Source organism: Pomacea canaliculata, linkage group LG1 (genome assembly GCF_003073045.1).
Source record: "Pomacea canaliculata isolate SZHN2017 linkage group LG1, ASM307304v1, whole genome shotgun sequence".
Taxonomy (NCBI): domain Eukaryota; kingdom Metazoa; phylum Mollusca; class Gastropoda; order Architaenioglossa; family Ampullariidae; genus Pomacea; species Pomacea canaliculata.
Window position 1 is genome coordinate 21284829 of NC_037590.1, and position 106453 is coordinate 21391281.

Below are 106453 nucleotides of genomic sequence, written 5' to 3' on the forward strand. Positions count from 1 at the left end.
ATTTTTAGCAGCCAGGGATTCATCCAGGCCAGAGCACGTGTATTTTTCCGTTGGTAAATATCTTGATTCAGCGTTGTATTGCCTTATTTGTGAATAAACAACCGACAGTGTATTTAAATCTACGTCACCTCGAAAACATCTGTTGTTTCTGTTATTTCCGTTTGATGGTTCGCAAAACTCCATGTTTCGAAATATGTTGTAAAAGGATTCAGATTTTAGGTTTCAAAAATATTATTTACGATGAATTAGTCTTTACAAAGTATTTGTACATGTGGGAGACCGTTAACTTCTGTATGGACTTTGCTTATTTTGTATGTTTGTTCTGCAATTTCATGGCATAGGGAAACATGGTGTACCTGTTTGAAGAGGACTTTGTTGGTTTTGTTTTCCTTCCATGTGCTACAGTCAAGCGTTGTGTCAGTAATGACTGAATAACAAATTTAATACTGATCAAACATGCGCGTGTAACAGGTACTTGTTTGTCATTTAATATATTCATTTCTATCTTCTCGTCTTGCTTATCGTCTGAAAGAATGAAACATGAGAACTCAGCACAAACAAACATCCCTCGTCATATTCTTTCTTCCTCGTAGTGTCTCTGTCTTTCTCTTCCCACTCTCACGTCCTTCCCTCACTCACTCACAGACACACAGACACGCGTCCGCAATCGCGTCTTGATATGTATCATCCTGTAATTGTTTGATGTTGTTTCCATAAAGATGTATATGTCTAAGGAAGTGCTTAGTTTATTAAGAAAACAATGTCTGGTAGACAAAAGCTGCTGTTGGTTTGATGTTTCATCTACCTCTGTATATCTTTGAAAGCACGATGCTGTACACACTGTCAGACAGACAACGCTGCGCGGCCAACGTGCTGGTGTATATTTGTAAATCCTCGACTGTGACTTCAGTTCGCAACCCAGCCCCACCAAAATACGAATAAATAAATGAAAAATCTGCATGTATATTTAGTTGCCTCAGTATATTGTCAGTGTGGCTGCAAGCACGTGCGAGCACACACACACGTAACAAATGTTCATGGTTTCCAATGATCAGGACTACCTCTCAAATGAAATTTTGGGTTGAAGATGAAGCTGGGGAGAGGGGTGGAGAAAGAATGGCAGAAAATGGAGTCACGAAAGGTTTTTTTTACAATCGTGAATGGCAGGTAATCACTTGCGTTGCATTAAAATTATTTCACTTATCCTCTCTTTCTTTCGTTCTCTCTCTCTGTAAAATTTGAGTTCCCGAAACTAAAGAAATAAGAATACTTGTCACTAGAGGGAGTAAATGCCCTGTCTGGCAGTATGGCTTGCTAGTGGAAGCAAGAAGCCAGGAGCGAGCTCGCCCGATGTGCTTCAGCGGTCAGTGAAACACCAGACGTGCGTGGCGCACGGCAACATGCCCTCTGCCACCTGACCCCCACGCACGCAGTGTCAGCGGTCACGTGCAGGGGTCGGGTCACAGAGTACGCGTGAGCACTCCATCATACGGCCCCTGCACACTTGCTAAACCTCAATATGGTAGTCATAGAGCACTTTCTCCTTATCTCTGTTCTTCTCTTCCTCTGAGTATGCCTGTTTGTCGGTTTCTTCGTCTATTATCAATAACAACAGACAAAGAGTGTTGTAACTGTACGATAAACTAGAGGATAGTGAGAAAAAAGTGATGGAGGCAGAGTTAAAGAAAGAGAGAAACATAAGGAAAAAGAGAGAGTGGGAACAATGACTTCCATCTCTGTTCTAAACTATGCTCAGCGATCAGCGCATTCTTAATACTGTGCCTCCTTTTCCGGTCGGGTACTTCACCCAGAAGATATTTGTACCCAGAAGGTGTCAAATGTAGGGGTAAGCCTGTGGTTCTCCGGACAGACATTTCGTCCCAGATCCTCTGCGAGCTACAAGCTTCGTTTCAAGATGACTGTACCTCCGAATGTCTTTTCACATTCTAGGGTGGGTGTGATTCTATCTCACCTGTACGGTGGTGCCTTAAACAGGCAACACACAGGTGTCTCGTCTTGTCTTGCTTCGCACGTAAACACCCAGACGCATGAGTTGTAAAACCAGATTTCTAAGCATGGCTGCGCTTCTGGCTGTGGACTTCTGATGAAAACAAGATGAAGGCCTCTAGCTTAAGTTCGCTTCCTTGCGAAGAACTGTCATAAATCTTGTCATACTGGAATGTGGAGACAAGCAACAAGTGTCTGCTTGTCGCTCAGATGTATCAGGGATGCTAGCAGGCCAAGCAGCCAGGAATCGGGTGCACCGCCTGCTGCTAACTGCGCAAATCTTAAACAAAAAAGTTTATAAGCCATTAGAACTTATTAAGCCGACTTTAACCATCCAGATACCCGTAGTCGCCGTTCTGGGCATGTGGCCCCAGACCTCTGAAAAGTTAAATTAGTTGGCATGAGTCAAGTCATAGTTCTGCAGATGACTTTGCAAACATTTGATTTACTGATTTGCAAATATTCGCTCTCTCTCTCTCTCACTCACTCACACACACTCACACAGAGGCAGAGAGAAAGAGAGATTTAGGTGAAGTGGGGAGAAAGAAAAACTGTTTGTCCTTGTTGCGTTCCTGTCTAAACTACAGTTAGTGACAGATCCTGCACTTGTCTGACTTCCGTTTCAACAAGCCATGGAATTAGCTTCAAACTTGTTTGACCTCGGCTTTAACACGACTTCGGATCAGTGCTGCACCTGTTTGCTTGAGCTATAACATGGTTTGCATTTAATTATTTTGTACTTTAGACGACCCACTGGCATGAAAAGTAGCATTCAAAGGATGGATTTATGATTGTCTTAGTACATTGGGAGATACCCACTGTCAAGTTACAAGTAAACAACCTCTTGCATTTAGAACGAGCAAGCCTTGAGACATCCACAAATGAAGCATCTGTTTCAAACAAAATAGTCGCAATGTTGTCTTCTTTGTTTTGATAAGAGTGACGAAGTCTCATCCCTTCTGTCCCTGCGAACGGAATGAATCATATACATTGTAATCACTTGGATTTAATTCATTTTGCATAAATGCTCTGATCAGCGTTTAAACACATTTCCGGATCATTCTCACGGATGTTTGGCTTCAGCTTTAGCATAATTATTCCCCCTTCCTTTGAACGATACATTGTGTGCCATTGAAACCCGACAAAAGCAGTTGATAGTCTTCTCGAAAAAATGACTTTTTTTTTTCAAATATTAAGCTTGCTTGCGGTCAGCATCCTTCAAGATTAAATCCGAGTGGAACAAGGATTTCGGCGGGCTTGTATCTTAAAAACGGATTAAGTTATTAGCACATTACAAAATAGCATCATCTCACGAACTAAGCCCGCCCAGTTCTTTGAAAAACATTTTCAGTTGAGTTAGTCTTGAAATGCTGTTTTGACCAGAGCACGATTATCAAGAAGGTTATCAGTTACAGTGAAACGATGCGTTATCTACAACGTTTCTTTTTGACATCGACAAAAAGAATGAGACTGTTTGAGACGAGGATATTATTTTCACACACACACACACATCTTCAACCACCTGCCTCTGGAAATGTGATCCGGTGACTCGTTTGTCTCCTTCGAAAGGTCATAAACCATGTCCTTTCCTTTGTGCATCCAAGGCGTTTACATCTGATACGTCCAGGTTCTCGGACTTCCGGTCTAACCACCTGAGGGTCAGAGGCACACGTGCTTGCAATGAGGCCTTCGTGCAACCAGCCTTCTTCCCTTCTGACTGAACAAAAGAAGGAAAGAAAAATCAAAGGAAGGCGCTTAGCACTGTAGCGACTTTTCAGTCTGAACACGAAGTCTCCCGACAAACCCGGAAGGACAAATCGTCGAAAGACGACAACGCTCGCTCCAACTAGCACGAGGAGACGTTAGCATCAGACACCCTTTGCGTGCAATGCATCCTCTTGCGTGACTTTTCCGAGTGTAGCTAATCGCTGCTGAACACGGTCTGCTAAAAATAAAGGCTTAAATAGAAACAATTATGGATCCTGTTTTAGACAAAAAATAGGACTACTTTAGGTCTCAGTGAACTTTGTCCTTTACACCGAAAACAGCTTGCAATATTTGTAAGCAGTAAGGACTCTGAAATCTCCAAACCAATCATAATTCTCTCTGTATAGAATATTTAAGACCAGTATGGTTTAGAACAGCTTAGACATACCAAGCATGATTAAAAATCCTTTCTTTACAACATCTTTTTTTTCGGCCGTCTTAAGTAGCTGCGTAGACAACAGCTTCAGTCTGTAATAATGTTAATATGCTTGTTTATGTATGTTTTGAAATAATCTTTCTTGCGTGTATGTGTGCCTGTGTGTTTAAAAGTATTTCATAAGCACATAATGAAAATAGTCAACTATATCACTCGTGTTTCTGTGCAAACTTATTATTCCTCAACAACCAGTCTCAAAGAAATTATTAATAGAAATTCCACACACCAATACATTACACATTCTATAAGAACTGTTAAGAGTTAGTCTTTACCTCAGTCTCGAGGTAAATGGTACATTGTCCCGAAATGAACACACGAAAGAAGGGTAATGTCGAAGAAAATAAAGAGAAAGGTAAATGAGAAACTAAATTCCTCTTCCTTGGGCAACAAAAAAGACACCTGGGAGAACGATGAGACCGCTGGGGCTGGAGACCACCCTGCACGGACAGCAGGGAGAGAACGACTAGTACGCAAAATGTCGGCGTAAACCCATCCCTGCAATCATCAACCTGCCGCCAAGCTAACCCTGGGTACCGTCATAAAGATTAATAGCCGCTCTGGGCTGGCTTTCCCTTCGTCAGTCACTCAGTTATGGAGACAGGGAAAAACTGCAGGACGATGAAGTCCAGGGATACGAGCGGACGGAAAGAAAATGGAGAAAACAGGTGGGTGCCGGAGACAGCAGCATTTCCTGTACAGTTGCGTACAGTCGCAGTTGCTCACTTCCCCAGGTGTTATCTTTGAAGACGTTAAAGTCCTCACCAAACGATTGAAGAAACTCGATTCGAATAAATTTACAGCATATAGAAGACCTGTGATGTGTGGAGAAAAAAAAGAAAAACCAACAACAAAATCAACAAAGAATTCCATTTGTAAGCTGTACTTACTGTGTTCTTGTATTTTGTCTAAGGTGTATGTAAATAGATATTAATTAGTTTGGCCTTTGTATCAGTACTTTATGATTCTTGTCCAAAATAGGGACCAAGAAGGTGCTAAAATAAAGTGAATTTTTTTTAGAATTTACGAAGCTCATCTTAAAGGGAAAGGAAAGTAAAGTAGCAATTTGGGGTTACATGAAAGATACTGATGTTATGAAGCATCTCGAGACTCGCATCTCCAAGTGAGATCACAACCGGTAGGTAGCATTGGTCATAAACAAGTAGGTCCTGAGTCGATGCTTTCAACGGGGAAAACCTTTGCCCAGTGATTCCATGTCACCGTCACTATTTGTTTTTAGGCGCTTGCCTCTTTACCATATCTATTCCATCTTTGCTCATTCAACAGACGGTCGATTGACATGTCATGATTTTCGAACCATTGAGAGCTCTGATAACTGTAGAAGGATAGACCTTTTTTTTTTTTGTGGTAGAATTTAATTCGTTGTTCATTGAATCCAGATTTTCGTGTCTTGAGCCCCGTTACATACCTCTTTGGTGGCTTTCCAGTGACATTCCGGGTCCTCGAGAAACCTAATAGCCTTGCCAGTTCATTTGATTTTGTTTCTTGTTTGTTTAATCACACTGTTGTTAAACTTCATATCTATGAAGGCTTTAAGCGCATTCACAAGTAAAATGAAATTGGTCGTCGCCTGAAAGTTCATTCCTTTTCCGACATGATTACCTGTATAAAAACAAAACAAAACAAAAAAAAACCATAACAATTTACTAGATTCCTAATTGATATTTTAAGCATTGACAATCGAATACTTCCTTATAAAATAATCAGAACTTTAGTAACTTTTTTAGCAATGGCACCTGAAATTTAAAAATAAATATTTCACTATCGTTTGGTTTGTTTTACTGCCTTCCGCCTCACGAACGCCATTTTTATTACTGATTTATTTTGGCTAAAATACAGAAATATGGCTGCGCTTGAATCAGTCATTAAACAAAACTGATAAAAACAAAAGGTGCGTTTTACTCAGCTTTCTAACGGAAACATTTCACGTCATGCTGGTCTCTGTGGTGAACTGCTTGCTGTAGGTGAATTTTCTTGCTTTTTCTTCATGTCTTCAGCGTCTGTTGCGTTCTTGCGTCTTGTCTATAAAACCTACACCGATTGACTAGCCCGTTCAAATCTTATAGTTGGAATAATGATTCTACATAGTTCGCGATATGATAAGTAAAGTAACGCGGCACAGAGCTGACCAAGGGTTTTTTTTTTTCCTCTGTAGTGAAATTGCAGTCACTACCATCCCCACCCCTTCTCCGACTCCTCTCACTTCCAATTAACCCCTCATGCTTCGGTGCAACATAACTGCTCCACTCGCAGACAGTAAGTGATTTTATGCAAGAAGATAATCTTTGTATTCGAGAGCAAAGGTCCTCACCCTTTCGTTCACAAGATGCACCCTGTACGCCAGTCTGTGGTGCACGTACTCCCACAATGGCATACCCATAACTATAACAGTACGAAACCTAAAGCACATTTTGCCTAGTTTGTTTCTTCCAGATACACTACAGCAGGCTCTCGTACACTTTAAGAGAGTGTGTATAGAAAAATTAGTAAATCGGGAAGTAACGGCTTTTAAAAAAAAAAATTCTCCTCTGACTTACAGAAGGCTGAATGAAGATCAGTAGGAAATACATGCCTCCAACGCATTAAAGAGAGGTAACTTTTTAACTCCTGTGATCTTGCACACTATTACCTCCCTTAAAATACTGACTCGCTGGTGTACCTTACACAGTAAAGATACATGTAATACAGTTATACTGTAAACTTCAGATATTTAATAACACATAGTACTTTATGATTCATCGAATTTCTCAGCCAATTAAAAATACACAAGAACTCCCAAATAAAAATGTTAATTCGTCTAGTCAGCAGTCATTTACGAACATCAATGTCACATACAACATGATTTACCCAATGAGTGATTTTCATTTATTCTGCCTACGTTGATTAATAATTTGGATCTCGCTTAATGAGTTTCAAGGAAAAAGAATATAATATAACTTTCGCTTTTGGTTCTTTCTTTTTAAAAAAAATTTGTCGTCGTCGACAAATGTAGCTCCGCACATTTTCATATTTTTGGCCAATCGTTATTCACCTTTCTGTTTAGCACGGTGACTTACCCGGAATCTTGGGGAAGAGGATTTTGCGCGCACTCACATGGGTTTAGCCGCTTGACCTTCGAGTTTTGGCCAACGCAGGAGCCTTTCTTTTGTCAAGTTTGTAATTTTATATAGAAGGGTTAGAACACAAGCATAAAAATGGACCTGTTGACCGTACTTGAGAAGACAACATCGCCGGGTAAGTATAGGATCAGTTTGAAACAGCATGTACCGGGTGACATCCATTTTCTCTTTCGGTTAAACCGGTGCGGACTTATTATTAAATTAGCGATCTTCAGAAGCTGAAATATTCGTTTTTCTTTTTTATCATTTTCATTTACAGATACCCATGAGCTTGAAACTGCGCAGCGTTTTCTGGAACAGGCAGCACAACAAAATCTTGTAAGTTGTCTTGCAGTCAGTACCATGCGAATCAAGATGGCGGCGTGTAACGGATTGTCCAACGAGCACGAGGACAGATTATATTATTTTTCTTTGAACAAAAAAGCTGCCGATGTGTAGAATCTTTAATTGGTTTGGAATGAGAAATAAAATTGTTTTCTAAAGTTAAAATTTCTCACTAACGTATCAGATAGAGGGTATATTTCTTGGTTTCTTTTCGTGTGTCAATCGCCATAGTCCTCCATGCATTTTAGTGGTGTGTTAATATTTATAAAATCGACCTTAAACAAGTTCTTAGCGAGATGATCCTGAGGTATTTGCGAAGATCACAATATAGACATTAAAGATTCAGCAACGAATCATGATCCTCAGTAGAAGAACAAGACATCCTGGCTATAAATTGAGTGATTGAACAGAGCAACTTCCACAGATGTACAGTAATACATATTTTAAAAGATTAAAAAGCCTACATGTCTTCGCATTTCCAGATTTTATTTTTAATTAATGTAAGTTAAAAGAAAGAAACTAATATATTCCATTATAGAAAAAGCAGTACAAGGCCCATATAAAAACAGTACTTCAGTTAGTAATATCTAGTCAAGTTGTCTAGAACCTAGTAAAATATGAGGATTTAGTTGTTGGTGATCAGACAAAATAAGACTAACTGTCAAATTTTTTTAAACCATTTTTGTTTTTCCATTAATGTGGTTTACGGAATAATGAGATTTTATAATGCACAGCACAGCGACCAAGATAGGTCGCACTCATGTCTTATCAAACAACTTTTAGATTTAAAAAAATGTGTTGGGGACAAAAGTGCATAATAAATTTTTTTCTCTTGTTGCTAATGAAAACTTCCGATTTTTAAAGACATCAGAAACTTAAGAAGTGAGTGAATCTCATGAAAACTAATATCAGAGGTACAGTAGTACTCACTAGAATGAAAATTAAGAAAAATATTTCTGTCCTGAAGGATAAATGATAACATTTTTTTATAGTATTATGGAAGCTCCAAATACAGTGTGAGGGCAAAGAATGGGGGATGGCAAGAAGTGAACATGTAAATAAGAAACAAAAAACACAGGTGATACACAGAATGGAGGGGTAGAGAAGTAGAAATTCACCAGCACTTAAGATGCAAAAAAAAAAAATTGGCCAAAGTAATATTTTAAAATCTGAGATAAGGGTTTAAACAAAAGAATAGGGGAGACTACCAAATTGGGGAGGGAGAAGCTGCAAAAAAGAGAAAAAGCTGGGATAAACTATGTTTTTATATTGGCACATCTTTATGGTGATTTACATATGTAGCCAATAATTTCAGATTGCCTGTTGTATCTGCAAGATAATTGTTTATTTATGATGGTGTTTTGGATTGCAGCCAGAGCTTATGAAACAGCTGTCAGACATCTTAAATCATGGAGGCAACAGTCCTGTGTCACGCATGCAAGCCGGTCTACAGTTGAAAAACGCCATCTATTCCAAAGACATTACCATCAGAACTTTGCACCAGCAGAGGTGGCTACAATTTCCTGATGAAATTAGAAGCCACATCAAGCAAAATGTAAGTTAAATGTGGAAAGAATTATTCTGCTTAATATTTTGGCTTTGTATTAAATTACTCCTTGAATATATCTTTGTCCAGTAAGTTGAGCTCATTTAAAAAGTACAGATCTCGACAAAAGATTTAATGTTCATCTCTACATTGTACATGCAGCATTGACTGGCTAAGTGACCACTTAGAACAGCCTATTTTCAACACTGTGTAGTAAAGACTATTAGTTTGAGTCTTTGTTACACCTTGAGAGCATAGGCCCCAAGGATTGTCTGTTGCTAGTTAGCAATTTTTGTAGCAGATATTGATGTGGCCTTCCCTGCTTTTTCCAGTTGGTGGTTTGCTGTTTTATAAATATATATATTTATAACTTTTATCCCCCTTATTAGGTGCTGGACAGTCTTGGAACTGAAAGTTTAAGGCCCAGTTCTGCTGCCCAGTGTGTTGCATGCATTGCATGTGCTGAACTGCCACATGGCTTATGGCCAGAACTCATCTCCTGTCTTCTTCGAAATGTCACAAATCCCTCTTCAACTGAGATGATGAAGGAATCAACACTAGAAGCCATAGGCTATATTTGCCAGGATATTGTGAGTTGAATTTGCTGTAATTTTTTCCTCATAGCAATTTTGTATCATTTGTTTAGCAATGAGTCAGAATTATTTTTCTTGCCAACTGTAACCCTGGAAACATTTCTTTTTTTACAGGAACCAGAAATTTTGCAGCCCCAGAGCAATGAAATTCTTACAGCTATTGTGCATGGCATGAAAAAAGAGGAACCTAGGTAAGAAGTATAGACTTGTATATTTGGAAGTTTTGAATGAATAACGTTTTTAGATTGTGCAGTGAAACATCGTTTAAACCTATTCCATTTAAGTAAGGCTTTTTTTTTTTATGTGCAGCAACCATGTGCGACTTGCTGCCACAAATGCACTTCTGAATTCGTTAGAGTTTACAAAACCCAACTTTGATAAAGAGGTATGCTGTTTACTTTTTTGGGTGGTGAAGTGGGAATCATTCTCTGTATTTTGTATATGAGCATCTCAGTTTGTTTTTTTTCAAAGATGTTTCCATTGAAGCATTTCTTGAGTTATCTCACTTTTTAGTCCCCTGAATAATCTGTTAGCTAGTAATATGATTATCTTTTTATACATTTTTGTGCAGACAGAGAGGCACTTTATCATGCAGGTTGTTTGTGAAGCAACCCAGTCATCAGACACGCGGGTAAATTTTCCCTTATCTTTTTATATTATGATTCACCTCGTTTGAAAAAAAAACTTTCTTTGGGTGATTATATGCCGGGGGATGGGGGGTATGTAATGTGACCAGGGGATCAGATAAACATTAATCCAACTTGAATAAAAGCTTTACTAATTAGAAAAACTATTCAAGTTTGAGATAGAAGTCTGGATAAATAATCGTAGAATATTGCATACAATTTATCAGTCTGCTGTGTCCTTGAATTTTACTTGAATGCACTTTTCTTCTTTCAGGTGCGTGTAGCAGCATTACAGTGTCTGGTGAAAATTATGTCTCTCTTTTACCAGTACATGAAACACTATATGGGACCTGCTTTGTTTGCAGTAAGTTTTTCAAGGGATGTAATTTTTAGTTGCTTTAGTTATGATTAGTAAGGCATATGCTAAGGTTCAGTCTCACAATATTCTATGACCAGTTCTAAAGATTCAGCTGCAGAACCGGTCGATGTTGATGAACTAAACACCAACCTTCTCTAACTCAATTATTTTCATTGGTTCCTTGAAGCTTCGACTTAAAGAAGTTCACCTGTGTATATCAATTTTTGTTTTATGGGAGAAGAGCAAGTACATTTTAGTAAGGCTTTTAAATGATTTGTAAAAAAAATTTTTTTTTTTTGCAGATTACAATTGAAGCAATTGAAAGTGATGTAGATGAAATTGCCCTCCAGGGTATAGAATTTTGGTCAACAGTCTGTGATGAAGAGGTGGATCTAGCCATAGAGCTCTCAGAGGTATGTTTCAGGAATTTCTTAAAACAATTCTTTGAGGATGGTCAAGCATTTTCGACCGGTAAAATTGTGTTAATAGAATTGTTATATCTTGCTTATTTAATGGTTTGACTTTCATTACAACATAAAGCAGTTTGATGTGCAGGCAGCAGAGCAAGGCAGACCCCCTGAAAGAACCAGCATGTTTTATGCCAAGGGTGCTTTGCAGTATTTAGTGCCACTCCTGCTTGGAACCCTCACAAAACAGGTAGCTTTTATATTTCACTCCTTACATTTTTTTTTTTAATGTAGTGTTGACAAAGTAGTAAATGCCACTAACTATAGCCTAAGCATAAAATGAGCTATCATTTCTGCTAAAATGGGTATTTTGGGTTAGAATGTTCTTTTCTGAGAGAATATCTTGCATAGATATTAATAGATTCTTATAATGAATTCAAGTTCAGACAGTTCTTTGCTATCTGCAGGAAGAGTACGATGATGATGACGAATGGAACCCGTGCAAAGCAGCTGGTGTCTGCTTGATGCTGATGGCAACATGCTGTGAAGATGATGTTGTACCATTTGTTTTGCCTTTTGTCAAAGATAATATTCGACATGCTGACTGGCGTTTCAGGGATGCTGCCGTCATGGCATTTGGTCAGTATTTAATTTGGTGACATTGAAGTTGGAAATAAAAGGTGTTGATGTTAACTCTGTAGTGCACATAAACTTTTTTCCCCCACCCCATCCCCCCAGGCAATACTTGAAACTTATAAAAACAAAGAAAAGAACACAAAAAAGCTAATTGTTTCTGAGCAAGAAAGCTATGAAATTTATAGTCCTGGCCTCCTTGTATAGACTTAAATTACATAGGATGTCAAATGTAGCATAAACACAGAAATATATTTTTCAAATGATACCAGATATATTTTAAATCTTTAAATTTCGGTTTTCAGTGCAAGGGCTAACATGCAAAACGATATATCTCAAGATAGGCTTGTGCTACAGCATTTAAAGTTTGCAGTTTTATTTAGAAATACATAAGCTACATGATGATGGATAGAGATTATGGTATAAACATTGCTTTTGATGAAATTAACACTTAAAAAGTCTCTCGTTGCTGCTTTCATGTGGGGGGGGGGGGGACTATGATTTTTTTTTGTAACTCCTAGAAATTTTTAGATATGAAAATGAGAAACATCATTTATATCATTGCCTCTAGTTTACAAAATTTTTTTTTTTTTTTTTTTTTTTGGTTTCGCTATGTAGGCTCCATTCTGGAAGGTCCTGACCCAGAGAAACTGAAGCCTATAGTTGAGCAAGCTATGCCAATGCTGATTGAACTGTTGAGTGATGGCAGCGTCGTGGTTCGAGATACAGCTGCTTGGACTGTTGGTCGTGTCTGTGAGATGCTTCCAGATGCCGTCATCAATGAGAACTGCCTTAACTCACTGCTGCTTGCCCTTACCAAAGGCCTCGAGGCAGAGCCACGTGTTGCCAGCAACATTTGCTGGGTAAGTTTGTTGCTGTTATGTTTGTGGCTGCACGAGTTGGTAAGGCAAGAAAAATAGAAGCATGGGATTTCCTTGTGCAAATAATCATGCATATAATTGTGTTTATGAATTCCTTTGTAGCAGTAATTTTAGAGTGTTTACATGATTTTCAGGCTTTCTCTAGTCTGGCAGAAGCTGCTTATGAAAATGCAGAGACTTCAGATGAAAACTCAGAACCAAATACTTACTGCTTGTCAAGTTATTTTGAAACCATTGTACAAAGACTGCTTGAAACCACAGATAGGTAAGTTTCTTTAAAGCTCTCATATTAACAAAAATTAAAAGAATTATGTTTTCCCTCTTTGTACAATTTTTTTATACCTAATGATCATCCATTTCCTTTTTCAGGCATGATGGCAATCAGCATAACCTTCGAAATGCTGCGTATGAAGCTTTGATGGAGCTGGTAAAAAATAGTCCAAAGGTAACTCACTCAATGCAGGCAAAATTGACACAGTTGATCGTTTCAAACAGTTGTGGTGGCTATAAGTACAATTTATTTAAACGTTTGTACCTACAATACAACCAATTATCAGTGACACCCTTTCAGAGAACCTTTTTTTCAACATAAAGATGTTTTAAGAAATATAGCTTTTTGCTTTCTCATAATTTTTTGTCTGAATTACAAATATAGAAATCACTTACACAGCCAATCTAAAATTTTAATTGGTGTATTTTAAAAGAACCAAACAAAAAATTGATTTAAGGCACTTAGATATAAAATATAAAATTATATAAATATAAAATGAGGAAGGAAGAGAGACTTCTTTTGATTCAATAGAAATTGTTTAAGAGTAGTTACTTTGTAGTTACTGTTTTAAACGCAAAGTGTGCTTCTTGTGCAGGATTGTTATGTGATAGTACAAAAGACAACAGTGATAATCATGGAAAGGCTGGAAAGAGTTCTTGGAATGGAAGTGAGTCGTAATTTCTGGATTACATTAATGTTTTCAGACATTTATGGTGATAAGCAGTGTTAAGAAGAAAATGTTTGCCACTATTATGTTTTACCTTGTTAAGAGGAGAAAGGAAGCGTTTGAATTTAAATGTCTAAATTTTATGACAAATTGCAGTTGCATAATTAATAAATACCCGTTGTCATTTATTTATTGAAAAGTAATACACATTGATAGTTTGCTTGATTTTGTATTAAGGCAGGTCCTAATGATCACCTGTGTGCATGTGTGAATAACATTTTTTTTAATTTCTCACGATTTATTTACCAATTATTTAAATGGAATCAGTGTTTTGAAAAAGCTGAATAGGGGCAGAGGCTTGCAGGCTATTATTTGTGCATTATTCTGTTGTGATGCAGTCTGCCATACAGTCTACAAATGATCGTGTCCAGTTCAACGATTTGCAGTCACTTCTCTGTGCCACACTACAGGTATTTAGGAGCATTTTATGACTGAATAATGTTCAGTTAACTAATTAACATGCTGTAGAATCTTGCATCAAGTTACCTCTGGTTATCTTTAATTTTTCCTGTTTACAGTATTCTCCAGTTTATATGTAAACATATAAATCTGATGTGCGTCATCAGCACACTTAAATCTGTTGAAGGTGGTAATAAGAAAGTCACTAGACAACCTAACTTTTAGCACTGACTTTTTATTTCAGAGCGTGTTACGAAAGATGACACCTGAAGATGCCCCCAAGATTTCTGATCAGGTTATGACAGCACTGCTGAGCATGTTCCAAAACACTAGTGGAAAAGCTGGCAGTGTGCAAGAGGATGCTTTATTAGCAGTTTCGACTCTTGTGGAAGGTCTGTTTAATTCCTTGTAGTTCAGTGATCTTGGTACTTGTAAATCTCCCTTCTCGACACTTCATTATTTATTCACATAAACAGTGTTAGAAAATAATTTAGAAATTTACATAATAATCAGCCTCACTTGTTTGACTAGCAGAAAGTTTGGAAGAATGGATTTTTATTTTGTCAAATGCTTTTTTTTTTTTTTTTAATTTAAAAATTGTCCCTGAATTCCAGATTCTTGATGCTGCAGTGACCCTTTCGATTTTAAATTTTCTTTCAGTGCTTGGAGACAAATTTGAAAAATATCTTGAGGCTTTTAAACCATACCTGCTTCTGGGGCTTAAGAATTATGCAGAATATCAGGTAAATACCAGGCAACTTTTTAATTGCTAAATGAGGTGTCTTTGCATATATTTAAATGTTTGCACAATTTTGGCGCAAAACAGTGGAGCTCTTGCCACCTACCCACCATTTAATCTTTAAAGTCTGCCCTGAAGATGCACACCTTTTCCTTTAGCATTACTTCTAACAGTCTCCAGAATACTATTCCTTTTTCGACACCCTCTTTCCCTTTCCGTTTATTGCTACTTCCCTACATGTCTTCCTTTGCTGAATCATGACACTCGTAGTTCTTGTTACCTAATTCCTCTTTGTGTTTTCTATATTTGTCTTTCATTAATCATCAGTAGTGTTCATCCTTTAGTTTGTTGGCCATGTCTTATTGTGTTGAGCACAAAGCTCTTTACAAGCATGAGTATGCATTATACAAATCCCTCATTAATTATTATTGGAGATTTAATCCTTTCCAATCAGTTTTCTTTTTTAGGTTGAACTGCTATACTCCCTATAATAAAAATTTGAAATATCATTTGCAGGATGCATTTCACACTGAAAATCAGTTTAATGCATATGAACATAAGGAAAAACAATTGCCTCGTGTAAAGAGGCGAAGTTGCCATATTAATATATTGAGTTGCAGATTTTATGCACAGATGGCTTAATGTTACAGGTTTGCGTAGCTGCCGTTGGTCTTGTTGGAGATCTTTGCCGAGCTTTGGGTATCAAGGTACTGCCATATTGCAACGAGCTTATGATGATGCTTCTTGAGAATCTAGGGGTAAGTAAAAAATAAAATGCAGTTATCAGCCTTTTAAGTAAAAATAAGGCTCAAAGTCTGAGCACACACTGGAGACAAGAAGGGTCCAGATAAAACCATGAATAATTCTAGGCTGCGGCCTTGCAGGATACCCACAAAATTTTGCTGAGAGGTGCTTGAATGTCGTTGCTGGTGTGCATTTGAATGTGTGATGCGACACTTCTGAAATAAGTCATTCTTCGCGCTAGTTTGACAACGACCCTCTAGAACAGACCTGGGCAAACGCCGGCCCGCCTGCCAGTATATATACTATATATTACAGCATTGGGTAAAACTGTTAACTACATTAGTCCGGCCCTCTAAAACCATCCCAATTTCTCATGCGGCCCCTTGGGAAAATTAATTGCCCATACCTGCTCTAGAATCTATTCTGATGATTGCACAGATTTTAAACTGACCGGTTATTATCTTAGTATCATAATATTGTTGAATTGAAAATATGACACCCTTTTCATTTAGTTCAATGGCTCTTTCAGAATGAAAATGTACACCGGTCCGTGAAGCCACAGATCTTGTCAGTTTTTGGAGACATAGCTCTTGCCATCGGACCTAACTTCAAGCCATACCTTGAAGTAGTGCTTACAACTCTTCAGCAGGCCTCACAGGCCCAGGTGGATAAGGTTGGTTTTAGAAATATTTTACATTTATATGTATATTCCTGTGTAGTCTAAGACAGTTTTCGTGCCAAGCTCCTGCTAATCTGTGATGAATATATGGCTTATGGTGAAAAGCTATGACCACAAAAACAATTTTCTGCTGAGGTTTGCACAGGAGAAGAATAAGAAATGTTTGCAATCATGAAGGCTATCTTTTCCTAACATGATAGAAATTTAAACCTAAAAATCCTGTGGACAAGTTCCTATACTTATTTGATAGGGCAGGCTTGAATGTAGACAAAATTCCCTCTTGCCATTAAGGTGGGATCCCTATACCAATGGACTAAAATATTTGTTTTTAATCATTTTTTAAGTTTTAGACCATAGAGTGTTGAAATACCATATATGTTGCACATGAAAAATGTTTTTGGGTACCTACAATGAAAATTTTGATTTTAATCAACGTTTTTCATTCAAAACGTACAAGTATTTCAAAAATCAAGACACACAATACCATATGTCATACAACAAAACTTTTAGTGTTTTTATAAACTAGAGACAGTAATCTAAAGCTTGACGGAAAAAACTTTCCGTTATCTTAAGAGGTGTAGGAGATATAACCAGTCGAACATGGTACCCACCTGTCGACTCGGCAATTGTACTTTTTTATCTTTTCAAAAGTCAATATCAGCCAAATTAATGTTTCTATCAAGATATTTCTTCCGTGAAGCTTTAGTTTATACATTTCTAAATAAAACTGCAAAATTTGAATGTTGTAGCATGATCCCATCTTGAGATCTGGTTTTTTTAATTCAAGCCGTTGCATCGAAAACGGAAATCAGAAAAATTCAAGTTTAAAGATTGAAAATGAATATATCCTGTATCAGATTATTTTTGAAAAATATATGACTGAGTTTATATGTTACAATTGGCATCCTACTATGTAATTGAAGTCTATCCAAGTATCCCAGGACTATATATTTAACTTTAACAGCTTTCTAGCTCGGAAACCATTAGCTTTTTTTGTTCCTTTTATTGCTTTCTTGGTGTCTGGATTTCAGGTATAGCCTTATAATCTGCTTGTCTTTATTAGATTAAGCACCATTTTACTTAAGAGTTCATGCACATTTGCTTATTTATTTTAATGGTTTGTCGTTTATCATCACAATATTATTATGAGGTTAGCATATTTCTTTACCGCATAGCCAAATTTATTGAAACTTCCACGATTTACCTGATAGTGACGCTACTGTTAAGTTTCCATTTCTATGTAATCGTGATCAAATGGTTATGGGCAGGAAATATCCATCAGAAAACTTTTATAGTTCGTTCTGCCACAAAAACAGGTTGGGCAAAAATCTCCAGAAATGTTTATTATATCGTACAACAAGTGTACTCAGTAAGCGAGGCATGGAGGAGGGTTGGAGAACAAAAAGTATTTATGGACTCGCTAAATAAAATTTACAGTGTGCCGTATCGTTGCGTTTCAAAATTTATAATAAAAACCTTTTAAAATCTTAAATTTCCCCACATTTAAAAGATGTTACTATCGGAATTTTATTAAATTGTCAGGGACGGTCGTTACTTGCACGTCATCGCGATGTCATTTCGGCATGTGCTACTTCCCAACACTCGTGTTATTTCGTTGTGTAGTCGCTGTATTTCGCTTTTTCAACTCCAAAGAATGTTTCTTACGGCATGACTTATTTTTCTCACTCATAAATTCAACGATATTTAATAAACTATGCGCCTATCACAAGTGAATTGGAATGAATCGACAAATGTCAGCCATTTTGATGTCGACGGAAGTGTTCATTGCTAGGGTCAAGACCCAATCGGATCGCGCCGTTTCAAATTTTGCACCGGAAACTACATTGTGAGCCAATAGCAGTGGACAATACGAAAAAGAGTGACCTCATTTCGTTAAAAATAGCTTAGAAACTATTTTTACCATAGGCCTTTTACTTGTATGGTGAGCTAGGGGAGAGAATGCCGGTTCAAACGGTATACAACATGTCGGCTTTCGCGCGATTGAACTGTGCGTAACCAAGGCTCAAACAAGAGCCATTTTTGGTATCAGCACGCGGTTTGGAGACAAAATCGGTGGGGGTAGGTGTGAAAAAATATTTTATAAAGCATCAAAACACAAATTTTAAAACAAAAACACATCGGGATCTGTTTTAATATATGTCAAAGTATGCAAATCTGGTGTTAACTCAAAAACGACCACGGCACCAGAAAATCACATTTTACCGTATAGGGATCCCACCTTAAATAGTGCATGGTGGCTTATAATCTAGCTTTTGTATTTTATTGTGCTTTTCCATTATGATTTAACTTTTGGTGGTGTCTGTTTCTATGTTTACACTTCTGCTTTAATGCAATCTTTGGGAGCCATTTCTTACACAATGGTGGCTTTTTAACTTGCAGCTAATGTGTCATATCTTTTTAATTATGCCGTTTTCTGATCATTGATATTGCCCTGAATATTTTTTGTGCACTTGTTTGTACTTTTGCCGTCGGAATGGCATTTCTTTTTCTTTTAAACATTATAATAATTAGCTTAAAGTAGCGTCTTTCATCTGAACAGCAGGTAAATTTTTCTCAGTTTGGTAGATATGATGAGTCAGTTTTATGTATATTGCAAAAGAAAGTCCATGATGGTGTTTTGTAAGAAAGTACTGATGTAAAGAGAACAAAAGTACTATTACCCTGTATGCATGCTTGTGTGTTGTGTGTGCAGACAGACTATGATATGATTGACTACCTGAATGAGCTGCGGGAAGGCTGTCTGGAAGCGTACACTGGCATTGTGCAGGGCTTGAAAGGCGATGGGGAGCACATCAGCCGTGAGTGCATGCTTCAAGTTTAATTTGTGTAGTCATTTCATATGTGTCATTTCACAAACATGAAAACTATGCTTGCTTGCACCTTTGTGTGAATGCTGCAGGAAAGTTATTTGCCAGTGTACGTGACATCCCAGGATGCTTTCATGCTAAATTAGTTTTAATACACAATTTTAGTGTAAGATTACAAGCTTGTTGTGAAGAGTTTAGTTTTTGATGGTTATGTTTTGTGCAGAAGATGTTGCTCTTCTTCAACCACATGTTGCACACATCATTTCTTTCATGGAGCACATAAGTGTTGATGAAGACAAGAGCGACAGTAATGTTGCTGCTTGCTGTGGTTTGATTGGGTAAGTGCTGAGTTAGGTACAGTGAATCAATTTTGTTATGAGCCTCATGCCTGTGACCTTTGTCTTTTGACATATTTTTAACTTGTGTTTGTCAGGTATGGAGTGGTTGTGAGGTTTGTCCATTATTCCATGAGAATGATATATGCTTTTTCAACTATGATTTTAATGTTTGTGTTTTGTTGCTTCTCATACCTTGTTCTTTGCCACAGTGACCTGTGCGCCTCCTTCTCTGTATCCATATTGCCCATGTTGGAGAAGGAAACAATCCAGAGCCTTTTAACCCAGGGTCGACGTTCCAAGGTTCAAAAAGCCAAAACCCTGGCAACATGGGCCACCAAGGAGATTCGGAAACTGAAGAACACATCTTGGTTTGTACTTTCTCTTAGTTGATTTGGTTTTTTTTTTATTTGAATTAATTCTTCACAAAAGCACTAATGGTTAAGGTTCAAGGTCTGCTCCAAGTAAGGATGAACGCTTACAGTAAACAAACATCAGAAAGCTTCTATTCTGATGCATAAACAGGAGAGGCAACAGTGATCCTGAATTTAACACAAAACATTGCAATTAAAAGACTAAGTGTCAGGGCTTCTGCTTACGCAAAAAATTGCGTACAGTACGCATTAAAAGTTCGGAGGACCCCTTCAATTTTCGTCAATGGGGTCCCCTTCAAATTTGGGCAAAGAACATGGACCCCTTAAAAATCTGAAGAAGGGGTCCCTGGGACCCCAAAGAATTTAGCCTTGGCAGTGTTTTAAATAAAAAAAAGTTTTTACTTCTGGAATTTTTAAAATCATCAGGAGTCATCATTACCTGCATGTCATTGCAGTATTCGGCACATGATATTTCTCAGCCCTCCATTTATTTGACTAAATAGCAATAGCATTCTGATTTTAAGCATAACTTCTAGAGTAACTGCTGGGAGCCATTACAAAAATGGTGTACCAGCAGATGACATCACTTCTCTTGTTGTCTGATAACCCAAGTGTGACACAATTTAGCTCCTGCAAAAAAAAAAAAATTCTAAAATCACCCAGTTGAGGTAGTACATTAGAGGTCTCCGCCATATCTCCTAGGAAAGCAGGTCGGAACTAGGTGGACTCCGTGCTGAATGTGTTAAAAGTCTTTTTTTTCTTTTTTTTTTTTTTTAATTTAAAGTGCTCAGAACTAAAAATGTATTTGCTGTCAAATTCACCTGGTGGAAATAGGAAGTAATACCAATTCAAGCATTTTACACCATCTTCTATTATACATCAAATAAGGACTAAAAGTTAAACTGGGCCAAAAAAATAAACTGTTTTGAATTTGCCTTTTTTCTGGGCCCTTTCCGAAATTCAATGCTCTGGTGCAGTGAAAATTGTGCTAAGAAAGTAAAATCAAAGGGGTTTCTAGTTTCTATATTTTCACTGGGCAAGTAGTGATGCATTTGGGATTGCAATTGAAAGAAATCTAGACTATTGTTGCATTCTAATATGCAGTAAGGAATAATTCACATTCAGATAGACATTTGGAGCCATCTACAGCTTTGAGAATAAATGCAAGGTGAGTTAAAAAGAACCTATATTAATTCATTTAACTTAATCAAATAGTACACCATGACTAGTAAACCCACTTTTAGCATCAAGCATTTTGAATACTTAATATATCAAGCATCTTTTGACTACTCTTTTTAAATTGATCTGGAATATTTCAAAATTGTAATCTCCTGCAGACCTATGATGAAATCTTGCTCAGCTGGTGAACAACCTTGAGCCCATGATTAGTCTTGCTGAGGTTTGCTAAGGACTTGTATTATTATTATTGGATTTTTGATCAGTTTTTCATTAACACATTGATAATGCATCCTTGGTGCATAAAAATTGGTCATGAAAGCATTGCTCCACTTTTTGCATGAAAATAAGTCATTTAGCTTTTTAGACATTTGTTTCTTAGGTCTTGTGTACAATGAATTGTCAGATTTTTAAAATTATGGTGGTGGAAATTTTATTTTTTTAAATTGTAATAGAATTGCTTAAAATGCCTGTCTGAGGGTGGGGGTTACTTCCATTAGTGATCTGCGATGCATTGTCAGTAAAAAGTCCCTCAAAGTGAAATTAGGCAGTCTGTGAGGTAAACATTTAATCACAGTTATCTGTTGTGACCTTGTAGATTCCCAGAATGGTTGTGAGACTCCCAATGTCAGGATTGAAAGGATGGACATCTGGCATCTAAGGCAGATGCCACTGTTGAAAGACAATGAAAACTTAAGAATGAATTAAAGAATCTTAACTAATGTTTTCATTCTTATCCTGGTGTGCCTGGTAGTATGTTTTTTATGAATTTTCCAGATTCCCGTTACCCCATATAATATGAAATGTTCATAATTCATGTTCAGAATATGGATTCTTTTTTTTTTTTGACCTTATTTGAAATTTATATTGGCCAATTTTAACTTTTAAAATCATTCCTTTTCAGATGTGACTTCGTCCAACATTGCTGTGGACAGGCTTTCATCAGTCCGCAAAGTGGACATCAACATCACATACAGACAGACGAACAGACTTCAAATCTACCTTGCGCCAAGGTCTCAGCCAAGTGGTCGAGTGTGGGAGCGAAAGAGTGTGAGTGGTGGTCGGCCAGTGCAGCACTGCTGGTCTTGAACAATAACAGGACTGTCCCATTTGTTGAGTGCCTCGTGTGCCAAGGCCAGCCACAGCCAGTGACTGCATGTATCCAGGGTGGAACAGTTGAAGTGAGAATGTGAATGCAATGACTACAATCTCCGCAGGAAAAAAACCCAAAGGTTCATTTTGTGATGTTTCCACTTGAGAAAGGAAACTGGCTTTCCCCAGCTTAGTACTTCTGCAACATAACGGGTGTCCTAGAGCTTTTGTGATCCAGATGGCTACCTGTTCTGCATTCTGTAGTTGTTGCCAGTATCTACAGACAGGCAGGACCAGATGTGCATATCCATATGGCCTTCTGGAAGTCACCTTCTGTCATCAAGATTCTCTGTTTGGAACAACGCATACATGCACCAAATACTTGCAAGGCAGATGGCTTTATTCTCAAGTGAATCCAGCACAGCTGTGATGTGACATGATGTTCCAGACACTTTGCGCAAACCCTGCGCCCCAAGCTGTCAGAGATAGCAGGTGCATCATTAAGTCTTTCCTCCAAAGTGCTAAAGCAGTGCAATATAGTGCACAAGATTGGAGTTCACTGGCCCTCTCAGACTTTATTTCCTGTGTCTCAATTAGTGATAAGTTTTTTTCCTGCCATCCACAATTCTGTAACCATAATCCTTTTGTACAATATGAAATAAATTTGTCCACTGCTCTTAGCTGAACTTTCTTAATGGCATTTCTGCTGAAATCTTGTTTCTCATTTACCCAGTGAGCATTTATAGATACATTTTTTTATTTGAAGCACTTTGTTATTCACTGTACTTAATGACTTAAGAATCATTTTGTGGGTGATTAGCAGGCATTCCTTGTGTTTCTCACTCAGCGCCTTCCATTACCGAAATGCCCAAGGCAAATCTCACTGGTTAATTAGTTGGTTTTTTTTTGTAATACAAAGCATGTGTGGCATTGTAACAAGACCATGCAGTATTATCTGACAGCAATCTATCTTAGTTATAAATGGACATGAATTCCCCCTCTTCCCCTGCAACCCTTTTAAGGGCAACTTAAAAGCATGTGGTAAGGGTGGGAAATATAGCAGGAATATTGTGGTGGTGCTGGTGGGATACCCTTTAGGCGAAAAGTTGTTTCTAAATGCCCATGGCATTGTTAAGGGTGTTATTGATTGCTCTGCCCTGGCTGGGGAGGCTGGCTGAGAGATTGTGCGTGAATTGGTGTGGAAGTGTCTTCCCTTTCGAAAGACATGGACAAACAAACAACAGTACAATTACACAATTGAAAATGTAGAAGTATTGGACCTGTACTTTAATAACTATTGCAACATCACAGCTGTAGACAATGAAGAAAATTATCCAATGGGCTCCAAATTAATTTTTTTTTTTAAGCGTTCTGTCAATTGAGCTGACAGTAAATAAAGCAGGTTGGCTATATTTGCTCAATTGTGTGTGTTTATGCTGATTTTTATAAATTTGGATTGTATACCAAAAGCAATGTTAATGATCATTAAAAATATTTATGGCTTGTAATTCAAAGCATTTATATCTAATGGCATCATAGGTGAAACACATTCAGGTGTTTGTGATAATGCTTGTGTTTACAGACCTACAGCGCCGCCAGTTTAAAATTAAAGCACACTTATGTACAATACATAATAAACTACATAAAAGTACACAGTGAAGTACTTTCTTTGGAAAGAAAAAGGAGTCGTGAAGCTTACTGCATCAGCAAGGACTGGCCAGGCCTAAAGTTGTTTATTTGTAACCAGACTGAACCATAAATTGTGGTTTGAGGATTTGTCCTTGTGCAAGACCTGATCTGTGTTGCCCAAGACATGTGGCATGACTAGTCTACCTATATGATAGCTCCAATAATCAGTACATGTCATTAAATTGAGCTCTAAGTTAGAGGATTTAGCAACATGAAAAAAGGTTTATAAAGAAAAAGTATCAATACTAGGTTTTTGAATTTTAATGCAAAGCAAGAATAAATGGTGTACAGTTTTGAGTTATCACAATCCCAGAAAATGAAGCCAAAAAGAAAAAAAAATATGTAAAGGAATATCTGAGTGACAGCTAGTTTATGTGCCTTTGTTAAGGCGGCTTGGTTCTTTCTTTTGAGAGCCTGGCAGCTTGTAATAGACAACTATGAAATGAACATTTAATGGCAAAGGTGATCGGTAGGAACTTGGCGACCGACAGCTTTTCATGCACAACTGATTTTCCCATGTGTTAAGGCAACACCATACCAAAACAAGGACTGAAAATAATCTACAGGATACCCTTTGTGTGGTAACATAGTAATTGTACCTGTGACAGCTGCTCACACACTTTTGTTTAAAAAATCGAGGCGTTTGCTCTTACATTCATTTCAAATGCGAAGTTATTTGAATAATCCATCATAAAGCAATGCACATCTTTAGCAAAAACGTCTTGTATTTGGATTTATATAGTTGTCATGCCAGTTGAATGGTGAAATTGTTAGTGGAGCAGACAAATTGCAATAGACAGAAAGATAATCCCAACAACCTTTGAATACTTGCTAAAGAAGGTAAACCTTTATACTGGTTCATGTTTATATCAGCTTTCTATAAACACATGCCATTATTTGAAGTATTGACATTTTTACCTTTAAATTCCAAATTGAAACAATCATGTAGTTTATAAATATCAAGTTTGAAACGTCACAATGCATTTCTGCAACAGATGACTCTAATTCACTTTTGAAAGTAATGGTTATTTCTATGCCAATGACAGTTCTAGCATCATTGTTAAAAAAAAAAAAAAAGAGTTAAGCGATTCAGATAAGTTTGGGAGATTTTACAAGATGGCAGACCAAACAGCATTTTCGTGATATTTTAATTCTGCAAAGAGAAGAATATACATAAAACTTGTGTAAAGTTTATGACAACAATGCTCTACAAGAACATCAGTCTGATGATGGTTGACAAAATTCCATTCTGGCGAATTTTTATTTAAAAGATGCTACACATTACAGGACAAGACATTGCAGATTTAACATTCCACAAGACCACCTAAAGAAGCTTGAATATGTAAACAAGCTCAGTATTTGGGTTCCTCATGAACTTGAAGTTTATTTTACGATGCATGTGATAATCTGTGACATTAAATGTGAGGAAACCCCTTTTTTTTTTGGAAGCGACCAACCGATAGCTGGTGGTGAGAAGTGGATTGTATGATGCCCAAACGGTCTAGGTCTCGATGTTATGATTCACATAAAAGGTATAAAAATCAGTCATTCATCAGAGGGAGGTTATGCTCTCAAGTGTGGTGGGATTTTAAAGGTGTCTTGTTTCTTGAGATCCTACAAACTGATAGTTTAAAAATCAATCTGAATATTTACTATCAGCCACTGGACAGTTTGAACAAATCAATCATCCCAAAACATCCAGAGCCTGTTAATTGTAAAGGAGTTACCTTTCATCACAAAGTGAGACTACAGCCATCAAAAATTATTGGGGCTTGGATGGGATGTGTTACCACACCTACCATACTCATCTGACCTTGCGCTGTCAGACTTAGATTGTTTCACTCTCTTCAAAACTCCATGTGTGGTGCAACATTCAATTCAGATGAGGTTCTGAATCAACACCTTGTTCAGTTATTCAACAGTAAAAACAGTTTTTTGTTTGAATGAGGAATTATGAAACGCACTGAAAGATTGCAAAAAGTTATCGAACAAAATGGACAACATATTATTGACTCCTTTTTCTTTCATAAAGGACCTATGAAAGAAACATAAACGACTTATCCAACAACCCATTACAAAAGGAAATCTTTTATCCTATCAATGCTTTTGGGGCAATTAACAAGACAGCATTTTTCTATTCATTTTTTTAAATGTACGATTACAGAAATATAGCTGTGTGACAAGCTAATCTGAACTGTTACTAATGTAAAATGTTAAAAATGATTTTGCATACTTGTATAACTTACTAACATCTGGGTGTATATATATATTTACCTTTCATTAGGCATATCTACCTCTTCACATTACATGCTAAACACCCCCCCCCCCAACACAATAGTGTCCTACATCTTAATTCAAATCAAGTCCTAAGATCATAGTTGCCTTTACAATATACAATTGGAATATGGTTGGGGTTGCCATGACCAAAGTGAAGTTAATTTTTAATGATTTCTGTAGAATATCACAACATAAACAGCAAGAGGCAGGTTTTACTGAATTGACTAATTCAGAGACCACTTTTTTTTTCTTCTGAAAACACTTTTAAAGAAAATCACAAGACCTCAGGATAAAAAAAAAAAAAAAAATTGGTTTTACATTCACGTCAAATAAAAGTCTCTCTCTCTAAAATTGACTTATTTTAAACTCTTTAGTTTTTTTCAATTTTGTTATCTATAAATTTTTTTGTTTAATTTGTGACTTTATTCTTTTTGTATCATAGCCATCTGGTGGTTCAATGGTTAGTGCCTGTCATACAGTGAAGGTTGGCTGTTCTGAATTCAGCTCTTGTCTTGCATACACCCTTCTTTCTCTGCGCTCTTTTCTCTAGGCCAAATTAGGGTCATTTTCAACGTATTAAATGCATGTTCTGTACAGGAACAGGATACAAATGAAACTCCTGCTGTTAGTGATGAGGAAAATCACTACGTACACAGTTCAATTACAGTAGAAGAGATTCATGAGTTACATTTTGTGTTCGTGTGCCCACAACAGCTGTACATTCCTGAAAAATTCTACAAGCATCCTCAGTTTCATTTATTCATTTTATTTGCAAGTAACTGTCTAACATTTATCCAAAACGTTGCCTACTTTCTTTATAAAGCACTTCAGATTATGGAACACAATCTGCAAATTACTGATATTGCTAATAACAAATTAATGTATGTTTTAATTTTTAAAAAGTAAGGGCACTGCATTTATGTATTTTGTACTTTCATTTGGCACACACCCCCCCAAACTCCACCAACATCAGTTAGGGGTAGGAACCTACCAAAAAAAGAAATTGTCAGTCATTGTGATATTGCTCACATGATGGAAATATGAATGCTGATTCTTTTGGGGTGATTGTGAGAAAAAATACTCTCTTTGCTTTCTTCTATCCTTCTTCAGAAACTTTCCTTTTTTTACCCTTTGGAAACTGATCTGTGAAAAAAAGACGAATAACAAAATGTATGAAATGTAAATGCATAAATGTATCTGAACTATAAACATCTTCATTTCTGTAAACTTCAATGCTAAGGGCATGGAAAATGTAATTCAAGCATATCATCTTACAAGATATGATCTTTAAGCAAGTTGGCTGGACTGTTAACAATTCTGCTAATCAAAAAATTTTATCATAAACTGGCTAAATTAAATACTATCTGATAGCTTCGTCCCCAGAACTTCTCTAAGTAATGAACATCATTGTCTTCAAATACATTAATTTTTTTAATAAGTGATGTTTAATTTGCATATTAAAGCAGCCAGAAACTGCACACACAAAACCTCAAATGGTTATCAATTACATGCTGCAACAATTACACTTTAATGCATACCTGAATCGTTCTGAGGCTGTCTTTTCATAGCCTGCTTGTTCTTGATGCCTTGCAGGCTTTTTTTTTTATTCTCCTCTCTTAGGAGAGCTTTTTTCTTCACATTTTCTAGCTGTTCCCTTTTTCGTTTTTCTTTTAATATTCTGTTTTTTAGAAGCAGAAAAGAACAAAATTTCTGACATGAAGTAGGAAGGCAGTAAGACATTAATGTTGATGTGCATATCTTCAACATCTTGCTAAATTAAATGCTTATGGTTCACAAAAAGAAATCCATGTATAAAAGAATTTGCAACTCAGAATCTTAAAGAATTCAAAGCTTGCAGAGAAGAGTACTACAACTACATTTCTTCAAATTTTTACACTGAAAATATGGCAGAGGTAACAAACGTTTGTGTTGGTCTATCTCCACTCACCGTTTCTTTTCTCTCATAGCTTTTATAGATTCTGTTTCCTCTACAGATTTCTTCACAAATGCGTGAAAAAGTACAGCACCATCACAAATGCCCTCTTCTATTTTAACTAGCTGTAGTGTCAACCGAGGGCCCACCTCCTTTAATCTGAAGAAAAAAAAGTAAGTTACCAAGTGATCCATGTGTAAAAATTTCTACAAACAACCATAGTTTAGCTTTTCCTTGTTACGCCTTGAGGAGAACAGGGCCACAAACAACAATGACTGCACACAATTTACTGCAGGAGAGCAATATCACTCTTTAAACGTGTGCAGCGTTATATCATCAATGCTGTTCATACACAATTTTAGGAGGTACTGAAAGGTGTCTGGTTAATCTGACAAGTGGCTCAAGTTTGTGCAGATTTTGCAAAAGTATGCAAAGAGTTAGCAGTTAGTTGATAAATAAAAAAAAAAATACTGAACGATATATTATGTGTAAATAAAAGTCTAATGTTACCTAACAGCACTCTGTGTGGCTTTGATGTTCCCTCGTCCTCGAACCTCTTGCGGCAATGTAACCTCATTATGAGGACCATCCATCTCACCTTCACTTTCAGACAGATTTCCTCCCCTGGGAAGAAAACAATACAACCATGTTATAAGCAGGGGTCACAGTAATGCCCACTCAATATGATTGATTTCAACAATAAGCTATTTTTAAAAAAACCTACAATCAGCAGAACTTACCTCTCAATGTACTCACTAATGGTCTCAAAGCGGCTCATATTTGGCAACTTTGGTCTGATAAGCTTCTTGATGCTGCGACTGATGCCAACTGGTGCCAGCTTGATAAGGCTGAAACATTCAAGGTACAAGGTACCATTGCATGAAAATGCTTTGCGAATAGTGAAGAATATACACATTAAAAATTTTTTTCACATTTTATTTGGAATAGCTTAGCTTGTCGAGACTTCACAGAATATGTCTGTTATTAGACTAAATTAATAAACATGCGAAGTGCATCAACAATAAACTAAGAAATGAGGTGGGCTATATATATATAAAACACTCTGTAATACAACTATGCAAATGAGTTATGCATTCGCCATGTCAATCATGAACAATCACCACTGCAATTTCAGAAATACTTACTAGTGTCTGAAATCTAACAGTTTTGTATCCTTGTTATAGTTAACAAGGACACATCTCCTAATGGAGTCCATAACGACCTGTAAACACAATCCAGGAAACATCATTATTACATTAAAACATCACTTTAAGTTACTTAAATACTATTTTAACAAGCTCAAAAAAATTCTCAGGTTTTAAGTATTAAAAAAAACTCAGCTAAAAAAAAAAAAGATGCAATATCTGGTAATTGTTCGTGCAAAACAAAACATCAGTACTAATTATTATTATAATATAGACTACAGAACATATCAAAACTGAAAGACTGAAACCTCTGCAGCAAGTCATCATCACCTTATGGACATTTATTTTTGGAAACATTTCCTGGAACATTGCCTGTATAAGCTTTCAGTTCCATGTGCTCGCCTGACAGGTTGTTCATCACCAGAAGTGGCGGAGTCAAGAAAGCACTTTGCTCCACATTTGGGCGTTTGAGGTAGGATACAACATCACGTGCAAGGCAGTATTCATGAATCTATTAATAAAAATCAGTATAAAAAGGCTAAGAAGTGTTTATGTTTACATGAAAGTGTGAGACAGAACAAAACAAAAAAAAATCAAATCTTTACTTTCTTACTTTTCTACAAACTTGTAAGACCTTTTGTGCAACTTAAAATCACTAAGCTTTCAAGTGAGAAAAAAAAATAATAAAGGAGACCAAACTTTAAACAGCCATAATTTCTTATCTACTGGACTGACAGGGTTCAAATTTTAAACATTATTTAAAGATCATGTTTCTTTTAATCTATAATACAGCTGTCAATTAATCTTACATATAAAAATTTAAGTTGCATCTTTCTGTGACAGCTCCAAGTTGTGTCACTTCAAAGTTGATGGATTTTTTTATAAATAAGCACAGATTTAAACAAATCTTTGTCGATTTATTTCAACACACACACAAATATATATATACCCATACATATATTGATAATGATACCAATGCTTGTGAATGAGAACACAAAAACTGAACCAACCATCAAAATATACGGCACACAGAAAATTGCTAACCTGCTGCGATCGTTTTTCATTCATTCTCACAAAACATACATGATTCAGTCGCACATAACAAAGCCATACTCTGCTTAACTGATGAAAATTGTTGTTCCCTCTTGTGATTAAAAAAAAATTCTGTTCCTGATAATCCCTAAATTACTTGATGATTGGTTTGCATAAGTTTTTTTTTACCAGCAGAAAGTGTGACGGTACCTAATTTCATGGGCATCCCTCCTTAAACTCCACAAAGAGGTCAAAATCTTGGATTTTATGTCCTACAATTTAAACATTCTGATAAAGGTAGAAATAAAGAGCAGTAAAACTGTAACTTGCCTTGAATACAAGAGTGGGCCCCTGTGGAGTTGCTATGACACGCAGATATGGCCCATGTTCTGTTTTCGTAAGCATCAGCATGCGACTGACATGGAAGATCCCAGCAATGCTTGTGAGATCTTTTAATGTATTAGACTTTTTTACCTGACAACAAAGAAGCATAATTAAAGTTTTAAAGCTTAACATTCTCTCTTACTTACCTACAAGCAGCATAACAAAAAATCCTAAAATGCATTTTATAGATAAAAAAATCTCTTGCTATCAGAATAAATTCTTATCTTACACAGAATTCCCAGAATTTTTATTTAAAACTCGTACAGCACATTTGGTCAGAAACTAAGAAACAAAGAACGCCAAAGACGTATTTAAGCATGTCAAAATCAAAAACTAATCCTTTAAAGGAAGTTTCTGCATTCTCTATATTTGGCTTATGTGACTAACAGACATGCTAAGCACTTTCACAAACCACTTGAAGATTCACTAAAAAGACTAGATGCTTCATGCACATAAGCTGTACCTTGCCTACTGCTCTTTTAATATATAAGTTAAACTAAGTAAGGTGAATCCCGCATTATCTCGCTTTGTCGAGTCCCGCTTTTGACTACAACACCTTGCTTTCTGGAAGTCTGCCCGGTTGTCTTTAAAATAATACCGTACACTATAGTACTAAACTAAGTAAAGAATAATTTGTCCCACTACAACACCTTTTTTTCTTTTGATAACAATTGTGACTGACTTATGTATAAATTTGCATTGAAAATTTTTGGGATCTGCTTATGTGCAACAAGAAGCAAATTTGTACTTGGTCAAATAAACTCTGAGCTGTGGATGAATCAACTTGGTCGAATTGGTAAACAGTCATATCGATCATTTCTTTTCTGTGGCTTATCCATTACTATATTTGATCAGGTTGTAATAATTACTTGTAATTTTGAGGCTGTGAATGGTTCCATAACCTTCCTTATGTCTCTTGCCAGTTCTCTCATATGCTTGCCCACAAGACCTCGATGAAAGACGAATGAATGTGGGTTTTTTTCATCTGGATCTTGCAATTTTGTTTGACGATTTGCTGCCCTGGCCTTTTTAGCTGCCTTCCCTGCCATTTGATGAATTCACAGAAATGTTAGAATAGAATTAAATGAGTCGGTGAAAAGGCATTTTATTGATCCGAACATCTACTGCAATATACTATAACTACTACATCAACCTTTGTAATATTAATAATAATTACTTATATAACACATTCTCTACTGTGCTGTAGACTCGATGCGCTTTATAAATATTGTGTGAGGTAGGAGCAAGAGCCCTTGCGGCCCTAGTCTGCTCCACGAGGAGTAACAAGCAATGATCAGGAGAAAAGCCTGGGGTATTTCTGAATTTCGAGATTCCTCAGTTTATAATTTATGTGCGTGTGTATAAACCTCAACAGTAAAGTAAAAACTTGTTGATAAATTATGCATGTTTGCGCTACTGTTACATGCGTTATATAAATGTAACATTCGTCATTGTTGTTATTGTTATATCAGGAGCTATAATAAAAATAATAACAAGTAAGAATGTGAAGCGCAATAGCTCAGCCAATAGGCAAGTTCATTGCACGAAAGATTCACAAAGATGTAGAACGAACAACAACCATGCGGATAATTACAACCAACCCGTTTCTTTGGCATTCTCCGAATTACGTATCCAGCACCTTAATCAAACTTTTTCCCCAGAAACTGAAAATAACACACGTGTTAGGGGGAGAGTTTGGAATGATCTCCCTTACAGGAAGTGACCCCCACCCTTTCGCTGCCTGTGTATCATGTGATATGCAAATGAGGTCATAACCCTCCTGGGGTGTTTTACGCCAAAAGAGCAACTAAGGCAGCATCACGATAAGGCAGATGCCAAGTCAGAGAGAGAGAGACGAGATCGCAAGCCGGAGTAACCACACAACCCCCTCTCCTGACCCTGAGGACAGGTGTCACATACACAAAGTGTCCCGAGACAAGATCTGTGTGAACCAGAAACATTTCTCACTGCAGTGGTGAGAAATTGATTCTTAACCCACGTTACACAAGCTAATTCAAGAACAGAAACATACAGAGTAATCCTGACGAGAGCACAGGGGGGTCTATGGTTTTAACCGTGGCGCCCAGCGCTGTCAAGGGCCCGGCCTTGGTGTGGATTTTTTTTTCTCCGAGTACTGATGTCAAAACTTTAACTTTCTTCCGGCATTTATATTGGAAATTGAATGCTACATATATACATCCACGAAAGTTATTCATTCACATGCAGAAGTTGAGTGTTGAGTGTAGATATTGAGATTCGAAAGTTGTAGCGAAACAATTAAAATTATAGACAGCGAGTATCGTTGTCAATTTACGATGTACAAACCATGTAAAGGTGAGAAAACCCAGACATTTTGCAAAAATTGTTCTGTCGGGGCCCACGGCACACATCCAGCGAACAGAAACCTGAGTAAATGACTGGGTTTTTTGTGTGTGGGAGTTTGGGATGGGGGGGGGGGCGAAGAGGATTAAAAAAGTAAGAGGCGTGCAAGCCGACCATAGATGCGGGAATTTTTATATGTGTATACAAATCAAGGATATTTTAATGTCGTGCTCGCTCCCTATGATACTGTCGGTGGCGCAGCATGCCACAGTGAAGGTCCAATGTTCGCGCTACTTACGTGGCATCTGTTTACAGGAATAAACGGCGTAAAACGCAAAAAGGTGATACACATGCCAAAAATCACAAAAAAGTCACAAAAATCAAAGAAATCAAATTTTTAAGTATTTTTACAATGTTAAGAAGTCAGAATTGCACAAATAATAATTTATCGATTTGGTCCTGGAGAGATATTTATAGGCAGATTGGAAAACTTTGCTTTTGTTTACGTACACACGCACTCATAATTAAGATTTGACTTTGAAGTCTTTGAAGCGTTTCTCCTGTAAAGGATTGACAGTGCACACACGAACGTAGATAACACAGGAAACTTGTCTGTGCTCAAGGGGTCCTCTATAGATTGTTAGGCAATCTCAATGGAGGTGAAAGGGAACGACGGTGAAGTAAGCAACACGAACTATTTTTGTTTTTCTGTTTATGCCTTGTCGTGTGATGGTCGACGTTTTGTTTTTTCCTCGCAGTTCGAAAATGTGTCATACACTCGAAACTATAAATAAACAACGCAATTTTCCGTATCAGTCATATTCATGTCTCGTCAGAAATTATAGGTTTGTAAATAGTTGCGGCGTCGAACGCTTGCAGTCATAAGCTGTCTTTCAGCATTTTAGTCAGTCAAATTTTGTAGACAGCACTTTCGACATCAACGATATTTAGCCAAAGCCTGCGTGTGCTGCCGTCATTTGTTGCCGCTCAGAGATCGCTTGTTCACTGTTCACTGTGACTTGGTGAGATTGGATTGTTTGCGACTGAACAGTCTGTCCCCTGACTTTGTGGAAAAGACTACAAGGACAAAAGAAGGTAAGCACGTGAGCGCGTACGCGGGTGTGCTAGTGTGTGCGCGAGCTCGCTTGAGAGTGTATATACAAGTCAAAAAAGAAATACGCATGATACAGCTGTAGAATTAGTTTAGACAGCATTTCTGTAGCTATTCTACGGTGGATAAATTTTATGGTCTATAGAGGTCTATGGGTACATTCAAACACCAGGGAGGTGTGCAAGGTTCAGGGACACTGGTCTTACGACAGAAAGTGTTCACAGGTATGACCTATCTCCTGATCATTTAAATCCTGCGCAGCAAGTTATACTAGCGTCAGATATGCTAGGTGCGTGTATTCCTGGACTGAGTTAAAGTCTCCGATGTCCGAAAAATCAAAATATTGTTTAGGAGAGAGCAGAGAAGTGATGCCCGTAAGGGACGGGGGTGGGAATGTAAACAGCTGAAATGCTTATAAAAACAACAGTATCTTAACTAGTTGCCACGTGATTAGCCTGATGGTAGCCTACTGTGCACCCAACATCCCTCAGGGCTATTTCATGCCCGGCTGCCATCTTACACCAATACAATGTGTCCTTCAAAGCTTTGAATTCGTGGTTTGCTTTCGATCGTTACTATCTTACGATACTCTTGTTTTGTCCACAGTATCATGCAAGCCAATCATATATTTTATAACAACATGGAAAAAATTGAACACAGACGTCATTGGCAGGAGCTGTTTGAGAGGCTAGGGTGGGGAATAATGAACGCTGGGATGGCGGGAACAACAGACCAGAAGTAGTGACTTTCTGGACCATTCCTTGGACACGATATTTGCTGTGTCACCCAGAAGTCGTTCTGGCAGTGGTCCACAGTGAAGCCAATATCAGTGACAGAAACTAATATAGACACAGGTTTCCGCATATCAACATCTGCCTGTTATATGTGCTGGGAGCCAATAATATATACATGTAACCGGCTTCTACAGAAATAGCTGTATCGTCTGGTCACACAGCTGTGAACACGCATTCATTCTCAGTCGACACCAAAAACGAAAGTGGATGACCTGCATGACCCATAGATGTTCCTATGCGAACCTGTCAAACTGTTTAAATTATCAACAAATCTTAAAAACTTCCTCCAAAAGAGTTTGTGCGCATTACATGACAAGATATGCGAGTACCCACTATTTCTGTAACTACATTCCACTTTCACCACCGTCAGATGTGTCTGTCCCATTACTGAAGTGCTGTCAAATACTATCTACTGTCCGACCGCTTTTAAAGTGTGATGGAGTGGGCATGTCACTAAAATACTACAATCAATTTTCATCCACACATGTTCTGTTAGATTTTTTTTTTTTTTTTAATACAAGTTGCCGTCTTTAAGATTATTGCACTTTGATCTTTTAGCCGCATTATTATGTGCCAATCAGTTGCGCAGAAATCATGAAAGTGATCGTCTAGAACCATTCACAGAGAAAAAATGTCAAGAGGTTAATCAATCTTTTTCTTGGCTATGAATGCAAACACGAATATCATTCATGTATGTGTCTGTAAGTGTGCGTGTATATCTGTGCGTGTATGTATATTTCTAACGTCTTGCAAATCCATACACTTGGGAGCGTATCGAAGGAGTATTCCCATGTTCCTCCTAGTTTCTACATTATAGCCTTATTGTCAGCAAGGCCACGGCTAAAAGTGCTCGTGACAGTGGGATTAAATTTATTTATATCTAAACCTGTGCAGCTGAACAGTTTTGTACAAGAACACACACAGAGACATTTTGTTTTAAAATGCTTCCTGGGTGAGAATTGTGTCAGCTATTGCCGGTCAACCAGATCTTGTCCCCTCTTGGCACCACTCAGCCCTCGTGAGTGTGGTCAGAAGGAGGTTTCGTTCGCCTGGTCTGGTGAATTCACGAGACAGACATCGGAGACGCGTTACGTGAGCAGCTCGTGCACCACACGTGCCGTGGATCAAGTTCCGTAGCGCTTGCACAGCTTGCACGTGAAGTATCCGTGCGGAAGGTGCGCCCGACACGAACTCCGAAACGCAGCTAGTGAATGCTCGTTCATGCGAGATGCTTGTTCTCTTAGGTGAACGGATCACTCGGCATGTCGACCGTCCGTTGTAAACAGGTTGCGGCTGACTCGTCAGTACTAAAGTCATTTCCATGACTAGGTGGCAAGCGGCAGAGCGAATCCGGTTGATCGTCCCGCTTGCGGTTGACGGTATTGTGAGTGGGTTGAATTCTGAAGTAACAATTGCACTTTTGGAAGGATAACCGTTTCTTACAAAAACAGTGTAGGGTACCGTGGCAGGAATAAGTTGAATGTAGAGTTAATTTTAGACCTTTTATGTTTTCAGGCTTTGGTGTCGACAGCACCAAAAGCATGCACAGTCATGGATACAAACTCTGACATTTCTGAGCCCTATCAAACTATCGTCATTGTCGAGGACAACATAGATTCGTCGAGTGTTGATGCTAACGTCATTCCAGCCAATCGTCAAGAGCCTGACAGCGACCGCTCGGCTCCTTCCACACTTACTTCAGTGCACGTGAACTGGCCATCTCCCAGTAGCACCGCCTGAGGACAAGAGACAGTACTGGCAGCAACCACATCAGCAGAGTGATGGCTGTGGATGTGCTGACAAGTCCCATGGCTGTGGAGGTGGTGATGATGCTGAGCCTGAAGACTGCGCTGCCTGTGCCAGTGACGTGGCATTCCTCGTTGGCAGGGACAAGCAACTGATGCTGGGAAGGAAGTCTTCCATGGCCAGCGTCTCCGACTTCTTCAGGGGCATGTTTTTTGGTCCATGGCGAGAATACCGCCAGGAAATCGTGTCCCTGAGTTCAGCACACGAGCGTTCGCTGTACTCCTAAGGTGAGTAATTGCTTTGCTGCCTGCAGGTGTGACTAATGGAGCGCGCGTACCGTCCCCTGCTAAAGAATATTTTACCATGAAAATATTTAGAGATGTTGAAAAGTAAAAAAAAAAAAAACACTATGTCCAAATTCTCAGTTGATTCCCCTTTTTGGTGTTTTTTTTTTTTCCCCTTTATAACTCTGTCACGGACCTAGTCAGAGTACTAGTACTGAGTGCACGTGTGTGGGCGAAAGTCGTGAGTGATGGAGTTTTTGGAGGTGGACGGCAGTGAGAGTAGAGAGCCATTGCCTAGACAGTGTGCCTCACTAGTGTGTTAGAAATTGTGTTAGTGGATTTTTGTGATTGTGCGAGAAGAATCATTGCCAAGACAGTGAGTTTGAATAGTGGGTAAGAGATCGAGTACATTTTATTTTTGAGGTTGAGTTAGTCGAAGTGTCATTGCCAAGAGAGTGAGCTTCGATAGTAGATTCAGTGGATTTTCTGTGATTGTACTAGAAGAACCATTGCCAAGACAGTGAGTTCGAATAATGTGTAATAGTTACAGTGGATATTTGTGGTTGTATTAATCGAAGAGCAATATTGCAGAGACAGTGTGCCTGACTGGAGCAGAAGAATTAAGAGCTTTTGTGACTGTGTGTATTTTCACAGTGAGGTTTTTTTTAGCATTTTTTTTTTATTAATAAACGTTGGCAGATTCGTACAGGCAAATCATTTTGTTTATTGGAGAGAAAGAACGCGCAATTGTCCGACGCCGCGGGTGTGCTCGAGAGAGTGTGAAAGAGGGAAGCTAGCGGTGTCGTGACAAACTCACACGCCACATAGGACACAGTACAGCAGGTGGTGGTGGTTTTGTTTCTAGGTTTTTTTTTTCTTTATTCCTAAAAGTGTTTGTCGTACCTCAGAACGAGCGTTATTAATTCCAGCCATGTTTTTGTGTGTGCAGACATTCGGCCGGGGAAGCCCGCTTGCCCCTGGATGACGACAACGTGTGGGAGGTGTTGAGGATGTCCGACATGTATATTGTCCCCTCTCTTGTCGACATCTGCTTCCACTACCTGTTGCACTGCCACAAGTCCCGCAAGAGGAGCAGCCACATCTGCCAAGCGCTCGAGTGGTCGCACGCCGGGTGCACGGGCTCGAACTATGCTCGCTGCTTGCAGGTCGCCAAGAGAAGAGCTAGACGAATTTTCCAGAACGAGCCGGCCGTCCGCTTTGTGCTACGAGTGCATGTTGACTCTGGTCAAGGCAGACGACCTGATAGGGGCAGACGAGCTTCAGGTTTACCAGGCTGTAGTCACGTGGGCGAAGGGGCAGTGCCAGTCGGCCATGCCCAACCGGAAGCAGTTGCGGGAGGCAGCACGCGACCTCATACATCACGTGCGCTACCTGGCCATGGCGCCTCAGAAGTTGGAGAGACTTCTGGACAAACCCTCCGATGATTGTCTTCTTAACGAGGAGGAGAAGCAGAGTCTACTGCGTGGAGGCGGAGGCTGGGCCTTCCCGTCCGACGCGCGGCACAAGCTCGCCGCCAAGCGGATCGCTCACCGCAGGAGTCTTACCGTGTGCGGCGAGACGTTGTCGTGGGGATGTGTGGGACACGTGGGCTTCCTCTTCAGCCTCTCCTTCTTGGTTCTATTTGCCGTCGTTTGTTTCATCGTGTACATCCTTTTCAACGCTTCCTGGTGACCTGTAGTGTGTGTGCGTGCATGAGTGTGCATGGGTGTGTGCGTGCTTGAGTGTGCATGGGTGAGTGCGTGCTTGTGTGCATGGGTGCGTGCGTGCGTGAGTGTGCATAGCTTTAAATTAATGTACATACCTACAGACCAGGACTAGACACTGAAGCATGTACAGTCGTACAGTAGTAAACTCAGGAAATTTGTGGAAAGAAGTGGAAATGTTAATGGAACGCACTCTGACTTTTGACAGGAATCGGGCATTGATGCATTTACGTTTTGGCTATGCACACTGTATATAGGGAAAATTGCATTATTTGATCGAAACCAATAATGTTCAGAGCCAACGGCTCATCTATTTTGATTGTTTATTGGAGTCAATAAATACGGAAAAGTCAACTCACAATCTTCGGTTTTCGATATAGGTTCTGTCTACACATCAGTAATAGACGCTCAGCATTTAGTATTTAGTAACGTATTACCAGACCGCAGTCTACATTTCTTCTACAGATATACTTGTTAGACTGCATTTTAATATATGGCATGTGGAATTTCCCCTTGATATAAATAGCAAAGATTACTCAAGTCGGTGTGAACACAGTCTTTGCTCTTATTCAAGATGGCTCATCCGAATGATTTGTACCGGATGTACTCGGCTTTGCGCACTATTTTTGAAATCGACGAACAGTCTTGGGCAACAGGATGTCGCCATCAAGACATTAAATCGCGGTAAGCAAGGCGTGAGTGTATATTTAGCAGCTTACACAGCAGCGGGACTTGCACGGTGTGTAGACGTCACAGGTACCCCGAGTACTACACACACACACTGTGTGCCACATGAGCCAAACAAGAAAAGTCTCCACCTCCCGTTCCACTCAAATCGAGATATTCCCGATATTCTGTCAGTCGATGTTAAATCGAGTAATGATGCAATAGCCAACTACGGTTTCACACTGTCAATTCATCTGATTTTTTTTAAACCACGGATCATACCCGCTGGGGAAAACATCACTGATGAAATTTGAAAGGAGACGAACTTCTCGTACATCGTCAGCGCGTGTTCTGCTCGGGGTGAATAAGAGGCAGCTAACTAAATTAGTTTTGCTTATCTTTAGAAAACAGCAGGAAATAGCTACGACCATTAGCTATACACGTCGACACGGATTATAATATAATATTATTGTCTCAACTGGAACCCAAGCCACGCAGGGGAGAACGCTGGTGTTTACACCAAGTCAGCAGCTACAGATTGTATCACGGGAAGCAGCCAGCCTTGTAAACAAATGTCACAGAGAAAGGTAATTAGAGGGGGGAGGGAAAGAAGCTACATAATGTAACTGATTCACATCAATAGTGTAGCTCCCTTACAGAGCAGAACGATTAAGTGCATAATGCAGGCTCGTGAAAGTATGTTTAAATAACAGGAATAGTTAGAAAGTGTGAGACACTCTTTAAATAGACCACTTTATATAAAATTAAAAATCTGGCATGTTTTAAACTGCGTTCAGCCATGCGTGCGCCGGCCTAAGCACAACTACGGACATCTCGGGCGAGAATTCAACAGCCGTCTCCTCCTCCCTCACCCCAGTCTTTGTGTAGCTTCACCCTCCCTGTCGCTGTGCGGCACGCAGTTCCGCAAGACTGCTAAGTTTCTGTTTCACACCACTGAGTGCTGTTAGACCCCAGAATTAGCTCACGCAGTTCACCTTGACGATGCATGATGTTTTGAGTGTTATCATTGTTGTCAGTTCCTGGTCCTATTTTATTCCAGAACAAATTGCAATAAGGAAACAATCGTATTTACTCGCGAAACTCTACTGAATGGTCAATCAAAATGCTTTGTAAAAAAAAAAAATCTGACTTACCCTTCCCTTCCAAAAGCTTTATTGTTAGGAACATTACAATTGTCACATACCTATCAAATCTGGTTTACAAGTAAGGAGACGGAACTATACAAGTTACCACCAGCATCCGTTTAGTGGTCACAGATGACATAATCGATGAGAAGTTTGTACGAACTGCAGAGGACAGCGGTGACAGAGGGGTGACATGCCTGTCGTTCTACGTCTCTGTAAGCTGTCGACGTAGTTGCGACGTGAGCCGAGATCCTGGTAGGTGCGTAGTGGGGATGGAATGAGAGGACGTGACTGTAGAGGTGAATAGCGTCGTGCAAATGTATCCCACCAGTGAACTGTGCAGTGTACCGTTCTCGCATTTTCTTTTGTCTTGTTTCATTCCTTCTTTCAATCCCGTCAAGTGCAAGGGAAGACCACTCAACCGATCATATCACGTAATCTGCGAAAACCTTTCAGCGAGGACTTTTAGCCCGGAGCTGTGGAGGAGTCAGAGAAGGGGAGCTATGAAAAAGAAATTTTGTATCATTGGACCTAATGTGACCAAACATAAAGATAAATTCTTTCTTTCGTATAGTTTTGTAAATCAAGGGGCATTGATGCAGTTTTCCGTCTATTTCGAATTCCACACTAATATTCTCACCTCTCCAACCCATCTCTGTCATATTCGCGCTGTCTAACCAGACAGTTACACAATCACTTGATGCTGCTGCTTGAAATCTGTGACAGTTCTGAGGATCGCGTTTCTAGACCTCAGGCATTTGATTGCAACCAGACCTGATGGTGCCATGTTTTTGTCGAACTAGACACTGATGAGGTCACGTGATTTTGTATGCGTTTTCTTCAGCTCTCTATGTGTGGGTGCGCGTGTGTGTACGTTTGTGAGCGTCACCATCTCTCTCTATGTCTGTGCACGTTCACTCTCTCAGTATTTGAGGGATGCATTATTGAGAGAGAATGAGTGTGTGTAAGAGAGAGAGAGAGACAGTGTAGATGCGTTCTTGCACAGGAGTGTGTGCACCTGTGAGAGTATGCTTGTGCTCACTGAGAAGGAGAGACAATGACGAGAAAAGAAAAGGAAAGAAAGAAAGAAAAGAAAAGGAAAGAAAAGAAAGAAAGAAAGAAAAGAAAGAAAGAAAGAAAGAAAAGAAAAAAGAAAGAAGAAAAAGGAAAAGAAAGAAAGAAAGAAAAGAAAAGAAAGAAAAAGAAAGAAAAGAAAGAAAAGAAAAGAAAGAAAGAAAAGAGAAAGAAAGAAAAAGAAAAGAAAGAAAGAAAGAAAAAAAGAAAGAAAGAAAAGAAAGAAAGAAAAGAAAGAAAGAAAGAAAGAAAGAAAGAAAGAAAGAAAAAAAGAAAGAAAGAAAGCTTGTTTGTGCCGTGCTGTCTCTGTGATCAGCTTAACTCTCTGCGGGGAGTAGGAGAGTTAATCCGAAGATCACCTGCTAGGATCAGAGAAGATGCACGGAGTCTTAAGGAGTCAAGGTGACATTCACGGGTACTTCGTCAGATTTTTCCGATATTAACCCTCGCCTCTAAGTCCATCCGAGGCAGACCTACCCCGCCGGCTAGCGCTACTCAGTTCACGTCGTCTCGTCTGCTCTCCACCCTGACTTTAAACAGTCGCCTCGTTCACACTCCTCGTCAATAAGAACAAACTAATCTGACTGCACTTCCGTTTAGGGAAGAAACCACAATTTCGGAAGTATCTACATTCGTAAATTTATTTTGTGTGTGCATACGAACGATGCAGATTACAATGAACTGACCACCCAAAGCGCGAAGATTCATGGGATTCTTAGATGGCTGAGAGCCATGACCATCTAGATGACAGGCGGATTCGACGTTAAGCGACGATGAGTCGTCAACTTGCGTTGACAGGTCCGCACGGAAGAGTGAAGTCGGAGGAGTGCATCATCTTGCTTCCAGAAGACGAACCCAGCGTCAAGCCACGTGCATGTCGGGCTAGTCGAGTCCGCTGTTCCTGAGGGTGAGGGAGTGCCGAGCAGCGACCAAAGTGGTGTTGGCATTCTTCTTCGGAGCCATGCACACGACGAAAAAATATCGCTGGACTCCTGTGATGACTTGGTTTATTTCGTAGGCAAAAATGAGCAAGAGTTTGTGGGCCGGAAGTCATTGCTGTCCGCCATTTCGCCTGTGTTCCAAGCCATGTTTTCCGGAAACTGGAAAGAAGCAGACGGCAGACTGACGATATCCCCTGATATCAATCCAGACAGCTTTATTTTTCTGCTCAGGTGAGTCGTTTGCAGATGCACTTGTCGATGATAGTGTTTGTTGCATGATGTTAAAAGAAATTGTTGAGTTCACAGCAAAAGATTACCTGGTGTCGCGCAATTAGCTTGTATGAAAAGTCCGACACAATTAAATGTGTTTTGTTGGAATAGTTCTGAAATTCTCGACATTATAAAACTCGCAGAATTTATTTATCTGAAACAATGTCTCGCTCATGAAGCACTCGATTCGTCCTGATAAAAGCACAACTACTCCTAAATATATTTGACTTATTTTTAAACATACTATACATGACATAATTCGCAATTCTGAAGGTAAGACCACCTGCTATGAAGTTTGCATTGTCTCTATAAATTGTGACAAATAAATAGAAAATTATTTCTCTTTTAAATCTAGCTTTTGTAAACGTATTAAATGAAGATATTAAAAAACTTCCTAACAAAATACAACAGTTGTTTTTTTAAAGAGGTATCATGAAAGTTCACACGTAAGCTTAATGAAGTAAATGTGTAAAGATATTGGAGAGAAACAAACTGAACCTTTATCAAGAAGGAAAAATATCAAAATCCATTAGAAAAAAAGCAAAGAAGCGACAAGACATAAAACTGCACATTCAGCAAGAAGCAAAGACAACTCGCCCCGTCCGATGGCAATAGGAGTTCACAGCTAAATCGTGTCAGACATGTTTTGAGGACAACTTGACATACCGACCTTGTGCAACATCTGCAAGCAAAGCCTCGGAAGTTGGTCAGTGTACGTAACCCTAATGTGTATTGTTGCTATGCTCCACATTCCATCCCATAATACACGCTGTCTCTTGTGTTCCACATTTTATCCCACAATAAACACAGTGCCCCTTGTTTGTGAAACTCCATGATGGACTTCCTAATATACTTGATGTACCATGTGGTTCGTGCTGTCCAATCTAACAGCTTGCTGCTGCTTCTTCGGGTAAAAAAAAATCTGTACCAGACTTTTAGAATTCTCGTGGTAAACTGCTTCGATTTTTAAACAACAAACAAGGCAAAGCAGGGAAGGATTTAGAACATTATCCAGGAAGAACGCTTCTGTTAATGTGTGGTACCACTCGTTCGTATTGTTTTTTTTTTTTTATACCTGTCCACGGGAAGTGGCTGTTTAACAAACCTTTATTTTTTTTTTCTGTAACAGATACGCCGCCGGCGAGAAAAAGCAAGAACTAGACGATGAGTCGGTGTGGACCGTGCTGCAAGTGGCTGACATGTATCAAGTCGAGGCGCTGATCGAGGCCTGCTTCCGCTTCCTGCTGGTGGGTCACGGCCGTTGCGACGAGGCCCGGCACCTGTGCGTCGTGCTGGAACTGACTCACCGCCTGCACAGACCCACCTGGCGGCGCAGGTGTCTGCGACTCATCTCGACCCGCAAGGCGGCAAAGGTGCTGGGCAGCAAGTCGTGCCTGAAGGAGTTGTGCCGAGAGTGCATGCTAGCACTAGTCCAGGCCGAAGACATGCACGTCGACGACGAGGTCCTAGTGCTGAAGGCCGTGTGGACCTGGGCCATGCAGGCCTGTCGCAAAAATCGACAGGTGAAGGTGAGGCGCAGCGAGCTACGGGAGTCGGCCGGTGATCTAGTCTATCACGTTCGCTACCTGTCCATCCCTCGCCGCCAGCTGACCAATCTCCTGCGGTTCGATGCCGGACCCTGTCTGCTGACTGGCTGAGGAAAAATATAATTTGCTAGTGAACGACGGCTCGCTCTTTCCCCCACCGTTCGAGTGGCACGCAACTCCACGGACGACAGTGACGACAGCACGCACGAGCGCGGTCTGCGCACGCTGGACCTCCCTCACCGGGAGGTCCAGAAGTGTGGACCCCGGGGTTACGTGTGTACGGCACTGCTGGCCCTGCTCTTCCTGGCGCTGTTGTTCACCTTCGGATTCCCCATCATTCCTGCCGCCGTCGTTGCCTTCATGTATGGAGCGGGCAACGGTACTGACCTCTTCCAGCACAAGCACGGCATGTAGTAGATGTTACTGAAGCCGTTACTCCCATGTGTTACCTGCTGGCTCTCACACCTATTCGTGGACTTTCACGTGTGGCACGATAGAGAAAGACTTAAATGCCTTCAGAGCGCAGACTCGAGTGATAAAAACAAAAAAAAATCAAAACACACATGCGTAAAAGGAGGTCAGAGGTGTAGTTAGGAAGTGTAACGCCAGGATGGGTGGATTAAAAGATAAGGAGGTATGACGCCACATCTCACCCGGATAAGGGTCAACTATTTTAAGAAACCTTAATCTCCTTCTGACACTGATACCTTTAATGTATTTACCTAACCCTACTCCCAAATGTTTCAGTTTGGTTATCGTTCTTTCTCATTCGAGCTTGGTGGTACTACTGGGTACAGAAAGGGTGTTAGAATCTGCCCCTTGTGGTTATATATACGTGTACACATATTTATTTGGACATATGTCATATGATGTGGCTTGGCATTACAAATAAATTCTGAAAAAACAGAGGGAACATCTTGAAATGTCTAGGTACCTTAGATATGTCAAATTCTATACATAGATACATACATTAAACACATATTCATCTGTATATTTATATGCTCAAATAATCCACCACAAACCCACTCCAACCAAACCCTTTGCCCCTATCCTTGGTTCCTGCGCCACTGCACTAAACCAACTCTATGCACATCCCGACCAGCCTATTTTATCTCTATCTCTCTCACACACTCACACACACACACACACCTCTTCAAGTACATTATTTCTTACACATCAACATATCAAAACCCTCCAACCTTAAGTCGTATCAGCCACAGTACAGGACAGGGGACACAACTGAGGGAAATCTTTTAAGGTCCCATCATCTTTGGTAATTTAGAATAACAACGTTTGCCTTGTACACTGGAAATACTGGAAACACTGAAATACTTATCGAGGTGTCACATTGTCTATAGTACTCTATACTGATGTATGACATCGCTGACTCTCCTTTTCACACACACACGCCATCCCTTCCACAAAAACACACACATCAATTAAAAAGAAAACAGCACAGGCAATTAATTTGAAAGTGACCCCAGAAAATCATAATAAGGTGAACAATGCTTCTTTTTCGTCTTCGTTGCTGTGATTTCACACAACAGGGGAGGTGATGCACGAGGCCTTTATATCTAGTAAGGAAGGAGTGGCGGCAAGTGCATTTTCTCCTAAGAAAAAACATTCTCGCTGAATTGCCTCATGTAGTTGTCTACCTAATAGTTAATATATCTTAAATTACTATATATATATATAGCTGAGTGCCGTTATTTTAGTTAGAAAATATCGAACTAAATTAAGCACACAAGCTTCGATTGTATTAGAATTAAAACAGCAAAGATTTTCGGTGCCAGTCACATGACATTAACGCAATAGCCTCGTTTTCACTGAGATATGATGTCAAGAGTTATTAATAACTATTCCCGCGTGCTCACTGCAATCCGTTGTGCAATGCATCGCAACATCACAACATCCCAACGCAGCATCGTCCAGAGGTGCAGCAGGACTCTATCTAATCGAAGTTGGTGTTCTTTCACGAAAATGGTTTCTATAGCAACGAATGACGTGAAATGGCGAATATAGAGAGGGATTTCCCCTGTGCGCTAACTGTCGTCTGCTGCATAGAGACATCTCGACCTTGGCAGGAAGGACTTGCCGTGGCGTGAGATAACACGTGTGTTCCAGCCGCTTCTAAAAGTTTACTTTTGGTTTCCTGGAGTAGCATTACTAAATCTTAGTCACTTCACTGAAGCTGTTCTTTTGGATTTATTCGGTGACCAGTAGGTGGAAATAGCTGCATTCGATAGTCCTGTAACCTGCAGCTGGAGACGATGGAAACACCAACGACAGCTCACCACCACAGAGGCAACGGAAGGCCAAGTTTTTATAACGTATGTAAATTTTGTTACAATTTAAAATGTTATCAATTTAAATTATGTTTTAAAGTTCTCCTGTATGTGTGCCCTTCCTCTGTGTGTGTGTGTGTGCATGCTTGATGTACCGCTTTTATACTGTTTTCATGAACTCAGAGGATTTAGGCCTGTTAACGATGCAGAAACAAAGGGAATTCTTAAATGGTATTCAATAAGCGAGACAATTTTGTGGATAATTAATTTTTAAGCAATGATAATAATCTAAAGAGTTGCCTGTCCTTTCTTTCTTCAACACACACACTTTACTTGCCGAGCACGGATAAGAGTGAATTTTTTCTCTTCCAAATTCTTGCTTTTTTCTTTTATCATTAAGCATTAATTGAGCAGTAAGGTAATGTATGCTGCATTTTATGCATTATAAAATAATCTTTTCGCAGAAGCAACACGTATTGCAACGCGTCTCTGGAAACGTTCGAAAAAGCAATAAAACACCGACCTGCGTGTGTGTAAGAGAGAGAGAGGGGGGGCCCACATTGCAGACCGACCCTGAATTTGGATTATTTGAGTCATCTGGCACACAGATGCTGAACACATGTCACTATGCGCAGTTTAGAGCTTGTAGCTGTCCCTATCATAAGCTAAGGACCCTGCCGACAGCTCTGCACTGTCGCTGCTTTTGAGTTACTCGTCGCATTAGGGAAAGATGGTCTCACTCTTTTGACTGGATGAAGAGAGGTTGAATAATTGTTCATAGAAAGATGTCACAGTGGGCTTGAATTTCACAAAACTATAGAGAACAAAACATTTACTATTGTACACCACTAGCTCTGTATACTAATTCTGGCGATACTAAAGTTCAATAAGTTCATATCTGTGGGCTCTCACCCGCCTCATCCCCAACCCCCACAAAAAAAGGACAAAAATCCTCAAATAAACTATTGTAACAGTATCATAGGCTTCACATGAGTTGATTTATTGAAGACAGGGGATTTCATTTTTTTCAGGTAGTGGGGGTCTACTTGGTGTTGGAGCGTGTGCACTGTCTAAACCGACAATGCCTATTCTGTGTGTCTGTCTCTCGTCAAGTCGTCAGAGTTTATTGCCCTCCCGACCTTGTCGCCGAGGTCTCTTGCCAGTCTCGACGATGAGGGATGATGATAACAGCTAAAAGACAGACATCTTGAGAGCAAAAGTAGATCACTCTGAACTAACCGTTGAGCAAGGATACGCAGACTCATGCATACACACACAGATGTGTTCTGCTTTTCACATACACACATACAAACACATGAGTAGGACGTATACACGCGCATTCATGCACAGAGCCACAAACGCATGTGCACGCAAGCGCGCGTGCGCATACACACACACTTATACAAAAGGATGCAAGTATGCGCATATAAAGCGAGATATTTATCGTCAGCCTTCGTATTATACATGTCAGCTGACAGCGATGACTTTCTAATCCGTTATCCGTTATTCCATGCGTGGAACATCAGCCGATGAGGGCGGAGGAAATAGAAATGGGTCGGAAACGGGGAATTCAGTTAACGGACCGAATACATTAACCGCCATTGATCCATTCCGAGGATGGAGGCTTCAAGCAGGGAAGGGCCCCTGAGAGAAACGAAGTGTCCATGACGGCCGCCAACATGGCGTATCCCTAGGGTAGGTGACGCACACTCCACGTAACACGATTAATGACTGGCGGGAACGAGTCGGGGTAAGGATGGATTGCACAATGATATCTCTGGTGTAGAATTTTACTTTGCAACAACACTATGTTTGCTTTCAAATGTCTGCTAGAAAGTTTATCTCCTTTTTTGTTGCTGTTGTTGACAGATGACAGATAATACACAGACACACATACCAGTGGTACCTGTGGGTAATGTACCCGCAGAATTGTTCGACGGTCACTCGGCTCTCCAGAAGATTCCAGATACAGTTCGGATTGTGCACATATCGGACACCCACATGCAGCATGAGGAATTAATGAATGGAAGATTGTTATCCGCACTGTTACCTGATGGCGAGGTCCTCATTCACTCTGGAAATTTTGACCGTTATACTGCCAGCTGCTGCGTTCGGTCGCATCATTTCGAAGACTTCCTTCACGAGGTGAGGTCTACATCTAATTAATGCAAAAGTGCAGCTAGAATGTCTTCTCTTTGAAGTTTTTTCTCTTGTCTTCCTTGTTTTAAAAGTTTCATGCTTATACCAGAAGCTTCATATTTACGTCGGAGTCTTTATCTGTAGTTGTGCTTGTTTGCAGATCGACATCTTCTTTGGCACATTTCCTCATCGGTTGAAAATTTTCGTGGCGGGGAACCACGACTCCTGCCTGGAGGGTATTCCGCTGGACCAAATTCAATCCCGGCTAACCAAGTGCACGTACCTCTGTGACTCATCGACATTTTACGCTATCAAGTTCTATGGATGCCCGCACACCGCTTATAGGTACAGTAATATTAGGCCCGGGTATGGCTGTCTATAAAATGTTCTTTTCTTTCGGTAAATTTAACTTTTCTGCGTTAGAAGCAAGTCTTAGAACGCGAGCAAAGAACGTGAAATTAGTTCTATACTTCAAATTATTTGGCTGAATTGTTTGGGACGTACAGGTTCATGTCTCTGGCAAGAGGGTTCGGAAGCTCCTGGCGACGACTACGTCACAAATGGGAGGCAATTCCAGCGGACACTGATGTCCTCATCACTCGCATGCCACCGCTGGGCATTCTGGACCTGGCCACGGAGCCGCTAGCCAGCGAGTACCCGGCTCTTTTCCGCCTGAAAGCCACCCTGTCCAGTGCAGCACGTGTCGCACGTGCGGCTTCGTCCATCCGGGTCGCGTGCACTGGGGATGCCCATCCTTGAGAGAAACCGTGTTGAATCGAGTCAAGTGAGTCATTTTGACATGTCTTCGTTCTTGAATGAAAGTGATCAGTAGCGTGCTTATTTTCAGAGTGAATTACGGTTAATTTTGTCCTCATCTTATTATTTCTTTTTAAAATCGAATTAAACTATTGGATAGAGCAGTATTTTGTTTGTTTTATTTCATTCGTTTTTCGGGTAGTGACATTTGAACTCGTACTTCTTCTTTGTTCAATTCTCTCTCTCTCCATCTCATCCTTATATAATTATTGTGACAGTTTATTTCGCACCAACATAGATTTCTCATCATCTCGCATTTTCTCTTGTTGTCTTGTACATCGTCTCTCGTTTTCACTCTGTGTTTTCCCGTGCTTTCTCAAACCATATTTCTTGCTTTCTCGCTCTTTTAGCTCGTGTATTGTTATACTTCATTCTATTTTGTGAAGAAATAAGAAAAACTCCTGCCTTTTACTCTGACCAATGTTCGCACTGTTTACAGTGAGCTTTTTTTTCTGTTTCAGACCAAAGTTACATGTCTTCGGCCATGTTCACGAAGGATTCGGCACCTTGCAAAGGGACAATACTGTATTCTCCAATGGATCCTTTGCAGTCAAGCGCTCTTTCAACGTTTTTGATTATTATTTATAGCCAAAGTAATCGCATCCTCACTGAAGAAAGCCAGTTGCAGCAGGAAGGACCTGGCAGATACACTATCCTGCTGAATTTTTTAAAAAGTGAAATGAAATGAGTTTTATGTGCGTGGACACGAAGCCTCCTGCGCTCTGTATCTCCTGCTGATGTATAAAATGTCTTCATCTTCGTGAATGTGAAGCTGTGAGTAACTGTTTGGCCTGAACCAGTTCACGCAGTCTATCTGGGGGTGTCCACATGGATTTGCAGATATCAGCTCGATTGCACACGGTATCTCCAACTTTGCTTAGAAATGTTAAAACTTTTCGCTTTGAAGACATTTTTAGCTCAGATCCCATTGAGGGATTTTTAAAAAATGTACATGCTGCGGAGCAAATATTTTTATCATACTTTGGCCGCTGCTAGAAGTGTTATCGATAAGTCGCTAAAAACATTTTAGGCTTAATGGAAGAAATCGACTACAGAGAGAATACTTTTAAACTAGACTTTAAAATCTACTATTCTAGGTGATGTGAATTGGGCAGTATGCTGACAGAAGGTTGTGTTTCTAGACAAGCCGAGAACACTGTCTTATTGAAACAATGTTGGAAATGCAAATCATAGTAATACTTGTCTGTCTGTTATTCTTTTATTCTCTAATTCTATCTGTTGTTCTGTCTATCTATCGGTCTATCGTTCTCTCTGTCGTTTTCTGTCTGCCTCATCAAGGCAACTTAATCCCAAGAAGGTGAAGACCGCTGGCACCTCTTCCCTACATGAGCTTGAACCCGTCACTAATGAAGCAACATTCTTAGCTAGATGTCATTCTTCTTATTAAATATAATTTTAACATAAATGCATCGTTAACATTGATCTTAACTACCGCATAGACCATGCACGCCCACGCTGAAGACTTTGCTGAAACCACACGCAGCTATCTTACCACTCGTAATGTCATACAAACCAGTACAAAATATGAACAGACTGTCACTTTCTTAGTAAAAGAACTTATACAGTTGAAGAAAACACAGATAATTCTAATTTGAAAGTAATTAAAAATACAAAAAAAAAAACAGCTGCAGGTCACTCACATATACAGGGACAGGACGGTATCTTCTTACGAGTTTCAACATGGTGAATGTTCAATCAGGATCTGTCCATTAGTGATTGCTATACTAATGATATCGTACTCGGAATTCACATGCGGCTCAAGTGTCGAGCGATTAAGCTGCAAAAACTAACCAAACGGCATTGTTTGCAAAAAGAATACGAGTGGTTCTATTTGAACACAATAGGCTTTGCACGACATTGTCTATATAGTTCTCATCTAGAAGGTGAAACCTACTACATCGAATGTGTTGATTAAAATATTTTTTCATTGCAAATATATTTTGGAATTGTTTTACATCCTTCATATTGGGCATTTGTTCACACAATAAGCTGAACTGCTGTGTAGGCAAAGAGAGAAGTTTTATAGAAATGTATTAATTATGTGCTGAGGGTTATCCGGTGATTTTAAAAGAGAAGTTTTCCTTTCTTAAGCCTTAAAGGTCTTCCAATGTGCTTGTATTGAGTGACTTTCAGTGGCTTCCATTTCGTCTTTCAAGATCACATTGAGCGAGTTGAGACCATAATGTTGATAAGCGGTATGCCTGGATGTTGGTGGCGTTTTGACCTCCCGACCTGTGGTTCTCGCAGCTGGTATCTCTCTGAATTTAAATATACAGCAGCCAGTGACCAGGCCAACCAGATCTGACAGTGGATGAGTGGTCAGAATCGCAAGCTGACCCATCGGTGACCAGCATCACAAATTGTGTAGTGCACGAAATAAGTTTTTGATGTTAGCGAGTCAAACAAAAGTTTCACATTGTTTTGTTTTTGCTTGTTTTTCTTTTTTGTTATTTTTGTTGGGCATTCTTGATCCTGCAACATGACTGTACATGCAAACATCCAAAATATCGACTAGTTAATTAAAATACCTGTATAATTTATACGTTTTCGCCGAGCATGTTATTTTCACATGTCTGCCTGAAAATAAATGTTATGCAAAAAATGAATGAAAGAGACAAAAATGAATAAATGAATGAATCTTCACACGCTGTCTGAAAGTCTACTTGCTGAAAGAGCCGCATGACGTAATATGAGCATTTGTGATGTTTAAAAATACTATTTGCATCACTCCCTTCTGACGTCATTTCTCATTTGTCGTCATTTCTCTCTCATCTGTCCGTTCAGAAAGAGTGTCGCACGAAAAGTGCTTTGAGAGACTTGAGCACTGCAGTCCCCCGACTGTGTCAAGTGTACCTGCACACCTACTCAGCCTCGACGAACTCGTGTTGTTTTCTACAGACAAAGGAAGAAAATGGCCACAATTAAATGAGACAAGATAGTATATTTTAAAGATGTCCGAATTAGAGATAGAGGATCCTCGAGTATTTACGATAGCAGAGCTTGTCCTTCAGGCATTTAGACAGAAGCCGGACAAGTTTCTGAAGCCTTACGGACCTGGAGGATGTGCGTAAACTATACATGGACTTTTTTGAATTCCCTGACCGCAAAATGTTGTACATCTCTCTCACTCCTGCAGGCTTGGTGTCCACAGAGACTTCGTGGCCCTCAAACCCAAAGAGCAAAGGTTTCTACTTTGTAAAGAGGAAACCTGAACCGATACCGAGGGAAGCCAAGATCAAAAAGGTTTTGATGTACGGCGAGATGTCGCCTTCCGTTGTGGAACATTTCTCGCTGCTTATAGATGAGGTAAGAAATGGGAATGGACTTAAAAACTTTTATCTGTCAGCAAACAATGAGCTTGGCATTACATAGCCCACTGGTAGTACTCATACCGTTTATGTTAATCAGTCTACGGTTCGTGATTAGCTGTAATGGATCGCCATGGATGCTGCGCGTCTTCAAGGGCTGGTGGGTCGCAATTTCGTTTTCTAGTGGTCGGATGCAACTCATTTTCAAGATAATATTTTCAAAAATCTAGATGAATACACCCATTCCGGAGACACGCACCTATAAACACCACCAGACGTCAGCACCAAGGTTCCTCTTAGAAAGATTGATGATACGGGAAGTTAAGCCAATGAGAGCTCGGAACCAGATGCTAATTAAGGGTATCTGGTACAGTCGTAACAACAACAACAACACCCATCCCACCTTATTTCTGCTCTCGTGAAACTTGTCAAACGTGAAGACACAGTTTTGTCTCTACTTTCTCTCATGGTAAGCTCAAGCGTGGAATGAGGTGTAAATCACCCACCTTTGACAGAAAGATTTTAAAATCGTGCTCTCACATTTGACACGTGGGATTTGAGAACAGAAAAGTGGAGGGTATTCATATTACACTGACATTTTTTTTTCAAAATATTAAAAAAGTTTTTCACAATACGAGTCGTTTAATAATCAGATGACAAGATCACTTTGGGTGTGATAAATAAGAGAAACGCAGCCTCCTTCTCATAGACGTTGGATTTAAGGAACAGTTCCCTAAGACTGGGCAGAATGTTTTAGAACGAAGGACACAACTTTTTATGAACCGTAAAGTTGGGGGTAATTGTATATACTTCTATACTACAACCGTATTTGAAATACTAATGCGAAAAAAAATCTGCGTTGTACTTTGTTTCTTTCATGTCTTCATAAGGTTCTTCCCAATCATTCTCTGCTTTAAATTTCTGAAAAACTTTGACAACCTTCCTGCAGGTGCTGGTGCCGTTGTTTTCCAACAGTGGTAATTATGCCACCTGGCCCAGGGTTGTCGCGCAGGACATCACTCTCCAGGTCAACGCGCTGCAGTGCAACGTCTTCATGGTGGCCGGCCAGACCCGCGGCCAGACGCTGCTGCCTCTTCCACCGGGCATCGACAAGCCGGAATTCGTGGAGGAACTCAAGAAGTAAGTCTCTTACTCTCATAGGAACTGCTGTATAAGCCAAATTAAGACACCGAGGCTGGATCTACTAACGCAAGCCAGAGGGGAGTGGTCTGGTGTATCAAAGTAGGTCTCTTTAACCGATTTTACCGGTTGACTGGGCAAGAGATTTTCAAAACCTATTTGACGTGAAGGTTGATATGGGTTGGATGTATGTTTTAAAAGACAAAAAGAGATGTATGGTGTTGACAGAGAGGAGAACTTTGACCCCCGGGTGATCCACGCCATCGAGACAGTCGTGATTGAATGGAGCCATGAGCTACACGAAGTCCTTAGACACAACTCCTTCGAGATTGTCCCGGATGCCACGTGCTCCTTTCCCTTTATTGAATTCACGTTTTGGGAAAACAGGTGCAGGAGCTTGGCAGGCATATACCAGCAGGTAAGTTGAAAGAGCTGCTGGTTGTTGGTCTGTAACTCTGTTCGCAATTAAGGCCAGATCACAGCCATGTACATCAGCCCTGTATGTAGGTTTAAATCTAGAGTTAAAAATTAAGTGTTCGTTCGAATTAAATTTTTGTTTCTGGCCATAGACTCCATAGTGTTTACGTTCTCCCGCACTCAACGCACCCGGAATCTGCCCTAGATATAATAATATAATGCAGTTTTTGCTCCTCAACAATTAAGCGAATGACATGCTAATGGAAATTAGGTATTCTCTCTTTCATTTCTACTCACTTTTTTGTGTCCTGCTGGAATTGTGTATTCGATTTTTCACGCACTCTTCATCGTCCCAAACGTCTGAAATTTTCATCAAGTACTCATTTCCGGTAGTTACACAATATTAAATCATTCCCAGCAGTTCACTAGTAAACTTAAAAGAGTGTTAAGGGTACTCTTTCAATGTTTCTAAGAGTGCCCTTCAACTTTTATATTTTACTTTATGAGTATTAACGAAAATACCGAGACCTAAAGAAAAACTATTAAATTTTTTTTAGTATATTCAAAATACAGGTGTTTTTTTTTCTTTAAAAAAAAAAACTTTTTTTAACATATTTTCAAATCCCTTCTCTCAGTTCTCTGATCCTAGGGTCGAGAGAATGACAACGATGCTGGAACGCAGCAAAAGCAGTTATTGTCACATCTTCAAACCATATTCCGAGACACGATTGCAGGTGAGAGATACCGTGGTTTCTTGCATTGAGTGTGTTATCGGATGATATTGGAAGCCAAGGGGTAATGACAGTCAGTGGGCTGTCACGGTGATACTGGCCAGCACAAAGAACAACCCATTCCTTGATTTAGTCAGACGTGTGTCATATAATTATATAATTATGTCCTAGCTTTTGACGAAGCCCGCGATATCAAGATCTACATCGAGCCTCTGAAGGCGCAGCTGGACCTCCTGGAGCAGGCGGACTACGATGACTGTGCCAAGCACTTTGGACCCATCATGCACACCCTGTGCCTCACCTGGGCCAACTCGCGCTACTTCAACAGACCTGGCTCGCATCATCATCCTCCTTCAAGAAATCGGCTACATGCTGACAGAAAAGGCGAGAATTCTAACCCTTGTCCTCCTCCATGGCAAAGGACATTTACAGACGCTGGACTTTATTAGACTTTGTGTCTGGATAGTATGATTCATGCTAGAGTTTGAGTTTGAGGTGACCAAGTGTGTGTGTGTGTGAGAGAGAGAGACGGGTAGTAGAGGATAATTAATGGCAAGAGCATGTCCTTGAGGAAAAAAATTAACTGTCACTTTGCCAAACAGGCTCGAGGGTACTTTTCACCTGACCAGATCTTGAAGGGGGATCCGGAGGAGAGTATGCCCGGCATTCGCAAAGGCTTGAACATCCTGTATAAGTTCAAAAAATCTTTCGAAGAACATCAGCAAAAAATACAAACCTACTTCAAAGACAACAGAGAGCCACGCCTATGGAATTTCAACTCCGACGCGATTTTCTCTCGCTTTGACAAATTCACTCATCTGGTGGAGACGGTTGTGGTGAGTCGGTCATCTCTGTCTTTCTGAGGCCAGCTGCACAACATTTTTTTTTTCACTAATTTTAAACAAATTTAATCGCGGAATCGATCTGTAATTTCGTCGGCAGTCGTTTGCGATCTCTTCAATAAATCTGGTAATACATCGGTTTGTTGCATAATTATCAGACAAAACAATTATTCTGACGTTTAACTTTGTTCACAACTTTTGGATCCAACCAAGGACTGTGAGACGGTGAATGTTGTAGCTCTTAAATGTGTCTTTAAAAACTAAGCAATCAGCAGTGAATGTCGAAGCTACACTTTCAAACACTTAATAGTTTGATGGTGGAAACAACAAATGATAACACTAAAAGGGAGTAAAGGTATACTATTTTTGTGCACTGCTTTGTTAATTTTTTTTTTTTTTTTTTTTTTTTGATGCGCTGTCCGCAGGCTGTAATAGATACGTTCTTGGAGTTCTCCAAACTGGAGAAAATAGAGCTCGGTGGTATCAAGGGAAGGATTCTCTCTGATCTGGTCATGGACATTTACAAGGAATTTAACGAAGACTACAAAGTGTTCTCTGAAAGTACCTTCGATCCTCTTGACCCTGACAAACCGGTGGGTCCTGCTGTCTCGTGCCTTACCTCACCCGTCCATCTTTACTCCCACCCTCCATTCCACCTAATTTTTTTTTTACATTAAGACCATGAACCTGTGTGGATCAGAACAGTTGGATCATTGACTGGGTTTGCGTGTACTGTCAGCCTCTTCTACACTTGCAATTTAGTAACTTTAGCAAGCACAGTGTAGGATGCAGACACGTGACCCGGTTAGGTAGCTGCTGTCTGCTTGTACCCACTCTTTGTGTGACATCAGAGCTCAAGAGTCGTGTCCACGTGTCTGTCGGTGTGCAGGAATTCATGGACACGTACGCGAACTTTCTCTTAAATATGAAAGACATGGACCGTCGCCTAGGAACCATCGTCGCACGAGGCTTCGACGACTGCACCACACTTGAGGCTGCATTCAAAGTAGGCCATCGGTTGATGTTTGTCTTGTTGCCTCCACCCACTCTCCACTCTCCTCCCATTACCTCCCGTTCTCTAGCGGGTGATAGAACTAGAGGGTGCTTGAATATTCTCTTTCCGTTCCCCTTGATGTCAGACGTTCAGTTTGTTTTTCCAACTATGTCCTTACCTGAAACCTAATTAGACAAAGTAATTTTTCTGGGTATATTACGAAGGACACTTGCAATGAAAGTGTACTTTACTAGAGAAATAATCATCCCACTGTTGCATTTTTCAAGAGGATTTTAATATTGGCAGTTATACTCCAGAGAGAAAAAGACTTTAATTTTTGAGTACAACTTTTTAACCGAAAATACCTTATGAAATCTTGTAACAATTACATCCAATTGCACAAATTAAAACACGTAATGTACTGCTTGTCTGCCAGATCATCCTTATGATGTCCGGGCTTCTGAAGAGGCCACTGATCGCCAAAGACTTCGAGTGCAAGTACCCGATCCTGATGAACATGCTGAACGAAGAGCTGGACACATCCAAGCTCATCGTGGAGAAGCAGTTGGCCAGCATCCGGAATAAGCAGGAGCGGCCCTTCATCCACAAGAACATGCCGCAGACTGCAGGTTTGCTTCGCTGGGCCCACGAGATACGGGAACGAGTCGGCAAGCCCGTGACACTGTTTGGAAACCTCAACCACCCGTCAGTACCTCCTGAACCTCTTCAGTTCTTCCTGCAGCGTATCCGTATTTCATTTTATCTGTCCTGCTCTTGTTTGACCAAGGTTACACTTGCTATGCTTGCACAGGTGCAACGAATGAAAGTTTTCTTTCTTCCTTGCTTTCTTTCTTTCGTTCGTTCGTTCGTTCGTTCGTTCGTTCGTTCTTTCTTTCTTTCGTTCGTTCCTTCGTTCGTTTCTTTCTTTCTTTCTTTCTTTCTTTCTTTCTTTCTTTCTTTCTTTCTTTCTTTCGTTCATTCGTTCGTTCGTTCGTTCGTTCGTTCTTTCGTTCTTTCGTTCGTTGTTTCTTTCGTTCTTTATTTCGTTCTTTCTTTTAAGATACTTGGAAATCAGTTTCCTTATTCACTGATTTAAAAAATTATTTTCTATTATTTAGGTGCGTGAAATCCGACAATGCAGAACTGCTGTTCGTCAAATACGACGAGTTGATGGACCTCCTGGGCCAGTGAGTCCATCAGTACTTTGGGTTTGTCTGCGTTCGTCAGTGAGGTGCTCGAGCTCGTGCTTGCTTAATGTGTGTGCGCGTGCGCGTGGCCGCTGGATGTCTGCGAGAGTAGTGCTTGTGATGCTAGCGATTAAAGCATCGGCGTCTGAAACTGGAGACGTGCGCAGGTTGGGGTTGGAGAGAGAAAGAGAGACAGATAATGACTTTACAAAAAGATGGCCCAGAGAATAGTGTGGTCTACAACACTTCACTTACCAACCACCAAAATATATTCTTAGCACTTGTGTACATGTCTATGTGTCTGTGTGTCTGTCTCCGCAGCTGTAAAAGGCTGACAGTAAGTAATACACATTCTTACTGCGTGAAAGGTTTGAGGACGACGTGTACGGGAAGTGGATAGCAGGCGTGGATGAAGCCTGTGCATTTAATCTCGGACAGCCACTTATCACAAGAAACAAGAAAACCAATCTCATCAGCGTCAACTTTGACCCGAAGGTAAATAAACATAAACGCGCCTCTCTTTTCCAGAGCTAATGCGAGAAGAAAACAATATCTTAGCTACACTATAACAAAAACTATTGACTAAAAGAATAAAGAAGTCATAAAGAAGTCGAATTAGGCGTCGACCATGCAGCCTTTATTATTAAACCCTAATATCGGTACCCGTTTCCCTGCTCCTTCCCTCGCCCTCCTCCAAACACCCGGTGTGACAGCTGGTTGCAGTGCTCCGTGAAGTGAAGTATGTGAAGCTCCGACAGAAGGAGGGGATTCCGTCGAGTGCCGAGACCCTGTACGCCCAGAATAACACCTTCTTTAAGTTCGTGGCCAACCTGGACATGTCGGTGCGTTGGTACAACAAGGTGCGCAAGGAAGCTCTGGACGTGGAGTTCCCGCTGATCGAAGCCGAGCTGACTCGACTCGACTCGGAACTGCAGGAAGCAGAGACCGGCCTGCACTGGAAGGATGAAGGTAAGGCGGCAGAAAACCGTTCTATAGTTGAGTATAATTATTATATCTTGCAAAAATACTAACAGATGCTCGAGTCCATTTCAACAGCAATAACAAGGCATCCAAACTTACCTTTGGCAGGTGAGACACCTTCAATTCCTTGTTCGAAGTTTTAGAGTTGTTCACTTAACAGATCTCAAATGAAATGCCATTGAAAATTTTTTTCTTATTTTAGAGCTTTATAATTCTAAATGAGGTTAAACAATTTTTGGGGTTTTTTGTGTACTTTTATGCAAACATAAAAACCATTTCTTTTTTTTTCTGACAGGTGTGTGGGAATATATAGTGAAAATTAGAGATAAGATCCACGATCTGGAGCGACGGGTACAGAAGAGCAAGGACAATGTGGCGACGATTCAGAACATCATGACCACTTGGAACACCACTCCTCTGTACGAGCGCAGGGAGGAAAAGACTTCGTGCTACCTGAACCTCGACAACAGGTACGACAGGTGCGCCAAGCGGTACGCCGAGATCGACGCTGCCGGAGAGAGAATCCATGGTCTGCTTCAGGTGTGATATCCAGCATACGTCAGTGTTCACAGCTAATAGTCGTGATGATATGAATAAAGCCAAAGACTTTAGAAGAGAACAGTTCTCTTGTCGTGGCTTCCTATAAGCAGACCAAGCAGACCAAGAGTTACTCTGTAGATCATGTAGACATCGGCAACTCCATCATCGTGGTAGGAACAAAAGCCGCGGCCTCAGAAAAGGCGGGCTTTCAAAGTTTTCTAGGGAACATTTTTTTAAAAAGTTTTTGACTAAAGTTCAACCTTCGATTCAAATTCATTCGCCCGTTTCTCCTGGCATTTATTTTCAGGAAAACCTGCAGCTTTTGGGGGCCAGCGAAGACACTGCCACGTGGAAGGCTTACGTGGACTACGTGGACGAAATGGTAGTGGCGGGCTTCGTGGGGACAGTGGTGTGCTCCCTGCAGTACTTTCTCGACAACACCGACGCAGCCAAGCAGCCTGAACCGCTGTTACGAGCCATTATGGAACTCATTGTAGGTACTCTCTTTTCCTTAGATTAAAATTATAGACATACATGCTCATGAGACGACGACGACGACGACGACGACGACGACGATGGACGATGGGCGATTGACGATTGATGATGATGATGATGATGATGATGATGATGATGATGATGATGATGATGATGATGATGATGATGATGCAGGTGCCGGAAATTGTCTTCTCACCTGCAATGGAGTACGGTGTCAGCGACAGCCTCATGAAGTTGATAGAAGGACTGATGAATGATGTGTACAAGCAGGCGTCACACGTACCCCGGTTGTCGCTGCGGAGTGGAAAGTCTTACGAGGTACCACCACTGACAACGGCGTTACTTGTATAATGACAGACTATAAGGCCTCGCCAGCCAACAGCCAACCACCTCTTCCAGAATAATCCGCTAGTAGAGCAGCAATCGAGTACAGGTAGTCTTCAGGTTACGACGGTCTCGAGTTACGTCGTTTCGTGCTTACGACACTCATTCCCACTGACAGCGACAGTGATAACAAAGCAACGTAGTGAGCTTATTACTGAGATGGAAAGATTATTGGCGCTTTGGTTGGAAGACCAAAATCAACGCCGTATCCCTGTGAGTTTTATGGTTATTCAGGAGAAGGCTAGGTGACTGTTTGAGGCGTTGAAAAGAGAAAAGGGGGAAGGAAGGGAAAGTGAAGAATTTGTGGCGAGTAGGGGTTGGTTTATGAGGTTTAAGGATCGTGCCAATTTCCAGAACATTAAAGTGCAAGGTGAAGCTGCTAGTGCTGATGAGAAAGCAGCAACTGAGTTTCCTAATGCATTGGCTAAGATAATTGAGGAGAGTGGTTACTGTGCTCAACAAGTGTTCAACGTGGATGAGACAGGCTTGTTGTGGAAACGTCTGCCTAACCTAACACTGTTTATTACTGTTACAGCACTTACAGTACAGTATTTCATTATTAAACGTACTGTACTACAATATTTTACTGTACTTATGTTTATTGATAATTATGTAGCGTACTGTGTTAGGATAGATGTTGGATAGGCTAAGTGTTTGTAGTACTGTACTGTTATTATGATGGTACAGTACAGTATGAACGTAGGATCCGACTTACGTCGAAATTCGGTTTACGACGCCGCGTTAGGAACGGATCAACGTCGTAAGTCGAGGACTACCTGTATTTGAATACAGCGCACACCCGTGTTCTCAAATGGCCATTACTTTAAGAAATAGAAGGAAAAAAAAATAACGACAGCCGTTCCTCAAACCGGACAACAAGGCATGATAGTAAAAAATAAAATAAACAGGTAAAGGAAAACAAAGAACAGACTAGTCAGAAAAAAACAGATTCAGTACCGAGAGAAAAGTGGAAGGAAAGAATCTCAGACGTCAGTTTAAGAGATGTCTTTAAATATGGCTGGAATCTTTGCAATCCACACACACATACAAATCTTAAACTCTTTGAATTTTGTTTAGCTCTAAATGAATGAGACAAAAAGAATAAAAAAATAAAAAGGTCAGCGTAGGAAGACCGGGGAGACATTCTTGGTTGGTATGGTTATCACATCGGGACAAGAAAGCCTCGGACACAGGCCATCAAAGCTTTTAAAAACAGATGGTAGGCACAGTTTCAGCCCAGATGTCATCTTTGTTCGTTCTTGATGACAGAATGAAATGGATGAAATGGAGGACCTCAACACCATGCGCGAAGAGCTGATGGAGAGGAGTCAGAGCGTCATGCACCAGGCCAACGAGTACAAACACTCGTTCAACGACTACGCGTATCTGTGGGTCGACGACCGCGACCAGTTCATGCGAATGTTTCTGCTGTACGGCCGCCAAGTCACCCACTACGAGCTGGAGGCAGAAACCGCCATACCCGAGAATCCACCCACTCTGGAACAGTTTAAAGGTCAGGTAAGCTCATTCTGTAAAGGATAAGAAAGACTTTAGTGAGGTTTGTGACTCAATGAACAGCGAATTTCCACTCCGACGAGGTGATACTTCAAAACACCATTTGTACACAAGTGGGGATGGGGAATCGGGGGGAATAAGGGTATATGACGGCAAGGCAGCCCAGCCCTGTAAACAGATGTCACAGGCAGAGAAAGAACAGCGTGCCCGAGACGAGAGCTGAACCCAGGACAGCCAACCCTCACTGTCTTGGTGACAGGCGCGAACCGTTGCACCAACGGACCGCCCTTTTTGCAGGTAAGGGTGTTGGGGAAGAGAAGGGAATAGGAGGACGTGTTGTAGGGGAATGTAATGACATCCAGAGCTGTCAGTGGTGTAATGAGTTTCCGTTCAGCTCCCTTGTCTCTCTTCGTTAGTCATCACTAGTTCTCGCCACGTCTCTTTCCACTTGAAGGAAGAGTTCTCCATATCCTCCTTTTGTCCACAATCTGAGCAATATCGGTGTTTTAATTAATGTCTTTGATTAAAATTATAAGTGAGCTCGATTGTAAACTATTGTTCTACACAACAGTGATGTATTCCCAGATGCATTTTGTTCCTAGATCGACTCCTATGAGAAGATTTATCTGGATGCTCAAAATATTGAGGGCAAGAAGTTAATCGACAGCTGGTTTCTCATCTACTCCGAACCATTCAAGCAAGGTCTCATTAACACCATCAAAACATGGAGCTTCATGTTCAAACAACATCTGATAGACAACGTGAAGAACAGGTGAGTCGGTAAAAGTGATTATAGCTCCAAGCCAAGGGATCGCTTGTAAAAACTTCATCATCTCCATCTGCTTATCTAGCATGGTAGCGTGCACAGGTAAAGGAAAACAAATACCGATTAGTCGATCCTTGATACTTTTCTCTCATTATTTGTGATTTACCGATAACGAGAAAAACTGACACTACCTTGTTAGACCTACAACAAGCACTTAAACGACAGCTTCAGACCACGTGATACCCATTCTTTCTTCCTTCTTTCTACTTTATTAGTGTTTTTGTTTGTTTTCTTTGTTTTTGTCCCTGTTTTGTGTTTCTTAAAAGTGTAGCCTCTTTTGTTGCATGTAAGCGATATATCTGCTTTCGTTCACGGCTATGCCATGGTTTTTTTTTCAGCCTGCAAGGACTGGAAGACTTCATTAAAAGGGCTGAAGTGGGTCTGGCGGGAAGTGAAGGAAGGAGACTACGACAGTCTGGTGAAAGTCATGGGCTTCCTAGGAGAAGTGCGTGAGCGCATGGCGGAAACAGACGAGATGTTCGAACCGCTGAAACAGAAGATTGAATTGTTGAAGACCTACAATCAGGAAATGCCAGAAAACGTTTTCTTACAGCTTCAGGTATCACTGAAGGGTCAAACTTTGTTTCAGCACTTTGTTTCAGATAATAATAAATGTCCTGTAGGAAGCTGTTTACAAAAAGATCAAGTTACGGTTAACGAGTTGACCATTATTGGAATCTCCTGGTGTGTGGAAATGTATCTAGAGTAGGATGAATAGGTTCAAGTAATTCCTGGCTTCAAAGTAAGATATTGTTACAATTCAAACATCCGAATATGCTCTGTTCTCTCTGCAGACTCTGCCCGAAATGTGGGCGAACACCAAGAAGGCTTCCATCACGACCAAGCAGGCCATAGCGCCCATACAAGCCAACGAGGTGATGAACATCCAGCGCCGGGTGGCGGCCTTCGACGTCACGCAGCACAAGTACCGCGAGAAGTTCCGTGGCCTCGAGTTCTTCCGTTCCTCCTGCAAGAAACCCTACGATCTGCTCGACCAGGTACTAGGGAACACACAGTCAGGCAAACAGACAGATATATAGATGATACAAAGATGGTAGATACATAAACGGAAGGATGGCAAGAGGAATTAAATCTTTGCTGAGAACTTTTATAGTTTTTCTGCTTTACTTCGTTTCATTGACGAAAATGAAATCTGTAGCCTTCATCACAATTTTCCTCCTGTTCCACGAATTGCACTGCAACGACCGACCACTGCGGTGTAGTAACGACTATTGGGACAGAGAGTCACCAGCAAATGTTTCTCTGTTCTTAAGATAAACGTCGAGATCGAGGAACTGGAGGCAGAAATGACTGCACTAGGGGAGGCTGGGCATCTGTTCGCCGTGGCCGTTCCCGAGTACAAGCAGCTCAGGTTCTGCCGCAAGGAGATCCGGTTTGTCAAGCAGCTGTGGGACCACGTCTACGTCGTCAGCTCTTCCTTCGACGAGTGGAGGTCCACCCCATGGAAGGACATCAACGTGGAGCAGATGGACATGGACTGTAAGAAGTTTGCGAAGGACATCCGCGCTCTAGACAAAGAGATGCGGGCGTGGGACGTGTATACGGTGATGGAGGACGACATCAAGAACATGATCACGTCCCTCAAGGCCGTGGGTGACCTGCAGAATCCATCTATCAGGGATCGTCACTGGCAGCAGCTCATGGAGGCCACGGGGGTCGGTATATTGGATTTCTGAGACCATTGATTCCCTTCCCCAGTGCATTTAAGCATTTTTTTTAACAAGTTTTAGGTTTTCTTTGATTGTTTGTTACTGCAGGTCAGAAAAAAATAAACACACAAGGGTAAGAAAAGGGTGGCACTCATTGGGAAGCATTTCACAGACAGACAACATCTGACGGAATCTTTAATGATTGTGTCTTCTCTGTATCCTATGCGATACCTGCTTTTTTGGTTCAGATCTTCCTGGGTCTTGGGTACCACCAAAGGGATCATCTGACACCCACAGTACTGTACTGACGAAACCTGATGATGGCAATTTTGTGTGTGACACACTGCCTGCCACTGCAACCGACAATGAAGACGTTCTCTTTTTTGAGCACTGTCCTTAAACATTCGGCAGAGCTTGATGTTGACGAGGTATCTAAGCGAGCTGTGATTGTGGTCCTCAGGTTCATTTCGTCATGGACGAGCACACTGTGCTGATGGACTTGCTGAAGCTAAACCTACACAAGTACGAAGAAGAGGTGCGAACCATCGTGGACAAGGCTGTCAAAGAGACAAGCATGGAAAAACTGCTGAGGGAGCTGGATGTCACCTGGAAGCAGATGGAGTTCGAACACATCCAGCATCCTCGCACTGGGATCACCCTACTGAGGGCCAGTGAAGAGGTGGTTGAGACCCTGGAGGACAATCAGGTCAGATATAGATAAGGACTGTCTCAGAAACACTATTTGTCTCTGCTCTTTTCCTGATGGCATTGATATTTGTTTTTGCTTTTTTACTTTTTTGGTGTTGATTGCGAGTTGAAGGAAAGAATTTTCCAACTTTAAAAAGGAAGGAAAATGGAAAATAATGCTGACAATTTTTTTAGAGATTATTGTTTTCTTACAGTCCCAAGTGCAGAACATGATGGCGTCCAAGTACATCGCTTTCTTCCTGAAGGAGGTGTCTCAGTGGCAGATCAAACTGTCCACCGCAGACCAGGTTGTCAACATTTACATGGAAGTGCAGCGCACCTGGCAGCATCTGGAGAGCATCTTCATCGGCTCTGAGGACATCCGCAACCAGCTGCCCGAGGATTCTGCACGCTTCGAAATGATTGACAAGAAATTTAAGGTACGGGGTCTCCAGGGGTACAAAGGATGCAATTTTATCTTGTGAATCGGAAATCGCCTTGTCTGACGAGTTCAGAATAAAACTCTCAAGCTTTCACTCACTGAACGCGATCGATTATGATTCTTATTGATTTCCAGTGCGATATAGTATAACAATTTTAATTAGTATTTTTTTTTTCTTTAGAAAAAAAACAATCAGCATAAAGGACAACATGTAAGTTTGTCCTGAGGAAGCTTTTTCAACTTCTTTCTGCGTCCCAGCATGCATCAAAATGTCGTTGCACTGAAATAAAGAAGACAAAATGTTTGAACTCAAAATTATTATTATAAGCTGTCTGTGGAACCCTACTAATGCATGTTTGCTGCCTGGAACTGTCCTGGCACGTATTCCTTATGCTTTTGAACACCTAAGGTTCATGGGAGACGATCATTGAAAGTTGAAGGCTGAAGATATTACCAAGTGGAAGATTGTCTCCCTTCTCCTTTTGGCAACTGATTTTTTCCTACTGATATTTGAGAAGAAACTTATTATTAGAGAATTGAGCATTCTTAAAGCAGATGGTGATGCACTGAAGTATTAAAAAATAACTGATACTGTGAATCATGCTATTGGTGGGGTAGAATAATTAAGATAATTAAGGTTATTGTGCAGTAAAGATAGTTAATACAGACTGTAAAAAAGTCCATTCCAGATTTCGTTGGTGTTTTCATGGTATCACCCAGAAGGTTATACAGATTGCCATTTTTCAGTGGTGCAAATAAATTTCAAGGCACATATTCCCGGGGAAAATGATTTTGAAAATAATGGTGTTTGACGACAGAGTCCCCTTTCTACCTTTCATCGTGATGATAGCAGCGGCACGAAAAAAAGCAGCAACACCCACTGGGGAGCAGTCATTCTCCTCCTATGCTTTGAACTTTTAAAAACTAGTCAGATACAGTGAAGTCTTCGACAGAGAAAACATGAACTCATGGCTTGCGATCGCAGGAGATTGTGAAGAGCGTGACGAAGACGAAGAACGTGGTGAAGGCCACCAACATACCCAACCTCTACGAGAAGCTGGACTACCTGCAAGGTGAGCTTGCCAAGTGCGAGAAAGCTCTGGCCGAATACCTGGAGACCAAGCGCCTGGCTTTTCCAAGATTCTACTTTGTGTCGTCTGCTGATCTTCTGGACATCCTGTCCAACGGCAACAGCCCGCCGAGTGTGAGTGCCTCAACTAAGAAATGCATTGCTGACAGACTGGTGTATGCAAGTGGCATGGCGTGGGAGCAAGTCTAGTTTTGTTACATAATTCGCACCTAAAAACATGGAACACCTGTTCATGTCTTCATAGACAATGTAAAGAAGCCACGTGGGTATCGAACCAGCGCACCAGTGCTCTAACCGCTCTTCTATCCGCTCTCTCACTTGAAGTAGATTCAGACTAAGTTCTCTCATCGCTGTTTCCATGGAAAGCATCCGTTTCTTTCGATCTGCTAACAGGTGATGAAGCACCTGACTAAACTCTTCGACAGCCTGGCCAAGCTGAAACTGGAAAAAGATTCCGCGGGCACCGAGCTGAAGTCAGCCAATGGCATGTGGAGCAAAGATGGAGAGTACGTTGCCTTGGCAAAGTCCTGCGACCTCCAGGGTCAGGTGAGCTGAAGAGGCAAAGTTGGTTTTATGTACTCCTTGCTGCGCATCACCGACCAAATGCGTTGTAGTGACTGAAGGGATTAACATTAGACCTATCGGCTAAATACATCCAATTGTAAGTTGAACTTCTAGCTACACGAAATAACAGCAGTCAGGCAAAGCATCAGCAAACTTCCGGAGAATTAGTTCTAACCAAGATAATGTATTACCATAATGTAACGGGTTTAAACAACAATACCGTAGCTGAAGGAGGTGGAGAAATGGATCATCAACGGGTGGCGTGTGATGTTAACGGGTGACGTGTGATGTTAACGGGTGACGTGTGATGTTAACGGGTGACGTGTGATTTTAACGGGTGACGTGTGATGCTAACGGTTGGCGCGTGATGTCAACAGGTGGAGAACTGGCTCAACAACGTGCTGGACGTGATGATCATCACAGTTCGCCACGAGATGTCCGAAGCCATCGTCTGCTACGAGGACAAGGCGCGTGACGAATGGCTGTTTGACTTCCCCGCCCAGGTGGCGCTGTGTGGCACCCAGATCTGGTGGACGACAGAAGTGAACCAGGCCTTCGCGCGGCTTGAGGAGGGATTCGAAAATGCAATGAAGGATTACAACAAAAAACAGGTTCCCTCCCTCAACTTCTTCCATCTGGAAATCTGCTATCAAGAACAAAATATTGGAGTTTAGTTTGTAATTATCCGAGAAAGTAATGATGGGAAATGTTAGGGGAAAAGATACAGTCCATTCCTTGGCTCTGTTTATAATTCTGTTTCACAACACCTATGCAAGAGCTTTTATTGATATTTTAATTTTATTTCACTCGAGATATGCATGAGAAATTGCGTGCATGTGTTTTGATAGGTCTTCATGTATATTTGCATAATAGAGTTATCATTTCATGACTCTAAGCATTTATTTTCAATTTGTCTTCTTTGTAAGACGCGGTGAGCCCGACTTTGGTTAAATAAGCAAACAGGGGATAATTATTTTTAAAGATGTCAATCAGTATCAGAACCCCAGAAAATCAACATCAGACACTGAACAAAAGGCAGGCAAACAAAACAGTCCACAAAGAGATGAGCACTACAGGACGATCTAACATTTACGAAACATACGCGCGTTAAGTACACACTGAACAAGTCGACCCCAAAATAACCTGCGACCTTTGACTCCCACTCAACAGATCCAGCAGCTGAACGCGCTCATCAACCGGCTGATCGGGGATTTGTCGAAAGGCGACCGCCAGAAGATCATGACCGTGTGCACCATTGATGTCCACGCACGTGATGTGGTGGCCAAGATGATTCTGCAGAAGGTGGACAGCTCGCAGGCCTTCGTGTGGCTGTCGCAGCTCCGCCATCGCTGGGACGACAAGGTCCAAGACTGCTTCGCCAACATTTGCGATGCCCAGATCCTGTACTCGCACGAGTACCTGGGCAACACCCCTCGCCTCGTTATTACACCTTTGACCGACAGGTACCCTATCCATCAACAACAGACGTCATCTATAGTAGCAGAATCGTAACAATCAACGCTCTTAAGATTTATGAGCACATATAAATTTCATGAAAAGATTTGCATCAATTTAATGTCGTACAGTCAAATGAAGTAACAGACTGAAGTAATATCGGTCTTTTTACAGATGCTACATCACACTGACACAGTCTTTGCACCTCATCATGGGTGGAGCACCAGCAGGACCTGCGGGTACGGGTAAAACAGAAACTACCAAGGATCTTGGACGTGCTTTGGGGATCATGGTCTATGTGTTTAACTGCTCTGAGCAGATGGACTATAAGGTAAAGCAGCACTTGCATGCTAGCAATTCTTTCTTAATAAATAATAATTAATAATAATAATACAGTAATTTACCTAACAAGTTGTTAAACTTGATTACGGTGCTACGACGTAGTCGCCTGCTAGACGTGTGAGCGCCATTATCTTCATACACGCGTTCGTGGAACTTGGCAACGAACATTTTTTTTGGTTAAGGTAAGCATGCAACTTTCCAGATGGTATTTTCCTGTGTATTTTCAATTTTAAAAAAAGATGTTCCTAGTTTGAATTTGTATAAAAAGGGATGGTCCACGCTTCTTCAGTCAAAATTGTTTAAGGCATGTGTTTAATTGTTTAAATGATATTTAATGGTTTATCATAAACTAACATAAACAGGAAAATACCATCTCGCAAGTTATATGCTTTAATTATCTTGTGTCCACCATCCCACGCATCATCAGTCTCAGTAGCACGTTCTCAATCAGAGAACATGAGAACAGTTCCGAAGCTGTCTAATGAAAGAAAGAGTTGTAATGTCGTGTGTACGAGCTGTGGACTATTGTCTCAGATCCTCATGCTGTGTCCTCGCAGTCGGTGGGCAACATCTACAAGGGCTTGGCTCAGTCAGGAACCTGGGGATGCTTTGATGAATTCAACCGCATCGCCGTGGAGGTGCTGTCTGTCATCGCTGTGCAAGTCAAGAGCATCCAGGACGCCATCCGAGATAAAAAGTCTAAATTTAACTTCATGGGGAAATAATCGCCCTCAAGCCCACCGTGGGACTGTGGATTACCATGAACCCTGGATACGCGGGAAGGACAGAGTTACCGGAGAATTTAAAGGCTTTGTTCAGGTATGGACTTCCCTCAAATGTGAGATTAAGTTAAACATGCTGCAACGTGTCGAAGGTAACATTATACAAATGGTTGGTTTTTGGTTTGATATTATTCTTAATGTTATTTTTATTTACCATGCAGGCCGTGTGCAATGGTGGTTCCTGACTTTGAGCTGATTTGCGAGATCATGCTTGTGGCAGAAGGTTTCATCGAGGCGCGTTTGCTGGCTCGGAAATTTATCACACTGTACAGCCTGTGCAAAGAACTTCTGTCCAAACAGGTTGTTGTCTTACCCTTCCCCTCCTCTCCTTCGCTTATTCACTGACTTTACAGTCATTTACTATCATTCGCTGACTCAAGAAATCTTCCCGAAACGTTCAAAGACGTAAAGAACACCCATGAATGTAATCGCAATCAATTATACCTAATATCAAAGCTTCACAAATCACAATGTTATATATTCATATATGTAAGTGCTCATCAAGCATATGAAGCATATTGAGACATTTCTCATTTAAACTTAGTGGACGTAATTGGAGGAGCAAAAGCATTAGCACGACAGGTAATTTGGGATGTTCAGACAGAGAAATAAAGAAGAAGTCATTGATTCATCCTTGTGTACATATTATCATGTCATCTGCTGCAGGACCACTATGACTGGGGCCTTCGCGCCATCAAGTCTGTACTTGTGGTGGCCGGCGCCCTCAAGCGAGGTGACAGGGCGAGACCAGAAGATCAGGTACAGGACCTCAGCCCGGGTTTTTGCTTCAGTTCTCTTTCTTGTTCGGTAAACATAGCTGTCACACTTACTTTTATCCTCAGCCGTACTATTATGGACAACAATGGACAGCTTTATTTAACAGCTGAGGATGTTTGCTTCCCAGGTGCTGATATTTTGTTTCCCAGGTGCTGACTCTTTGTTACAGGTGCTGATGCGAGCTCTCCGCGACTTCAACGTGCCGAAGATCGTGGTGGAGGACATGCCTGTCTTCATGGGCCTCATCGGCGATCTCTTCCCGGCGCTTGACGTCCCCAGGAAGCGGGACTTGGAATTGGAGAAGAATATTCACAAGGCCACGGTGCAGGTGTCGCTGCAGCCGGAAGACAACTTTATCTTGAAGGTGAACTTTGCCAAGACTGCAGGTAGTCGGGGGTGAGACTATTGCAGCATGCTTTGGAGCGATGGATTATAACCTTTTCTATGCCCCAACTTCTAGGAAATGTTTGCACCTCTTCAAAAGAAGTACCACAGTCGAAGATAGTTTCATTTCTAATATTTCTTTTTCAGATTTTATGCTTGGATCGCACGAAACGCCTTGAGGGATTCCGAGACTTTGGGTTATCATTAAACACGTGTGGGAATGAGGGAAAGGGGAGCAGGGGTCGGGGTCGAACCCTCTCACTCATAGTCGGTTTCTTGTGCAGTTGGTTAAACCATCCACTTTGTCTGTAACATGGTTACACTACTGTAAGCCGCGAACTTGATTGTCTAGTGTAGTCAGCCATTCATTCCCCCCCCCCCACTTTGGTTGTGTAGCGTGCAGCTGGCGGCAGCTGGTGTCACCGCCGACCTTCGTTGTGTAGTGTGTGCAGCTGCAGGAGTTGTTCGAGGTGCGCCACTCCGTGTTTTTGCTGGGGCCGGCGGGCTGCGGCAAGTCCAAGGTGTGGACGACACTACAGCGCACCTACAAGAACCTGGGCCGCAAGCCCACGAGCGTCATCCTGGACCCCAAGTCCGTCAGCAACGACGAGCTGTTTGGAATCATCAACCCAGCCACGCGCGAGTGGAAAGATGGTGCGTGGTCCCAGCCTTGCTTGCTGAATAACTAATGTAGCTGTATGAAGTTCATATACTACTACTAGTAATAACAGTTTGTTGTTTTAAGCCAAAATTACTCATACATACTTCTACTTCCATGTTTAAGCATAAGAGCATGTGTATCAACCGCAGTCCTTCGACATCAGATATGACCTTACCCAGCGAAAAGCCTTCGCTACAGTTCACTTAGGCCCCTAGGACTCTTGACCTTTTTACCTTTCCCGCTGAACCCTGCTGGTGGAGAGCTAACTGTGCCTGTCCTGCTGCAGGCCTGTTCGCGGTGGTCATGAGGGACCTGGCCAACATGACGGGCGACGGGTCCAAGTGGATTGTTCTGGATGGTGACATCGACCCCATGTGGATCGAGTCCCTGAACACCGTCATGGACGACAACAAGATCCTCACCCTCGCCAGCAACGAGCGCATCCCGCTGACGCCGACCATGAGACTGCTGTTCGAGATCAGCCACCTCAAGACGGCCACCCCGGCAACCGTGTCCCGCGCCGGCATCCTCTTCATCAACACCACGGACTTGGGCTGGAACCCGTGAGTTCTCGCTCTTGCTTCTGAACTTACCAGGAGCAAGTAATAAATCAAGCATTAAGTTGAATTCCACCGATTCTGAGGTTCTGTTTTCTCTTCCTTGCTTACCGTAGGGCCGTTCAGATTTCCGAAGTAGATAGAGTGTACTTGAACTTGCTGCAGATTCGTTCAGAGCTGGATCGAGAGCCGCGAGGTCCAGACGGAGAAGGCCAACCTGACGGTGCTGTTCGAGAGGTACGTGCCTATACTGCTGGATGTGCTCAAGGTGCGCTTCAAGAAGATCACCCCCATCGTGGAGATCGCGCACGTGCAGATGCTGTGCCACTTGCTGGAGTGTCTCCTGAAGCCTGAAGTCATCAACCCAGACTCTCCCAAAGAGTTGTACGAGCTCTACTTCACCTTCGCCTGCATCTGGGCTTTTGGTGGGGTTCTCTTCCAAGACCAGGTACTGGGGCTTGTCAACATTGTCTTGAAAGAGTAAAAGAGAGAGAGAGAGAAAGAGGGAGAAAAAGGGAGAGGTAGAGAAGGGAAGTATGGAGAGAGAAGGAGAAGTGGAGAGAAAGAGAATAAAAGAATAAGAGCGATAAAGAGAGTAGAGAAGAAGGAGAATGGGGAGAGAGAGTTTGAGGAAAAAAAGGTGAGCCTCGTTTCCATACATTCACACATACATATGCTCTCAAGGAAAGGTGAGAGGGAGGGAAGAAAGGGACGGAGGCTCACGAGCTTAGTTGCGATATTACATTGACTCCAATAGTTACTAAATGATTTTTGTCAAGTAAATTTTTGGATTCCATTGTGACCATTATCGCTATCTTTTTGAATGAATGAATTTGAAAATTTGGAATTTCGGCTCTCTCTCTCTCACTTCCTTCTCCCTTCCTTTCTTCTTGCACTATTTGCTACTCATCTATCCTATAATCTTTCATTCTCTTTTTTTTTTTCATGCTACGGTGACGCACCCGAAAGCACCGCTCCACAAGGACGAAAATGATTATTCTAGAGGTGTTTCTGATTTTTTTAGGACAATTAATTTTTCTATTTAGCTGCCAAGAGGTCAAATGATGGCGACATCACAAACAATTGTTGTTTTTCACTTTGACAGCTCACAGACCATCGGGTCGAGTTCACCAAATGGTGGACGACTGAGATGAAGGCAGTGAAGTTCCCGTCCACTGGCACTGTCTTTGACTACTACATCGACCCAGAGAGCAAGAAGTTTGAGCCCTGGACTAAACTCGTCCCCAATTTCGAGTTCAATCCAGATGAACCACTTCAGGCAAGGATTTCTTTTCATTTCAAAGCAGAATTAAAAATTCTGTTTGCGGAAAATCGCTTAATAGGGTCACGTTCTTCGCGCTGTTTGAAGGAGGTCATTGTCGAGTGTATCATTCACAGCCAACAATTCCAGATGTTGACAGAATAAATACATCTTATTCAAATCCCTTTGATTGGCAGAATAAAGAATACTTTTTCTTTCGTTCGTTTTTTTTTATGCCTCCTTTGTGTTTTAAGTTGCCAGACGAGTTTCACGCCCTAACTTCTCCAGGCTGCCTTCCGTGTTTTGCCCAGGTCTACTCTTTTTGCGTTGCCCTGGATTTTTTTCCCTCCCTTCGAATATATTTTTTTTCGCCTACTTGTCCCTCCCTACGTCCTTCACGCTATCCTGCATCTTTCACGATGCCAAACCAATGTTCAGCTGGTGTAACTGTTTCCCTTCATACGTTTCTCCCCATGCCCTGCGTCCTCACACTGCCCTGTGTGTTCCAGGCCACGTTGGTCCACACGGCGGAGACGACTCGCACGCGCTTCTTCCTGGACATGCTGATCGCCAAGAAGCAGCCGGTCATGCTGGTGGGCAACGCCGGGACGGGCAAGACCGTACTGATGCAAGACAAGCTGAACAGCCTGAACAAGGACGAGTACATGATCGCCAACGTCCCCTTCAACTTCTACACCACGTCGGCGCTGCTGCAGTTGGTGCTGGAGAAGCCGCTGGAGAAAAAGGCAGGGAGGAATTATGGGCCGCCCGGAACCAGACGACTGATCTACTTTGTTGACGATCTGAACATGCCAGAGGTGAGGAGCCAGCCTTTCGTTTGCATGTTTTGACTTGTTGTTTTTTTAAATAAGCCTCTGAAAACAATGTGAGAGGGGATTAGACAGTTATTTAATCGCTCAAATGAAGTGTTGAAGTGTGTTCAGCGAACTGGAACATTGATTACTGTGGGACTGTGACGGCAGGTGGACCAGTATTTCACGGTACAGCCGCACACCTTCATGCGCCAGCACATCGACCACAAGCACTGGTACGATCGTGTCAAGCTTTCCCTGAAGGAGATTCACAAGACGCAGTACGTGGCCTGCATGAACCCTACCGCCGGCTCCTTCACCATCGACCCCCGCTTGCAAGTAGGCGCCCTCCTCCTCCTCCTCTCGTTGTCGTTGCCATCGTTCTGTCCTCTTCCTCTACATTTCCTTATCACAGAGAATGTTTAAGTTTTAAAGCTGTAGCTCAGTGTCAGTGCAGATGTGAGACATTCTAACATTTTTCCAAACGGATCTGATTTTATTTGCCCAGCGTCACTTCTGCGTGTTCGCCATGAACTTCCCGAACAAAGAAGCGCTGATGACCATCTACTCCAGCATCCTGTCGCAGCACATGGCGCTGGCCAACTTCCAGGGCGTGGTGCAGAGGTTCGCCACCAACCTGGTCGGCGCCGCCCTCAACCTGCACACCCGCATTGCTACTTCTTTCCTGCCCACCGCCATCAAGTTCCACTACGTCTTCAACCTGCGAGACCTCTCCAACATTTTCCAGGTAACTAGCGGGATCTTCTTATCGCCAAATATCTCTCTAACATTTGGTAGGTAGACGTTAGAATCCGCTGGAAATTTCTCCAGCACATTCTAAGCAGACATGGCAACCTGCACAAATCTGTCCGAAATTTAGTGAAGTAGACGCAGCAGCCCACGGAGTCTGTCCGCTATTTCTCCGGGTGCACGTCATCGTCTCTGTACTCTGCTCATGGGGAAGGTGGGGAAAGGCATTAAAGTAGTTCCCTCATGCATGCATGGCAAGCACAGACCTCAAGTCTCTTGAAAACTATCCGCAGGGCATCCTCTTCAGCGGCGCCGATTGCGCCAAGACTCACTGGGAGCTGGTCCGGCTCTGGCTCCACGAGAGCGCACGTGTGTACCGAGACAAGCTCGTTGACCTCGATGACATCGTCATGTACGACAAAACGGCCAAGGACGTCGTCAAGAAGACATTTGAGGTTAGAACTGCAACTGGCTACATCAAATGTTGCGATGTGTTTGGTGGTTAATGAATTCAACGATAAATTGTAGATGTCTCTGGCAGCGTTCGTAGTGAATAACTATTATTCTTCTATTAATGTCATCATTTCTTCTTCATTTATTTATTATGTTACTCTTCAGATAGATGATAGAGCAATAAGTAACCAAAACAGTTGTTCTAATTATTGCAAAGGTGTTTATTTTATAATTGCACCAAAATGAAAGCTTGGCAGCAAATATTCGCTCTTCTACATGTCTTCTTTCGCAATGTTACTAGGATGTAGACGAAGAGGTCGTGTTTAAGGAGCCCGTCATCTACTGTCACTTCGCTCTAGGCATCGGCGACCCCAAGTACATGCCTGTCCTGAACTGGGAGAGCCTGAACAAGGTGCTGATAGAAGCCCTGGACAACTACAACGAGCTCAACGCCGCCATGAACCTCGTACTCTTCGAGGACGCCATGATGCACATTTGCCGCATCAATCGCATCCTGGAGTCGCCGCGCGGCAACGCTCTTCTGATCGGCGTGGGCGGCAGCGGCAAGCAGTCGTTGTCCCGTCTGTCCGCCTCCATCAGCAGCCTGGATGTCTTTCAGATCACTCTGCGCAAAGGCTACTCCATAACGGACCTCAAGCTCGACTTGGCCGAGCTGTACCGCAAGGCCGGGATCAAGAGCGTGGGAATCATGTTCCTGATGACTGACTCGCAAGTGGCGGATGAGAAGTTCCTGGTTCTGATCAACGACCTTCTGGCCTCGGGCGAGATCCCGGGACTCTTCACCGACGACCAGATGGAAGAGGTGTTCAACGGCGTCAAGTCTGAGGTCAAGCAGGCAGGGATGGACGAAACGAGGGAGAACTGCTGGTCGTTCTTCATCGACAAAGTGCGACGTCTGCTGAAGGTACGATGCTCTTCTATTGCCCTAAACAGTTAAAAGAACCAGGCAGCCTCTTTTTGGTATGTGAAATTCTCATGCACAGTCTAAAAGTTCGAATGCTGAGCTTCGAGCGGAAAGGAATGTCTCAACCTGAGGGAGGGAGGTGAGGCTGCTGATGTTATGTTGTCATTGTCGTTCCGACACAGCTTGCAGTAAAAGCAATGACATATCTCCAAACGTTCTCTTCTGTCTCGGCAGGTGGTGCTGTGCTTCTCACCTGTCGGAAACACCCTGCGGGTACGCAGCCGCAAGTTCCCTGCTGTTACCAACTGCACGTCCATCGACTGGTTCCACGAGTGGCCGGAGCAGGCCTTGATATCAGTCAGTGCCCGCTTCCTTGAAGACAACGAATATTTATCGGTGGGTAAAGCTGTCGGCCCCAGGCTCGTCTAGATTCAGCTTTGGGGTACATTCTGTCCCTACCCGTTTCTTTCATTTTCAGCAGTGCAGCTGGCACATTGAGTATGTATTAGTATGATCGTACTTTCAAAAGTCTGACCCATTGGTTTAGAAATTTCATGCTTGTGTGCCATTGAGGTTTTTAACGGACTACTGGGTTGTAGTTTCGTCTACTTTTTCGTGGACAATTTATAGAATATGCTTTTAAATTCAGCTATTATCTACCAGTAGATAAATGTTCCTCATCCATGACAACAAAGATCTTCCGCTAACACCTTGCATCCCCACCTCCTTCTGAAGCATAGCTGTGTGACTACCCTTGTTTGCTGCAGCCTGATGCAAGAACCTGCATCTCCAAATTCATGTCCTTCGTCCACTCGTCCGTCAATGAGCTGAGTCAGGAGTACATGGCAGTGGAGAAGCGCTATAACTACACGACACCCAAAAGCTTTCTGGAGCAGATCACGCTGTACCAGAACCTTCTTCAGAGGAAGTTTGTCGACCTCCAGGGCAGCATCACCCGTCTGGAGAATGGTTTGGAGAAGCTTAGGAGTACCGCGGCTCAGGTAACACAGTTCAGTCGTTTGTATGAAGAGTTCTTCTCTCGCTAAATACTTGACTTCCTGTGATACGAGACATGATTACAGCGTTTAGTCTTCTTGTCTTTGTTTCTTGTAAGTCTTTATACTTTCTGCCCCGTGATAAAAGTACACATCGATTCCTTAGTATGCGAAACTGTAGCATCTGTTTGTTTGATGTGAGACCGGAGATTAACTTCAAAGGCTTTAAATATCCCCATGTGGTTAGCTTGTATAACCGCGCTTGTTTTCAACCTTCCTAAGAAAAAACCACGTGAATGGACCTTGTACATGAACCACATCTTTCTCGCTACATATTCTCGGGCTGCTGAGCAGACGGTTGCAATCATTGGTGACACGCCCCATTTCCTTCTTTAGGTGGATGACTTGAAGGACAAGCTCGCCGCCCAGGAAGTGGTCGTGGCCCAGAAGAACGAGGACGCCAACAAACTGATCCAAGTGGTGGGCGCCGAGAAAGAGAAGGTCGGCAAAGAGAAGGCCATCGCCGACGAGGAGGAGAAGAAGGTGTCGGTCATCACCAAGGAGGTGCAGATCAAGCAAGAGGACTGCGCCAGGGATCTGGCCAAGGCGGAGCCTGCCCTTGCTGCAGCCGAGGCTGCCTTGAACACCTTGAACAAGGTATTCTTTGCCCCTCTCTGCAACTACTTTGTCTCGACGTTGTTTTGATGTTTGTTTTTCTGTCAATAGTCTTTTGAAAGTAGGAATGGAAGTACAGTATAATTATGTACTCTTTCCCCTTCTTACCCATCTCAAACCTTCACACTGAAGCTAATTACCACTGTACGCTTGAAACAAGTAAAAGAAGCTGATTGGGCATGATTCCACTGCGAAAAAAGACGAATGGAGCTGGATGGAGGTGTAAACAGTGTTGTGTAGATGATGAAACATGAATTCGTTTCCTATTTCGTCAGAGCAATCTCACGGAGATGAAAGCTTTTGGATCCCGCCAGCAGCTGTGGTGAACGTGACCTCCGCAGTGATGTGTCTGCTGGCGCCCAAAGGGAAAGTGCCCAAGGACCGGAGTTGGAAAAATGCAAAGGCCACTATCATGTCGAAAGGTGAGCCACTGCAGGGTATCTGAATTAATTAGAAATCATTCGACGAACCTAAGGATATGAGGTGGGCAGGCGTCGAGCTAGGGACGTGATCTTCAACAGAGAAGTGTGTGATAGTATTTCAGATAGACTGATAAGCTAAAGATTTTCTACAAATGTGCACTCAACATTTAATATAGCTAAGGAAGAAAAAAACCCAATAATAATTACAATGATAATTAAAATGCAGACTTAAGATGGAGAAAAATAAAAAAATAAAAAAATAAAAGGAAGAAAGGGATGATGATGATGATGATGATGATTGATTAATGATTGATGATTTTTCAGGTCGACCAGTTTCTGTACGATTTGATCAACTACGACAAAGACCATATCCCAGAAGAATGCCTGAAAGCCATAAAGCCTTACTTGGCAGACCCAGACTTCAATCCGGAATTCATAGCCGCCAAGTCCACTGCCGCGGCAGGTCTGTGCTCTTGGGCTATCAACATCGTCACCTACTACTACATCTACTGCGACGTGGAGCCCAAGCGCATCGCGCTGCAGGTGGCCACGGACGAGCTGCAAGCGGCGCAGGACAAGCTGAAGATGATCAAGGACAAGGTGGCGAGTCTGCAGGCCACTCTGGCCGCGTGCCAGGCGGACTTCGAGAGGGCTACAAACGAGAAAGATCCGGTGCCAGCAGGAGGCTGAGGCCACTGGCAATGTGATCTCCCTGGCCAACCGCCTGGTGGGCGGCCTGGCCTCCGAGAATGTGCGCTGGGACGCCTCCATCGGTCAGTTACGCAACAACAAGAGGATGTTGCCAGGGGACGTCATGCTGATCACGGCGTTCATCTCCTACGTGGGCTCCTTCACCAAGAAGTACCGCCTGGACCTGATGGATACCCACTGGCTCCCCACGATACGCAAGTACTCCGAGATCATCCCCGTGACGGAAGGCCTGGACCCGCTGACCATGCTCATCGACGACGCGGTGATCGCCGGCTGGAACAACGAGGGGCTACCCGGAGACCGCATGTCCATCGAGAACGCCACCATCCTGACCAGCTGCGAGCGCTGGCCGCTTATGATCGACCCCCAGCTGCAGGGCATCAAGTGGATCAAGCTGCGGTACGGCGAGACCTGAAGGTGACGCGCCTCGGCGCCAAGGGCTACTTGGACATCATCGAGAGCGCTGTGACCAACGGCGATGTAGTACTACTGGAGAACATCGGCGAGGGCATGGACCCCGTGCTAGACTCGCTACTGGGCCGGAACACTATTAAGAAGGGCCGTGCCATCAAGATGGGCGACAAGGAGGTGGAGTACAACAAGAACTTCCGCTTAATCCTACAAACCAAACTGGCCAACCCACACTACAAGCCTGAGATGCAGGCGCAGACCACTCTCATCAACTTTACTGTCACACGGGAGGGGCTGGAGGACCAACTGCTGGGCTCGGTCGTGTCCAAGGAGCGGCCGGACCTGGAGGCGCTAAAATCGGAGCTGACCCGCCAGCAGAACCAGTTCAAGATCACTCTGAAGGAACTGGAGGATAACTTGCTGGCGAGGCTCTCGTCCGCAGGCGAGGACATTCTCAGCGACACGGCGCTGGTGGAGAACCTGGAGATCACCAAGAAGACCGCCGCGGAGATCGCCGTGAAAGCTGAGGAAGCGAAAGTCACGGAGGTGGAGATCAACACGGCCAGAGAAGGTTACCGGCCGGTGGCTGCTCGGGCTTCCCTCCTGTACTTCATCATGAACGATCTCTACAAAATCCACCCAATGTATCAGTTCTCTCTAAAGGTAATGCTACCATTTTCAAAACAAAATTATACTTTCCTGTGACTTTGATGTCTCGTGAAAATTGTGTTGTTATTTTTAAAGCACATAGTTAAAGGACCTCTTCAAAATCTGTTTGTCTGTTTTCTCTCTCTCTCTCTCACTCTCTCACACTCTCTCTCACACTCTCTCTCTCACACCACTCTCTCACTCTCACCACATAATACCCTACACTCACTGTTTTTTGCTCAACAGGCATTCAGTGTCGTGTTCATCAACGCCATTGACCGAGCGGAGCCAGCTGAGGAAGTCAAAGGGCGCGTGAAGAATCTCATCGACAGCATCACTTTCCTCGTCTTCATCTACACGAGCAGGGGCCTTTTTGAGAGGGACAAGCTTATTTTCATTTCACACATGACCTTTCAGGTTTGTCCTCAGACCGTGTCTGCCTTGTAGAGTTCATCCTGCTAACCTTTCTAATCGGAAAGACTTTCTGAGTAGGTCCTCCCTCAATACCGTTACAACCCTTGTCACCACCTCGCTGTCTCTGACCTCACCAGCACGTGAACTGCGCGTAGCATGCAGAACGAATCTGCGTCCTTTTTAAGAAAGGAATAAATGATGAAGTGGGGATGAGATGATAGCATTTGCATAAATAATTAATTAACATTTCCTTTATTTAAAATGCAGTCATGTTTGGATTACTTCCTGCCATTGGGTTGTGTTTGGACTCGGTATTCTGATCTCATCATGTAACATTGTCTATGTCAGCAAGAAAATCCTAACACTGGTATTAATATTATTTTTCATGCTATAATTAGCTGGTAATTCAAATCATCTGTCTTTTAAATATTTTAAGAGCATTATTTCACTTTTGTCAGATTCTGCTAATGACAAAAGACATTGATCCAGTAGAGATGGATTTTCTCCTGCGTTACCCAGCCAATCCAAACGTGCAGTCACCTGTAGAGTTCTTAACTCACCTGTCCTGGGGAGGCATAAAGGTTTGGTTAAAAAAAAAATAACAAAGATAGATATTGTGCATAGACTTCTTTCGAAAGATATGCAAATGTGTGTGCTTGCGAGCGTGGGCGTGCATGTGTGTGTATATATATAGTGTGTATAAATATGTACATATTTTTAGAAAACGTATTTTATTTATTTATTTTATTTTTTTTTTTTTTGGCATATTTTAGAAAGATCGAGAGTAGAGAGGAAACGAAGCATAAAAAACGTAGGAAGAAGTACATTTCAAATCAGATCATATCGTGTACAAGGTTTAGGGCAAGATGTCCTCCCTGATAATCGCTCAATTTGTTCTTTATTCAATGCGTCCCTCTGGGCAGACCGTTCTTTGGCTTACCGACACCTTTCTTACAACCACTGTCACTGACACGCCTTCAAGCTCCCCGACTGTCATGGCAGACACCTGTCCGAAAACGTTTTCCTATTGTCATGCCAGACTCTCTGACAAAGATGAGTTCCGGAACCTCGACAAAGACATCGAGGCTCCGCCAAGCGCTGGAAGACGTTCGTGGAGCACGAGACGCCGGAGAGAGAGAAGTTCCCCCAAGAATGGAAGAACAAGACCTCGCTGCAGAAGCTGTGCATGATGCGCTGCATGCGACCTGATCGAATGTGTTACGCTGTCAGGTAAACAGACAGGTGTCTTCTCCTGCTAACCTGTCACCTGAGCTTTCCTTTTAGCACAGAGCTGTTCGATTTCCAGATTTCAGGGTTCGTTTGTACTCTTAGATGATTGTATTCTCTAAAACATATAAATAAATAATAGTAAATAATAATTCTTTATAGCTGAATATTGTTTACAGACATGTGTAAAGCCAAGGCTAATTCAAAGAGGAAAGCAAATCCTCTCCATCATGATTCTGTTTTTGTCCTGGTTTCGACGTAACTGTGTCGTTGTGACCTTTGCCCTCAGTGGCTTTGTTGAAGAAAAACTGGGAAAGAGATTCGTGGAGAATCACTCGCTCCCGTTCGCCGTGTCCTACGAGGAGTCTGGGCCGGCAACTCCCGTCTTCTTCATCCTGTCGCCGGGAGTGGATCCCCTGAAGGACGTGGAAGCCCTGGGGAAGAAACTGGGTTTCACCACCGGCGATGGAAACTTTCACAACATCTCCTTAGGGCAAGGACAGGAGGTGGTGGCCGAAGCGGCCATGGAGCGGTCTGCCAAGGAAGGGCAGTGGGTGGTGCTGCAGGTGAGCTGGCGACGTCACCTATCAGGGTATTTATCTCTGGTCCATCTGAAGACCGTTCTCGGTGAGGGCTGAAGGTAAGGAGATCGTTATCCAAAGTATTAAGACTCACCAGGAGGTCTCATGTGTGATCAGTTGGTTTGGTTGCAAGTCTGAAAACGGAAACAAAGAGGTATGCACGTGCCTGAGAACTCTCAACGTGTTTGCAGAACGTTCACCTGGTGGCCAGGTGGCTGCCGAAACTCGAGAAAATGATGGAGGTATACGCTGCTGAGAGCGACCCCAGGTATCGCCTGTACATCAGCGCCGAGCCGTCGGCCTCACCGGATGGTCACATCATTCCGCAGGGCATCCTCGAGTCCGCCATTAAGATCACCAACGAGCCCCCCACCGGAATGTTTGCCAACATCCACAAGGCGCTCAACCTCTTCTCGCAGGTTGAACAAGACGCACGCACTCCCTGTCAGACCTGACCACTGCAGACTGAGCGAACACACGATAGAAAAATGCTTTTCACATGACAAGGTTGCTGTGTTCAGTGACGAGTTGTGACGTTTGCCATCACATTCCAAATGTCCCCGTACCTCCTGTTTACGCCTCCCCGCTCACTGTGTGTCCTTTCTCTGTCGCCAAGGAAACGATGGAGATGTGCTCGAAGGAGCTGGAGTTCAAGAGCATCCTGTTCTCTCTTTGCTACTTCCACGCTGTGGTGTGCGAGCGGCGCAAGTTCGGCCCCCAGGGCTGGAACCGCAACTACCCCTTCAACGTGGGCGACCTGACCATCAGTGTCAGCGTCCTGTTCAACTACCTGGAGACTAGCAGCAAGGTGCCATGGGAAGACCTGCGCTACCTGTTTGGTGAGATCATGTACGGTGGCCACATCACCGACGACTGGGACCGGCGATTGTGCCGGACCTACCTGGAGGTCTTCATGCAGAACAACATGGTGAGTCCACCTGCTGCAACAAAGGGCTAGGATAGTATAAAAATATAACAGAAATATTTTTACAAGTAAAAATGTCATTAATATGTATCACAAAATGCAAGAGTTCTTACGAAGCATCACTATACCCTGTTTATGACAACAGCTGGACGGAGACCTCTTCCTTGCACCCGACTTCCCTTTGCCCCCAAATCTGGACTACGTTGGTTATCACACCTACGTGGACGAGAACCTGCCACCCGAGAGCCCTGTCCTGTACGGTCTGCACCCCAACTCGGAGATCGAGTTCCTGACGCAGCTGTCGGAGAACCTGTTCAAGGTGGTCTTCGAGCTGCAGCCGCGGAACGCTGGAGCCGGCGCTGCGGGTGCCGTCAGCCAGGAGGAGAAGGTAGTCAAACAGGACGGGTACCCGATGGACGACGACCAATGACAGCTAGTGTCAACTTTTTATAGATGAACAAAAAAACACCACACGCACCTTAAGTAAGCATTAGAATACCAACTGGCCCCCAGAAATGTAGCAACCTGCTGGTCTGACAAACAGGCAGGTAAGAAAGGCAAGAGACGAGAGACTTTGTCTCGATAAACTAGATACAGCGACTAGTGTCTGCAGCCTTTACATGAATTATTATGAAGTTTAGTGCCAACACGCTTCTGAAACACTTTATTTATCATAACGAACAAAGAGTTTACAGATGGTAAAATTGACTCAATCTGTCCTTCTGCAAGTTTTGACCGTTCAAGGACCTCACCCAAATAATGACATACCCTGCCTTGTATGGTCTCTGCACACAACATGCCGCAGCTGTGTCTTGTGCGCAGGTCAAGAGCATCCTCGACGAGTTTTTGGAGAAACTTCCGGATCCGTTCTTGATGGAGGAGCTCATGGGCAAGGTGCCGGTGGAAGAACGCACGCCGTACGTCGTGGTGGCTTTCCAGGAATGTGAGAGGATGAACGGGCTCACCATAGAGATCCGCCGCTCCCTCAAGGAGCTGGCCCTGGGCCTCAAGGTATTGCTGCTTACCTCGGGGTGATGATGCCATGTGACTGAGAAATATTTACCGACATGATTACTAAATGGTTAAGGCTTATTTCTCCGGGTTTTTTTCAATTTTTATATCAAGTTTAATATGATCCAGCGCCCCTAGCAAAATACCCTCACCCTTGATTATACAGTGATACCTCGGTTCTCGAACATAATTCGTTCCGGGAAGACGGTCGAGAACCAAATTGTTCGAGAACCGAAGCAATGAAACCCAAAGGAAATAATGGAAACTGGATTAATTCGTTCCAAGCCCCAGAAAATGCCTATTTACTGGCCTAACTTGTATACAATATGTAGAAAAACATGAGTCTCAACAAGAAATAAGAAATAAAAGTGTATTTATTAAAACAAAAAAAATGTACTGTACAGTACAGTAAATTGTGTTTCATTTACTGTACCTGTACCAAACTTATGCAGGAGGGAATGAATGTGGAGGGAGGAGGGAAGGGGATGGTATTGTCACTGATGACGTAAGCAAGGTGCGCTGGGCAGAATGAACGCCATTCGGCCAACTCGGCTCATCTCGGACGTTCGGATGTTCGAGTTCCAATATTTGTTCGAATTCCAAGACAAAATTTTCTCGAATTTCCTGGTCGAATACCGATTTGGTCGAAAGTCAAGGCGTTCGAGAACCGAGGTATCACTGTATATTCCTGTTAATCTTTGTTAACTTCTTTGTGCGAGAGCTCTTGAAGCTGACTGTGTGTGCGACAGGGAGAGCTTACAATCACTTCGGACATGGAGGACCTGTCCAACGCGCTGTTCATGGACAAAGTGCCGGAGACGTGGAATAAGCGGGCCTACCCGTCGCTGTACCCGCTGGATGTGGTTCGCCGACCTGCTGCAGCGCATCCGGGAGCTGGAGAACTGGACCGGCGACTTCTCCCTGCCTGCCGCCGTGTGGCTGGCCGGCTTCTTCAACCCGCAGTCCTTCCTGACCGCCATCATGCAGCAGATGGCCCGCAAGAACGAGTGGCCGCTGGACCGCATGGTGCTGCAGTGTGACGTCACCAAAAAGACTCGCGAGGAAATGGCGGGGGCGCCGCGAGAGGGCGCCTACGTGCACGGGCTGTACATGGACGGTAGGCGTGATGTAGAGATAACAAGAGGGTTCGGTTCAGGTCTGAGCTTTTATTTTACCCAGGCGCCGCTAGAGCAGACAGGAGCGGTGCTGGGGCGGGTTGCATGAGTGTTGCGTCTGTCATTCGTCCAGAGGATCCGTTTACCATCTGAAATCTTGGAGCATATTATGCATCAAAAGAAATGACAAATTACTTATTGCTCCTGAACCTAGCTGTTATATCCCCCCCCACACACACACACTTTTTTTCTTTCCTGTCTCGTTAATGGAAGCGAAGGTATTCAGTAAGTGACGTTTGTCCAAGATGTTCTGGCAATAAAAAAACAACTGATTGTTTTTGATGAAATCAGTCAAAGTGAATCATATTTGTAACGGCAGTCAAGCATCTCCTTTCATTTTCCACTTTACTACGCAGTTAAGGTAAATGATGCGAAGGTGTGTTCACCTGAGGAAGGTCGTTAGTCAAACAGGGTCTGTGGTGCAGCCCCTATCCTACTGGGTAATCTCCCTCTAATCGCTCGGAGTTTGCCCTGATGACAAGAATAATGCGTCACTTATGATCGCTAGACTACAAACAGAGCAGTGAAAAATCACCCTTTTATTAGGGGATTGATGGTTTACGCCGAGCCAGCAACTAAGGCGATATCAGAGATACTGCACTCCTTTACACAGACTACTTGTTAAGAAAAGTAGTGACGCAGTTGCGTCCCTTCGAAACGTAATGCTACCAGAGTGCAGCCTCTATATCTATCCTCTCTGGCTATATCACGGCAAGCCATGATGATGACGATGATGATGATGATGATGATGACGACGACGACAAGTGTTAAAGTTCTTACCTTCTTAACCCTTTTGATGGACGAGGTGTAGTTGGCCTTCTAATCAAGGTGTTGTCCTCATCTGTCCACTTTCGCAGGTGCCCGCTGGGATTTGCAGACCAGCATGATCGCAGAGTCGCGCCTGAAGGAGCTGACTCCTCTGATGCCAGTCATCTTCATCCGCGCCATCCCAGTGGACCGCCAGGACCTGCGCAACATCTACGATTGTCCCGTGTACAAGACCAAGATGCGCGGACCCACCTTCGTCTGGACCTTCAACCTCAAGACCAAGAGAAGCCCAGCAAGTGGACCCTGGGTGGCGTGGCCATCCTCCTGCAGGTGTAGACGAGCAGCGAGCTTCGGGAGGGGGGACCTGGACGCTGGAACGAACAAATCAGACTTTTTCATTCCTTCCTTTCTTGATTTTGTACTTTGACCTTTAGACCTGGATGTCAACGTGAACTGCTGCAAGTGGAAGTCACTCAGTTCAGATGTGAACCGTTCAGTCTTCCATGACTGGAAAATGGACATGAAGCCCTAACATAACGGACTTTTAACAACGGTAAACTTTAAAACTCTGTAGGTAATTGCTCAAGTAAAGTGTTGTGTCTATCACTATGGGGCAGCAAGCTTTCGTGGGAAAATGTCTATACTGTTGCTTTGACACTAGGGAAGTATACATTTCACAAAAAATATATTACAAAAGAAGAAACATTTCGTAATTTGTATATTTTGCTGACAATTCCACCAGAAATTTATAACATAAATGAAGAATAGAGAGCTTCTTAGTTGTAATTTGAGATGATGCGAAAGTGCGAACATTTCCCCCCAGAAATAGAAACCTTCCACTGTCGAAAGATAATGTTTAGTGCCTAATCTAGGAAACTTTACATTGGCCAATCTTTATTCACAGGGAAATTAACCTTTTATATGTTGTCCATCCTCCTTTAATTATGAACTTGTATCGTGAGACACACCCGCAAAAAGTTAGGCTCACCAGACTTTACAAAAACAATTGATGTTTGCACAAAAACAGAAAACACAAAGAGACACCAAAGAACAAGAACAAGAGCTGAGAGTAACATGAATATTGATATTGCAAGAAGGGTGTGAAAAATGACTAGCATTATGGTAAAGGTTGTTAGGAGTGATGTTTACGGAAGAGGAGCACGTTTTGAGTGCACGTTTAAAGGATTTAATAGTGGGTAGGTGGCGGATATGGCTTCACAAACTCGTGAAAATTTATACCTGTACAGTATGTCACTGCCGACTGCACTCACTGACACAGCAGGAGCCTTGTGTGACAATACAAACAATTAAGGCCCAGCCTCGGTAAGAAAGATGATTGCTTTATGACTAGTATACGGTGGTGTGGAATCTTTTCATACACCGGAATGTTTACGAGTAGCAGCTCTTCTGCTCGTAGTGTGGATCCGCTGTTCCTAAGTCATCATTTAATGTGTGTGAAAAGAAGATCAATTAGCACTCAAAATATTCAGTAGATTGCTACATGATTGCCAGGCATGGAGGATGGGGCGAGTGATGCATCGAGTGTCGGACCTCGCCGACGAAACCGTTGTGTCGTTGACAGTAAAGACATGAAAGCCGCAGGTGAAAATCAAAACGCCGCAGACAAGTAACTAGATCAGCTCAATGATGAGGATACCAACAATAACATGTGTCAGATAACGGACGCTCAAATTACAACAGATCCACGCTCGCGGACGAACAAACAAACACACACAGAGAAAACCATCTTCAGCATCCAAGCTGTTCACGCAAACGGACATCACCACAGGAGTCTTCAACCCAGTCTTAGAGTTGTGAGTGATGTCTGTCTGAAAACATCACTTTAGTTTTAATACATTTGTGTTATTCAATCTGAACATATTTATAATTTCGTTATTTACAGTCCGTTTCCTATTGAGACTTCAAACAAGGACCGACTTTGCTTGACATGAGAAAATTATTGCCTCACGGTTTTTGTTTAGGGTGCGGGTATTTACTCCATGAACACACTGGTGAGAACAGAACTACCACTCTAAACAGACAGATTTAGGGCTTGTCAGGGGAGGACGGTCACTGGGTGACCCCCATTTTATTTTATTTTTATTTTATTTATTTATTTATTTTTGGTGGTGGCTCATGCCAAGGGATATGGCGGTTAATCCTTTCCTATTTAGTTAGGTCCTTTGACCGAGAAAGACGAGGGTGCTAATCCACTCTGTTTCTATTTTTAGGTTCCTCTCATCACCCCGCCATCCCCAGAATATTTTGTATGAGAGCAGAGCAATAACTGGCGACAGGTGCGCAATTGTCGTCTGTTGCTCCTATTCACCGCAGTTAGCATTTACTGGAGCTTTGACAAGTTGCTTCGGGTGTCTAGTCTGCTCCTGCTGCTGCTAAACAGTGCTCAAACTAATAAACAGAGCTCATGCTAATAGTGTGTCTGCCTGAAAACCTGAAAACGCAAAAGAAAGTAGAAAAGTCGCAGGTAAAGGCGCAGGTGAGAAAGACAGGGACGACCACGAGACAAACAGAAGACGTGTCCAGGAAGCAAGATGCGCATAGGAAGGAATAGTTATAATGTCCATGAATTTTTGGCCACGACTTTGCATTGGGGGTAGGAATGTAGTGGCTGTGTGAGATGGATGACTGAGAGATGACGTATGGTACGTGCCGCCTCTCTTGACGACGTGAATTACCTTCACGTACCGCGGTACATCCTCACGCTCCTCTCTCCCACCTCACCACACCCACCTTTTCATCAACAGGTGTGAGACACGCATGTACCATCTGCTGAAACCCAGCTCCTCATGAAGCGGATTTCTGTCTTTATTATTCTGTCTAGGGGAGATGGGTCCGCGCCTGTTCCGTCTCCCTCCTGTCACGTGATGTCACGTGTTTCGTGCCACGCCCGTGGACTACAATGTTGTCATTGGCTCATAGAGCCATGTGTGTGCTTGTGTTGTGCAATTTGTTGAATGGAAAAATATTGACGAATGTTTGACAAAGTCTTTGCTTGATGGTTATGTAACAACATGGATGAACTTAGTCAACCGTAATTTTGTTCATATTTTTCCGGTTCAGAAAGCTTGGAGCATGCGTGAGTTTTTACCTTCCTCAAAACTTTCAACGCTAAAATAACAAATAACTCTCGTCATATTTTAGGAATTATAGTATTTGTCATCAGGTGTTTAAAATCAAGATTCAAGAGATTAGATGGTATATGAACTGAAAGGAGGGGAATAGGACTAGCTCACCCCTGTCTATCGAGGTCTTCCCCCTGCCGACCTGTCCGTGGGTGGTACCAGTCAAGGAATGAAGGGATGCTTCATCTGAGCAAAACACAAACATAATTCACATTTTCCTAACAATTATTAAATTATTATATAATTATTAAATGCTTGTCTAAGTTGTTCTAATTTTGCCTCGCTTGCTGAACTTGTGTTCAGTTGCCGGGTATGTATTTTAACGTTCTTTTTATTTTCATCACCTGTCGTCTAGTTCCTTTGTTTTCTGTATTCTGATTAGATCGATGCGGTTGAACACAGTAATGAGTGTGATACTGCACTGTGCAAAACTTGGTAATTAATAGATGACCACATCTGAAGAATGTCCTCTTATGCTGAAACAGTGTCATGGCCTGAGTCCACACAGACAAATAAAAAGATTGTGAGGATGGTGTTGTCACCTCAACCTCGGGTCAAGGACCAAGCAATAAAGACAGATTTGACTAATTTGTTGCCGCTTTAAATCCATCTACCTGATGACTGAATGGTCACAATAAGTGTCCTTAGGTTATTTTCGTACTGCTTGCTGCTCTCATAACCTCTGTGTGTGTGTGTGTGAGTTTTGTGTGTGTGTGTGGGGTTGTGGTGTGTGTGCTGTGTGTGTGTGTGTGGTGTGTGTGTTGTGTGTGTGAGTTTTGTGTGTGTGTGGTTTGTTTGTGTGTGTGTGAGTGTGTGACGCTCTATTCGTCACTTCAGAGTCTGAGAGTGCTTTTCTGGATGGTGTGTTATTTATAGTAACCGTCTCTCTTCCCTTTCCCCAACCAACCCCGTCGGCGAAGGTTATCGCCTTTTGTGGAGAGTCGGCGACGTGACACACCTGACATGAGTTGTGGCATGACTGCTGGCTCGTCCGACAAACCGGAGACGAGTGACGTTTCCTTCTCCGTGACGCCAGGTAGGAGCCGCGGTCATGGCTGCGCCAGCCAGTGTCGGGGTGGTGGTGGGTTGGTGTGATGGGCAGGATAAAGGAGAGGCCCTGTGGCGATGCTTGCGGCAGCCACTTGGCTGCAAAGGTCGGTCGCCTAACGGACAGCGTCAGATAACCGCAGTCTGGAAGTCTGTAGAGGAGGATAACCACAGGACTGGTTCCAATCCGCTGACTGAGCAGGAGGAAAGGAAAGAAGGCGTCAGGTAAGTTTGATCTCTCATTACCCTTTGTTAACCAGATAAAGGCAAGAAATGGTGACCAGCACAGGGCATCGTCGGTCACCAACCTCACGTGATCAGGCATGGGTATACATTATCGAGGGTTTAATTTTTTTTTTTTTTTTTTTTTTGTCTTTTGGAAAATGGGTTCTAATTGGGCACAGCTGACTGAACACAGCTTTGCCAACAGTAAAATAGCAGTCTTTTGTAAACATCAGTTCTTAGCCCACAATTCTTTCGCTGGCAAAAACAAGGGCATCACTACGGAAAGTTCACACGCATCAAACTCCTAAAAATATTGACACGACATAGGTTAAATTAGAAATATATTAATTACACAGTCAGACAAGCAGCAAAATTGTGAAATCTTAATTCTAGGTATATCACGTTGCTCGTTGCCCGCTACCCATCTCTCTGTAAATCTGCTCTGAATTAAGCCAGAGTTGACAAGGGTTGATCACCCACTTCATTTATTTAATGCTCGTTACTTCCAGAGGCAATGAAAGAAAGAGTGGGTGAGTGAAAGAAAGAAAGGGTTGACCGAGACTTGTCTCCTCGGACCTGCACAACCAGAGGGCGTCCATAGGTGAGACAAGTCAGGTGAGACAAGACCCCGGGATAGCGACAGCGCAGTACAGTAGCCTTGACACAGGCAGACTGGACAAGCCCCGGTGTGACAGGTTAGGACAGTTCAAGGATTTTGTTGTCTTGCATGTTTACCTCAGGCTGGTTACAAGTTTAGGGGGTTCTGACGGATGATGACAACAAACATTTGCTGTTTATGACTCGGGGACTGCGCGAGCTGATATAGTATGTATAGCTAGTCACGCCCCACCATTTTCTTCTGTACTTTAATTCTTTTACTCTCTCCCACACACACATAATATGATTTGGTACCAAAATGGCTTTTTTATGCTACGATGGAAACGATGAAGACTTACACAGTAATTAAAAGTGTGTTCTTGCGCATCACGTCCATGACCTCGTGTCTCTGGCATCTTCTTTCTCTCGTCTCATTACATGATGTGGTTTATGCACATCGCGGTCTCGAATTTAATTTGTTTTAATGTTTCCCGCAAGGCTGGTCTCCGGTTCATCTGTCACTCTCGTTTATTCATTACTGTGACGTCACGCCGGATGTTCTTATTAGTGGCGCACGCGAAAGGCAGTTACGAGCTTTATTACAGCCTGTCTGCTCCACTCAGGTCCGCGGCTAAAAATAGTGCGCGCACGGAAGTCATGCATCGTCTGTAACGACAAGCTGTCTTTCCTACAATACGTCTGTGTGTGTGAGATGTATACATATTTTGTGTGAGAGAAATTGTGTGTGCGTGAGAGAAAGAGAGTTTTTTGTGAGAGAGGGAGAATTGTGCGTGTGTGTGTGTGTGAGAGAGAGAGAGTTACAGATGTGTCCGTAAGATTCTGTACGTGTGCTTTTGTGCGTTCGAGACATATATATATATATCTTGTGTCTGCATTTGAGGGAAAGATTCTGGCTGTGTGTGTGTGAGAGAGAGAGAGGGGGGTGGGCAGTGTGTGAAAGATTAATTGTGTTTGTGTGCACGCGTGCAGATTTGTGCATACATGCCTGATTTTGTATATGTGTGTATCTTTCCTGTTTTATATTTTAAATTTTTTTAAATTTTGATATCCGTTTTACAAATTTTCCGAACATTCCTTTATATTCGTCAGGTCATATCAACTGTTTCTAATTCTGGCCAGAAAGTTCCTGATAGGGGAGGTAATGAAGACGGAGACGGAAAAAAGGGAGAGGGTGGGAAGCAAATGACAGACTGGGGCAAACATAGCAACTTAACACATGGATCATTCTAGAGAAAAAAATTATGATTGGGTATAACAGGCTTTTTTTTTTTTAAAGTGAAACAATTGGTGATTGTATTGTGGTGATTCGTGGAATGTGACAGTGACGTGGGCTATTTCAGAAAAAGCCGCAGAGACAAACGACCTGAGTTTTCATTTCACCTCCAGCGCTTTGTGTACAAACTGCACTTTTTACAAGCCTGTCACTTCAGTGTCAGTCATCTGCAGCATATAAGCGCCACCTAGCGGCGTTGACAAGAAGACAGACGTGGATTATCGCCGCCACCTGGACAAGGGAGGTCAGGCAGTGTTACGTCATCTGTCATGAACTTCCGTCGTCATCAAGCTGCCTTTGTTCTCTTCCCTAGCGGAAGTTGCGATTGTTCTCCCTTGCAGTGCGCGCGCAGATTTAGACGGCTTCCTGGAGACTGTTTTTTTGCTACCTTTGGTTGAGGGCCTCAGATGGAAAGAAAAACTGCTCTTTCCGCCTTGTCAGTCATCTGTTCTTTCTCTCTTCGTTGCTTTTTCTCGTCTATCCTCTATTCTCTGTCTCTCTCTTGTCTGCTTGTCTGCTTGGCTGTTTGGTGGGAAAGTGTTTCAACCTAGAGTTGATTTCGCACTGCGGGGAAAGGGAGAGGGGGGCGTCAAGAGAAAAGCGGAGTACCCGGAGAAACACATACGTGGGAATAGGCGGGTGAGTGTGTATGAGAGAGGGCAAAAGTCGGGTGAGCGAGTCAGCTGGTGACCCCTTTCCCTCGGACGAGTTAGGCCCATCCTTCTACCCGCATCATTCGTCACACTTTAACCCGGTTAACATCTCTCTCTTCCGTGTGTATTTTCTCCATTACTTATTTGTAAACTTATTTCCTCTTTCCACCAGAGTTTCCTATCTTTTTTTTTTTTGTATCTCAAGTGTTCTCTTTCTTTTCTTCTGTCCGCTTTCTCCGTCAATCTGGTCTGTCTTCTATTTCCCCACCCCATGGTAAGTAGTATTTTCGATGTGCCTTGTTCACCCAGCTGTAAAACTCAAGGAACTGTCCACAGAAAGATCTGAACGACAGATGTCAGTGGATATTAGTGAATGGATTCGTTTGAACTGTGAAGGCCTCAACCTATAGACGAGCAGGAAACGTGTTTATTAGGCGTATCCTGACTTGGTGATGTTTTCATGTTTATATCTAGAGAACAGAAGGCGGTTATTTACCCAGATTTGAAGAAACAGTATCTTGCATTAAGATCGACCAAATCATTAGAAAACAATTAGTCATTTGAACAAAATTTTTTATGTTCGCAGTAAAGATCACTATCAGGGCAAAGGTACACATGTAGTAACATAGGTTGACAGAAAAGATTACGATCACCCAAAACCCATGTACCTATCATAAAGGTCAGAGTTCAAGTACGATATTTAGAGTATCTCCTGAAAGATTTTTTTTTTAATCTACACAAGTAGATGTTGATGTGTTGGTCGAGACGAACTAACATCAGCTTTTATCGGTTTGTAGACTGACAGTGAAAAGGTTCAAAGTTCCATCATTGCTCTCCCTCCCTGTGCGAAATAATCTGCAGGTGGAAGCACTTCCCTTTCAATCCCCCCAACCAGCTTTACGTTCATCTAGAATGTTCTCTCTTTTCGCGATCACGTGATCGTAATCTGTGCTTGAAATTGTCGTCTGTGTTCAGCTGACGTATTAAATCTGTATTAACTGTCCCACAACCTAACGGCGCACTCTGCACATTTAAGCACCGCCACCTGGTGGCGACAGGCGGCAAGCGATGTTAACCACGGCGATGTAGGTCACGTGACAGACAGGAAGGCCGGTCAGCCAGAAGGCACGCAGACAAACATTTGTGACGGCACGACACTGTTTGTGACTGGCCCAGCCTTAAACATCGAGACTTTGTTCGCTTCATCAGATGTTTTCTACAACCAACGATGTCTGGCCACCGCTCCTTCTCAATATGGAAGAAAGAGAGAGCGGGAGCCAGATAATGATGATGATTGAAATCTTTATTTCACGAGGGTGGTAGGATCAGCAAACCAGTTAAAGGTGGCTGCAACAGCTAGCTCCTATGCACAAAGTAAGGATTGGGTGTCCTGGGTTCAGATCTCGTCTCAGGTACGCTCCTCTTTCTCTGTACGTGGTGTTTGTTTACAGGACCAGCTGTTTACCGTGATATATCCATAGCTGCTGACTCAACATAAAACATCTCAACCCCTCGCCCAAAAGGTATTTTTAACTTCTACAATGATGAAAGGCATAACATAAAAAGAGATGAAATGGTGGGAAAATAAAATTCAATGGTAGTAATTCTTTCTTCATATTTCAGACAAAAGGGGTGAATAGAGAGTGCAATTGCGAGAGAGAAAAAGAAAGAACAAATCATCCATTGTTTAAACCCCAGATTTACGTTTCTAGAACGCCAGTTTTCCACGCAGAAGAAAATCCCGCTTTTGTCCGATCGGAAACAGCTTGTTGACAAAGTCGTGTCTGTATGCACAGCAACCAAAGAGAGCCCAGCAGCTCCCTCCGAGGATGTTTTCCTTCCAAATCTCGTGCCACCACCTGTTCCCTTTCCTCTGATACCGCCTGGTGGAGTACAGTTACCCTTGACCCGCCACAACTTTCGTAAATCGACCTGCAGTACGTGAGATGACAGTCGCTGGGAATTCAAATAATAAAAAAAGGCCTACAGCCTGACCTTTATGGCGGCGGTGTTTTTTTTTTTTTTTTTTTGAATAACATTCATTCACAGCCATGATGCATGAAGCCAAACGCCAATGAGGTCAGCCCAGATTTTGGACTCGCGTCCTGTGTATTGCTGCGCGTCAGCCAGCGTGCGAGACTCGGGTTTTCTTTCCATTGCGCCGGCAGAAAACGTAACACCAGCCTGAACAAGTTCACAGACACACACACAGGCCCTGTATCCTATCCCAGTGCAGCTTCGTGTTCACACCGTCTGTACCTTCTCGCCAACACAACCCTTTCTTCGGTTTACGGTTGGAGTAAACTTTTGTGGCCGCTTGCATAGATATACATACCGTCTACTCACGTTCGCTCGGAATCTGTCGAGCTGTGACGACGAGGTGATGATGGGGGAGTAAGAGGATTCAGGCCACTGGTGGTGTGAAGGAGTTTAACTTTCCTGGAACGAGGATGTAGAGGAGAGATTTACAGAGTCTGGAATTGGTAAGGTGAGTGTATCGTGACCTCATGACCTCGTGACCCCCTTGTTTGATGTTGCATTCAAATGCTTTGGCCAACGTTCTTTTTTGAGTTGGAATAGTTGTGTGTAGGTGTGGCTCGTGTTTGAAGTGACTCAATGGAGTTTGGTTTAACTCTGTGTGTGTGTGTGAAGTATTAGTAATGTGTACGTGTGTGGAGAGAGAGAAAATGATATTTTAATTGACTTCAAGCTACAGCAAGGGTGTGGGAATCCGCTCCAATCGACAGGTAGGTCATGTAATGTGGTTTGACAGCATTACACATTACAAACAAGAAGCGGAACTCGTTTTGAACTGTCCATTCACAGCACCTTGCCAACCATGCGTCAAACTCTCTATTTTAAATACATGGACACTCACAGTCTCCTATATACCTACATACTCAAATACCTCCACACAACAGTATAAATATTTCTACATACTTTACACTGTCCCACAATCCCACCCACACCCTTATTATACCTTGCACTTCCTCCCTCCGCCAAAAAAACCCACCCTGAGTAGCAGATAGGTTAGTTTTTAATTTAACATATTCTAGTCAACAGGGAAGAATCTGAGCTATTAATTTCTCAGCTATAATGACTGATATAGCTACACAAACTGCCATTCTTCCATGTCTTTTCATAAACTGTTAGGAGCAAAGCAGAGTGGAGAGAGAGAAAGTGCTAGCTATATATATATAACGTACCTAGAAACACTACCTTGGATACCGAGTCCTGACTCACAGGCATGAAGCTTGGTATTTGTTTTCCAATACTTTTCTCATGAGAACATGTATTCAGGTGTATCGTCATGTTTGTGTGTACGTGTCTCTGTGAAAGAAAGAAAGAGTGGAGGAGTAGAGGGAAGAAAGAAGAGCAGGGTCCCCTGCTCAGTTTGTACAGGGTTGTGGAGGTTCAGGACTGACTGTTCACTCGAGAACAGATGTCTGGCAGTCTGTGGTTGCTGCCTCGGTTCGGTGCAAGAACATAACCGACTCGGGTGTTCTGTTGCTGCCATTCCACGGGTAGACGTGAATAAAACTCAGCTGCCGTGTGGTGCGTGCGAGCACGTGCATTTCCGTTAATACTGTTGACAGCACACATGAAAAAGCAAAGAGAAAAGTAGATGAAACAAGGGGCACAACACGAGATACACGGACATTTAATTTGCAATGCTGAGATGGGTTCTCCAAGTTGTTGTTGTTGTTGATGTCTAGTGTTTACATTCCATAAGTAGTTTTGTGGCAAATTCTTCACTGTCGGTCGTGTTCAGGTCGTTGGTCATTTGCTTCGACCTCGATACCGGAGTTAAAATGTCAGTTGTTTTGTTGTGTTTTGGGGGGTGTGGTGGGGGTGGGGGATGTTTCATCAAAATAATTGATTCTGTGCGCATGACCATTATGGCCACCCCTCGTCTGGCTCTGGGAAATTACCATAATTACAGCATTTATACTCTGCGAGAGGAAAACTAAGTTGTTCAGCTACTTCACTGCGCAAAATAACAGAATCAAATAAACGGAATACACGAACACTTCCAAAGATAACATATTGTAGACCTGCAATATTTGAAATATAAAAGGAAATACTTTTGAAAGGAGGAGAAAATTTTGAAAAGCAAATCCCCCGTGAGGTTCTTCGCTCGGTGTTAATGCAGCATACGTCGGCTTTTCGAAACAGCATAATTCTTTGATTAAAAAAAATTTCTGGGTGGACACTAAGCTTTGCTGAACTGACATTTCTGAACGCAAAAGAGAAGCAGGTCTAGTGAGTGCATGGGTATTGTTTGAGGAAGGAGCGCAGTCACAGTAACAGTGAGCTGTGAGGTCGTAGGTCGCGTACCTCAGTAGGACCGGGAAAACACTAATTCTCCTGTTACTAGACAGCTGTCTAAACAATCTTTTTTTCCTCTCCTTCTTCCATTTCTTCCGTGCAAACAGGAAAACACGCATACGCAGCACACACACGCATCGTTCATGCTCAGCATGTAAAACAGCGAATGTCTTTTGTGTTGACAGCGTGTTCAGACACAATAGCACGCACGTTACCTCCACATAAACTAAGGTTAACAGACGGGGTGAAGTCGTGTTATGACTTTTTCCTCCCATGTAAACAAACCCACCTGTTAGGTCAGTGACCCGAACTACGTCACATCACAGGGGAGGTAACTGCCACGGTCGAGTCGCCCAGACGGTCAGCTGATTGAGAGAGAGAGAAGGATGGCACAGAGGTCGAAAGAGTTTGAGAGTGGTGGAGGGAAGAGCTGCTGGAAATGCAGCTAGAACAAATGTGTGGGGCTGGAAATATCTTTTGTAATACGCAGAGGGTCTGTACAAGTGTACGACCTCCCTGACAGCCAGACAACAACAACAAATGAATGGATTTGTACCGGGTTTACAGAAAAGGCGACCACATTTACATCCAAAACAAGCTAGACACAGTGGTCACGGGTGCGGGACCTACATGTGGTGTGGCAGTGACTCACAGTTTCACCTGCTTTGCGGAACTAACCCGATGTAGTGCAGGAGGGTGGTCGTGCAGTAAGGTCGGGTACATGGTGCGGAATGTATTGTAGAGACTGTATGAAACGTGTTTAAAGCTAATGTTGCTGGGGAACGAGTTTCTGGTGTACATGTGGTCAGTAAACACTACAGAGGACATGATGGGGCTTCAACACTGAAAAGAAGAAAAGAGAGATACTCTGTGATAGCGCCCACCCACATATGCAGAGTAAAAGACTAAAATAAAATGATAAAGTCGCGAGGAATTGGAACATAAATATTTGTTGCAGTAAAGTGCTGTTGTACTGTTTGTGCAGTGGATTGTTTTGTTGACGAGATGCTTAGCTTGACTCGCTGACTGCGTAGAGACTGATAACCGAGCAAGTGGGTCGCCAGTCTCTTCCCTCGGCCCGCCTCTCGACAGGCGCCGCTATATATTCACATCGACCGCCAGCGTGTCGTCGATTTTCTCTACGAACGACATTCCATTCTGTAGCAGGACAAGAGGAATCAGTAGACTTGAGAAGATATATCCTGCATGTTTGCGGAAGCTTTACAGGTGAGAATATCCACAGGTAATTTCGGTTTATTTGAGATGATGATGATGATGATTGTGGTTGTGGTGTGGCATTGAGATAGTCGATGAGAACTCGAGGATGTCGACGATGTGGATATTTATGAACTGATAAACTCTTGCTTACAGCATCAGTGTTTCAAGGGCGTCTTTCGGAAATTCTCGTGTCTTCTCGTAGCATAACCGTCTCCTTGACATCATTCTCGTTTTCTGCACGAGACTTCAGCGTGGTTTGTTACATCTGCTTCCTTGTGTACGTCACATGTTATCTGAAATCTGCTTACAACGTTTTAATGCCGTTGTGACCTAAACCGTCCAGAATATGTCCCTCTACCTGACACCTGTCCGCGGATACTGCTCGCACACTAAGGGCGTGACATAGGTGGACCTGTTACTTGTCATTCTTGTCTTCCTCACCTGACTTACCGCCTGTCACACTTATTTACCGCTTACCTTACTTTTGCATGCGAGTCCGTTATGTTTTATTTCTATTCCTGACAAAATGCTGAAATATGCTATTTCTAGATAACATGTAACGTTGATATTAGGGGCAATTTTTATATTACCTGCCCTCTTGATCGTGACTGTCATGAACCAGCCTGGTTCAAGGCCCTGAACAAGGGCCGAGCTGGTACTCAAACTTTAAAGAGTCGGACAATGGTAGGAATGTTTATCTTCCCGGCATTAGCTGAATCCTGGTAATCGCGGCCACTTGCGTAAGGAAGACCGCAGTCATTGCTTGAAGGGTACTTCCGGTACTTGAAAGACGGGTACACTGAGCCCTGAGAACAGGGTTTGTTTTCGGTGCCAACGACTGGACACCTGTCCTGAATGAGGGAGCTAGACGGGTGTCGTAACAGTCGGAGGTTGATGTGGCCGACCGTGAGAAAGAGGGACGGTAGATAGGTCATAGGTATCTGAGTATAGCGCAGGGGGGATGTGGTCACTTGAGTCAAAGGTCGATAGCGTCACAAGTTAGATGGAGCTCAGAGGGGTCACGTGGTCTTATAGCAGGGGTCTCAAACTCGCGGCCCGCGGGCCAACTGCGGCCCGCAGGCCAAAAGTTTGCGGCCCCCACCTCAATATCAAAGTTTCATGTTAGTGCGGCCCGAGTTTGATACTGTTATATCTTCTCCTCTCTCGCTCCTTAGTCTGCAACTTCCAGTTTCTGTCAACTGTCCTCTGGATGGTCCGGGCGGGTGGCCATAATTACATTTCTCTAGTCAGTAACTATATTTTCTTCAGTCTTCTATATCTGCTGTATTATTATTATATTTTCATTTTCAATTTATTTATTTATTTATTATTGATTGATTTAATTTTTCTTATGAATTGTTAATTTATTTTTATTTTTAACACAAAAATAAGATGAAAAAATAAGACATTTGATAACATTGGAATGTTTTTGTAAGAGCTTTTCTTGTGGAAAACCTGATGCGGCCCGGCCTCATCCAGACTCTGCCTCCAGTGGCATCCGGGTAAATTGAGTTTGAGACCCCTGTCTTATTGTATATAGGCTCGGACAGAGATGTCGAGGCTTTTACCTCGTGTTCCAGCAGAGACGTCGCTCTGAGTGATTTTCAGTCGCAGGCAGCAGGTCTGAGACAGGCAACCCCGTTCTGTTTAGAACGTATGACTACCTGCTGGTTGTATAGAGGGGAGAGTGCGGTGCAAGTAAGAGGCTGGTTCTCATTAAAGACAAGCAAAAGAGCCAACTGACCGCGTGTCCGGAGGTATGTCTATATTGCCGTAAGACCTACTTATCTTCCAAATGTACAATTCTGTAACTCTCGACTTCCCGACCTGATGCCGGGTCGCTTTAAGTAGTTATATGCATGTTCGATTTTATATCATATTTCACATCAACCTAATTTCCTCGAGCGAGTTAGGCCCATCCTTCTCCTCGCCTCATTCGTCACAGTGACCAGAACAACTTTACAGAAAAAAGATCAGAATAAATCCTTCATCTGCTTTATTTCGCGTTTTACCAGTGATCAGTGAAGGGGAAGCCTGTTTTAGTTTCTGTGCACCATGCCGTAACATTTCACAACCTTATTTTTAAAAATATTTAGGTGAGCTTCAATTTTTAGAAGATCTCCGCGACCTGCAGGTTAGGACAGGTGAACAAAGTGAACAACTCCTTTTCGTTCAATGTTCGCAGTTCATTCCTAAAAGCCATCCTGAATGAGCTTTTTCTTCGTGACTAGGGAATGCCGGGTAGTTTATTAGATGAAAGTAATTTTTAAAATCTGAGCGAAGAAGTCTGTTTTTCTCGCGATGGGTTAGGCTTACAGTAAACAGTAAACTAAACTCACTCTTATAGCAGTGGCTCACTTGATAACCTCAGATACCCTCAAAGCCCCCGCACTGCATCTTGTCTCCATTGACGTCATATCTAACCGTTCAGGTTTTAGACCAATGGAAGTTGATATTTTTCTCTTTTAAAAACAGCTTGGCGCAGTTTTGTGACGCTCTGCCTCATGGGAACAGACTCGTCTTGTTTTTCTCTCTACTCCGTTCCTCTCATCAGGCCAAGAAGACGATAACTCTTTTACTCTGTGTACAAACAAGGCTTGTTTATGACATATTTTTAAAAGATAGTGGACATGTGACTGCAGTGGATAAAGGGGGATTGGTGCATGAGATATTTTTTCGGTTTGTAAAAGTGTAGGTAGGTTTTATAATGTGCTATGAGCCTGACTGGTTGGGGAACAGCTCATCGTAACTTTTCTGATTATTACTATTAAAACGACAGCACTATGTTAATTAACCTGTCAACATATTTGAATTTAGTTCCATTTCTAACTCAAACTAGTCAATACGGGTATCTTTGTGTCGTGTCGGTAAAAAATCAGTAAGAAATGTGTCGGCCTTTAAGGGCACACCTGTACAAACTAAGTTTAAGTAGACTCTGATTAAGATTTGTGGCGAGCTGACACGTGTGAGTTGTGCAACGTTGTTATGTCATATCAAAGTTCTTGTTATTCCAGGGAAAAAACACCAGTTACATTGTTTGCATGTTTCTTTAGTGCTACGGGACTTCAGTGGTCACGTGGTGACGTACTCCAGACTCTCAGTGGTCACGCGGTGACGTACTCCAGACTCTCGGCGATCACGTAGTGACGAGGCCACGTCGTCTGCAATCGCGTAGTGACGAGTGGACCTGTGGTCTTATGTAACGAATGTATGACGTGTTGCTTAGCGACGTTAGCTTTCAGTTATCAGGTATGGGCTTGCATTAGCACCTTGTCTCTGTCAGTGTAGTAAATCTCCAACTTTATCGGCGGCTCGGCTTTAAATTCTCTTTCCTGTTTCCTCCCCTGACCCCCTCCAACAGCACTGCTTTAAATTATTTCATTAGCTTTTGGCTCATGCCTTTCCAGTTTATTGCCTTGTCCGTTATGGAAATGGTTTTAGAATTTAATTAAAAGTAAAGTCACTACAGATATGCGGGGCACAGTAAACGATTTCACGTGACCTGTCGTGTTAATAGTAAAATGGTAATGGACGTCTGCAGTAAAGTATCTGTAAACCACCCCACGTATTCAGCTTACGGAGGTACAAGAACTGTTTTCACTAGTGTGAGAGAGAGAGAGGATTTGGGCAATAAGTTCCCTGTAGAACAGGGGTGGGCAATTAATTTTCCCAAGGGGCCGCATGAGAAATTGGGATGGTTTTAGAGGGCCAGACTAATATAGTTAACTCAGTTTTACCCAATACTGTATATATAGTATATATACTGGCGGCGGGCCGGTCGGAGACAGGAGGCGGGCCGGATCCGGCCCGCGGGCCGGCCTTTGCCCAGGTCTGCTGTAGAAGGACCCACGACGCATTAACATAGGTTTCCATGGACGCTATGACATACACTGTGAAACCGGGAAAAAAACATAAGATAAGCTAAGACTTTATTTGTCCCAGAGGGCAATTTTGGTAAATAATCTGAATAATCTGAATCCTTACCCAAACCGTAACCAGAACTCAATCCCTAACCATAAACCCAAATCATATCCATCACCCAAACCCTAACTGTAATCATAACCCTACTTCTGGCCCTTTTTTTCCGTATAAAAAAATTGCATGGCGCCTTGAGATATCCTGGCGTTATTTGTTTCCCCCATGGCTTTGGTTTCGTGTGGACGAGCAAATAATGGCAGAGAAGATGATGAAAAGGCTGCAGCGACTCCTGAACGCAGCTCAGCGACAGTCACGCTACCTGTTTATAAAAGCCGTTTATCAGAGACCAGTTGACAGATTTGATTTATCGTTACGCACGAGCAGGCACAGGGTGTTGGTGACGCTGTAACAGTGCGGTGAGGTCAGGAGAGAGGCTGGCAGGGTCACAGACTCTGTTAGTCACTGCCGCCTGATGTGCCACGTGGTTCTCCTCCTGACCTTCGGACCGTCGACGTTCGGACGCACCTGTCGGCCTGAGCGGCTTTGCTGGTCTTGGGAGTCGTCCATGTCGTTGGAAGAGGACATAATCGCAGCGTTATCCCGAAAAGATCAGCGAGACAAGATAACCTTCTTAATACGCAAGAGATATAAAGTCGTCTGGACGGCGACAACATTAACCCTGGAAATATTTATGCAACAGGGATGCGACAAACATGTAAATAAGTATAAACAGCAGCAACATGTTTGCCCTGAAATGAAGTTCTAGTGTCTCTTTGATTGTGTTTCTGTTAGTTTGGTAGCCGGACAGGTGACGGTGTAGATTGTGGAATATGACAAACCTCGTTGCTGCTGTCGGAAGACAACAGCTCCCTGCATCACCTGCAGCTGTGACGCACTTTATCGGTCGTCCTTGACCTGTTGCCTTCCCGTTCTGAATGACGTTGTTGCACTGTTATCTGCTGGTTGGCATCACGGCGATGACATGATGTGTCGCTGAACGGGGCCTGCCGCCCGCTGGCACCAACCGATGCGATCGATGTCAAAGGTCACACGGTGGAAACCTTGACCTGACAAAGTGCGTCCAACTGTTACTGAGAGCGTGCTCAACAAGCTTGCGACCTGCCTGCCAACCTCCGAAACAGTTTTCTTTCATCGGGAAGTCACTGTAGACAAGCCCAACCTCCTGTCCTGAACCTTCTTTGAGCAGATTCTGAGTGTTGGGTAGTAGCATCCTGAATGGTTTGCGGTTTGTTTTGTTGTTTTGTTTGTTTTGTTTTGTTTAATTGTTTTTGTTTGTTTGTTGTTGTTGTTTTGTTTTTTTTGGCAGATATCAGTAGATATAGGCGATATAAACTGTCGCGTGTCAGACATTTTCCTGTATCTGCGTATCTCTCAGCGCATGGGACTCACGGCTATTATTAGAAAGGCAGCTTACAGCAGACGACGTTTGACGTCATAGTCCAGGCTATTTTTATCCGGCTCCAGAGGGAAAGGTCGAGGCCTTTTTTTCGCTGACTGTAGCAACACCTGACGTCATGCCCATGTTACGTCACGCGTCGTCTGCTTGAGTGCTGTCTGCTGCTTGTTGTAGCAATGGGAGTGCGCTGTTCATTGCCCTTTCCAACCCTGTTCACAGTTTGGCGCGAAAACATTCACGCGCTGTAGCGTCACGTGGGTGTTGTGGGCGCTGGCCATTGGTTCCAGCCCCTGGGAGACTATGATACAATGTGCAAACCCCTGAGAGTAGCGTCTCTCGGTGCATCTTCCTAAGATGATGAGAGGAGCGGGTGGTTTTTAGAAAGCGGTGAGAAAGGAAGGGGCCGTGGTTTGTACAAGAACCAGGAGTAACCACCAGGATCCAGTGGGAATCCAAGGGGCTGTTTAGTGACCACTGGGGTCTGTGTGAGACGGGAGAGGCTGACCGCCGTGGGTGAGTGCGTGATTCTTGATTATCAGACGAGAGGCTGCGCATATCTGTGTGTGTGTGAGAGAGAGTTTATGTTTACTCTGTGCTAGGGTTAAAATTTAATTTGCTAAGCGAGGGGCTGTAATAGAGCACCCCATTGGTTGTTGATTTAGAGATGTGTCTGCCGGCGGGTAGCGCTCTGAGCACGCACCCTGTTTTGTTGACTCAATTTTGGAAGGACAACTCAATAGGGTTACATCAGGTCATAGCTATAGGTGGGTCTTGGAGGGAAGTTTTTTTTTTTTGTTTCATGCTGAAGCCACCTAGTGACAGTCGTTCTTTTGTTTTCTCCAAAGCTTTTTGTACGCGTTTTTGACAGTTTTTGCAGTTAGTTATTGTAACGTACCGTTACTGGCCCTGTCGGCAATGTTCTACATTATGCATCAGTCATTCTAGGCATTCTAACCCACACACCTATTACAACAGATTTCAATACCAAGGTTTCAAACTTATATGATAAGAATATAATTAACAGAGTGCAAATATATTACAAGGGAAGATACTTTACAAGCTTCCATAGGTAAGCTCAAACTAGCTTCTGGCTTTTTCGCTATGGTGCTGGTTCGCTGATAACATCCCAATATCACAAAAGATTAAGTTCCCAACTGGCGTGATGACTTCCCACTTGTTTATATCTCGTTCATCAAAGTTTCACACTGTCATTCTAATGCAGTCACTCTAAGTTAACGTCCACTATGTTGTTGTGCCTACAGTCATGTTTGAAAGTTCACAACCGCAGTCTTATAATTTTTTATAATTCAGGCAGTCCTGTGTAAAAGGATTCTGTCATTAACTGAAAGCTCCCTTCTCCCCACCCGACGACTTTCTGTCGCCCCGTCCCATAAGTGCACGCTACAGAACCCACGCCAGAAAATGTGAGATGCCCAGACTAGACTTAGCTTTCTCACTCCTCCTACTTGTTCGTTTCCTGTGTCGGGGGGATGTTGATAAAACAACAGCTGAACGCGAGGGGTGCGCCCGAAATCACTACCAAAGGCGTGTTGTGGAAACAATATCTCCCCTGGCCGTACGTCCGCGCGGCCGTCCAAACGTCAGGTGTCGGACGAAGTTGACACCGACACTGGACACCGGGCAGCGAGATGGTTGCGCGCTAGCGCAGGGAATGTGCAGCTTGGCCCGCACCGCACATGCATGTTTTGATCCCGTTTTAACTACAGAAGTCGACCATTTGGCCTAAACCAAGCAACCAACAACTAAACACCCAACAAAAAGACAATGGGTTAGAAATTACATTTTCTACACACTCCCTCCTTCCGGGGGGAAAAATTGTGCCTGCTTAAGGCCACTAATTTTTCAAAAATACAAATCCATACATATAACATGACGTCTGGAAATGAATTAGCATTAGTTCAATTAAAAATCCAAAAACAGCTTGGTAAAATCATTACACTAAGATCTGTTCTTAAATGAATAAAGCCACCAGTATACAATTACAGCAATTGAACATTATTAAAAAGAAAAAAAGTTTAACTTTTACCACAAAACCAATCACCCAAACACCTCAAAAAAAGATGCGTGTTGCAAAGACTAACTCTACATAGAACCATACTCCTCTCGATAAAAAGTGTTGCGTTTTACCAGCGTGTTCAGCAATCTGGTTTCGTGCAGTAGCATGCACTTTCTCAACCAATTGCTACCACTGCGGCTTTTAACCCACCTTCAAGCCGGGTTTCACATAGGGGT

At 42.5% G+C, this 106453-nt stretch overlaps 7 protein-coding genes across 15 annotated transcripts in view; 6 read left to right on the plus strand and 1 right to left on the minus strand.

Annotated features, from left to right (window-relative positions):
• Window positions 1–7262: 7262 nt before the first annotated feature.
• On the plus strand, window positions 7263–23587 carry LOC112563196 (importin subunit beta-1-like). 3 transcript variants are annotated; one of them, XM_025237005.1, is made up of 24 exons: window positions 7263–7462; window positions 7607–7665; window positions 9044–9226; window positions 9607–9807; window positions 9925–10001; window positions 10120–10195; window positions 10382–10441; window positions 10711–10800; window positions 11097–11207; window positions 11338–11451; window positions 11669–11840; window positions 12453–12697; window positions 12850–12980; window positions 13085–13160; window positions 13582–13653; window positions 14052–14123; window positions 14357–14504; window positions 14773–14855; window positions 15502–15609; window positions 16125–16268; window positions 18988–19093; window positions 19329–19440; window positions 19650–19808; window positions 21892–23587. In XM_025237005.1, coding segments are annotated over exons 1-24 (2640 nt in total). In that variant the 5' UTR covers window positions 7263–7422; the 3' UTR covers window positions 21893–23587. The 3 variants fall into 3 exon arrangements, with proteins under 3 accessions (XP_025092790.1, XP_025092780.1, XP_025092800.1); XM_025236995.1 differs by having other exon boundaries at window positions 7264–7462; window positions 19326–19440; XM_025237015.1 differs by having other exon boundaries at window positions 7264–7462; window positions 11350–11451; window positions 19326–19440.
• On the minus strand, window positions 23433–32277 carry LOC112563210 (suppressor of SWI4 1 homolog). The gene is given in 11 exon segments (XM_025237027.1): window positions 23433–27188; window positions 27584–27723; window positions 27994–28137; window positions 28489–28602; window positions 28719–28826; window positions 29124–29200; window positions 29454–29507; window positions 29509–29634; window positions 30486–30629; window positions 31409–31581; window positions 32141–32277. Coding segments are annotated over 10 exon segments (1017 nt in total). The 5' UTR covers window positions 31472–31581; window positions 32141–32277; the 3' UTR covers window positions 23433–27141.
• A 1351-nt stretch (window positions 32278–33628) lies between these two features.
• LOC112575985 lies at window positions 33629–38874 on the plus strand. Of its 2 annotated transcripts, none has more exons than XM_025258174.1 (3): window positions 33629–33956; window positions 36282–36799; window positions 37746–38874. In XM_025258174.1, exons 2-3 carry the CDS (start codon window positions 36732–36734, stop codon window positions 38239–38241), a joined length of 564 nt encoding a protein of 187 aa, XP_025113959.1. In that variant the 5' UTR covers window positions 33629–33956; window positions 36282–36731; the 3' UTR covers window positions 38242–38874. The 2 variants fall into 2 exon arrangements, with proteins under 2 accessions (XP_025113959.1, XP_025113967.1); XM_025258182.1 differs by lacking the exon at window positions 33629–33956 and adding an exon at window positions 35905–36150.
• A 2831-nt stretch (window positions 38875–41705) lies between these two features.
• On the plus strand, window positions 41706–45071 carry LOC112573408. Its single transcript, XM_025253743.1, has 2 exons — window positions 41706–42577; window positions 43746–45071. Exons 1-2 carry the CDS (start codon window positions 42492–42494, stop codon window positions 44272–44274), a joined length of 615 nt encoding a protein of 204 aa, XP_025109528.1. The 5' UTR covers window positions 41706–42491; the 3' UTR covers window positions 44275–45071.
• A 228-nt stretch (window positions 45072–45299) lies between these two features.
• LOC112573401 (UPF0046 protein C25E10.12-like) lies at window positions 45300–52030 on the plus strand. Its single transcript, XM_025253729.1, is given in 6 exon segments — window positions 45300–46493; window positions 48318–48593; window positions 48748–48932; window positions 49094–49278; window positions 49281–49371; window positions 49865–52030. Coding segments are annotated over 6 exon segments (924 nt in total). The 5' UTR covers window positions 45300–46433; the 3' UTR covers window positions 49992–52030.
• A 183-nt stretch (window positions 52031–52213) lies between these two features.
• On the plus strand, window positions 52214–87288 carry LOC112570173 (dynein beta chain, ciliary-like). Its single transcript, XM_025248480.1, is given in 66 exon segments — window positions 52214–52474; window positions 52476–52730; window positions 53682–53872; window positions 54101–54290; window positions 54925–54997; window positions 55000–55023; window positions 55192–55352; window positions 55354–55404; window positions 55623–55856; window positions 56288–56455; window positions 56752–56868; window positions 57293–57561; window positions 57975–58043; window positions 58412–58538; window positions 58757–59012; window positions 59320–59564; window positions 59872–60057; window positions 60234–60377; window positions 61713–61961; window positions 62561–62730; window positions 63123–63167; window positions 63169–63343; window positions 63579–63782; window positions 64059–64460; window positions 64915–65160; window positions 65357–65581; window positions 66569–66787; window positions 67067–67219; window positions 67615–67848; window positions 68408–68700; window positions 68867–69023; window positions 69592–69754; window positions 69757–69853; window positions 69978–70116; window positions 70483–70575; window positions 70763–70957; window positions 71421–71631; window positions 71925–72201; window positions 72361–72643; window positions 73301–73474; window positions 73966–74274; window positions 74440–74607; window positions 74777–75016; window positions 75312–75473; window positions 75773–76396; window positions 76631–76792; window positions 77164–77397; window positions 77788–78048; window positions 78342–78369; window positions 78372–78485; window positions 78811–79151; window positions 79153–79603; window positions 79606–80273; window positions 80505–80675; window positions 81131–81258; window positions 81712–81752; window positions 81755–81902; window positions 82189–82465; window positions 82672–82899; window positions 83097–83408; window positions 83551–83793; window positions 84228–84416; window positions 85166–85272; window positions 85274–85533; window positions 86449–86634; window positions 86637–87288. Coding segments are annotated over 66 exon segments (13374 nt in total). The 5' UTR covers window positions 52214–52375; the 3' UTR covers window positions 86696–87288.
• A 3351-nt stretch (window positions 87289–90639) lies between these two features.
• LOC112570969 overlaps window positions 90640–106453 on the plus strand; it is a 24955-nt gene continuing 9141 nt past the window's right edge. Inside the window, exon 1 of one of the 6 annotated variants that reach the window (XM_025249757.1) lies at window positions 90640–90774. The gene's annotated coding sequence lies outside the window, so the exon portion shown is untranslated. Of the gene's footprint in view, window positions 90775–94979; window positions 95807–98526; window positions 98875–102002; window positions 102115–104472; window positions 104714–106453 lie in introns of those variants that run through there. The other 5 variants (XM_025249740.1, XM_025249734.1, XM_025249748.1 and 2 more) reach the window with 5 other exon arrangements.

Coding starts and splice junctions, on each gene's coding strand:
- LOC112563196 (XM_025236995.1), top strand. CDS start 7,423: ATGGACCTGTTGACCGTACTTGAGAAGACAACATCGCCGG. Junction 10,196..10,381: donor AACCCAACTTTGATAAAGAG/GTATGCTGTTTA, acceptor ATTTTTGTGCAG/ACAGAGAGGCACTTTATCAT. Junction 12,698..12,849: donor TTGCCAGCAACATTTGCTGG/GTAAGTTTGTTG, acceptor CATGATTTTCAG/GCTTTCTCTAGTCTGGCAGA.
- LOC112575985 (XM_025258174.1), top strand. CDS start 36,732: ATGGCGAGAATACCGCCAGGAAATCGTGTCCCTGAGTTCAGCACACGA. Junction 36,800..37,745: donor GCGTTCGCTGTACTCCTAAG/GTGAGTAATTGC, acceptor TTGTGTGTGCAG/ACATTCGGCCGGGGAAGCCC.
- LOC112573408 (XM_025253743.1), top strand. CDS start 42,492: ATGTTTTCCGGAAACTGGAAAGAAGCAGACGGCAGACTGACGATATCC. Junction 42,578..43,745: donor AGCTTTATTTTTCTGCTCAG/GTGAGTCGTTTG, acceptor TTTCTGTAACAG/ATACGCCGCCGGCGAGAAAA.